The sequence below is a fragment of the Phyllostomus hastatus genome, unplaced genomic scaffold, assembly GCF_019186645.2.
Source record: "Phyllostomus hastatus isolate PE091 unplaced genomic scaffold, TTU_PhHast_1.1 phas_contig_34, whole genome shotgun sequence".
NCBI classification, from domain to species: domain Eukaryota; kingdom Metazoa; phylum Chordata; class Mammalia; order Chiroptera; family Phyllostomidae; genus Phyllostomus; species Phyllostomus hastatus.
In genome coordinates, this window is record NW_025333857.1 from 45,584,999 (window position 1) to 45,691,767 (window position 106,769).

At 41.7% G+C, this 106,769-nt stretch overlaps 3 protein-coding genes and 1 non-coding gene across 13 annotated transcripts; 1 reads left to right on the plus strand and 3 right to left on the minus strand.

The window, feature by feature from the left end:
* Positions 1–1,189: 1,189 nt before the first annotated feature.
* On the minus strand, positions 1,190–79,833 carry KIF24 (kinesin family member 24). Its single transcript, XM_045840509.1, has 13 exons — positions 79,691–79,833; positions 50,296–50,942; positions 44,456–44,645; positions 37,784–37,881; positions 33,971–34,186; positions 30,578–30,665; positions 19,814–19,935; positions 18,805–18,910; positions 11,486–11,557; positions 9,684–9,793; positions 3,078–5,315; positions 2,428–2,521; positions 1,190–1,900 (listed from the first exon to the last, which is right to left on the minus strand). Exons 2-13 carry the CDS (start codon positions 50,916–50,918, stop codon positions 1,760–1,762), a joined length of 4,098 nt encoding a protein of 1,365 aa, XP_045696465.1. The 5' UTR covers positions 50,919–50,942; positions 79,691–79,833; the 3' UTR covers positions 1,190–1,759.
* A 229-nt stretch (positions 79,834–80,062) lies between these two features.
* Positions 80,063–92,898, plus strand: NUDT2 (nudix hydrolase 2). 2 transcript variants are annotated; one of them, XM_045840685.1, is made up of 4 exons: positions 80,156–80,181; positions 86,048–86,170; positions 90,228–90,405; positions 92,345–92,898. In XM_045840685.1, exons 3-4 carry the CDS (start codon positions 90,279–90,281, stop codon positions 92,668–92,670), a joined length of 453 nt encoding a protein of 150 aa, XP_045696641.1. In that variant the 5' UTR covers positions 80,156–80,181; positions 86,048–86,170; positions 90,228–90,278; the 3' UTR covers positions 92,671–92,898. The 2 variants fall into 2 exon arrangements, with proteins under 2 accessions (XP_045696642.1, XP_045696641.1); XM_045840686.1 differs by lacking the exon at positions 86,048–86,170 and having other exon boundaries at positions 80,063–80,181.
* Positions 92,899–98,450: 5,552 nt separating this feature from the next.
* Positions 98,451–98,613, minus strand: LOC123820319. The gene has a single exon (XR_006785949.1). It is a non-coding gene; the product is annotated as a U1 spliceosomal RNA (small nuclear RNA).
* Positions 98,614–99,104: 491 nt separating this feature from the next.
* On the minus strand, positions 99,105–106,529 carry MYORG (myogenesis regulating glycosidase (putative)). Of its 9 annotated transcripts, none has more exons than XM_045840424.1 (4): positions 106,270–106,529; positions 105,237–105,375; positions 104,322–104,402; positions 99,105–102,933 (listed from the first exon to the last, which is right to left on the minus strand). In XM_045840424.1, the coding sequence occupies exon 4, from the start codon at positions 102,858–102,860 to the stop codon at positions 100,716–100,718; it is 2,145 nt and encodes a 714-aa protein (XP_045696380.1). In that variant the 5' UTR covers positions 102,861–102,933; positions 104,322–104,402; positions 105,237–105,375; positions 106,270–106,529; the 3' UTR covers positions 99,105–100,715. The 9 variants fall into 9 exon arrangements, with proteins under 9 accessions (XP_045696380.1, XP_045696374.1, XP_045696379.1 ...); XM_045840418.1 differs by having other exon boundaries at positions 99,105–102,990; positions 106,270–106,528; XM_045840423.1 differs by lacking the exon at positions 105,237–105,375 and having other exon boundaries at positions 106,274–106,529.
* Positions 106,530–106,769: the final 240 nt, after the last annotated feature.

Consider the following 106,769-nt stretch of genomic DNA (forward strand, 5'->3'; position numbering starts at 1 on the left):
ACCAAGTGAGCTACCTGGCCAGGGCCCATTTTTCTCTTATTTTAATACTTCCTACTCTGTACCTGTGGAACTCAGGAGCTGGCCCTCCAGTATACATTGATTTTGGTTTGCAAAGGCAGGTCCAGACAAAGGTCTGTTTAAACCTGACTTAGGTTGGTCTCGGGCCAAGGACATATGCCTTCCTGTAAGAGTGGCTGTTGAGCTGAGACAGGCTGGGCCTTTGTGGTAATCACCCAGAAATGAGGAAAAAGTCCTTCTTCCTGTGAGTAGGACCAGGCATTTATGTTCTCTGTGCCACAAGCAGGACTGGATTCAAACTGCTTCACCAGCTCCCAGTGGTGCTTTTGTGTCTGACAGAACTAGATTTATCCTTAAAGTTTCTTGTCCTTATACCTGATACTGCCCCATAGTCCCTCTTGTGCTCTTGGCTGGAAGTGGGTTTCTAATTTAGTGATCACTTGAAGGACTGTGCAGCCTTTGGGCCAGGGAAGCACCAAGGTGGAAAGAGGCTGCCCTCTCGTGGTCAAATCAGGCATGGCCAGAGGTTGGCAAAAGTTGACAAAGGGTAGCACAGGCTGCAGGCTCAGAAAGTCTGTTAATCCCCCTTCTGGCCTTTAAATTTAAGTCCTCCTTTTAAAACTTTAAAAAGTTATTCTTTACCTGTAGGAAATTAAAGTTTCACACCAAAATGGGCCTCAGGGCCAGGCTGTGATGCACACATCTCAATTTGACCTAGGTGGCCTTGGTAAATAGACAATAGGCCACCTGGAGGCCACTTTGTATTTCTTGTCTTAACCTTCTTCCAGCTAAAAAGATAGGCAGCAAGCAGAACTCAAATTAAGATGTGTGTGTGTAAAAATTCTGCCTTAGAGTCTCAGGCTATTGAATAGAACACTCAATGCCAAGATACTGAACACAGACTCATGAGAGGGAGGATGGACCAGGGTGATTCTGGAGGAAGGTGAGGCTAGGGGAGAGACTTGCCTGAGAGCCGCCAACTCAGCTATTCCATGCGTGGGGTGGTGGGTGAGGAGTCAGAGGCAGGAGCCAGGAACTGCCACAGGAGCATGAGGACTATTGGGGCCTGTAAAAGCCTGATCATCCCAGCACAAGGCAGACATGGAGAAAGAATTGGATTGTAGGAAGGGAGGAGAACTGAAAGAATAAAGCCTGTCTCACATCTGCTGTTAAACACACAGCAAGTTGAGGTTTATTCATTTTCCATTTCAAAAGCTAACCTAAAGCCCCAAACAATGGGGCGAAGCTCACCCTGCCCCGGCACCACTATCACCAGTGTTTTAGTTTTTTTGGTGGAGTCCTGACGACAGGCACAGAATTCACCTAATAAAGCTCCTGGGCTCAGCATGTTACCTTCCGCAGCTTGTGACCTCTGGCCTCTAGGTTACCACTGACTACCCATACTCTTAATTTCAAATTCAGAAACATCTACAGGGTTATTGTTGGACCCAACTGTGTTTCTACAGACAAGGGGTAAGACAAATTCTCTTCCAGCCCCAAATAAAAGGGAGGAGCACATTAAGATACTCCTGTGCTTACGTGGAACTGAAGGATAGAGGCTTGTCCCTGAGAGAGGGGCTGGGGCGCAGTCAAGGCCATGTGTGGCTATAGAGAGGCTGGCACAACAGGACTAGCGAATGGGTTCTGGTATCTGCAGGACGACCTGGCAGAGGCCTGTCTAGCCCCTGAGAATCCAGCACAGGCTCTTGAGCTGCCCAACTACCCCATACTGGAGCTTGCTCTAAGACACCACTGTCTTCTCAGGGGCCTCAGATAGCCCGTGGCAGGCCAGGTACAGCTGCAGCTGGTTCCTCAGACTCTGGATACACTTGGACTTCAGAACCATGATTTCATCCAACTGAGTGACAAAGTCTTCAAAATCCTGAGATAGGAAACAAAGGACAAATGGTGCTGTTGCTGGTCCTCTCCCAGATCTGCTTTTTTCTTGCAGGAAGATTTCAGAGCCCAGGCCCCTCCAGCTGGAAAACCTGCAAGATAGTCACTATGGCACAGGGTGGGGGCCCACTTCTCTGCATTTGAAACACTTTAGAGAGGTGCTTTTCAGGGTAGGGGTTATTTTCATAGAAGTACTTCTGGTCTGCATGTGGCTCACTGTTACTGTCACAGGAGGGGTCCCAACAAGCCAGTAGGAAGGCAGAATGGTGAAGGATAGAGGCTGGAAATACTTTAGCCTGAGAATAGGGAGTATAGTACTGTTATCCCACCTGTCCCTGCGCTCCCTCAAGCTACTCCAGAGGAGTGGCAAGAGAAGGCCCAAAGCTTCAACAATGGGTAGAGTGTGACAGCAGACCCTTACCCCACACCTAACCACAGCAAACAAAGTTGACCACCAAACTAGCTACAGGCTAATTCCCCAAAGCCCCTGAGTATCCAGCCAAGGCCACTTACATTAGGAGCCAGTTGGTTCATCAGGGTCTCCTCCTTGAAGCCCAGCTTGGCCATTTCATCCAGCTGTTCCTGGTGTGCTTGGATGACCACCTGCCTGGGAACACCACAGGGGATGCCGTGAGCCTCTGGGCTTGCCATCTCGCCTGGGCAGCTTTCTAGAACTGAGCCCCATCTCCAAGCCAGGAGCTGGCTTTGCTGAAAGTAATCAAGGCTTTGACCAGGACCAGCTCACCCCACCTCCTTCCCTCCTCACCTTTTCTTCTCTGGACTTGTCAAGGGAGTAGGGAATACCAGTGAGATGCTAGGAGTGAGAGGGTCTCTGGAGCTGTCCCCTAGCTCCCTAGAGCTCCCTACAGTTTCTTTGCAAAAAGGCTCAAGACTGTGCCAACTGTAGCTGTCATACTTGGCACAGGGTACAGCCTGCTGCCTAGGGGGGAGAGGGTCCATCCACTCTGGCAGGCCTGCTCCAGTATGTTTTATTCCTGCTGTTCATTTCAGATCCATCCAAACAGACCCCCTTGAGAAGCTGGACAAATCTTTCTCTAGTCAAACAGCTCTGACACAGCCAACCAGAACAGACAAAATGTTAAGCTGGGGTGGGACTAGGGGTGCCAAAGGGGTTCAAGTCACAGGAAGAAAATCCAACTTACTGTGCGTGCCCCAGGGTGGGCTGATGCAGCGTCCCGACAGTCTTGGGAGAGCAGCTGGGGACCAGGGGAGAGCCCGGCCTTGCTAAGCACTTTGGGGTTGGCCTGTGTTTGAGCCATACAATGTCTTCATCGTAGCAGGGCAACTTGATGGAGTCTGTGGACAAGTCCAGCTCTTGCCAACCGAGTCCTGCCAGAGGCTTTCTCTCCTGAGCCCAGGGCTGGTCAGCCACATCACTGCTTCCTGTTCGTGGGGGGAGTGTAGGCTCACAGTAGGGCCCTCCAGTATGTATGGTGGAGAAGGGCTTTCCTGGGAAATCCTGGGAGCTGTTCAGCTCTGTCTCCTCAGCATCGGCATCATACTGCTCACTAGCCACATTCTCCTGGGGGAAGACTGCAGTGTCTCTGCTCTGGTTGACCTCCCCCATGTCAGCCTCCCTGCTGGACAGCTTGTCGGGTGGGTGCTGACGGATGGGTGAAGGGGACAGAGCTGGAAGATCAGCACCAGGCTTGTTGTCAGGGGGAGATGACGACAGCCACAGGTGCCCACTTGCCAAAGACACTGGCAGAACTGCCTCTTGATCACCAGGTGACACTCTGTGGCACACAGCTGGCCTCCCTGTGCCTGCTGGACTGTGCGTAGCCCAATGCTGGGCTGGCTGATTCAAGGGAGGGGGGCCCTCATCATCTGGGTTCTCCAGGAGGGACACAGTGAGGGGAGCCATCAGTCCAGAAGCATATTCAGAGCACGTGTCTAATTCCTCTCTGGAGTCTTCTCCTTGGAAAGGGTTACTATTTTTCATTGTTTTGGTTGCCACATTTGGGCTGTCTTCGCTGACTTCTTTCAGAGGTGTGCTGACTGTGTCTCTTTGGTCTGGGGATCCAGGAACTGCAATGAGGGACAGTGATAAAGTGAAACCATCTTCCTTTAGGGACGGTGAGCTGCTCTCAGCCTGCCCGGGAATTTCACTTCTGAAGGCATTTTGTTTGAGATCAGAGGCTGAGCCACCGCCTCTCTTCTGGTTATATGCAAAGTCTACCTGTGAGCAGTAAGGCTTCTCTGCCAGGACATCTCTGGGAGAAGGCCCTGAGGAAGTAGAGTCCTCTTCTCTGCTGTAGTCTGAGGGCACCTTACCTGGGCTGTGGCTGTGATCAACTGCTGCTTTTCTGTGGCCCGTGGGATCCCTGGAGTACATCCAGCTCCCAGCTAGATCCTTCTCATCACCATCTAACCTGGGACTAAAAAAGAGACTCTGCCGCCTTTCAGCCACCTGCTCCTCAGGACCTTGTTCCCTCTGATGAAGGAAGAATGAGCCTTCGCTATTCTCCAGAGTGTTTCTGTGCTTTGTGGTCCTCTGACTGGAGACATGTGAAAAAGAATCTTCACTGAAATCACTGTCATCAAGGTCCTCAGCTTGGGCTCCATGACTCTCAGAATTAGAGTGCAAGGGAGGAGGGGTCTCATTCTGGGGCTGCCCCTCTAGGGGTCTGTACTGGCCTAAAAGCCTTTCCAGCGGTTGGTACTTTAACTTTTGTTGGAGGAGAGGTGGCTGCTGGAACTGCTGGTGATAAAAGCGCAAATGTTCCTCCCTCTCCTTCTGATGTGGAGGGATGTTTGTCCAAGCTTCAGAGGCAGGCCTGGCAAGTGTGCCCTCCTTGCCGCCCTGACTGTACTCTGCTAGGTGGTGCACGTTGCCAAAGGAGAGCCCAGCTCGTGACACGAGCTGCTTCTGCACTGGCTGCACAGTCTGTACTTTCTTGCACTTGTTGGTGAGCTTCCCAAGCACCAGGCCTTCTCCTGGGCCAGGGGCCCTGCTCCCCCACCCGAGGGCAGCTTTGTTGCCAATTTGATTTTTCTCAGAGCACAATGAAGCTGACTCTTCCTCCTTTTTTTTGGCTAAATGTCCAGACCGCATGGTTCCTCTGATGGGGCTAGTCTGCATGACGCACTCCTGAGGAGGACTCCCTCTGGAGCCACCCCTTTTACCAGGGACTTTAGGTACAGAAGCAAAAGGGATGTTGGGTGGGTGGCTGGCCAGAGGGTGGGCCTTCCCTCTGACGGAGCCAGGTGCCACTGTGAGTGACTGCTGAAGCCCCAGCTTGACCTTTTTGGGAGAACACTTGTCCCCTGTCAGGGCCACAGGGGAGCTCTGAATTCGTTTTGGAGAAGAGTTTCCAGATGTCCGGTTTCGGCTGGCAGCTGAAGTGCAACATTTGATGCCTTTCTTTAGTTCTTTGACCCTGTAAATAACCACTTTATGTTAAAGGTGATTTTTCATGTTCTTTTTTTTAAAGGTTCTATTTAGAATGCAATCTGATTTTTTAAAAGATTTTATTTACTTTTAGAGAGAGGGGAATGGAATGAGAAAGAGAGGGAGAGAAACAATGTGTGGTTGATTCTCATGTGGCCCCCACTGGGGATCTGGCCTGCAACCAAGGCATGTGCCCTGTCTGGGAATCGAACCAGCGACCCTTTGGATCACAGCCCGTGCTTAATCCACTTAGTTACACCAGCCAGGGAGTGTGATTTTTCATGTTCTAGAATTCCTTTTATACAGCTTTCAGAGAAAACAAAACTTAAAGAAAAGTATTACGAGGATTGGGAGGTTTTTTTTTAATCTAGGAGAGAATAAGAAATGGAGAGATTCTGCTTCAGCATGACGTGCTTCTTCCTTTGAACAGAAAAGGTCCATGTCTCCCCTGAGCCATACAAGCATGCACCCAACATTCCACAGAGTTCTGGAAGTCACCATGGTCCCATGTGAGGGACAGGCCAGAGGAGCTAGTGTCAGAACTGCACTATGTCCAAGGGAGGCAAAGATAGAAGCTAGGAAAACTCCTTGGCAAGTGCAATAGGGAAACTGAGACAGACAGCTGGACACACTGGCTGAGCAGTTTATGGTCAGGTGCAGATGGTCATCAGGACGGAAGGCCCAAGCCCCTTCCCTCAGTGTCCCTGAGTACCTGACAGGGGGCAAAACTGAGAAAACAAGGACCTCATCCCTAGGGTAACCTCTTTTCCCCTGGCCTTTGCTCCCTGGAAATAACATCTAGGCCTCAGTTTTGTTTCAGCTCTAGGCCCAGAAAGCCAAGCAAACCTCATGTAGGATCAGCTGCATTGAATAATGACCCCTTGCCCTGATGCCAATCAAAGACAACGCCCTGAGAGGACACACCCCCAAAGCTGATTCATACGCTATTGAGATCCTCTCCTGGGACCTCCCCTAAGCTCTCTACCCTTAAAAGTTTTTAGGGTGAAGGGCCCAGTGCCAGCTCTCCCTCCCTCTCCCTGTAGAATGCCCACACCTTTCCCCTCCCCTTCCATCTTCCCACAGACATGCATCTCCTAAACTCCGGGGTACCCCATGAGCCTTGTAAAGAGGGCAGCAATGGGCAGTGACAGTCTGGCCCAGGCAGAGCCCTGAACCTGTCTCCAAGGTCCCTCCCTTTTCTCTGACTTCTAGTGAGCTAAAGCAGGCCCATGAAGGCTCATTTCTTTTCTATGATTTTTCCAGGGAGCCAAGGCAGCCCGTTTAAGTCCTCCTGTTATTTCTTCCATGTTAAGCCTTTCCCTGTTTACTGTTCCAGCTCTAATAAGTGTACCCTCATAGTCACCTGCACTTGTGAAATCTTTCCTACACAAAGTCAAGAACCCACACACTACCAGCTGGCCCTAGGCAGATCCACAGTGGGACAGGTCCCCTTTCTGGTAACGCAAGCAGGGCCGACTCCATGATTCCTGAAGGTGGGCCAACTCAGGAGTTCACCCACTCACTGGTCCACAAACAGACCTCTTTACCCGAAAACCACCTACTTTCAGGCTTCTGAGAAAATGAGTTCCCTCAAACCTGCTGGGTACTTCAAGAAACAAAAGCCCTCTAGTAATAATCAGGCTTGTGCTAATACCATTAAGGGGAAAATGACCTATTTCCAGAGTTTCTCAACTTTAGCATGAGCAGCATTTGGGGCCAGGCAATTCCTTGCTGTGGGGGCTGTCCCGTGCCTTGTGGCATGTTTAACAGCATCCTTGGCCTCTACCCACCAGATGCTCCTAGCACTTCTCCCCAGCCATGGCAGTCAAGTGTCTCCAGACACTTCCAAATGTCCCCAGGGAGGCAAAATCACCCCACAGATAGAGAAACAGAATCCACTACAAAATTTTAGAGAACATACAAAAATCCAGTATTAGGTATCTGCTAGGATCAATTACCAAGATCGAAGTCTCTTAGTCTGTGATACTTAACACAAAAACACTATAAAAATTAGGAATTATAAAAGACATCAAGTAAAAATGTAACTCTCCAGTGGTTTGTAGATTCTGCATTAAAATCTCCTATGAGGGAGCAATACTTCTGCCTGGGATCTCCTGGAAAATGTCTTTTCCATTGTTTTGATTTTAATCTAGTTCTCAATGAGGGCTAAATGACCGCTTTGGTCATTTCCGAAAACCAAGATAGTAAACCTGACACTGAAACTTGATTTAAATCTTCCTTTTAGGTCTGAGAGGCAAGGCAGGCAGATAACACGGCTAAGTGAAGATATGTAGCAAGACACGACCTGTGTTCACAGATGGGCCTTTGCTTAGGTGTTGTAGCAGGGCAGGCATGCACGAAAGGGCTGAGAGGTGCCGCAGCAAGTCGAGACGGTTCCAAGTTACTTTCTGCTATTAAAACCTGAGCTATTTTAGTTTCATTAAGAGAAACACCAAGATTCCTGCTAGGAGTAATGGTAAATAATTCTGGAAACTTGAGTGCCAAAAGGAATCTTATAGGTAATTTTATCATTGATGTTAAATGCTTCCAATGTACTCTGCCTGTCACCCAAATCACTTCTGTCACTGAGCTCTTTTCTGACATACCTGTTAGGGGTCCAGCTGGAACTTTATTTTTGGACTATTTAGCAGCATTTTCCTAGTATGTGGAGAGATGAACATTTTAAATTAGAGAGGGGAAATTTTAAAATAAGCAATAAAATCATCCTCATCCTGTGAAGGCATAGATTGTCACCTAAAATTTAGTCAGGTCTCATTTAAGCACATAAAGCAAATAGATTTCATATTTATTTTCAATAATTTATCAGACTTTTTGAATGGGAGAGATTGTTTCTATTGTACTTTTCCTATTTTTTTAACCCAAATTATTTCAAAAAATTTCTCAATTGTACTCAAGACATCCCTAAGATAGTTATTTCCATCTTCCATACTGAGCAGTGAGAGGAATGTCTTGTTCTCTGCTCCTAATGAGTAGTTCAAGCAATTGATATGATGTCTGTGATTTGGGGACTGGATGGAGTTATGAAACAAGACCGGCTTAGAGTTAATAGCTGCTGAAGCTGAGTCATATTTATACAGGGGAAAAGAACTTCAAGCCAAAGTGGTTTTTTGGAAATAATTTTGGATCCTTGCACATCTTCTATCTGATCTTGGTTCATGGAATGCTAATGTGTTGACATTAGGAAACCATGTAATAAAGAAGCCTCCTTTAGGAAATTTACTTGGGGAACCTATTAATATTACTATTGTTAAAGTTAACATATATGGAATTCTCACTATATGCTGGGCATGGTGCTAAGCTCTTCATGCATATTACCACATTGGTTCCACATAACTGTTATCTGAGGTAAGTGCTATTATTATCCCCTTTTGGCTATGGAAACTGAACCTCAGAGAAGTTGGAAACCTGTCTGAGGTCACTCAGCTAGCTAGCGACAGAAGCAGGGTATTGGCTTAGAGTCTGCCCCCAGAGCCCACTCTTGGATCCACTGTGTAAACGACCTCTCCTGTTTAAATGTGGTAAGGTGCACAGAGGGCCTCACTCAAGCTCTGACATCCAGGAGGTGCTCCTCCTTTCATTCAAAATATTTATTGTGCATCTACAGCGGAGAAAAAGAGAGACAAGGCTCCTGTTCTCGTGGAACTTAAATGATAGCTTGTCTTTTTGGTGAGTTTCATAAAATGCCACAGATACTAAGGATTCTTCAACAGTAATTAAAAAGTAGGTTTCCTTCAAATAGGCTGTTAACCTCGGAGACAGCTTCTGGAAGACTAAAGAGAAGGGTGTAAGACAGGACCAGGCAGCAAAGCAGCAAGAGGAAAGGATGGTAATGGAAGCATTTTCACCCCGAACAGGAAACACATGTGACCACAGCGTAAGAGGTACAAGCTCTGTCAACAACTCCCAGTGGGTCCCTTTCAAGCTCTTGCCTTTCTCTCGGCCTGTTTATCCTTCTGTAACATGTCTGGGTTGGCCTTTTCTACTTGCTTCTGCCTTGACAAATAATATGTATTCTATCCCTTACAACCAGGGCTAAGGTTAGTGGGATGACTCCACTCCAGAGAAATATTTCATCTCCTATTAGCCATTTACAAGCTACTGATGGAGCTGTCTCCTGAAAAAGGGAATGTGTCACCTTGCTCTTGTCACATTCACAGTTGCAAAATACCAGGGCCTACCAAGTCACATTTTTCAAATGACCAGTTGCACAAAACCCTGGTGGCATGATCACTTCCTCAAGAACAGGCTTGTAGAGTTCAAGGTCAGATCCCTGTGTATGTGTGTCACACAGACAGACAGACACACACACGACCTGCCACACTTAGGAGGGACTCACCGGTCAGCATAGCGCAAGGTATTCAGAGTGTGTTCAGTGGCCACGTGGCTTGGTGAGATGTTGGCGATCATGCAGGTTTTGGCATTGCCAATGAAAGAGTCTTTCAGGACCTATCCAAAACAAAAGGCGGGCCAATGAAGTCAACTAACAAAGGGCATATTGACTACTTATTGTGTGCAAGACACTGGGCCATAGTTCCCCTGACTACAAAAAGGCAATTCACAAAAGAAGAAACAAATAATCAATAAATACAAAAAAAAAAAACCCACCCCAAAACAAAACAGTACTCACTTCACCATTAATTAAAGAAATGCAAACAAACCACTAAAAAAAAACTAATACTTTTTTCACCTACAAGATTAAGAAAGATTCATGATATCCTGCTAAACTGCCCAAATACTGTGTACCATGAACTGGTATGAGCTTTTGGGAGGGAAGTTTGGCAATATGTATCAAAATGTAAAAAATGTACACACTATTGGTTTGGTAAATCCACGGATCCATAAATGGAACAAACTAGGTAATTATAAATGGAATACAATACAACCATTCAAAATAAGTATGTATATCTGTACTTACATACATGGAAAGATCTAAAACTATCGTAGAGTTAGTTGCATAACTCTATATGTGGATCTTCATGTGGATATAGGGCAGACAGATCCCTGGAAAGATGTTCACCAAAACGTAGCAGTGGTTGCCACTGGGAGGTGGGATTTTCAGGTACCTTTCCCCAACTTCTTTGTACTCGTATGTACTGTTTGAATTATCATTATTATTTTCATTAAATAGAAACACATTTTCTGGGATGAGGAACTTGTTTTAAAAAAATAATAGAGCAAATGTCAGAATCAGGACTAATTATGTATAAGGACGGTTTCATAGATTCCTGGCTGAGATCATGTTCGAAAAGACACAATCTAACCCATGTATCACCAATTCTGCCTAGTAAGGAGCTATGTCATTATAGGTTCTACCCCAGCCTCTGTGGAGTCGCGGGTCTGGCTGCACAGAGAGAAAACTTCTCCCGGAACACAAAGATCTTCGCCTAGACCACCCTCTACCTAGTCTGTCCTCCACTGTGCACAGCACTTGGTGAAGAAAGGAACCAGGACACCCATAACTCTTCACAGCTCATTGAGCCTAGGCAGACCCCTCTATGGGCCATCTTCTGCAGCCATTACAGAGGCTGACTTATTGGTATTTTCTGTTTATAAATCTTAAGTACATTTTCCATGACAAGAAAATAAAAAATCACCTACAGTTCTACCACTCAATCCAGTTAACAAAAGCATAATTTTTCTGTGTAGTTTTTCTCATTTCATATTTTTAAACTAGAGGTTTTGGTTGTCTCTTCTATCAGTACATATCAAAAATCTATCATTCTTTTTAGCTGCAGCCATTATTTCCTGCACTGAAACACTGGTCCAAGCCTTACAGCTAAGAAAGTACCAAGTACAGCTACACCATACCCCCTCCAAAGGCTCAGAGACTCCCCTGATCCAGCAAGGTTTCTTTACATCAGAAATAAGCAAAAAGCTATTAGGTGATAACTAGAAGAGCATTACTGCCCCCATGGGAGCCCGGCTGCCTCATACTGCAAGTTTCCCTGCATGAAGATGCCCCGCTGGCCCCCTAGACTGGGAGCTTCTAAAAGGAACATGATTTTCCTCCACCCCCACCCCCACCTGCGGCGTGGCATCATGCCTTGCTACAAGTGAATGCTCTGCTGAACAAACACGTGAATGGAAAAGGGAACAAATGAGAATCGGAACAAACTCCAAGCTCACATTTAACGTTACCTGAGTTAATTTGCTTTGCCGGAAGGGAGTATGGGTGTGTTCCTGATCCAATGCCCGGATACATTCCTTCAGCTGCAAACAACGAGCACATCAAATGTCATATGCAACAAGAGAGTAACAGAAGAGATTTTTCTTTTTTCAAAAGAAAGTCCAAAAAGAAGTCAAATGTCCTGGTAGTTTTCTGTTCCACAAGAAAACATCAAGCCAGCCCTGGCCAGGTGGCTCAGCTGGTTGGAGTGTTGTCTCTGTACACCAAAAGGCTGTGGGTTTGATTTCTGGGCAGGGCAGATATCTAGGTTGTGAGGCAACCAATCAATGTTTCTCTCTCACACAGATGTTTCTCTCTCTCTCTTCTTCTCTCTCTAAAATCAATGAAAACATGTCCTTGGGTGAGGAATGAAAAATAAGAAAAATAACGTGGCTGGCGTAGCTCAGTGGATTGAGCACGAGCTGGGAACCAAAGTGTCCCAGGTTCGATTCCCAGCCAGGGTACATTCCTGGGTTGCAGGCCATAACCCCCAGCAACCGCACATTGATGTTTCTCTCTCTCTATCTCTATCTCCCTCCCTTCCCTCTCTAAAATTAAAAAAAAAAAAAAGAAAAATAAGAAAAATAAAGCTGGACTGTGAAACATCATCTTGTGCTAGCTATGCTACATAAGGGCCCCCGACTTAGAAGCCGTGACTCGCCCTGATAGTGTGGAACAGACAAACTCAAGCACTTGCCCACAGGTCTCAAGCCTAAGCCTATAGAGTAACAGTTCTGGCTTGCAAGCTGCTTTTCTCTCCTCACACTCTTCCCAACTACAGAAGCATTTAAAGTAGAAAAAGTATCTGAACCACTCCTCTCATTTTCCCACTCACACATGCACACCTATAATTGTAGATTCAAGTGTAGGTTAAGATATAAGTTGCCTGAGACTTCTGGTCAAGATGGAGGCATAGGTAAACACGGCTCGCCTTCTCACACAGCCACATCAGAATTACAACTAAACTACAGATCAATCATCACTCAGAACCATCAGAAATCAAGTTGAATGGAAGTCTGACAACTATGGAACTAAAGACACCACATCCATCTAGACTGGTAGAAGACATGGAGACATGAAATGGGCTGGTCTCTTACCTTTGTGTGGTGGATAAAAATTCGGGAGGGATACCTTGGGAGTGAGGGACCCAGACCCACACCAGGCCCTCCAGCCCAGGGTTCCAGTGCCAGGAAGATAAGTCCCATAACTTATGGCTATAAAAACCAATGGGTTTGAGTCAGGGATAGAAACTACTGTTTACCCAAGCAGTTTCTCTTAAAGGGCCCTCACACAGACTTACTCAAAGACTCACTTCCTCTGACCTCCAGCACTGGGGTAGCAGCTTGAAAAGCACCAGTGGCATATGGGAAGGAACTGAAGTGACTGACATCAGGGTGAGAGCTGGGGGACAGCTTTCTTCCAGAAAGAAAGGCAGGCAGAGGCCATTGTTCCCTTTTTGAGCCCTCCCTGCCCCCTGCACATAGCCACAGAGCCAGCAGGACGGGGCCATATCTAAGACCCCATCAACCTTGCTCACATGGTTTGCTCCACCCTGGTGAACGCCTGCCATTCCACCCCACCCAACTTATTGTCCACCCAAGCTGTTAACAGTGGCTTTTCCACATGAATGGCTGGTCTCGGCTTCACATCTTCCTAAATCCTCTCAAACAAGCAACAGCCAGCCTCAGCCAGCCTCAGCAAGCCCCTGGACCCTGCTCTGGCTAAGAAGCCCCAGGCCCGGCACTAGCATCAGCCAGATCTGGATCACAGTTTGGCTTCGTCTGGGAACCACAAAGCCCCGCACAAGTAGCTGTTATCTGCAGGTTGCTTTGTAGCTCATGCTGGGAGGCCCCAGGTGGAACACAGATTGTGGCTGATCCTGGCCTACACCACCCAGGAAACCCCAGGGCCTACGCACCCAGTGAACAGCTACAGATCATGTCGGAACACCACCACCCTGCCCCTGCACAGCTGATCCTCCACAGGCGGATGAAAGTTGCTGGTTAGTGGTCACAGCCAGTCCTTGCAGCTGACTGGCCGGGGTGAATCCCTCCCATTGACCTGCCAACAGCAATCAAGGCCCAACTACAAGAGGAGGATGTACTCAGCCCACATGGAGGGCACACATTGAGTACCCAGCTTGGGTGATAGGGAAGGCTGTGCACATAAACCCTACAGGACACCTACTACATTAGGCCACACTACCAAGACACGGAGTCATAGCAACTCTACCTAATACACACAAATAAACACAAGGAGGCTGCCAAAATGAGGACACAGGGAAATAGGGCCCAAATGAAAGAACAGATCAAAACTCCAGAAAAAGAATTAAACAAAATGGAGATGAGCAATCTATCAGAAGCCGTATTCAAAACTCTGGTTATAAGGATGCTCAAGGAACTTAGTGAGGACCTCCACAGCATAAAAAAGACCTAGGCAGAAATGAAGGATTCACTAATGAAAATAAAGAATGATTTACAGGGAATGAACAGTAGAATGGATGAAGCCAAGAATCAAAGCAATGATATGGAACATAAAGGAAAAAACAACCAATCAGAACAAGAAGAAGAAAAAAAGAATCCCCAAAAACAAGGATAGTGGGAAGGGCCTCTGGGATAACTTCAAATGGACCAACATTCGCCAGAAGGAGAAGAGAAAGAGCAAGAAATTGGAAATCTATTTGAAAAAATAATGAAAGAAAACTTCCTTAATTTGCTAAAGGAAATAGACATACAAGTCCAGGAAGCACAAAGAGTCCCAAACAAGAGATGCAAAGAGGTCCACTCCAAGAATTAAAATGCCAAAACTTAATGATAAAAAGAGAATCTTAAAAGCAGCAAGAGAAAAGCAGATAGTTACCTACAAAGGAGTTCCCATAAGGCTGTCAGCTGATTTCTCAAAAGAAACTTTGCAGGCTAGAAGGGACTGGCAAGAAATATTCAGGGAAAAGGTACATGGAAGAAGAAGACCCATAATTAGTAGGCATAAAATAGACAGGGAGAGATAAAAAAAAGGTGTAAGAAACAGAGGACTCATATGTACATATGTATGACCTATAGACATGAACTAAGAGTGGAGGAATGCTGGAGGGTTGTGGTGGGCAGGACAGAAGAGAGATAAAAGGAGAGAAATTGGGAAAACTGTAATAGCATAATCAATAAAAAATACTTAAAAAAAAGAAATATTCAAAGTCATGAAAAGCAGGGGCCTGCAGCCAAGAATGTTCTACCCAGCAAAGCTATCATTTAAAGCAAAGGGCAGATAAAGAGCTTCTCAGATAAGAAAAATCTAAAGGAGTTCATCATCACCAAACCATTATTATATGAAATGTTAAAAGTACTTATTTGAGAAAAATATCAAAATTATGAACAATTAAATGATAATAAACACATACTTATCAACAATTGAATCTAAAAAACAAACTAAGCAAACAAAAAGAACAGAAACAGAATCATGGATACAGAGAGCATTTTGATGGTTGCCAGATGGGTGAGGGGTTTTGGGGAATGGGTGAAGAGGTGAGGGGATTAAGAAGTGCAAATTATTGCAGGAACAAGTATAAGGGACACATGGACAATAACAGGGGAGGGATGGAAATGGGAGGGAGATGGGAAGGGCTGGGGGGATGGGCTGGGGTGGGGGAAAAGGCAGAAAACTGTACTTGAACAACAATTAAAAAAAAGTGCAAATTAGTAGTCACAGACAGCCATCGGGATGTACAGTACAGCATAGGAAATGAGGAGTAGCCAAAGAACTTTTACGCATAACCCATGGACATAAACAAAGGGGTGGGAATTGCCTGAGTGAAGTGGGGAGTGATGGAGGGGCAAAGAAGGAAAACTGGGACATCCGTAACAGCATAATCAAGAAAATATAATTTAAAAGAAAGAAAAGATACAAGTTGTCTGAATGGGGCAGAGAATGAGTCAGAACTGGGAAGGAACTGAGAATCACTTAGGCTTACCTCTTCATTTTAAAAAAGCAGGGGATGCGGCCCAAAGATAAGAACATGTCACTTGCTCCAATGGCACAGCCATTGAAGAAATGCTCACAGGACATCACTAGTGCCAACAGAGACCTATATATGCAAACCTCCAGGAGCAGGACAATATGAGGGAGGAGAGATCTATTTCTGAGTCATGCATTTAGGCTAAAAGGCAGTAAATGAAAAGTAAGGGAGGAAAGAGAATGGAAGGAATCCTTTGGAAGTGTCAATGCTAGGAATTCACCAAGAGCAGGTATGTAGCTGAGGGTTTGCTGTGGCTGTTCTTGACTGCAACCACAGATGCCTGCAGCTAACCCCTCTCTGAGAAGCTGCAGGGTATAAGAAGGTACAGAGGAATTTTAATTTCCTCTTTTATTTCAAATCATTCCAATATCCCCAAACTTCAGCACTGAAAACATTCTCCAGAATGAACAGGTAACCAAAACATGACACTGAGTTCTAACTACCCCTTGCATATTCAAGTCTAAGTGTGGCCATCAATTCCCATGAGGCCTTGGGAAATGGAAAGTAGACTTGACTAAACACTAGAATATCCAAGTAAGATACACAGGAAAGAAACAAGGGGCACCTTTGTGTACCTTACAGAGTATAAGATTTTGATTCTATTATAAATGGTTTGTTCCTAGGCCCCTTTACTTGCTATTTTGCCCACATGAGATAGGTATAGTCAAGCCCCAAAGGGTTGTAAGACTTCATAGGTACTCCTTCCCAGGTTTCATAGCTGATTCCTGGACCATAGTTTTAAATATGAGAATCACTGATTTCTAGCTAGAGGCTGTGGACCCTTGGCCAATTCACTCAACCCATCTGAGCCTCAGAGTGCTGAACGATAAAGTGGGGACAAGAGAACTTGATTAACTTATTTCACAGAGTTGTTGTGAAGGCTAAACTGATCAGCATGTAGTAAGTGTTCAAAATGGATTGGTTCTGAGGTTGCCTGGAGAAATGGTTGACTTCAGGGTTAGGGCTGGGAAAGTACAAGATGAGAGTATGACGTCTTGTAGCACAAAAAACAGCAGGGTGCTCAAAAAATGAAGGGGCATGTCAAAAGGACACAGAAGCCAATTTGACCCTGGCTGGTATGGCTAAGTGGATTGCATGCTGGCCTGCGAACCAAAGAAAGCATTGCCGGCTCCAGTCAGAGCACATGCCTGGGTTGTGGGCCAGGTCCCCATGAGGGGGCATGTGAGAGGCAACCACACATTGATGTTTCACTCCCTCTCTTTTGCCGTTCCTTTCCCTCCCTAAAAATAAATAAATAAAATCTTTTTTTTTTTTAAAGAAGCCAGTTTGAAAGAGCTTCCAATAGCCAAATCTGAGACAAAGTGAGCAACAAAATAAATAATGATAAACATGGATTATACTCTAGTAATAAAAGAAATATCCATTTACTGTTGTATATAAATAATCTAATAAATAAATAAATTGGAAAAAAAGGACAGCTCTTTCTTACAGCAGAATTCCAACTAATAAATATAGAAAGAATAACAGGAATAGAAATTCCAATCAAGTAAACACCAGAGTAAATGCTGCAGGTGAGATTCATCAATGGATGCGAAAATTAGGCATCCATTGACGTAGACAGGATATGTGCATAGTTCCAAAGTATCTTCCCCATAAGATACTTATTAATTACAAAGGAAAAAATAGTACTCTTACAGTGGAGAAACCTAGTATAAACCACTGTAACTAGGTTATCAAGGTTAACATCACCAGTAATAAGACATTGACTTCATACAATACATATTATGATACACTGAGAAGGATACAACTTCAGTGGTATTCTCATTAAAAATTCATTACCTCAATCTAATAATGAAAAAACATCAGACAAACACAAATTCACAAACTCCTGCAAAATAATTGGCCAGCATTCTACAAAGGTTTAAGACTGTGAATGCCAAAAACTGAGGAGCCTACAGAGACATGACGACTAAATGTAATATATATAGAATCCTGGACCTGCAAAAGGACATTGGTGAGAGTACTGGTGAAATTCAAACAAGGTCCGTAGATTAGTTAACAGCATTACGTTAATGTTAATTTCCTGATTTAGGATCGTTTTACCATGTTGTATAAGATGCTAGCATTAGGGAAGCTGATGAAGAAATAGTATGTATTAATTTTTGCAACTTTTTTCTGTAAATCTAAAACTATTTGAACATTAAAAGAAGGCCAGTGGATTGAGCACTGGCCTGAGAACCAACGGGTCACCAGTTCGATTCCCAGTCAGGGGCACATGCTTGGGTTGCCGACTAAATCCCAAGTTGGGAGTGCATGAGAGGAAACCACACATTGATGTTTCTCTCCTTCTCTTTTTCCCTCCCTTCCCCTCTCTCTAAACAAATAATAAGTAAAAAAAATCTTTAAAAAAGAGAGAGAGAGAAGAACTTATATGTAATAAAAGAGACATATCAACCAAAAGCAATCCAAGGATCTTATTTGCACTTGATTTGAACAAAACAACCTTTAAAAGACATTTATAGAACTAGAGAAACTATAATACTTAATGGATAACAGATAACATTAAGTAATTATTTATGTATGATAATGGTATAATTATATTAAGAATAAGAGTCTTATCACAAAATGACATATTTGTGGAAGAAACAACATGATGATGGGACTTGCTTTAAAATAATCCAACTAGGGCCCTGGCTGGTGTGGCTCAGTGGACTGAGTGCCAGCCTGTGAACCAAAGGGTCACTGGTTCTATTCCCAGTCAGGGCACATGCCTGGGTTGCGGGCCAGTCCCCAGTGTGGGGAACGGGAGAGGCAACCACACATTGATGTTTCTCTTCCTCTCTTCTTCCCTTCCTCCCCCTCTAAAAATCAATAAATAAAATCTTAAAAAAAATAATCCAACTAGGGAAAGGAAAGTACTGGTCAGTTTTTTCATATGTTGAAGCTGGGTGACTAGTGTTTGGGAGATCATTATACTATTTGTTCTAGTTTTGTATATTTGAAAAATTAATACAATTTTAAAACTTGATGAAAGGGAAAAAGCTTATCTACGTTAGCCATTCAACAATTTCATACATAATTCTCTGTTTCTAAGTGGCAAGGATTTACCACAGGGCAAAAAGACAGGGAGGGAAGGGAAGGGTTGTCTAGAATTGTTGAGAATCTGATTGGCAGCCTCCATCCCATCCCTGGAATTCACTGCCAGATAAGAGTATGCCTTTTTGTTGATTCCATCCCACCCGCACCCACTCTGCCTGCATGTCTCAAGGGGCAAAATCTCTCAAGAAGGATTTTTTTGATTAAAGCTTTCAAACAACTTACAGCCAGAAGACTCTGGTTAATTTCTGCGCCTTCCATCTTTGTCTGTCTATCTGAGTCTCTGGCATCTGCTGCTCTTTCACTGCCAGCCAAGTCAATGAAAGAGATCCTAGAGAAAAGACACAGCAGGGATGACTTCTTTGGGGCTTCGGTTTATTTTTACATCAGTCAGCATTTTGTGACAGCCAGAAGAAATTAACACTGGCCTGTATTCGGGGAAAAAAGACACTACTGTCAGCTTTCCAAAAGTATTACAAGATTCTGATCTGTCTGCTGCTGCTGGCACTGTTCAACCAGACACTTTCATTGGTTTTAATCATTTGTGAGAAAGTATGACTGAAATTAATAAAACATTCTTCCCATAAGGCTAAATGATCACACTGTAAATCACTTAGAGGACCACTTAGATAATTAAAAAGAAACTTTGTTCACTGCTTTCCAGAAAGAAAGAAAGAAAGAATGAGAAAGAAAGAACACGAGAATGAAAGAAAGAAAGAGAGAAAGGAAGAAAGAGAAGAGAGAGAGAAAGGGAGAGAGAGAGGGAGAAAGAAAGACAAAGAAGAAAGGAAGACAAAGACTCATTACTCAGAAGTGAGATAGGCTCATCCATCAGTGTGGCAGAGTTTGCTAAGATAGCACCAGAGAAGCAATGAATGTACCCAATTGTCTTATGGCTTCTTTTAAGAAGGATGGATTAATTTTCCCTTTTTTTGGCCTGTAAGCTCTCTGAGATGCATTCTCTGCTATTCCTCTGCTGATACCATGTTTCACGTTAGAAGCGATCGATATTCCTTTTAATAACTCAGGGTTGACCAACAATAGGCCATTACTTCATGGTTAATCAACTGATGGCACTTTAATACAATGATTTATTTCAGGGCTAACAACTCTACTCTGTATCCCTAAATAAAGAACTCCATGGTGGCAGAGTGTCCTGTTGTTGATAACACATATTTCAAAGTCACATTAGGGAAATGCAGACAATGCAATTCCTTAAATATTTCCAGCTCACCTGCCAAATGTCCTCTTGGCTGAATCTTTGATCTGAATTTGGATGATGGCATGGGAGCGGGAAGAGTCTGCATTAACTCCAGTGGCCCCGGTGCTGCGCTCCTTGCTGCCCTTCAGAATCACCTGAAAAATAAAATCTATAGCGTGACATCCCCAAGGAGTAAACAAAGCCATCTGACTCCTAAGAATGGGCTGAATGCAACAAGACCAGACATGTAACTTTGTCAGTACACTGCAGGTTTTCCCCTTCATGTTAAAAGCTGCCTAAACACTAAATCATACAAAGTACCCAACAGCAATAAAAACAACAGGGAATACTAACCTTGAGGGAGAATATTCTATAGTTCAAAAGCTAATGTACTTCTTGATCTCATATATGTTTTAAAAATATCTTTGATAGATTTAGCCTGACAAAAATCCCTAGAGCATAACTTAGCTCCAAAGCAAGGTCTCATAATACCCATCTATCTTAGTAATTGAAGCAAAGGGTAGAAATGTGCATCACAGAATAACTGATCACATCCACCTGTTCCACCAGGATGCAGTCATAAAGGGGTCAGGCCTGATGTGTGGGAACATGCAAGTGATGAGTTATTGTAATTGCCATGAGCCCTTGATTTCCCTTGAGAGCAATGTCCCTCCAAACAGGAATAAAGACAAACCTGGGACCCTCTGGCCTCAGGGAATAGGAAAGAGGAAGTAAAACTCAGGATTGGCCTCTAGCCACTGAAAACCCAGCTATATATGAGCACGTTGCCCTGATTTTGGATAGGGGAAGGAGTATTAATTTCTGAGAACCAAAATGGTGAAAAACTTTAAATATATTATTTGAGCCCTGGCTGGTGTGGCTCAGTGGACTGAGTGTCAGCCTGTAAATTGAAGGGTCACCAGTTCAATTCCCAGTCAGGGCACATGCCTGGGTTGCAGGCTGGGTCCCTGGGGAGGAGAATGTGAGAGGCAACCACACATTGATGTTTCTCTCCCTCTTTTTCTCCTTCCCTTCCCCTCTTTCTAAAAATGAATAAAATATTTTTTAAAATAAATAAGTAAATAATAAATATATCATTTGATAGAATCCTCACAACAGCCTCATGCGAGGTGAGTATGACCATCATGTGCAGTTTACAGCTGAGGAATAGCTCAGAGGTGATTTCCTCACCAACAGCTGCTGTGCGGCAGAATCGAGTTCCACATCCAGTACATATGACTGCAAAACCCAAGTGCTTTCTACTACACTGTGCAGCATTGGTGATAAATTTGTTTATATTGCAGTAAATTAAGGGACTGAAAGTCCTATCTCATTTTCCTCCATCTCTCATAATTTTAACTTCTATCGTATTGAACATAGCTAGTTTGCAAATTAAGAGTCTATAAGTTGAGAGTCAAACTCCCACAATAAGCCACAAACATCTTAACAAGCAGGGGCTTATGCTTTTAAAATTTTTAACTAGTAAGTTCCTCCATGGTCTGAGGAATAGTTGTGTTTCTAAATATTAATTATATGTGAATTAAAAATTGTATTCTAGAAGAAATTTAGAGTCATACTGTGAATGAACTAATTTTGTAAATAGCTTGCTAAAAGTGGGACTAGCTGATAATTCCTTCTGTAACGAGAAGAACATGTTAATTTATAAAACTTGATTATCAACTGCATGGATAGCATGTTGCTGCTAATCAGGAAAATTAGAGCAATAATCCCTTATACTGAGTATGGCAAGTGTCAAGAAAAGTACTGCTAAATAAGCTTGGATGCTGGCAATGTCACTTAAGGCCATATATGTGACTGAAGCATCCATGCTATTTTTTTTTTCAAGTGTGTATCTCAGGGAAGAGATTTTTAATTTTTTTTAAAGATTTTATTTAATTTTTAGAGAAAGGGGAAGGGAGGGAAAAAGAGAAAAAGAGAGAGAAACATCAATGTGTGGTTGCCTTTCACACACCCTCTACTGGGGACCTGGCCTGCAACCCAGGCATGTGCCCTGACTGGGAATTGAGCCGGCGACCCTTTGGTTCGCAGGCCAGCTCTCAACCCACTGAGCCACACCAGCCAGAGCTTGAAGCCTCCACTTTAAATGCACTTCCTCATTCTAGCCTCTCCCTATCACTCTGACTTCATGCTTACATATATGGTAACAATGCAATAATAATGGAACATTTTAGATTTACATTGTTCTTTTTATCAAACTTTTTATTATAAAATTAAGACATACTTCCTGTGGAAAACTTGGAAAATACAAATAAAGGAATGAAAAAGAAAATATATACCTCTCATAATTCCAGAGTTAAGATTCTGGCGCATTTCTTCCTTGAGTTTCAGAGTTCTCACAATTTTTTTTTGTCTTTTATAAATGCCATGAAGAAACAAGAGAGATCTTTTAAATCTCCACAAATCGCTCTGGCCAAGATGGAGACATAGGTAGATACACTTTGCTTCCTCACACAACCAAAAGAAAGACAACAACCAATTTAAAAACAAAACAAAAAAACCCCCAGAACTACCAGAAGACAGACTGCATGTAAGTCTGACAACCAAGGAGTTAAAGAAGAAATATTCGTCCACACTGGTAGGAGGGGTGGAAACAGGAAGCTGGGGCAGAGAGGATACATGCAAGGCAGCAGCTGGAGGATCCCGCAGTCCCACATTCATGTGCAGATAAACCTGGAGGAACAACTGGGGAGTGAGACACACCACATAATCCAGGGTTCCAGCATGGGGAAAAAAAACCTCAAAACCTCTGACTGTAGCACAGTCTCACACCTAGCTGGTGTGGCTCAGTGGATTGAGTGTGGGCCTGTGAACCAAAGGGTCACCAGTTCAATTCCCAGTCAGGGCACATGCCTGGGTTGCGGGCCAGGTCCCCAACTGGGGGTGCACAAGAGACAACCACACATTGAGGAAAAAAACAACAACAAAACCTCTAGCTGTAAAAACCCATGGGTGATGGTGGGAGAAACACCCAGTCTCACAGGAGAGTCCGTTGGAGGGACCCACAGGATCCTAGACCATACACAAACCCATCCACCCAGGAGTCAGCACCAGAAGGGCCCAAATCATTGTGGGAAGTGAGAGAAGTGACTGAAAGCAGGGTGAAAGCCAAGCATGTGGCATTGTTCTTCCTCTGACCCCTTCCCCACATGCAGCCCCAAAACACGGAGAAGTGGGTTGATCTGCCCTGGTGAATACCTACGGCTCTGCCCCTTAAAATGTAATAGGTGCGCTGAGGCAAAGAAACATGGCCCAAATGAAAGAACAGATCAAAACTCCAGGAAAAGAACTAAGTGACGAGGAGATAGCCAACCTAGCTGATGCAGAGTTCAAAACACTGGTAGTCAGTATGCTCATAGATATGTCTGAGTACAGATGCAAAATAGAGGAAGAGGTAAAGTCTATGCCAAGTGAGATAAAGGAAAATATACAGGGAACCAACAGTGAAAAGAAGGAAACCAGGACTCAAATCAACCATTTGGAACAGAAGGAAGAAATAAACATTCAACTGGAACAGAATGAAGAAAGAAGAATTCAAAGAAATGAGGAGAAGCTTAGGAACCTCTGGGACAACTTTAAACATTCCAACTTCTGAGTCATAGGAGTGCCAGAAGGAAAAGAGCAAGAAATTGAAGACTTATTTGAAAAAATAATGAAGGAAAACTTGCCCAATCTGGTGAAGGAACTAGATATGCAAGTCCAGGAAGTTCAGAGAATCCCAAAGAAGTTGGATCCAAGGAGAAACACACCAAGACACATTACAATTAAATTACCCAAGATTAAAGATAAGGAGAGCAAGAGAAAGCAGCAAGAGAAAAGGAGACAGTTACCTACAAAGGAGTACCCATAAAACCATCAGCTGATTTCTCAAAAGAAACTTTACAAGCAAGAAGGTACTGGAAAGAAATATTCAGTCATTAAAGGCAAGGACCTACATCCCAGATTACATTACCCAGAAAAGCTCTCATTTAGAATGAAGGCACAGATAAAGTGCTTCCCAGAGAAGGTCAAGTTAAAGGAGATCACCATCACCAAACCCTTATTACATGAAATGTTAAAGGGACTTATGTAGGGGGAAAAAAGATGATCAAAACTATGAACAGTAAAATGACAACAAACTCACAACTATCAACAACTGAACCTAAAAAACAAAAACAAAACAAACTAAGCAAACAACTAGAACAGGCATAGAATCACAGAAATCAAGATCACATGAAGTGTTATCATCGAGGAGGGGGAGGGGAGAGAATGGAGGAAAAGGGGCAGGGAATAAGTAGTGTAATTAGTAGGTACAAAACAGACAGGGGGAGGTTAAGAATAGTATAGGAAACTGGGAAGCCAAAGAACTTATATGTATGACCCATGGACATGAAATAAGTGGGGGGAATGCTGGAGGGAGGGGGTGCAGGGCAGAGGGGAATAAAGGGGAGAAAAATAATGGGACAACTGCAATTGTATAATCAATAAAATATACTTAAAAAGAATAAATCTCCACATATGGCTAAGCAATATGCCTGATGGATAAGGAAGGGATCACACAGAAGTTAAGTGATTTATCCAAGGTCACATAGGTAGAATACAGTGAAGCTAAGGATAGAAGCCAGGTATCTTCTGCCACATGTGAGTAATGATGTTACTTCTGCTGAAATCTAGCGAGAGCTTTGAGAGGCATCAAGGCGATACCTGGTCAGGAACTGTGTACACTGACAGGAAGCTGAAAGGATGGCCTTATGGTAAAATTCACTCCAAGGGGACTCAAGAAAGACTGGTTTCTATGGTTCTGTTATAGAGTTTTGCACTTGGCTTTTCATTGCACCTTGTCTACCATGATGTACTAGGTAATTGTGAGTTTGTCTCAGAAAACCTAACATGCTGAGGCAAACTTTTATGACTATATGCCTTTTAGGGAAGGCATGAAGGAATTTCTGGTCTTTGTTCCAGTTTTCTCAGCTTCAGTAAAAGTCTAACATCACCATGACTTTCAGAAACCATGGAACAAAGCAGCTAAGCTCTGAGGAGTAAAAAAGGAGGTAGCTGTTAAGATGATCTGACAAACTTTTGTACATGACATACAACCCAAGTGTAGCAGTTATAAGAGATTGAAATCTTAAATTAGACTATCTGGGTTCACATTCCAGCTTTGGCATATGGTTGTGTGAACTTTTAAAAACAATTTTTTTTTTTACTTATTGATTTTAGAGAGAGGAAGGGAAGGGGAGGAAAAGAGTGGAAGGGAAAGAGGGAGAGAGAGGGAGAGAGAAAACATTGATTATTTGTTGTTCTACTTATTTATGAATTCACTGGTTCATTCTTGTATGTGCCATGACCTGGGATCAAACCAGAAACCCTGGCACGCGGTAGGGATGATGCTCTAACCAACTGGGCTACTAACCTGGCCAGGGCAGTTGTGTAAACTTTTGCAATGTGTGAACACTTGCAAATCACTTAAATTTTTAGAGTCTCCAGTTCTTATCTATAAAATAGTAGTCTCATAGGTTCCTTATGAGAATTAAAAAGATAATATATGTAAAGCATTTAGTTACCTAATTGGCAGAGTTTTCAATAAGTATTAATTTTTAAAAAGATACTAAAGAGCTAACATTTCCATGTAAACTTCCAAAAGTTAAACTATTTTTCACAAGTGTAAATCAATCAATTTCATGAGGAAATAGAGTTTTATAGCTCAACATGAAATTCCATGGGCTCCCCAGTGCAAGAAAGTAAAAAGAAAAAGAAAGAAGGAAAGGGGGGAGTGAGGGAGGGAAAAAGAGAATAAAGAGGAAAAAGAGCAAATTTATTTGGGTGAAATTAAAGTCTAGAAGTAGAGCCAGGTTAATGTCAACACCTTAAAAATCACTGGCCCGCCCCTTTTCTCTCACTACTGCCCCTCCTTCTCAAATTCCTTCTTCCATAACTAATGTCTACTGGGCAAGTTTCTAAATCTTGGTCCTTTATACAAAACATGCTTTGTGAGTAAAGTGGGGACCTGCTACAACAGAAAGTAGAGGCAATTGCTGAAATCTGTGGCATTGGGAAATATTCAGAGACTTATTAGTAAGAATCATAGATACGACAAACTGAGCAAGCACCATGGTAAGCATTTTATGTATGTTATCTCATTTCCTTCTCTATTATGAGACCCAGTCATCTACTATCATCCACAAATTTCAGGTTCAGAAAAGTAAAGGACATGATCAAGGATACACGGCACCGGGGTGCAGCACCATTTAGTTACAAAGCTTTAATCACTAAGCTTCCTGCACAAATATCAAAGAAGGGCTATGAGTATTTCAGTAAGATAGGCAATGTGTACAGATTAAGCCTCTATCACCGGTATATAACTGAGGCTTATTTAGAGGAAGCTCTTGCTATGTGGGTCTCTGCTACCAATTACAGCCAAGGAAATGATTTAAAAAAAAATAAAGCTGCCAGTTGTGAAGTAGGTAAAAAGTGGCCATATCTGAGTGAGCCTGAGGGTGATCTGTGGGGGTAATACTTGAAGATGATACCTGAGGGTGACACTTGAGCAAACACCTAGGTGATACCTGAGTGAGCATGAACAGTGACACCTGAGACATAGTGAGAGTGTGACATCTGAGTTAGCAAGTACTGTTGTTTCGAGTCAATAAATGTTTATGAGGGTAACTGTGTCAGGTATTCATAATTTATACCAACTTTCCACCTTGATCTCAGCTGGCTTCCTTCTTGTACAGCCTCATATGAACTACAGACTGAGAGTATCAATGGCAATAACATGTCGACTAACAAGAAACTTCTCTGCTTAGGAAACATACCTTAGGATAAAGCAGTGGCATAAACTCTTCCAGGGCGAGGTGTGATTTGACACCAGATTGCTCATTAGCATAGATATGACCCATAACAAAGAAAATGAGACTTTCTCTTAGTGTTTGCTGCTTTTCCATTGAGTTGGTGTAATCTCCAGGGACCAAGGCATCGTGACAACCAAATATCTTGAAACTCCCAGCCAAAACAACAAATAAATGGCTGGGGAAAGTGGGGCCGTGGGAATAGGTGTATGAGAAACAATTTCCTTACGACTTTGCAGTGGAGGGAGTCTTGGGCAGGTAAGAATGGCCACATTCTCAGGGGAGGCCCTTTAACACATCCCACACACTTTTGTTCTGCGCCTGCCTCTGTAATCCAAGGGGCTCTTGACTCTTAGAGTCCCTCTAAAGCAGTCATACTCAGGTTCTATGTTCAGGTTTTGGATCCCAGGACCCAGGGATCTAATAATCACACAAACATGAGGGTCTCATCCCTTAAACAAAAGTTACCTATTTGTCCCAGGAAAGAAAAACTGTGAGAAAAAGACAAATCAATGGAGGGCCACCCTGCCATTTCCTGCACCCAAGTCCATGGAGGGGTACATTGTAAAGCTGTTCTAAAGGCGAGTACGGTCAAGTACCCAGCCTGTCCTTCTAGCTTCCTCCCTTTGACTCCAGCCAGGTTGGTTGGATATACTAGAAGAATGACTATGATGGCTGCATGTGAGAATGAATTACCTGGGAAACTTTTAAAATAATACCCACCTTTATACACTGCTAGTAGGAATGTAAAAATGGTGCAGCCACTTGGGAAAACAGTTTGCTGTCCCTCAAAAAGTATGACCCAGCAATTCCATTCCTAGGCATATACTCAAGAAAACTGAAAACATATTTCTACACAAAAACTTGTACTTGGCCTTATTCATAATAGCCAAAAAGTGAAAACAACCTATATGTTTATCAATTGATGAATGAATAAATAAAATATATCCATACAGTAGAATATTATTTGTCCATAAAAAGGAAAGAAATACTGATACATGCTATGACATGGATTAACCTTGAAAATACTGTATTAAATGAAAGAAGCCAGAGACAAATTATTGCATACTGTATGATTCCATTGATATGATATGGCCAGAGTCGGCAAATCCATAGAGATAAAAATTAGTGGTTGCCAGGGACTGTGGGGCAGGAAAAATAAAGGAGTAACTGGCTAATAGTATGGGGTTTCATTTTGATGTGATGAAAATGTTCTGGAGTTAGATAGTGGTAATAGCTGTACAACTTTTTGAAAATAGAAAAAACAGCCCTGGCTGGTGTAGCTCAGTGGATTGAGCACAGACTGCGAACCAGGCATCGCAGGTTCGATTCCCAGTCAGGGCACATGCCTGGATTGCAGGCCATGACCCCCAGCAACCGCACATTGATGTTTCTCACTCTCTCTTTCTCCCTCCCTTCCCTGTCTAAAAAAATAAATAAGTAAGTAAATAAATAAATAAATAATTTTTTTAAAAAAGTACAAAAAACATCATTCAATTGTGTATTTTAAAAAGGCAAATATTATGGCATGTGGATAATATCTTAATAAGAAAATTACATTAAAAAACACTGAAGTGTATACTTTAAAAAGGTGAATTTTATGGTTGTGAACTATATTTCAACTTAAAATTGAATAATTTAATAAATTGAATAAATTAATTTTAAAATTAATAATACCCATATCTGAGTCTCCCTCTTGAAAGATTCTGACTTAAATGGCCTCACATGGAAATACAAAACAAACTGACAGTGATCAGATGGGAGGAGGGCGGGGGATAATGTGGGAAAGAAGGGGAAGGGGCAAGTCAAAGAACATGTATAGAGGACCCATTGGCACGGACAAAGGGGTTGGGATTGACTGTGGGACTGGGGGAGATGGTGTGTGGATGGGGCAGGGGAGAGCAACAGAGAAAAATGTGGGACAAATGCAACTGAACAACAATAAAAAAATACATGATAGAACTAGAAAGACAAGCCATAGAACAAGACAATATGCTTATGACACAGACAAAAACTGACAAAAGATTCATATCCACACTATACAAATCAGTAAAAGACAGACAACCCAAAATAGAGGAAAAGACCCAAACTGACATTCCCACTACTCACTTTTACCCAATTGAATCTAAAAATCAAAATAAATGAACAAGAAGAACAGAAATAGACTCATAGATACAGTGAACATTTCAACGATGCCAGTTGGAAGGGAGGTTCCAGGTATGGGTGACAAAGATGAAGGGATTTAGAAATGCAAATTGGGAGTTACAGAATAGTCATGGGAATGTAAAGTACAGCATAGGGAACATAGCCAATAATATTCTAATAACTATGTATGGTGTCAGGTGGGTATGAGGTTTTATTAGAATGATCACTTAGTAAGTTATATAATGTCTGATCACTGGGGTGTACACTTGAAACTGATTAAAATAAAGTTCACAGTAAAAAAGCTATTCAACTTTGTTTTTAATTTATGAAATGCAATTAAAGATAAAATTAAATAATTACAAATAGGCAAAAATTCAAAAGTCAAAGTGTTGGTGAAGATGAAGAACAAAGGATTGCTTGTGGGAGTGTGCACTGCTTTGGAAAGCAGTTGGCATCATCTAGTGAAGTGGGAGATACGCGTATCACAACTACAACCTAGAGAACTCATATGCTGCGCACTGAAATACACGTAAAGGACACTGACAGCCATACTGTTCAGAACAGCCCCAAATAGAAACAACCCAATTGTTCATTAACTTTGGAATGGTGAAATAAGCTGTACTATATTTGTATGATTGAATACTAACTACAAATAAAAATGAACAGAATTACAGCCATATGCAAAAACATAGATGGAACTCCAAAGCATAATGTTAAGCAAAAGAAGCAAGACACAAAAGAATACATACACTGTAATTCTATTCACACCAAGTTAAAAAACAAGTGAAACTAAGTTATATCTATGGATAACACATAGTTGGTTAAAACCGTAACAAAGAACAAGAAAGTAATTAGCATAAAGTCAGGAAAATAGGGGAGTATAATTTGGAAGTTGTACAGGGTTCTTGTGGGGTGCTGCAATGTTCTATTATTAATGTGGGTAGTTGATTATGAGTGTATTTGTTTCTTTATACCATACACATTTAGATTTTATGCATTTTTCTGTATAGTGTTATTTTTCACAATAAAAAAAAGGTTAAACCATCTTTTTTAAGTAAGGAAAAAAATTCTCCTGATGATCTAATGTAAACCAAGGTTGACATTAATTACATTAAAGGAAGGTTCACCAGAAGTATATTTGTACATAATTTAATAAATTTCCAAAGCAGAAAAAAATCTAAATATTCTAAACTATTAACAGTTGGTATCTCAGTGGAGAATGAGGAGTACTGTACAGCAAGTTAAAGAAGACTTTATTTTTCTATAATATATTTTTTAATCTTCAGATTTAATCATAAGTGTTACTCAGGTTAAGTGAGTAACTAATCATAAGTGTTATAACTTAATAAAATAAGATTTCAAAATACATTTGGAAGGAGACACAAAAATAACTAAAAAAAATTAGTTGCCTCAGGAAAAGGGAATGGGATATTTTCATTATACCTTCTGAATTTTTAACCCATGTGAAAGTATTACCTATAAAAATTTTAATTTAAATTAAGAATATTTCTCTCTAGCAGCTTTTCCAGAGCCAACTACCAGAGAAGTACACATTAGCAGCCTTTGAAACTGGCCTAACATCTTCTCAAGCATTAGGTTCTCCCACATGCTCTACTTCCCTCTACCATGTCATTGAGACAACCACCTTATAGAGAACCTATAAGGACTCACATTTATAAATGTGAAATGGTATGCTTGCCATTGCCCTTTGCCTAAATCTGAGTCCATTATACTTGTTAGGTAGCAAAACAAATTCTTTCCCTGTACTTAGGCTGCTATAGTGGTATAGTAAAGAAGGGAGAGTTACCTCTAAGAGGAGCTCCACACTATCCACCTGAAGCTCTTGCAGTCCCACGATCTGTACCACATGCTTGCTATCTTCTCTTGCAAAGAGCCTGCAGATGCAAGAACATGGTTGGTATGACAGAGCTGCTGCAATAGACTTTGTTCTTGCCTCCCCAGAAACCACTCCACTACTCCCCCATCATTTAGTAGTTTTGCCCTCTGGGTGGAATTCATGTGCACTCTCCCCAGCCATCCCCACATCTCCTGGCCCCCACCCAGGGTTTCAGGTGTGGTCCTTGATTGTTGTAAACAAATCAGCATCTTTGGCTATAATTAAAAGAATCAAAGTATAGGAGGGGAGGGGAACAACAACAACAACAAAAAGAATGCATGTATAACTCAAACCTATGCCAATCAGTGGATGGTGTATTCCTGGCTAGAGTGACTGGTTCAGGAGCAGATAGATATGGTATCTCTACCAGGTCCAACCAAAATCAAGTCTGAGTCTCTGGTTGTTAGGTACCTGGCTGTCAGGTGCACACATGCACGCTCGCTCTCTCTTGCTCTCTCTCTCTCTCTCTCTCTCTCTCTCTCTCTCTCTCTCTCTCTCTCTGGAAGTAAAAGCATGTGGCCCTGGGAGCAGCTTCAACCATTCAACATTCATAAAAAAGACAGTTCTGGAATGAAGCTAACACCATAGAAGGAAGAGTATAGATGCAAAGAAATTGGGTTCTTTTAACATCCCTGAGCTGCTACAGTAAAGGCACTAAGGTCTGACAGATCTCTAGGCTTTCTAGTTACATGAGCTAATGATTTTCTTCAATGCTTAAGCCAGTATAAGTGGGGTTTTATTTTACTTGCAACATAAGCAGTCCTGATATATCTTCTAAGAGAACAAGGAAGAGCTAGTGCTACAACTGAATGCCTCAGGCCTGCATGTAAAGTAGTAAGTGGTTATGGTCTACCATCATCATTAAACCAGACCCACCAAGGGGCATGTATTGAATCTGTTGAAGACTCTAAGGTTATTTTTCCCTCTTAATAAGATTAAGGTTAGAAATGAAATTGAATTTCATAAAAAAGGAAATGATACTCTCTCCAAAATTTTTTTTCTCAGCCTATGCTTCTACCAAGTTTTCAAATTTTTATAAGATTGAAGGAAAACAGTTCATGGATGCCTGTAACCATTCAGAAAACAACTCTATTGGAACAGTTAGGTTTATGGGATAAAAGATGGATCTAGCTTTCAGAACCCTCGTGCCATTCCTGAACATACTTCCCAGGCCCTATGCCACCCCAGAAAGGTTCCTGACAGACAGCCCAAAACATACTGCTAGGTTTTTAAATCCTATGAGCAAGATTTCTATCACTTTTTCTGCAAGGGTATAAGACAATTTATCCTCTACTTTTAAGACTTAATTTGAAGATCCTTAAACTCTGGTTTCTAATTTAAGATGTGGACTTTATATATATAAAAGTGTATATATATATATATACTTTTATATATATAATAAAATATAAAAATAAAAGCATATAAAATATACTTTTATCTATGTTTGTCAAAGCCCCACTATTATCATAAAAATATATTTTATTATAAAAACAACAGAATAAATCACAGCAGCTCTAAACAAACAAGAAAGTGTGGCCATCAGTGGATCAGGACATTTCAGAAGACTGATAAGGGGAGGAAACAAAGGGATACTAGCCAATTAACCAGAGATTAAAAAAAAAAACACCACAGGCCAAGACACTCACAAAGTAAGTCTGGGTCTTTCCTTCTGAGCCCTAGAGAAGCTTCAAACCAGGAATTAGTGTATTCCAATCCCTTTGGCTGTAATTAAAGAACGAAAATATACAAGGTAGTATACCTGGGTCATTCATTAAAGAATTACACTCATTACAGCAGAATAATCTGACTGTCCCTTCACACATAAAAAATGAACCACACACATAGTACAATGGTGGCTTTAATTTTCATGCCAACTGTTCTTTAAAGGAAGTGGCCATTCTGACTGGAAAGGACCCCTAGTAAGATTGTTGGGGTTGGAAGAGATGACATGATTAAGCTAACGTAAGGCTCCAAAACCAACACACAGAGGGTAACAAAGAAAGGCAACTCTTTGCCAAAGCAATCCCAGAGTGGCACCCTCCTTTATCTGGCACAACTGAACCCCTAAAACCTATATATTCTCTGAATTGTGGCATACCTAAAGGTCCCTTTTTGTTCAAGTCCACAGAATGATGGCTTGCCTCAACCCACCCAGTGGCCTCTCCAGTTATGATTCTCAATACTATAATGTCCCCCTTCAGTGGGGGCTGGCCTTATCACACTTTCTCTACTGAACTGGAGCTGCTCCTCCACGTCCACTCCCCATTCCAGTGCTTGCCTGGAGCTCACAGAACTTCATGTCCTCACTGATTTGGTTTTCCCAGACTTCTACCATGTGCAGCCTCTACTCACTCCTCTCCACCTGGGGGAGCTACTCCCAGCATGTTTCGTGTCTGGTTAATTCTGTTATGACAAACATTTACCCTTCCACCTCCCCTACTTCCTCTCTCCTCCCTATTTTCCCACTCAGCCAATACCTTCACAACTTCATTGCCTCCTACTAAGTGATCTGTTTCAACCTAAATACTTTGTGCTATAAAAACACAATAGGGATTTAGAATCAGAGTTACTGAATGCATTTCTAAATTATTATATTATATTGTAAAGGCAACAGTTTAAGCCTTATAAGAGTTAAAAGTCTAATGTGAAGTAAAGAGATTTTCTTCTCATTCAACTGACTTAAGAAAACCATCATGAAGCCCATCCTAAGATTGAGGGGGGAAAAAAAACAAGACAAAGTAGGAAACATTATTTATAGTTCTTCCAATGTAATAATAGGTTAAAAGAATATGAAGAGATTTAAGTATATGTTGGTTTCCTGACCTCCTGAAATTAGACCTTTTTCATAGACCAAAATAAAAGGGATCATCTTTTCATTTTAAAGACTTCATTCATTCACCTTCAGAGAGAGAGGAAGTGGGAGAGATAGAGAGGGAGAGAAACATCAATCAGCTGCTTGCTGTGTGTACACAAATGGGGACCTGGCCCACAACCCAGGCATGTGCCCTGACAGGGAATCAAACCAGTGACCTTTCGGTTTGCAGGCCAGTACTCAATCCACTGAGCCACACCAGCCATGGTTAAAAGGAATAATATTTGGATAAACATTAGACTATTGATCACTTGAAAGGCTAATTTAAATCTTTCTGTAGCTGAAATGACAGTTTCAAAAATATGTATCTGATTCAGAAGACTCTCATTTCACAAAATGGTATTAATGTCTCATTAAATCCCATGATTCAGTGGGACTCTGGCTTAAAATAATGATGAACAGATTCACAGTTTCCCACTCATATCCAGTACCTTTTTCTTCTATTTAGGAGGTCATAAAGCTGTCCACAGTAGATTTCATAGAAGCTGATCCACACAAAGAGGTGCCTTCTTGACTGGGACACTTGTAGTTGCCTGAAGATATCTTTGGCAGCCAGAGCATACAGTCCTGGGTTCTGTTGAGTGCCTATCATGGTGTAGGTCTTTCCAGCACCTGTCTGTCCATATGCAAAGCAAGTGGCATTGCCTCTGAGGGAAGAATAATTTGTATTACTTATACATAACAGAAATGCTAACCTACCCATAGATTTCTTTTTAATCCTCACCCAAAGACATGCTTATTGATTTTTACAGAGAGGGGGTGGGAGGGAGAGGGAGAGAAGCATCAATTGGTTGCCTCTCATACACGCCCTGACAGGAGACTGAACCTGCAATCTGTGCCCTGACTTTTTGGTTTACAGAACAATGCTCTAACCAATTGAGCCATACACATGAGAACTCTACCCATAGATTTTTAATGACAAAAGTCAGGTTGAAAAAGAATCTTTGACACAATTCAGCTATAAACATATAATCCTTTTAAGAAGAGAGCTTTACATTATTAAAACATGGGAAGAGGAAATACATTCTCAAAGCAGTACATGAGTTTTCTGACAGAAATTTTTTATGGAACTGGCAAGGCCATGAGACAACTCTGAAAGATAAGGAGACAAGGACTCCTACTAGATCACAGGTGGCAAACACAAGGCCCGAGGGCTGAATCCAGCCCTCCACCTTGTTTTAACCAGCCCGGGACCTTGTTTCTACCTGGTGGCAGCGCCGAGCTCTCACCTAACTATTAAGGAGCAGTTACATTACACAATCCTAAAATTACATTGAGCTCTTGGAAGGCAGCTGTGCGGCCCCTGGTGAAAATGGGTTTGACACCCCTGTCCTAGATGCTTCAGAGGATCCCAGAGAAGACGATTTAGTGTTAATCTAGAAAGACAAGTCTGCTGAAAGAATAGGGAATGAAATACAATAAATAATAGATCATGTGATAAACATGATGATAGTGACCACTCGTATAAATATTAAGGAAGTTTAGACAGGTGAAAACAATGTAAGCAAATTATTTGAGGAAGGACTCACAGAAGGGCTTCTCTCAGGGTCTCAGTTTTCACTCTTATCGATAAATTGCTAGGTTACTTCTAAGATCCTTTCTAGCCCTGATATTCTGTGATTCTAAGTGAGAATCACTATTCCTGCATGTGGCTAAATGTGCACACACACCCTGTATGAGTGTAAAGAACCACAGAAGAGGTGGAGAGTTAAAAGATCAACCTACCATCACAGTATGTTGTTTTTTTAAGATTTTATTTATTTATTTTTAGAAAAAGGGGAAGTGAGGGAGGAAGAGGAGAGAAACACCAATGTGTGAGAGATACATAATCAATTGCCTCTTTCATGCCCTCAGCTGGGGACCTGGCCTACAACCCAGGCATGTGCTCTGACTGGGAATTGAACTGGCAACCTTTTGGTTCTCTAGCTGACACTCAATCCACTGAGCTACCCCAGCTAGGGCCAATCACAGTATGTTTTAAGAGGAGTTGCAAGTCCAAATTACCTGAGCATTATGGGATCCGACCATGTATAAGAGTACTAAGTAGAAAGTGAACATGATGTTAGGTAGTAAGTAATTACAGACTCTTGAACAGGAATCACATGGATTAATGATGACAGTAGCTACTTTTTAAGAAAAAAATATGTATGGACATGGTGGGTAGGGAGAGGCCGGAAGTGGGTAGAGAGAGATGAACACAACAAATGGGAACTGAAGCCAGAAAAGAAGGAATGATATGACAAGAGAAAAAGAACCATGGAAGTGTGAGAATCAAGAGATGGAAGCTAATCAGATTTCAACTGCTTGAAGCACAGAGCAGTTACTTCTTATCTTTTAAACCATGGCTCCCAGGCCCTAGTCAGGTAGCTCAGTTGGTTAGAGTGTTGTCATGATATGCCAAGGTTTGTGGAGTTGGCAGTTTTAGTATCTGGTCAGAGCACATACAAGAAGCAACCAATGAATGCATAAATAAGTGAAACAAGAAACAGGTCTTTCTCTCTTGTATCTCTCCCTCTCTCTCCAAAAACAATAAATAAACTTAAAACAACAACAACAACAACAAGAGTGGGGCTGAGTGTAGGCTGTGAACCAAAGGGTCACTGGTTTGATTCCCAGTCAGGGCACATGCCTGGGTTGTAGGCCAGGTCCCCAGTAGGAGGCATGAGAGAAACAACCACACACTGATGTTTCTCTTCCTCTCTTTCTCCCTCCCTTCCCCTCTCTAAAAATAAAAATTATTTAAAAAAACCCCACAATAAGATACAGTCCCATACCCATTAGATTGGCTAAAATAAAAAAGGCTGACAATGCCAAATATGGTTGAGGATACAGAGCTGGAATTCTCATACATTGATTGCTGTTGGAAGAATGGAGTAATGCATGGAAAACTGACATTTTCTTATAAACCTATCTATCCTATGAGTCATCAATTCCATTTCTAGGTTTTTATCCAAGATAAATGAAAACATGCCCACAAAATTCTTATATAAAAATGTTTACACAGCTTTATTCATAGTAGTCTAGAAATGGAAACACCCCAAATGTAAATCAATAGGAGAATGGATAAACAATTTATGGTATATTCATAGAAGGGAATATTGCCCAGCAATAAAAATAATGGGTACATGCAACAACATGTATTAACACAAAACAAAACAAAACAAAAACATTATGTTAAATAAAAAAGCCAATCATAAAAGAATATATATCATAGTGATTCTATTACTAATCTATAGTGACAGAAAGCAAGTCAGTGGTTATGTAAGACCTGGGGGTGACAGTAAGAAATTAACTAAAAAGGGACATAAGAGAACTTCTGGGGTAGTGAAAATGTTCTATATGTTGTTCCAGGTATTGGTTAGCTGGATGTATACAACTATCAAAACTCATTAAACCTGAATACTTCTTATGATCTGTGTATCTTATTGCATGTAAATTATACCTCAGTTTTTTAACACTATAAAAGTTATTTTAAAAAATAAAAATCAAAATACTTGGAATCAGCAACTCTAGTAGATTGTTTGGCATACATGCCTACATTTTAAATATACAACAGAAGCCTCTACTACCTTTTCTGTGCCATTTAGTGTTTATTAAGTATAAATAATTATTTCAAAATTTAATCTTTTTTAATTTATTGATTTGAGAGAGAGAGAAATACTGCTTTGTTGTTCCATTTATTTACGCATTCATTGGTTGTTTCTTGTATGTGTCCTGAATGGGGATCAAATCCACAGCATTGGGGTATCTGGAGAATGCACTAACCAACTGAGCTAGCCAGTCAGGGCCTATTTCAAAATTTAAAAAATACATTTATGAAAGGTAGATAAGTGATAGTCACTTATCTATTCTACTCAAAGGAGAAAATTAATGAAGCCATAGCCAGAATGCATAACTCCTAGTATCAAAAGTTCAAACTAACTACAACCACTTAAACCTTTCTATTCTGAGAACATTGATGAAATTATATTGTTGTCAGCTTAAATTTTTCCACTAAGCACAAGCTAATCAATATCATCAGTGTAAAAGGAAATTTTGCTGAAAGTTCCTAAATTCTTGGCAAATTCTACAAATAGAGACACTGAATTTTTCAGAAGAGACTAATTTAAATTCCTAAGATCAAAACACAAATTCATGTTTAATTCAAAAGAACTAAAAACAGCATAGGTAATATTTATTTTAAAAATATGATTTATGGAAAATAAAAAATAAAGAGCAAAAGCAGCAAAAAATTACTATCATACCCATTGAAAATATGCTGAATGAGTGGGTGAGTAGTCTTCATGTATACATCCTGATTGGTACATAACTCATCAAAGACTTCATCAAAATAAAAGACATGCTGTAAAAGAAATTTGGCTTTTATAAAGACATTTTTTTCACCACTATTCCAGTTAACACATGATAAAAGTACACATTTTTAACTAATAGTAACTGAGTATGATAAACTTATAATAAGCAAAAAAAACAACCACCTGTCAAATGACAAACCTGTCAAAACAACAATCTGTCAACCTTCTTCTACTGAGATCTCTGTCTGACCTGTTCTTATAATGTAAAAACTAAGGCACACAATTTTCATTCTCTCTTAAATGAAGTAAACTGATGAGTACAAGAGGAAGCCAACACTCCTTAGGTCCAAGAAAGAAACTGATTCTATGGAGATTATCCTCAGAGCCCAGCTATGACTAACATGACATAGGGGGGAATTCTGGAGGAAGACCTCCATTCCATAAGTTGCACAGCTTAACTTTTAATTTCATAAACATTTATTGTCATTGACTTTTTAAAAAATGTTTATAAGAGCTTAATTTAGCCAGACTTCCAGTCAAGATGGAGGCACAGGTAAACATGCTTTGCCTCCTCACACAACTACAGCAAAAATTACAACTAGGCTATAAAACAAGCATCACCCAGATTCATCAGAAAATTGAACTGTATGGAAGTACAGCAACCAAGTATTTAAAGAAGCCACATTTATCCAGACAGGTAGGAGGGGCGGAGAAATATAGAGAGGCATGGAGAGGTGGAGAGGCATAGAGAGACATGGAGAGGCAGGGACATGTAATGGGCAGTCCTACATTCATGTGCAGTGGATAAAAATTGGGAGGGATACCTCTGGAGCAAGGGATCCTAGCTCCAGGCCAGACCACATAGCCCAGAGTTTCAGCACCAGGAAGATAAGTCCCCATAACTTATGGCTGTAAAAACCAGTGGGGGTTGGGGCAGTGGAAGAAACTGCAGGATTCTCAGGAGACTCCTCTTAAAGTGCCCACAGTGTTCTTAGGACTTATGCACACCCACTCCCCCTGGGACTCAGCACAGGGGCAACAGCTTGAGGGGCGCTAGAGGCATACAGAGAGAAACTAAAGTGACAGCAACAGGGCAAGTGCTAGGAGACAGCTTCTTCCTGGGCAAACTCCAGAGGTCAGGCAGCAGCATTGCCCCCTCTCCAACCCCTCTCCCCCCACAAAGAGCCATAGAGCCACAGAGCAGTGACAAAGGTTGCCCTGCCCTGGCGATGACCTAAGGCTACACCCCATCCAACTTACAGGTGTGCATTTCTACAATAGGCCACACTACTAAGATAGGGAGTCAAAGCAGCTCTACCTAATACGCAGAAATAAATATTGGGAGGCTGCCAAATTGAAAAGACAAAGAAATATGAAAGAACAGAAACAAAACTCCAGAAAAAAGAACTAAATGAAATGGAGATGAGCAACCTATTAGATGCAGAGTTCAAATCACTGGTTATCAGGATGCTCAAAGAACTCATTAGGTACTACAACAGCATAAAAAAGACCCAGGCAGAAGCGCAGATTACATTAAGTGAAATAAAGAAAAATCTAGAGGGAACCAACAGTGGGGGGATGAAGCTGAGAATGAAATCAACAATTCGCAACATAAGGAAGAAATAAGCATTCAAACAGAACAGCAAGAAGAAACAAGAATTCAAAAAAAACCCTAGGATAGATTATGCAACCTCTGGGACATCTCCAAAGTACAACATCTGAATCATAGAGCTGGCAGAAAGAGAAAAGGAAGAGCAAAAATTGAAATTTTATTTGAAAAGATAATGAAAGAAAACTTCCCTAACTTGGTGAAAGAAATAGACATACAAGTCCAGAAAGCACAGAGAGTCACAAACAAGCTGGACCCAAAAAGGACCACACTAAGACACATCATAATTAAAACACCAACAGTTAAGATAGAGAATCTTAAAAGCAGCAAGAGAAAAACAGAGTTGCCTATGAAGAAGTTCCCATAAGACTATCAGCTGATTTCTCAAAAGAAGCTTTGCAGGCTAGAAGGGACTGGCAAGAAGTCTTCCAAGTGATGAAAGCAAGGACCTACAACCTAGATTACTCTATCTAAGAATGCTATTATTTAGAATTAAAGGGCAGATAAAATGCTTCCCAGACAAGGTAAAGCTAAAGGACTTCATCATCGCCAAGCCATTATTACATGAAATGTTAAAGGGACTTATTTAAGAAAAAGAAGAAGATTAAAATTATAAACATTAAAAATGGCAATAAACTCACAACTATCAACAACTGAATCTAAAAAACAAACTAAGCAAACAACCAGAACAGAGGTGTAGATAGATACACTTCACTTCCTCACACAACCAAAAGAAGGAAAACAATCAATTTGAAAAACAAAAATAACCAGATCTTATAGAAAATCAAACTGTATGGAAATCCAACAAGCAAGGAGTTAAAGAAGAACCATTCATTCAGACTGGTAAGAGGTATGGAGACAGGATGCCGGGGCGGAGAGGACACAAGGTGAGGCAGTGGCTGATAGACCAGGTGATTCCACATTTGCTGTGGATTGCGTGTGGGGAGAGACACAGACCACATAACCCAGGGTTGCAGAGCAGGAAACTAAAGCCTCAAAACCTCTGGCTGTAAAAACCTGTGGGGGCTGTGGCAGCAAGAGAAACTGCCATCTCACAGGAGGGGCCCGTGGGATCCTAGAACGTACACAAGACCACTCACCCAGGAATCAGCACCAGGCCAGCACCTAAAAGGGCACAATCAATCCACTTCTGGGAAATGAGGGAAATGACTGAAAGTGGGGCAAGAGCAAGTGGTATTGTTCCCTCTCTTACCCCTCCCCCACATACAGTGGTACAACACAGCCAAGTGCATTGCCCTGCCTGGTGAATACATAAGGCTCTGCCCGTTACAATGTAACAGATGTGCCAAGGCAAAGAAATATGGCCCAAATGAAAGAACAGATCAAAACTCCAGAAAAATAATTAAACAATGAGGAGATAGTCAACCTATCAGATGCAGAGTTCAAAACACTGGTAATCAGGATGCTCACAGCTTTGATTGAGTACAAATGCAAAATAAAGGAAGAAGTGGCAGCTATACAAATTAAATAAAGAAAAATATACAGGGAACCAAGAGTGAAGAGAAGGAAAGCTGGACTAAATCAAAGATTTGGAACAAAAGGAAGAAATAAACATTCAACTGGAACAGAATGAAGAAAGAAGAATTCAAAGAAATGAGGAGAAGCTTAGGAACCTCTAGCACAACTTTAAACATTCCAACATCGAATCTTAGGGGTGCAAGAAGGAGAAGAGGAAGAGCAAGAAATTGAAAACTTATTTGAAAAAATAATGAATGAAAACTTCCCCGATCTGGTGAAGGAACTAGACATGTAAATCCAGGAAGTTCAGAGAATCCCAAAGAAGTTGGATCCAAGGAGAAATACACCAAGACACATCACAATTAACTTACCCAAGATTAAAGATAAGGAGAGAATCTTAAAAGCAGCAAGAGAAAAGGAGACAGTTACCTACAAAGGAGTTCCCAGAAGACTGATTCCCATATCAGCTGATTTCTCAAAAGAAACCTTGCAGGCAAGAAGGGGCTGGAAAGAAGTATTCAAAGTCATGAAAGGCAAGGACCTACATCCAAGATGACTCTATCCAGAAAAGCTATCATTTAGAATGGGAGGCCAGATAAAGTGCTTCCCAGATAAGGTCAAGTTAAAGGAGTTCATCATCACCAAGCCCTTATTATATGAAATATTAAAGGGACTTATCTAAGAAAAGATGACAAAAATATGAACAGTAAAATGACAAGAAACTCACAACTAGCAACAATTAACCTAAAAAAAAACCCTAAGCAAATGACTAGAACAGGAACAGAATCAAGGAAATGGAGATCATATGGAGGGTTACCAGCGTGGAGGGGAAGTGGAGGGGTAGGGAAAAGGTACAGGGAATAAGAAGTGTAATTAGTAGGTAGAAAATAGACAGGGGGAGGTTAAGAATAGTATAGGAAATGGAGAAGCCAAAGAATGTATATGTACATATGATCCATGGACATGAACTAAGGGGCGAAAATGCTGGAGGGAGGGGGGTGCCAGGTGGAGGAGGATACAGGGGAGAAAAAAATGAGACAACTGTAATAGCATAATCAATAAGACATACTTTTAAAAAATGTTTATTTTTGCCCTGGCTGGTGTAGCTCAGTGGATTGAGTGCAGGCTGTGAACCAAAGGGTCACTGGTTCAATTCCTAGGCAGGACACATGCCTGGGTTGTGGGCCAGGTCCCCAGTAGGGGGCACACAAGAAGCAACCACACATTGATGTTTCTCTCCCTCTTTCTCCTTCCTTTACCCTCTCTCTAAAAAATAAATAAATAAAATCTTTAAAAATATGTTTATTTTAAGCCCTGGCTGGTGTAGCTCAGTGGATTGAGTGCGAGCTGTGAACCAAAGTGTCGCAGGTTCGATTCCCAGTCAGGGCACATGCCTGGGTTGCCGGCAATGACCCCCAGAAACTGCGCATTGATGTTTCTCTCTCTCTCTCTTTCTCCCTTCCTTCTGTCTAAAAATAAATAAGTAAATAAATAAAATGTTTATTTTAGCTAAACTGATGACACTGTTAGGGAGCAAGATTTTAAACACTCTTGCTGCTACTGACTTTTGATATACGTTAGTACTATCTTTTTTCTCTAATATTTTCTTTGTTCAGGAAATTGGAATGAAATATACAGGTTTGTTTCTTCGTTTTTTCACTTATTACAATGACATAAAATTTAATGGTAAGTAGTATGGTATACTACATGTATATGATCATATATACTAAGTAACTTGAGATTTGAAACGATATAATATTTAGTTAAATGAACACAAACGTAAGTTTCAAAATAAAACCCAAAGAATCTAGGATCAATATCTCCTATAAAGTTCTCTTTTCTTCTCTCTACAAAAGAAAGGAAAAAAAGATGGGGGGGGCCATTCTATCAGTTTTATATTATAGCATTGATAGGTAAGGACTTTGATCTATGAGAGCAAAGGTCCAAAGTTCAAACAGCTGAGAAAGTGCTACGGAAACTATGGGTATTCAATAAGTATTGATCAATGGTAATAACAAAGAAATAAGGTTATTGTGTTTTGGGATAATGGAAAATACAAAAGATAAGATGATGCCTCCTTGAGGGAATTATTGTGACAGAAACATCATTAAGGCAATCTTGGGTAGATGGTGATTGGATAGGGCTATTACTATGGCTGTAAGTAGCTATTACAACTAATTGTTCATTTGGACCATCTTCAAAATAAATATCTCCCACCTAGACCTAATAGACTGTGCATTGATCAGCAATCGATAAGGCTGTTAAAGTGATTGGGTTAGTTATACAGTGGCCTAGTAATTTAGTGCCCATAGAAAAGACTGAGTGTATTATTTTGAATGATACTTTTAAACCCAATTTTGGTAACCAAAGAAAAAGAACAATGCAAGTGTAAAAGGGGGAAATGTTAAAATGATTTCAGTGTTAAAAGATTTGTTCCAGTACAGTAAGATCTTAGCTGGCCAAGGTGAAATGCTAGCATACCAGATTACTCACTACTGTGTTTTCTCTCTACCAATCACTGGATTTTGAAGAGAGAGAGACAGAGAGAGAGAGAAGGAAGAGGAGGAGGAGGAAACGGAAGAGGAGGAGATGATAAATATAAGATGAATGTTCTAGGGAGGCAAATTTAGAGTAAGAGAAACTCCTTATTCCCAAATCTTAACTTCTGGTGGATTATCCCCTGGCTTTAGATTATTCACAATTGCTTCATAATTTTAGGAGTATTTAATTTACAGTATCTTCCATATATGTGTTTTGCTGCTTCCCTACAAGACTGAAAAGTTATCAGTTTAGCATACGTTCCTTTCAATACCAAACCCTTTCTCCTTGAACTTTTCATGACCATTCTGGCAGGGAGTGAACACTTTTTATGTGTCTGAGCAACTAGTGTTTTATTTAAATGCTTGTATGTTAGTTGTAAAGTTGTATCCCTGGATTGTATTCACCCACTGCAATCTACCCTGTACAAAGTGGCCTGCTCAAAGAGCCCAATTTCCACCAAATTAAGTCTAAACTCAAAGACAGCTGAGAGTCAAAATAAGCAGTTGGCTGGCAATCTGGAGCCTTCTTGCTCAAAAATATATCCTGCATTACTAAACTAAAGACTCACACTCAACAGAGAAGTTCACACAGTGAGAGACAGGTGAGAATTAAGAATGTATGATCATCTTATAGTCACTTTGGAGCATATGCTTGGTGACAAGTACTGCCTATCACCAATTCATTATTTAAATTCCTTTTATCCCCTCATTCTCTTTCTTTTAGCTAAATAACTATAATTAAATTCACATAAAGCATGTTAAGCGGATGTATCGTACAGCCCTATTGCATTAGCACAGAGAAGTTATGTTTTTGTATCTCCCATTTTTATTAAAAAAAATAAAGGCCTAGGGTATCAATGATTTAATGCAATTTACATCAGAGATGACCAACATCCAACCAAGAAACTGGAATTTAGAATTTGTATGTTGCCAAACAAAAAGCAAAACTTAGACATATTTAACATTAGTTCCAAATACAAAAGAAAAGCATCATACCTGCAGAATATATTGTGTGAGGTCAACCGCTTCTTTCTTCTCGTGAACAAGTAGAGTTTCTTTGTCTTCTACTGTAATAATATTAATTTCTCCACGACGTACTTCCCTCATGCCCAGAGGGCGCTTTCGAACACAAACTCTGATTTTCTCCATCTCAGTCCAAGGATTCTCTTTCTCTGAGGTGTTCTGTCTGATAGAGTATGTTAATAAGTAGGCCTTTATTTTTAAATAATAGAATAAGGTTACTTTAGAGATCAAAGTATCAGTACATTTTGTTATAAATTAGGTGAAGTATACATACAATGTTGCATATTAAATTTTTGACACTAAGAAAGTTATTAGCTAAATCCTACTGATTACTTCTATCTCTGTCCCTACTCCACTCCCCAAAAAACTCCTAGCCCTGACTGGTGTGACTAAGTGGATTGAGTGCCGGCCTGTGAATCAAAGGGTGACCGTCAGATTACCAGTCGAGGGCACATGCCTGGGTTGAAGCCAGTCCCCAGCAGGGGGGTGCACAAGAGGCAACCACACACTGATGTTTCTCTCCCTTTCTTTCTCCCTCCCTTCCCCTCTCTAAAAATAAATTAATTAATTAAAAAAAATTCCTGACCTCCCCTAAAAATATCACCCCCAAACCCTAAGAGTTTGCTTTAGCTCTAAAACATGTGTTTGGTTTCCAGATGTGGTCTTCAAAAAGGCTTCTAATGATGTATGATGGATGCTCTTTCTTTACATCTCCAAAATTCAGGCTAATCAATCTTCAAAATCTAATACAATATGCTGCACTAACCCCTCTGAGGCCTTTACAAGATCCAAACCCTTGTTTCATTTCAATTATTCTTGTACATTACTGTTTTTAAAATATTTTTACATTTTTATTTATTGATTTTAGAGAGAGACAGAAACATCGATTTGTTGTTCTACTTATTCAGACATTAATTGGTTGATTCTTGTATGTACCCTGACCAGGGATCCATCCCTCAACCTTGGCTTATTAGGATGATACTCTAACCAACTGAGCTACCCAGTCAGGGCTAGGTTTCTTGATCACTCAATGTAATTTCTTTTTTTATCTTATCTGAACTTACTAAATACCTTGAAGTATGTGATAGGTTTTGATGTATTTTTCCCCTGTTCTTCCCAGATATATTCTGCCTTTGTCTTATTCTCATACTTCCTTTTTTGCTCAACCCAATAGGTATTTATTTGTTAGAACACAATCTTACATTTCTTCTTCCTAAAACAATTTTACGACTGGTTCTATCCACCACTAATTCATCCTCCTATTCAGATGTGTTTTTTCTCTGGCTCATCAATCTTAACATTCAGAATATTTGAGGTAAATAGTTCTTGGGTTAGGGGTACAAAATTCATCAGGTTTACTTGCTGATCCTAATGGTGGTATGTATGAATACCATATATCTAAAAAAACTGACTACTTACCTATAAACTTTTTTTTTATAATTATAAATTTTTTTAAAAGATTTTATTTATTTATTTTTTAGAGAGGAAGGGAGGGAGAAAGAGAGAGAGAGAGAAACATCAATGTGCAGTTGCCGGGGGTCATGGCCTGCAACCCAAGCATGTGCCCTGACTGGGAATCGAACCTGCAACACTTTGGTTCGCAGCCCGCGCTCAATCCACTGAGCTACGCCAGCCAGGGCACCTATAAACTTTTAAGCTAGGTAACAAGAAGATAGAATTCTTGAAAGTAGGAGTTTTACAAGAATCAATGCCTTTGGTGTATATACTAAGAATGTCTTAGCAAGACAAATTAATTATTCTCTTCCTTTATACTTTTTTACACTTTAGAATTTGATTAATAGCCCCTAAAAAGCCTTTTTATAGTATATTTTATTATTTTTTAAATTAAATTTATTGTGGTGACATTGGTTAATAAGATCATATAGGTTTCAAGTGTACATTTCTATGATACATAGTCTGTATACTGCATGGTGTGTCCACCAAATAGTCAAATTATCTTCTGTCACCATATATTTTAAATAGGATATTTCACTATTATAATTGTTTCATATCAATTTCAATTTTATAAGCTCTATAGCTGGCTAGAAAATTACTTTTTGACAAGATCTAAATTAGTAAAAAGTGGCAAATGAATTTCTAACATAATGTATAAATGATACTCAAGGCTTTTAAAACATATTTTATTTTCTAACCAACATATAGCAGATTTTTTAAAGCATACCATTTTTAGGTTAAGTGTGGCAAAATCTTGGCCATCATTTAAAGTGGATTATAGGCCTTAGCTGGTGTGGCTTAGTGGATTGAGTGCTGGCCTTCAACCCAAAGGGTTGCCACGCTGGTTTGATTCACAGTCTAGGGCACATGCCTGGGTTATGGGCCAGGTACCCAGTGGGGGGCACACGAAAGGCAACCACACATTGATGTTTCTCTCCATCTCTTTCTTCCTCCCTCTCTCTAAAAATAAATAAATAAAATATTTTAAAAAATAAAAGTGGATTATGGGCATATGGGGGTTCACTGTTCTCTCTTTTTTTGCTTATGTTTGTTTTTTACAAGAAAAATAAAAAAAATTAAATTTTTACTGAATTTATTGGGGTGACATTGGTGAAAAAGCAAAATTTTAATACATCGTTTTAACCAGAGCTTTGTGTCAAAGTCTCTTGTTGTTGCTGAGTATTAATAACTTGTATAAAGCTAATCAAAGGGGACAGAAAATGGTCTTTTCAAAATGGACCAGGGACTTTAGGATGGGCCATATAGAAAAGGACTAGTTTTCAAGTTCAGGGGCAAAAAGAAATGAACATTGTTCTAAAAGGCTCTGGTTTTAATGTCCAATCTTCCCTAGAAGAAATAAACTGTATCTGTCTGACATGTAAAGAATTAAGACAGCTGGAGTTAGGTCTATTTGAAGTATTAAGTCAAGGCAACCAGTTCTCTAAATGCCTAAAATTCTGAGGCCAGCAATTTATTTTGAGTATATCTGAGCTGAAGCATCCAAAGAGATGCTCTTTGGATAGGATGACTCCCTAATAGCAAGCCTTAAATTGGTGGAGGAGTTTCTCAGCATTCTGAAACCTTGACTCCCACTTAGGGTATGAGTGAGAAAGCAATATTGAGAATTATTAGGGAAAAATGTGCTCTCTTGTCTCTATTTCTCTAATACAGACAGCCCCCAACTTAAATGATTCAACTTATAATTTTGTGGCTTTATGATGGTGTGAAAGAGATACACATTCAGTAGAAATCACACTTCAGATTTTTAATTTTGTTCTTTTCCCACACTAGTGATTTGTGGTAAGATACTCATGATGCTGGACAATGGCAGTGAGCTGCAGCTCCCATTTAGGCAAGAGATTAGGAGGGTGAACAACCGATATTCTCTAGCAGCAATTTTCAACCAGTGTGCCACAAGAATTTTTAAAACTAGAAATACCTGACTAGTTAGGGGCTCTAGCCTCTTTTCCCTTAGACTGTCAAGTAAAAAAATGACAATAGCCAATACAACAACAACCTTCTGATGTCAATGCCCTGTCTTGAACCATAAATATATAGGTTATATAATAGAATTGCATTTTATTGGTTACACCACATAATAAGGTTGTATCTGATTGGTTAATTCTTTGTACCAGAAATCTTTATACACAAGTATAGGCACCTGATTTTTTAAAAAGTCACTGGAGCAAAAAGGATAGGTAATTTACTAATTACTATTATCATCAATCAAAATCATACCTATTTTTTATATCATATCAGCAAAAACGTATTTTTTGGTGTGCCGCAGATTTTTAGTCATTAGTTTATGTGTGCCGTGAGACAAAAAGGGTCAAAAATCACTGCTCTACAGTGTACTGCATTGCCAGTTTCTTTTGTTTTATGGTCTGTGTGTTTTTTTGGGTGGGGTCTGTGTGAGCATTAAGGTAGGCTAAGCTAAGCTATGATGTAAGCTAGATGTATTAAATGCATTTTCAACTTACAATATTTTTAATTTACAATGGATGGGACATAATCCCACTGTAAGTCTAGGAGCATCTGTATCATAAACAATGGTAAGGTAATGATATAAAAAATGAGAAAGTTCAATTGAATAGCTTTTGCTCTGGGTTTGTCATGTGTCAACCTCTATAAATGTACTTATCTCACCATATGGTTGTTAGTCTGTCTTCCCACTTACGCTGTCCCCTAAGAGACTAAGAGTCTCCAGATAGCCTAACCTTTATACTATCCAGAATCAAGTCTAGCAGAAGTGGTATTTAATGTTTGCCAAATAAATGAAATAGCAATATTTAAACTAAAATATCCACTCTATCCAAATAAATAATGCAAAATGGTATCTTCATTCTTTTTATAAATAATCCCAATTTAGATATTTTAATTAGAAAACTTTTTTATCTTCACCTGATTTTTTTCATTGCTTTTTAGAGAGTGGGGGAACAGGGGCAGAGAGAGAGAGAGAGAGAAAGAAAGAAAGATCGAGTGGTTAACTTCTGGTATGAGCCCGAATGGGGGATGGAACTCCCAACCTGGGTATGTGCCCTGACTGAGAATCCAACTCTAGACTTTTTGCTCTAAGGGACAACGCTCCAACCAACTGAGCCATACCAGCCAGGACCCAATTTAGATTTTTATGTGTTGTTCAACAAAAGACTGTAATAGTCAAGAAAATGTATGTTCTTTCACCAATAGTATAGCAATAACCCTGGCTTTGATGATCTTGAGACCGTCTAGTACTTTCACTATTGAAAGAAGAAAACAGTACTATATGTTCTATGCTCTGCTAAACCACCCCAAAAGTTTTAGAAGTGCCATAAAAATTCACTTGTGTATTTCAAATTACTGAAGGTACGTCTGTCTTCAAAGCTGGGTAGTCTATTTTTTGGGGTGGTGGGGGACTAGAGAACTGGTTGGTTACGAGATCCTTTGAAACCTTAGCCAATATAAGACCAGATGTAAATACCATGCTTTAAGGTATGGATAATAGCTTTTAAAAGGAGAGAGAAAAGAAAATATGATTTAAGAAAGTATTTTGTTTCTCTGTAACTCACCATCTAAAACTTTTAAACAAAACAAGCAATACATACTATTTTAAAAATTGTCTTCTATTATAACAATATTAGTATTAAGAATCACTTGATACTTGACTCCTTAGGGACCTTATTTAAAATTCTAACTTGAAAATAACTTATTATCACCCTTACTCTCAAACCCTAAATTCTATCAATAGTGTCTTACTCTTCGCAGTCACCAAAATCATCCTCTTCTAGGGCTGGCTAGAATTGTAGAAGGCACTCAAAATCAGGACATTTCAATATGTGCAGGTAAACTAACTTCTCCAAAGACCTACTTAATTCAACTACGTGCTCTTTGTTTTTAACTAAGCTTTATATCTCCTGGTTGGTTTAAGTAAATTCAACACCCCAAAAAATATCCTGTGGGTTGTATAATTTTTTCCCCCATTTTGCATAAGGCTAGTTAACTGTTTTACCTTCATGGATGCACTAGATGTATCATGTTATACTACAATAAATAGAAATAGTTCTGCTATCAGAATAACAGTGGGTCCTGACAAGTAGCAGCTGCTTGATATACATGAACAGTATCATCTTTGTCCCATCTGGAAAGTCCTAATTCTGCGTTAATTTTCCCTTATCAAGGTATTTCTATTATCAGTGCAGAAGCTGCACCATCATTTTCTGTAAATGAGGAGTAGGTTGCACTCCTCTGGTCATGAAGAGGCCTGCCCTTGCCTAAGTCCACCCTCCCTTCAAAAAATAAATAAATAAATAACTAGATAAATAAATAAGTAAATAAGGAAAGAAAAAAAGAAAAGGAAGGAAAGAAAAATAAATTATTACCTGATTCCAGAATGAGGGATTCCATAGTTATATCCTGAAACATAAGAGACTCTTTGAATAATGGGAATATCACAATCCCCCAGTACTGGAGAAAAGCGATTTGATGAAAATAGTGAAGTGTTAGTTTCTGTTTGCCCATAGGAATCAGTAGCTATGGCACTCAGAATTCTTGTTTTTGTTTGGTACTGGGAATCATCTGGTAGCATGTGCTCCAGCACTTTGAAGTAATTAGATTTCTGTTCATTTGCAGGAAAATCTGATAAATTGCATATTTCAAACCCATAATTGCTGGTAATTCTATCTTTGCTGTCAGCAGGAGAATCAAAGTGCAATTGTCTGCGAGGTCCAGATCTGGGTTCCCGAGGCTTGCTGTACAGGCTGCTTGTCTGAAGAGGATGTGCTGGGCTACTGACTGCTTTATCTTCTTCCTGCATAATCTTAATGATTTTGATAAGTTGGAAGAGACGTTTGCGGTCGTTCATGTTATGGACTCCCAATTTGGAGTAGTCCTTCATTGTAACTTTTGCTAATTCATCTATTTTCTGAAGGCCAACGGCAGTAAAATGAGGATAATACTGTGCAAGTTCAGCTTCACAAAGACATTCATACAACCAGGATGTCATTTTTGTGAACAGGTTCTATAAACTCTGAAGAAAAAAAAAGTCACTCATTTATAATACAGTAATGTATAATACAATTATTCTTTCAAAAATGAAAATCACAAAGCATGCAGAAAAATCCATTCTAGCATAGCAAGTTTTCAATAAATATATTTTTCTTCCTATGTGATTAAACAGCATAGTTTAATCACATATATAAAGATACTTACTATGCATTTGTAGTAACAGATATAGTTTATTCATCTGCTTAATAAAAAGAGACTTTCAATTGTATATATACATAGCTACAGGCCACACACATTTAACACAAGTCACTTACTTATTTCTAGGGAGTTCTTTCCAAAGTTGCACTGTCTACTTTACACATGCCACAAACTACTGAAACATTGCTCCCAACCACTTATTGTAGCAGGACTAATTTTAGATGTTCAAGTTAATGTCAAGGCATGTTGCACAACTGTTTCCATGATTAATGAACAAAGGCTAAGAACTCTTTTAGAATGGAAAGCAGAATTAAATAGTATACCACAAAGGATTAAAAACTAATATAAGTCTGAGAAAATCACATTTGTATCTGCTGAGTACTGGTAAAAGCTAGACATCATTAATTTGGAATCTACTGATGCACAATTTCGAATTATTCTACAAGATAGATGGTTATAGCTGTCCACCTGTACAGAATATGAATAAAAGAGTTTACCTAGGAAATTAATACTATGGTCAAGATTTTAAATGACTGCACATTAAAATGTTTAATATGCCAGGATATCTAATGAAATACTAACAAGTGATGGGGCAATAACATATAATTTTGGTCTATTATTAAAATCAGGACCCTGAAGAGTATTCCATTCTACTGTTAAGTTCAAGTTCATGAGACTATTTAAAAGTCAGCCAGACACATTTTCTTTTTTAAAAGTTTATAATTTAGTTTCCAAAATTTGATTAGTTCTTGGTAAAGCTTTTCTGTTTTTCATTTTAATTTACATTTTGTTTTCATTCTAGGAGAAACAGAAGTCAGGGGTACGTTATAATGATGATTAAAGGACCGTGCATAATTAACTTCAAAGGAAATGCTACTTAGGCTAAAGAAAAGGCCAAAGGAGCTAGCTAAGCAACACATCCTAAACTCATCCTGCCCTTTTTCTTTTGTGGCAGACTGGGGAAAAAAAGCCACAAATTATTTGCGGGTCCTTCCATCAAGAGATGAAATCTATTTCTCCTTCCACTGCTGGCCTTGTGACTTGTTTTGGCCAAGAGAATATGATAGAAACAACACTGTGTGACCTTCACGCCTAAGCCTCAAGAGTCCTTGCAGCTTCTGCTCTCTTGGAACACTTCTGCTGCCCAGCCTGCAAGCCATCATCAGAGCAAGATGTGAGAGAACAGACATTTCCAGGGGTATCAAACTCATTTTCACGGGGGCGGGGTGTGGGGGGGGGGTACATCAGCCTCGAGGTTGCCTTCAAAGGGCTGAATGTAATTTCAACTCCTTAACAGTTAAGAAGTAGTTACATTTATACAGTCCTAAAATTATTTCAGCCCTTTGAAGGCAACCGGGAGGGTGATGTAGCCCCCAGTGAAAATGAGTTTGACACCCCTGTTTTAGACTAGTTAGCCCATGCAGTGCGACCAGATAACTGCAGGCACATGAGTGACCCCAGATGAGACCAGAATTATGTAAGCAAATAAAACAGTAATTGTTTTAATCCACTAAGCTTTGGTTTACACAGTAGTAGATAACTGCAATACCCTTTCTATGAGTTTTTAAAAAATATTACCTGTATTTATTTATTTTTAAAGACAGGGAAAGGGAAGGAGAAAGAGAGAGAGAGAAACACTGACATAAGAAACATTAATCAGTTGCCTCTCATCTCCACCCTGACCAGGACCAAACCTGCAACTCAGGCATGTGCCCTGACCTGGAGTCAAACCAGCAGGCAACCTTTTGCTTTGCAGGAGGATGCCCAACCAACTGAGCCACACCAGTCAGGGCCTATGACTTTTTAAATGTTGCATCTTTGCCAGAAGTGTTTCCAACTCCCTCTGCCTACTAAAATGAGTTATGCTCATCCTTTCAAGATAGCTCAATAGATACCCCTCACCCGCATAAAACCTTCTTTCATCTCTCAGCGTCTTCTACAATTTTATTGCCAAACACCTTAATGTAGTAGTTAAACCAGGCCACAAAACCCTTTACTACTTTTTCTTCCACTTGAAATACCTGTCTTGCCCAGGAAACACTCTTATTTATATTTTTCTTCAGTAAGGTACGCCCTAGCTAGGGATAACTGGTATTTCTTCCATACTTCAATAATAATAATAGTTAGTACATACTGAGCATTAATTACCTACTAGGCACTGTTCTAAGTACTTTATTTGTTAACCTTCAAACAATCCTATAAAGTAGACACATGCGTGACCTGTAGGAAGTTACTTATTTAATGGCTCTGAAACTCATTTATCTCAACTGTAAATGGGAATATAACAGTCCCCACAATTCCTAGGATTAGTACTCAATGAGGAAACACTTTTACAAGTCTCAGCACAGTGCACAGCACATACTTAGTGCCCAATAATTGTTGGTAGTAATTACTACTGTGATTGTTAACAGTATTATTATCTTCACCACCTAGCTCAGAACCTAAAATAGAAAACATCTTCAGTATTTCCATTTTAAGTTATTTCTAAGTAGTTATATTCCCCACCTGTCTCAGTCTAACCCAGGGGAATGGGTTAAGTGGTATGAAGTCATCTTACTTTCCACAGGCTGTACAAGATCCTGTATTTCAGCCCTGGCTGGCGTAGCTCAGTGGATTGAGCACAATCCGCTGCGAACCAAAGTGTCGCAGGTTCGATTCCCAGTCAGGGTACATGCCTGGGTTGCAGGCCATGACCCCCAGCAACCGCTCATTAATGTTTCTCTCTCTCTCTTTCTCCCTCCCTTCCCTCTCTAAAAAATAAATAAATAAAAATCTTTAAAAAATAAAAGATCCTGTATTTCACACATCCATTTCCTTGGTGACATACCAAACATTTCCCAATCTAATTCTGATAATCATGGCTTCTATTGCCATCTCTTAATAAGTACTTGCAAGACTAATATATTCATATTGCATTACTTAGATATCCTCTAATATGGGGTGGGGGAAAAGGCCAGAGATAGCAGTAATCTGGACATAAAGATTCAAAGTATCCAATGGCTTGCTTCTTCATAAATTGGCAGCATGGTGCCTTTCTGAGCCCTGTAGTTAACCTATGCTCTTTTGTTTTAAAATTAGATAGGCTTCTTTGTACCACATTCCATTTTACAAAGGTCCAACCCCTCATAGATACTTGAGCCCCATCCCAGATCCATAGAAAGAAAAACCTCCCAGGTTTTTGTGGATACAGACATAAGAATACTGAAAAAGTTCTCCAAGTTATTATGAATGTACTATACTGATCTAGATCTATCGAAATTACAAATGCAAATATACTAATCCAGCAATTTCACTTATAGGAACTTAGCCTACAGATATTGTATACAAGTGCAAAATGACATAGATATAAAATTATTTATTGCAGCACTTTATGAATAGCAAAGAAATGGAATAGAGACTAATTAAATAAATTATGGTAATCCATTAAATGGAATACTATGAAGCAATTACAAAGAATAAGTAAACACTCAATATTTTATTGAACAAAAAGAAAGCTCTCCAATATATTAAGTGACTGAAACAAGTTAACAGTTTGTATAGTAAAGGTACCATTTGTTAAAGAAAAAGAGATCATCTATTTATAATAGATCTACATATTTGCTTATCAGGCAGAATATATCTTCGACAGGATATAAAAAAAAGTAATAATACTGGTCTAGGAGAAGAGGAACCAGTTGGTGGAGGTCAAGCATGAGAAGAAGACTATCATATACCAATAAATGTTGGTGGTTATTATTACCTTTCCTATTGTTATTTCTAGTTCACTGCTATCTCCATTACCCAGAGCAGGACCTAGAACAGCTGTTTTTTTTTAAATATTGAAATTATGTGACTATATTACTTATTTAAAAAATATATTTCTAATTTTATCTACCTCCTGATCTCCCAACCTCCCCAAATGACCTGATACAATTTCTTGTTGCTATTTTGATGTTTTCCCCCAGCCTTCTTTTCTTTAATGCATTTTTTTAAATTATATATAACACTGTACTGATAATGATACTGCAGTTTACACTTTAACATAGGCACTTTCACATACTTTTTGTTATAGCCATTAAAAACAATCCACACTCATAAATAATGTTTGCTGAATAAATGAATTACCCCAGGGAGATGAGATTTCTCTCTCCAAACTCCTATAGTGTTTGGATGGTAAAAGTGATAGGGCATTTATTACAGACTCATCTACTTTGAAAATATATTGCCCACCTTGTTCCAGAGATGATGTAAGGTAGCTCTGCCTTATACTGTAATGTCAACTCTTAAAAAAAAACAATGTGATCCCACTCAGCCTAGCACTGTACTAGATAGATGTGCAACAAATATTTGTTGAATGAACAAAATCTGCTTAGGACATAGGACAAAATGTTCCACCATTTCTACTTTTTACCCAAGGCAACTAATGATTAGAAGAGCCCATGAAGCCTGCTTCCGTGGCTATGGAGCCATTTTCTCTGTTTCCTAATTCTCTACAAGTCCCATAACCCAAAGTAAAGAAGACAACTAGGATTCTTACAACCTAGAAGAGCCTAATACACACAATGTCTTTACCAACATCACCCGGAACACTGCATATAGTTAAAAAAAAAAAACATTTTATATAACAAGGCTAATCCTATTATTTCAGCAAATAGTCCAGTCATACTACTTTGATGATCTCATTAAAATAACATTTATTGAGTTCTATTTTATGGCAAGCCTTATGCTTAGGTGCTTTAAATAAGCTATTTAATCTGGTTAAACCAGAATTCCATTTAAAAATCCTACAGGAGTGAACCCTAAAGTAAAGATAGTGTTTATTTACTGGTTGTCATTAAAGATTGATAATTTCAATGTAAATTACTCTTTTTTAAAGATTTTATTTATTTATTTTTAGAGAGAGGGGAAAGGAGAAAGAGAGGGAGGGAAACATCAATGTGTGGTTGCCACACATATGCCCCCTACTGGGACCTGGCCAGCAACCCAGGAATGTGCTCTGACTGGGAATCGAACCGGCAACCCCTTGCTTTGCAGTCCAGTGCTCAGTCCACTGAGCCACACCAGCCAGGGCTAAATTACTCTTTAAAATCTTAAAATTAATTTTATTATTGGGCTTATTTTTCAGTGGGTAGAAGAGGATGGGAGCAAAGGATCATCTAGATGCCTGATTAGATAACTAGAGAGGAGAACAAACAAGTCCAAGGCTGATGGTCTGTTAAAGGGATAACCTAGAGCAAGGGTCCCCAAACCTTGGGCCATGAGCCTGTATTGGTGTGTGACATGTTAGGAACCAGGCCACACAGCAGGAGGCAAACAGCAGGTAAGTGAACCTTCATCTGTATTTACAGCAGCTCACATCACTGCCTGAACTCTGCCTCCTGTCAGATGAACTGTGGCATTAGATTCTCATATGTGTGCAAACACTACTGTGAACTGCACATGCAAGGGATCTAGGCTGCATGCTCAAGAGAATCGAATGCTGATGATCTGAGGTGGAGCTGAGGCAGTGATGCTAGTGCTGGGGAGCTGCTCCAAATACAGATTATCATTAGCAGAGAGGACTGACTGCATGAAGACCATAACAAAATTGCTTGCAGAGGCATATCAAAACCCTACCAGTGAGTGGAAAAGTGACAATTAAGCTGCACCTGGTAGCAGGCTATAAAGCAATCTCCCCTTCCCCAGTCCATGGAAAAACTATCTTCCACAAAACAGGTCCCTTGTGCCAAAATGGTTGGGGACCACTGCCCTAGACTATAAATTATAGCAGTTGCCCAAACAAAGGTCATAATCTACAAGTAGCAATAGGTCTCCCTTGGGAAGGGTAGGGAGAAAAAAAAACTACATAAAACTAAAAATTTTCTCTTTATACAAATATATTTAAGTATATTTGGATTCAAGTTTCCAAAGTATCACTGAAACGAACTTTATTTGATCTCTACCCCGGGATTTTTGCTTTAGATCTCCTTAGGCAGGCTTGTCAGGATAATGACCCTTCTCCATACATCTACCCATAAATGCATACTTTCACTTTAATTCAATGTTTTATTTGTAGCTATGTGTTTTATTGGGGGGGGGCCTTCATCCTTCTTAGAAACAGGTTAGCTATAGTAATAAAATACTGACATGTCAAGTTTATTAGTGGATAGAAGGTAACTAATACTAAAGCACTGGGGCACACATCATAGACATTCAATAAATATAGACCCTTAAAACTACCACTGGCACCAAATACATTCTTATTCTGTAGGGAGGAAGACAGAAGAGAATAGACAGCAAAACATTTGCATGGTTTCTTTTTTTCTATTTTAAGGTGTCAAGTAACATTTTTATTTAAAACATGTCATTAGACTACCAAAGAGTTTGCTTAGTAATAACTAGTACAGAAAATTACTAGATTAGAGGCAAAATCCAGGATTCAGTTGGGGCACATGCAAGAAGCAAACAATTGGTGTTTCTCTCTCACATCAATATTTCTCTCCCTCTTTCTTGCTCCCTTCCCATGTCTCTAAAAAATAAATAAAATCTTTAAAATAGATCCCAAAATCATTCCATCTCTAAATTAATTTTTTAAATTATGGGTGAATGGAATTAATAGCCCTTTAGGTTCTACTGATATCAAGATTTGGGATAGTGTTCATCACATGTCCCCCAGTCCTTGGAAGTGACTCTAGAATGAAAGGATTCCCAGACTAGTGCTTAAAAACTATGATTCTGCAGCCTCTCGAAAGAAGTAGAGTTAAAAGGCTGAAAGGGAACTTTCCAGAGAAGAGTAATCACATCTTCTGCCCTCAGAGATGGTAGTGTTGGAGAAGATGTGTAGTAGGTCTACAGAAGGACATTTTAGTGTATCTCTCACTGTTCTGTCTTAAAAATGAAAAATAACTTGTTTTTGTCAGTTTCAAGATGTATTTTTTCAACACAGTGATTCCATTTTATTACTTACATTTAATCTTTATTGTATTTTTTCCATTACCATTTAGTGCCCTTATACCCCCCTCCACCCAGCAATCACCACACTGTTGTCCATGTCCATGAGTCCTTTCACTTTTTCCCATTTCCTCTGCCCCCTAACACCCCAGTAGCTGTCACCTGCTCTCCATCTACGAGTCTGTTCCCCATTTTCCTTGCTAGTTCAGGTTATTCATTAGATTCCACAAATGAGTGGAATCATATGACACTTGTTTTTTTCTAGCTGGCTTATTTCACTTAGTATAATGTTTTCCAGGTCCATCTATACTGTCACAAAGGATAAAATTTTCTTCTTTGTTATGGCCGAGTAGGATTCCATTGTGTAAATGCTCCATTGTTGTTTTATCCACTTATTTACTGATGGACACTTGGGCTGCTTCCATATCTTGGCAATTGTAAATAATGCTGCAATGAACATAGGAGTGCTTATGCTCTTTTGAATTAGTGTTTTGGGTTCTTTCGGATATATTCCCAGAAGTGGGATGGCTGGGTCAAAAGGCAGATCCATTTTTAATTTTTTTAGGTATCTCCATGCTGCTTTCCACAGTGGCTGCACCAATTGGCATTACCATCAGTGCACGGGGTTCCCCTTTTCCACATCCTCACCAGTGTTTGTTGTTTGTTGCTTTATTGAGGATAGCCATTTTGACAGATGTGAGATGATATCTCATTGTGATTTTAATTTGCATTTCTCTGATGATTAGTGATGTTGAGCATATATTCATATGTCTATTAGCACCTGTATGTTCTCTTTGGAGAAGTGTCTATTCAGGTCTTTTGCCCATTTTTTAATTAGGTTATTTGTTTTTTTTTGGTGCTGAGTTTTTTAAGTGTTTAAAAAAATATTTTATTTATTTATTTTTAGAGAGAGGGGAAGGGAGGAGGAAAGGCAGAGAAACATTGATGTGAGAGAGATACATCAAGATACATCAATTGGTTGGCTCTTGCATGCCCCCAACCAGTAACCTGGCCCAATACCCAGGCATGTGCCCTTGACTGGGAATTGAACCAGTGACCTTTCAGTTCAAAGGCCAGTGTTCAATCCACTCAGCCACACCAGCCAGGGAGGTGTTGAGTTTTATAAGTACTTTATAAATTTTGGGTATTAACCTCTTATCAGATATATCAGTGAATATGTTCTCACATTCCGTGGGTTGTCTTTTTATTTTGTTGATAATTTCCTTTGCTGTGCAAAAACCTTTTAGTTCAATGAAGTCTCATTTGTTTATTTTTTCTTGTTTCCCTTGCCTGGGGAGATGTAGCCAATAAAAATTTCTACAGGCAATGCCCAAGATTTTGCCGCCTATGTCTTCTTCTAGGATTTTTATGACTTTAGGTCTAACATTTAAGTCTTTGCTCCATTTTCAATTTATTCTTCTGTGTAGGGTAAGAAGTTCTAGTTTCATTTTTCTGTACGTATCTGTCCAATTTTCCCATCATTTATTGAATAAACTATCTTCAGCCCATTGTATGTCCTTGCTTCCTCTGTCAAATATTAATTGACTATAAAGGTATGGGCTTATTTCTGGGCTCTCTATTCTGTTCCATTGATCAATGTGTCTGTTTTTATGCCAAGTACCATGCTGCTTTGATTATATGGCCTTATGGTATAGTTTGACACTAGGTAGCATGGTTCCTTTAACTTTGTTCTTCTTTCTCCGGATTTCTGTTGCTATGCAGGTCCTTTTGTGGTTCCATATACATTTTTTAAACATTTGTTCTAGTTCTGTGAAATATGTCATTGGAATCTTGGAAGGACTTGCTCTGAATCTATAGATTGCAGGTACTATGGACATTTTAATGATGTTAATTCTTCCTATCCATGAACATGGTATGTGCTTCCACTTATTTATATCTTCTTCAATTTATTTCCTTAATGTCTTATAATTTTCCATGTACAGGTCTTTTACATTCTTGGTCAGATTTATTTCTGTTTTTTTTTTTTAAGCAATTGTGAATGGGATTGTTGTCTTATTTTCCCTTTCTGTTAGTTTGTTATTCTCATATAAAAGTGCAACTGATTTCTGGATATTAACTTTGTATCCTGCTACTTTGCTGAATTCATTTATCAGTTCTAGCAGTTTCTTGGAATCTTTGAGGTTCTCTATGTACAGTAACATGTCATCCATATATAAAGACAGTTTTACTTCTTCTTTTCTAATTTGGATGCCTTTTATTTCTTCTTGTCTGATTGCTATGGCTATGACTTCCAGTACTATGTTGAATAAGAGAGGTGAAAGCAGACATCCCTGTCTTGTTCCTGATCTTAAGGGGAATGCTAGTATTTTTGCCCATTGAGTATGGTGCTGGCAGTGGGTTTGTCATAATGGCCTTTATTATGTATAGGTATGTTCCCTCTATTGCCACTTTGCTGAGTGTTTTTATCATTAATGGGTGCTGGATTTTATTAAATGCTTTTTCTGCACCTATTGATATGATCATGTGATTTTTATCCTTCACTTGGTTTATGGGGTGAATCACATTTATTGATTTGCATATGTTGTACCAACCTTGCATTCCCAGAATAAATCCCATCTGATAATAGTGTATGATCTTTGCTGCATTCCTGTATTCAGTTTGCTAGTATTTTGTTGAAGATTTTAGCATCTATGTTCATCAGGGATATTGGCCCAGAATTTTCTTTCACTATAGTGCCTTTATCTGCTTTTGGAATTAGGATAATGCTGGCCTTATATTCATTTTTAAATGGATATTTTCTCATATAACTACAATGCCATTATTATACCTAATCAAATGAAAAATAATTTTTGGTATCTTATACTCAGTCCATAATCTAATCACCACAATTATCTCAAAAATGTCTTTAAAATTTAAAAAAAATATCTACCTTGAAATATATATTTTAAAAATATATTTGCATAGCCCTGGCTGGTGTGGCTCAGTGGATTGAGTGCTGGCCTATGAACCAAAGGTCACCATTTCAATTACCAGTCAGGGCACATGCCTGGGTTCCAGGCCAAGTCTCCAGTTGGGGGCATGCTGTTTCTCTTCCTCTCTTTCTCCACCCCCCCCAAAAATAAATAAAATCTTTTAAAAATAAAATAAAATAAAGTATATTTGCATAAAAAGCTTTTGTTCAAATCAGAATCCAGACAAGGTACACATTTGATTCTTATGTCTCTTAAGTCTTTTTTACTTTTTTAAAAAAGTACCTGGGGTTTGTTTTTGTTTTGTTTTTTTTGTTTGATTGTTTCTTTGCTTTCTATTCAATTGATTTGTTGTAGAAATCAAATATGTTCCAAGTATGGGACATACTTATACTAAAAAAAAAATCACTCACTATTAACTGGAAATTCAAATTTAACTAGGTGTCTTGTTTTGTTTTGGCTTAATATGGTAACCCCATATAAGAATCAAGTTCCACATTTTAGGTAAAAAATACTTCATAGGTGCTACCATGTGCTTCATACTACATCACATCAAAACATAACACAAATGTCTGCAAACTGCAGCCTGGTTCCTTCATTGTAAAGTTTTTCCATCAACCAGCCAATTTACTGGTTTCATCCACTGACAATAGCTACCTGCCTCAATTATTTTCTTAAGAGGCTTCAAAATGGTGATTTTCTGAATCTATCATTCTTTATGGAATTTATCTGAAAACAACTTTCTGTCAAAAACTAAGGCCAAGAGTTAGCCAAGAGTAGTTTATAGCCAAGAGTAGAGTTTATATATGAAGACAGACATAAGGTATTATTTCCTTTTAATCTCCATTTTCAAAGTAGTAGTGCCATAGTTATTTTTGATGGTATGCAATAAGTTCTTTTGGGGGGGGCTTGGTGGGGGATTAAAATTCATTATTAATTCATGGGTTTTTAATATATTTCATGTATTCCAATTAATTGTTTCAAGTCTTTGACACCTTCACCTTGTACTTTCCTGGACAAAACCTAAAATTGGCTTTCCTCTAATAAACCAGAAGTAGCCACCCATAGTCCCACATCCAGCTAAAAGTTATACATTCCCAGCAAGAAAGGATAAAGAAAGCAGAGAGGGCTTGTGCATTAGGGAAAGAGGAAAAGAATGAGCATAACACTGGCCTTTCTCTTCCCTTTGTAGATCAGGAACAGCTCTTTACAGCCACAAGTAGCTTATTAATACAGAAAGGTCACTCACTACTCCTTTCATATTTGACTTACTGAATAGTCTTTCTCTAGGTCAATTTTCAACTTCAGTGTCAACTCCAAACAATTAGTTGTGGCTTCTGGAAGGCCTTATTATTATTATTTTTTAAAGATTATATTTGTTTATTTTTAGAGGGGAAGGAAAGGAAAGAGGGAGAGAAACATCAATGTGTGGTTGCCGCTCACCCCCCGCCCCACTAGAGACCCGGCCTGCAACCCAGGTATGTCCCCCAACCAGGCATCGAACCAGCAACCCTTTGGTTCACAGGCCTTTGCCCAATCCACTGAACTACACCATCCAGAGCTGGAACAACTTATTAAGAAGGACTTTGGCCCTGGCTGGTGTGGCTTAGTTGGTTGGCACACTGTCCCTTAACTGAAAGTTTGCAGGATCAATTCTGGTCAGGGCACATACCTAGGTTGTAGGTTTGTTACCTGGTCTGGGGGGCGTACAATCCCCAGCCAGGGTGCATATGATCCCTGGTCCGGGCACATACAGATACCCAGTTCCAGCATGTATGGAAGGCAGCTGATGGATGTTTCTCTCTTACATCAATGTTTCTCTCCCTTCCTCTCTCTAAAAGCAATAAAAAAAATCTCCTTAGGTGAGGAGTAAAAAAAGAAAGAAAGCAAGCTTTGGGGCATTTACAATTAATAGAATACAGAATGAGAATCCAGGGGCTGGAGGGTGTCAAGTGATTTCCATTTTACTTCTTGTGCCCCTTCTTAAATTTGAAGAATTTACCATTGATACTTTTGTCACACAGTGACTATAAGGATGTAAATGGAGTTCCTCAACATAAAGGTGATAGGATATAATAAACACTAAGAAGCAGAAAAATCAAACAAATGGAATAAAAGGCCAAAATTTATAATAAGTTAAATATTTCAAATGTTTTAAGAAATGTGACTGATCTCAAATGTCTTCTACCACTACTAGTTCATAAAGATTCAGAGAAAAATGAAAAATGGGTAAAGGAAGAAGAGTTAGATGCCAAGGTTGATGATTGTTGGCTTGGTTTACTTAAGCATTCCTGCCCCCTTAGCTCTAACTTTACTGGGTAATAAAGAGGAGAGAGGGCAAATATACAGCCTACAAATACATATCTGTGCTGCCTTTTCCCTCTCCCACATCCATAATAAATAATCCAAACCTACTTCAATGTTCTTTCTTATTAAGCTCTGAAACAGCCTTAGAATCCTCCTTTTTGGATGCATATGCATAATATTGTACAATTGCATAAGTTTTGACAGCTATGTATACCTGTAAAATTGCCACCACAATTAAAATACATAATGTCATTCTCAAAAGATTCCTCATGCCTCTTTACATCCATCCTCCCTACTGCCCCTGGACCTAAGCAACCACTGACCTGTTTTCTGTCATTATATTAGTTTGCACTTTCTAAAAGTTTAATATAAATAAGTTATACCATATATTCACTTTTGTATCTGTTTTTTTTCAGCTAGCAAAATGATTTGAGACTTATCCATAATGCACATATTGCACACACATACACACACACCTATTTTACTTAGGAGGTGAAAAATCAAAATGAAGCAATGAGTTGCCCAAGATAACACAGCTCTCAAGTGGTATTTCTAAGATTAGAACTTAGGTCTTCTCATGGCTAGTCCCGTGTGTTTTTCCCTACTCCATGCTGCCTCTTTCAGAAGTAGCTGCAAAGAGAGTCCAATTGCCAGCCCCGCTAACAGGCCTGCTATCTACCCATCTCAGCAGACTAGCTGCCTCCTGCAGATCTGTGTAGCAGCATGGAATGTCACAGTTGCCACTACCAGGAAAATACCCTGCAAATCAGCAAAATCCAATAGAAGACAGATGGGCAGGTTTTTACATGTAAGGGCCCACTCACAATGAATGCCACAAGTATGCAGAGTTCTCCTTTCTGACAAACCCACAGCCTGTTAGGTCTCAGCTGTTGGGGTAACAATCAGAAATAGTCTTGGAAGAAATCCAATTGGCAGAAATTCAAATTTTCTTATCCTGGTGACCAAGAAAATAACTGGAAGGAGAACATATGAAACTTTATACACAATTAAGGAAGTTTATTCACATTTCAGGATGTGGAAGAGATCCAACTATTTAACATGCTCCCTCAAATTCTCAATTTATCTACCTAAACTATGTAACTCTACCCACTAAAACTGCCTGAAACTGAATTTAGAATCAGATAACTCTCAGTCATTTAGCTGTGTAACCTTGGGCAAAAATCACTTACTTTCTCTAAATTTCAGTTTCCTTCTCAAAGGATGCAGTAAGATATTTACATAAAACAAATTTGAAAACTATAAAGTAATCCAAAAGGATGGGGTGATGCTCTCTTATTCAGCACTGGATCACTGTGCTTGGCATGTAGGAGTGTTGACTCATTAGAAACAAATACATGTGCCATGTGAGTGACTTTTAAAACTATTAACAGATGGTTTCTATTACAGTAAGTCCTCACTTAACATCGTTGATAGATGCTATAACTAAGTGAAATGACATATAACAAAACCAATTTTACTATAGGCTAATGAATAAAAAACAAGAGTTATGTCCCTCAGGTATCTCATCAATGTGATAACAAAACAACATTATTTGAGGACATGCCATATTTGACTGATGAAAAGCTAAATATATAACAAATCAAAAGGTAAGGGATTAGAGATACTGAAGTAAATGTATTATACTTACAAAATATACTAATTAACAGTAACACTATGTGTAAGCTTCTATTAATTTAAAACTGGTTCACTAATGACAATTGTACTTTTCTCTCCTTCATTGTAATAATTGACATTCGTGCCTGATTACCATATAAGAACACTTGATACAAATTTGTCATGTGTATGTACAGTCTAAATGATTTTTTTCAATAAACTTTACTGAGGTATAATTTATATATAATAAACTAGACCCATTTTAAGTGTACAGGTCTATGAGTCTTGAAAAATATTTACCCATGTAACCACATCAATCAAAATAAAAGCAAGACAATCCCATCAATCACCTCTAAAAGTTCCTAATATCCCTTGGCAGTAAATCCTCTCCTCTGCCCTTGGCTGCAGGTTATCACTAACCTGCTTTCTGTCACTACAGATGAGTTGTATTTTCTATATTTTCTCATAAAATAAAATCACATAGTGTCATTGTTATTTTAAATTGATATAATATATGGAGACCAAAGAGATTTTCCCCTTTGTAGAATATCCATTTGGTGTGACTTTTTCTTAGGCTATTGAAAACAAGTTAAAATGACCATACTATTTTTCATATTTTTTTCACTAACCTAAATAATATCTGCTAATAAAGAAATTTCTTAAATCAGTGTAAATGCTTTTATGACAACCTGAGAAAAACAAGGCATTAGTGAAACAAATATACATATAGAGTCAATAACCTGGAAAAAGTATTCCATATTTTAAGAAATGTTTGAAGCAATCCCATGGGTGGGTAGTTAGGATGTTTTGCTGAAAGAGTTGTGTCCTCTACTTTTAGGGGAAGACAATTCAGTAACTAACATGAACCCAGGAGAAGATATTATAATTTCAAAAAACCTGAAGAAAATATCAGAATCTACTATTGCCTGCTTTTATAATTGTCCAGATCATTCAATATTTCTAATAAAAGTATTTGGATGCTATAAAAAAGTAGAACACCTAGATCTAAAGTCTATGTATTCCTTCCTGATCAGAAAAACTGGGGAAAAGTGGCCCAAGTACTAAAGTATCCCAGTTATTTTTAGTTTTGAAAATTCATGTGACATCCCAAATACTTCAATTATCAAAGAGGAAATGGGGGTAGAAGGGTCAATAAATCCCTCCAGGGCATCATTAAGTTTTAATAACTTTCTTGAGATATAATTCACACACCATAAACTCACCTGTTTAAAGTATACAATTCAATGGTTTTTAGTTGAATTCAGAGTTGTGCAACCATCACCACATTTTAGAACATTTTTGTCACTCCAAAAAGAAACCTTATAATATTAGATTTTACATGTTACACTAGCATCTAAAAGGGAAAAGCTCTTCCCCTAAAACATTCATTTCTTTTTTTTTTAAGATTTTATTTATTTATTTTTAGAGAGGGAAGGGGGGGAGAGAGAGAGAGAGAGAGAGAGAGAGAGAGAGAGAGAGAGAGGGAAACACCAATGTGCGGCTGCTGGGGACCGTGGCCTGCAACCCAGGCATGTGCCCTGACTGGGAATCGAACCTGCGATGCTTTGGTTCGCAGCCCGCGCTCAGTCCACTGAGCTATGCCAGCCAGGGTGCATTCATTTCTATAATTATCAAAAATAAAATTAACTATGGGAGAAATTGAAAACAAGGTACTGAAATTTTCTATAGAAATGTGAGCTGTGGTTAAGAGCTGTCACAATGCATATGTTGCATTGCGACAAAAAAATATATATATTTTAGACTCTTCGAATCAAGAATGAAAATCTCAAGAGTTTAACATGTTCCAGATGAGAGTGATGGCTATCCTTTTTTAAAAGTGATTCAACATAAACCTAATAATGCATAAACCAAAGCCTGTTTCATCTTATTGAGATGCTTAGAAACCCTATCCTTACTTACTTTAAATAAAAGAAACCTGTTTTTAAAAAAGCCTTGTTCATTTGTACATGGATATAATAGTACCATATAATCTTTGTTATTTTTATAATGGTTAATTAAATAATTCCCTGTAAAGGTGTATTTATTTTATTATAAAGAATACAGGGAAGAGGAAAGTAAAATATGGCTTTAGGTAACTTTTACAGTAGCTGAAAACATTTCTGTGTTCATGGCCTTTTAAAAAATATTCAAAATTATTACAGAAATAATTCATGTTCCCTAGTTTTAAAAAAACTCTCTACAATCAACAATGAAATCTTAAATTATTTATCCTGAGCAACTCTTGAAGTAACAAAAAGTTCACAAATGTCATAAATAGCCATATCATTTGTGAAGTAATTAAAAAAATACAGCCAAACAATAAGTAGAACTTATATGCAAATAATCCCAAACAGAACCTGATAAATACAAATTACAAAATTCTTTAAGTGAACATTAATTTTTTGTTTGTTTTTAATATTTTATTTATTTATTTTAAAGAGATGGGGAAGGGAGGGAGAAAGAGAGGGAGTGAAACATCAATGTGTGGTTGTCTCTAGCACACCCCATACTAGGGATATGGCCTGCAACCCAGGCATGTGCCCTGACTGGGAATCAAACCAGCAATGCTTTGGTTCACAGGCCTGCACTCAATCCACTGAGTTATACCAGCCAGGACCTGAACATTAAATTTTTAAGTAAACATTTCTGCATAAAAAAGCTTTTTAAAAGGCACTTTCAGCAAGTTATATTTATGAAATTAAAAGGATAATATCTACTTCTAAATGATTCTATTATGTTTGAAAGTTCTTAATTAAATGGCAGAGACCACATAATTCTCTAGAAAAAGATAATAAAGGGGCAATGAAGCAAAAAATTATGTTCACCAAGGGGGAAAAAGGTGTGGGAGGAGAAAATATACAAAGTTAGAGAAGGCAGAGTGTTATGGAGAATTTTCAGAGTAAAGGATGATGGGGCTAAGTCAATAACACCAAAAAAGAGTTTGGCATTATCTTATGAAATTGAGTCTTCATGTATCCTACAACCAAGCCACTCGACCCAAGAAAAATTTTGCACATGTGCTTCCAGAGGCACATACAAAAATATTCATAGCAACACTGTTCACAAGAGCCTTTACGAACTGAAATAACCTGAATGTCCATTGGCTGGAGAATAGATAAATAAATTTGGCATATTCAGATAATGGAATGTTAGAAAGTAATGATAATAGAATAAATAGCTACCCTGAACAATTTATCAAATCTCAGAAACATCATGAGAAAAACCCCAGAAAACAATGTACCTTTCTATAAGGTTCAACAGCAAGCAGATCCAATGTACTGAATATTACCCAGGCATCAAAACATAACATGTGGGATAATGGTCACTTCTGAGGGGACAGCAGGGAAATGGGGAACAGGAGAACATAGGGAGATTATGTGCTAGGTCTTGGGTATTTATTCATTTTGTCTTACGATGTATAACTTACCTATGTTTCACACATATTCTTTGGTATTTCATTATATTTGTATAAGATAAAGGAAAAGAAAAAAGAATCCCACTAGCCAGGTCTGTAGAGAACAAGTCTACAGCTGATCTACTCTGTAACATTTGGCTCATAAAGGATTCTTTCATACCTGGCAGTTTAACTTACATAGAGTTTACATTTTTTAAGAATTAGTTACCATTTTTAAAAATCATGAGCAACTAAAAACATCCCATTTCTGCTTTTCTTAAAAACTAAAAGGTACAGCCCTGACTGATATGGCTGAGTGGGTTGAGCATCATCCCAAAACCAAAAGGTCGTTGGTTCAATTCCCAGTCAGGGCACAAGCCTGGGTTGCAGGCCAGGTCCCCAGTTAGGGGTATGTAAGAGGCAACCCATCAATGTTTCTCTCGCACATTAATGTTTCTCTCCCTCTTTTTCTCCCTCCCTTCTCCTTTCTCTAAAAATAAATAAATAAATAAAATAGTTTAAAAGAAATTAAAAGATATAGTCACATTGGGCCTACAATAAAATAGTAATGACAGACCTAAATTCAGTTGTGCCTGCTCTCTTTAGAAGATCATATACTGTTCTATAGCCCATGATCCTCTGCTACTGATTCCTGTACACTAATCAGCTTTATTTATTTACATTAATTGGATGGTCCTATGGGCATTTGAGTTGGAGAAGCATGATCAGGTCTAACACCCTCATTTTATGTGCTGATCGAGACTGTATGAATGATCGACTTGTCTAAGGTAACACAGCTTAGGTAGGCTAAACCTCAGTGGCTTTTTCAAGCATCTTACTGTTTTCTACTCTCTACTTACTCAATTATATTTTTATTTTTATTTATTTATTTATTTCAAATACAAGTGAAAATTCATTTAGAAATTCACAGAACCATGAAAGAAGTGAGACAGCTGGGCTGTGTGGGCTCAGGAAACAAGTTACAGAGCAAAAGAAGGGCCCTTGGAACTTAGGAGAAAGCAAGCAAAGAGACATGTCTAAAGGAAGAAGATGCAAGTGGGGAGAGGGGAGGGACAGCTTAATTATATGTTTTAAATGAATATGCTGTTCCTGATAATAAGGATTACATAGGAAGGTCAGCTGACATTAGAGGATATTATTTGCTCTAATTATTATTATATAAGTAGTATAAAAATACAAGGGCTAAAATAGCTTCTGAATGCCTAGAAATATTTCTTAATCTGAATTCCCCTAAACTGTGACAATGACCACTTTTTCAAATACACAGAATGGGTTTTTTTTTAAGTTATTTTATTTTTTAAGACTTTATTTATTTATTTTTAAAGAGGGGAGGGAGGGAGAGAGAGAGAGAGAAACACCAATGTGTGGCTGCTGGGGGTCGTGGCCTGCAACCCAGGCACGTGCCCTGACTGGGAATCGAACCTGCAATGCTTTGGTTCGCAGCCCGCGCTCAATCCACTGAGCTATGCCAGCCAGGGCCAGAATGGTTTTATTAAGAAAGTAATTCACATACCAATCAAGTTCACCCACTTAAAGTAAATTCAATGGCTTTTAGTATGTTCACAAATTAAACTCCCAACCCCTCTAGCCCTAGGCAACCACTAATAATGATCACTTTTTAAGGTATTACTAACAAAGTCCTTGGGCCCACTCTACCGTTAAAAATGGATACAATACAAACCCAACATTCTCAATCAATTTTCATTAAAACGTCTCTTTACCTTATGTTAAGCTCCCTAATTAAGAACACAAGAAATTCAGGATTTTAAAAGGTAGGAAATTAAAAGGCGAATAATACAGTATCTATTTTCCCCCCAACAAGGGAATTAGTTATTTCAAACTCTAGGGACTATTCTATCTATAGACTACTGATCTCAACAGAACACAAGTGACACTAGACAACTGCTTAAAACAACAGCTGCAAGAGAATGACAATATATGACACTTAATGGAATTCTTAAGGCTAGATGTGGATTTGGGGATACCAATTGTGAGTTATACATAAAAATAGTTTTTGAGATTGTTTCTTTTTGTAACTAAAAAAAGATTCAAGTTTGTTTGCAGTTAAGTAGATAATGCTTGCAATTACCACAATTCTTTTCAAGAACCCCATTATGAGGTTTCTGTTTGGTGAAAAGCATGGAAGCAATCACCTAAAAATAAACTTAACAGAATTGTTGAACCCAGGTATCTTAAAATAGTGCAAGTATTACTCTCTCTAAATATAAAGGTTTAATTATGAAAAAATTCCTAGGAACAGATGGTAACCAATGTTGGGTTTGAAATCAGTGATTCATTTTTAAAATTGTGGCCTAATCCAAACTGCAGAAGTTGTCATTTACAGATTTTTGCCATTTTGCAGTTATAAATACTTTCAACAAAATATATCTCATAGGTTTCTTTAATTGATTTTTGAGGGGGGGAGAGAGAAACATCAAGTTGTTGCTCCACTTATATATGCATTCACTGGTTGATTCTTACATGTGCCCTGACTAAGGATAGGCATACGGGGCGACACTCTAACCAACTGAGCTACATGGCTAGGAAATATATCTCATGTTTAATTGGAAAAATAACTAGGGTAATCAGTTTTTATAAATTCCTTAGATGATATAGATTCTTTTACGCAGGGTTATATGCTTTTGGGGACTGTTGCCAAAATGACACATAAAGGAGTAATGCTGAGAAAACAAAGAACAATGAAAAGAGTAACTACATTCAGTGGAATTATTAATAAGTAATTAATATGTAGTTAATTGCACTGCTTGATTAATCTTCTAAAACTTTTTATGAGGTGACAATTATCATAGACATAGTTCCTCATTGCTAGTGAAACCTCAACTAGAGTCTTTTTGGCCTGGATACTGTACAATATTATTAAATGCGTACTCCAGAATTCCATTGTGATTTTAGAAAACTGACAATGTTAGGGATGTCTAGCAGCAAAACCATTCAGGAATCACTATCAAAATGCCCCCATGACTGACATTTGAACTATTTACCAATAACCAAACTCATTACCTCACCACAAAATCTGTCCCTCCAGATTCTGCTCCTTGGGGAGAATTGGGTGAGTGACAACCATCTATTCAGTCGCTCAGATCTAAACTGGGAAGCATCCTAGACTTTTAATTCTCCCTTTAATCCCAAATATAATCAAGTTCACTCAACTTAACCTTCTAAATATTTGTCAAATTTCCCTATTATCCTCATTCCTCCCACCACAGCCTTGGTGGTTCAGTCCCAGTATCTTAACTGCTCTGCCTGACTCCAGTTATGCCCAAACCGTCCTCCACAACACAGAGCCAGAGTGTTCTTTGAAAACACAGTCATGACCATGATGCTTCCCTATTTAAAACCTTTCAGCGGCATTCTGCCACCTATCTAAAGGACAAAATCTTTAGCATGTCCTACAAAGCTTTCCAAAGTCTAGCTCCTTTCTCTCTCTCTCTCCAGTTTAGTCACCCTCTTAGACGGTTTCATTTCTCTGTGCATTTTTTTACATTGTACTCTTGAATGGCCTCCTGCCACTCTCATCAACTTCACTTTATCTGTCTACTTCTTACCTATTGATTAAAACACAAATGAGGTCTTTTCTGATCTCCCCAGATGTGGTTGGATGGCCCTCCTGTGTTTATATCATACTTTTTGCATATCTCTATCATTGCAGTTACATTCTGTAATAATTATCTATGAGTATGTCTGTTTCTTCTACTTTAATATGATCTCCTTGTGGTCAAGGAATATGTCTTATTAATCTTTTCATCCCCAGTATCTAAAAAAACTATCTGGAAATAATAAAAATTCAATATTTATTTAATGAATAAGTGAACAAATATCCCTACATTATTTTAAACACTATACAAAAACATTGATACCATTTGTAGTCACATGTGGTAGGAACTATTGTATCAGGGTAACTTGATTACTCAGGAAAATATAGCAGAGCTAGTGGTGCCCTGACTCACTGCCCCTAGACAACAAAATGAAACAGGGTTGTATTGCTCAAATGCATTGCTATGGACACAGCTATAGTCACAGTTCTGACAAGAATTTTTCATCCAGTCATTCCAGAAATAGTTTTTGAGAGCCTTCTATGAGCTAGACCCTCTGCTAGACATTATAGATACAACAGTGAACAAAACAGATAAGGTAACTCAACATGCTATTATTCTAGTGGGAAGAGATGATACTGAAATAAGAAAACTAATTTCAGATAGTAATAAGTGTTATAAAAAAAAATAAAACAGGGTGCCCTGGCTGAGCAGTTCAGTTGGTTAGAGCATTGCCCCAATATGCCAAGGTTGCAGGTTCAACCTCAGGTCAAGGCACATACAAGAATCAATGAATAAATGCATAACTGAGTGAAACAACATTGATGTTTCTCTCCTTCTCTTCCCTTTTCTCTCTCTAAAATCAATAAATTTAAAAAATTTAGGACTTCCAGTAAGATGAAGGTATAAGTAGACATGCTTCACCTACTCATGCAACCACAGAGAGAATTACAACTAAACTTCAAAACAAGTAACACCCAGAACTAGAAGAAAATCCAACTGTTGATACTTCCAGCCAAGATGGAGGCATAGGTAGATACACTTTGCCTCCTCGCATGACCAAAAGGACAACAACAAATTTAAAAACAAAAAATAACCAGAACTGCCAGAAAATCGAACAGTATGGAAGTCCAACAACCAAGGAGTTCAAGAAGAAACATTCATCCAGACTGGTAGGAGGGGCAGAAAAAGACAGTAGGGCCGGAAAGGACTCATGGCAAGGCTGTGGCTGGAGGACCTGGCTGGAGAGGCAGCAGCTGGGAGACCAGGTGATCCCACATTTGCTTGCAGTTAAACCAGGAGGTGCAACTGGGGAGCAAGACAGACTGCACAACCTAGGGTTCCACTGCCAGAAAAGAAAGCCTCAAAACCTCTCACAGGTAAAAGCCTGTGGGGGTTGAGGTGGTGGGAGAAACTCCCAGCCTCACAGGAGAGTTTGTTGGAGAGAACCACAGGGTCCCAGAATATACACAAACCCACCCACCCGGGAATCAGCACCAGAAGGGCCCTAATTTGCTTGTGGGTAGTGGGGGTAGTAACTAAAAGCCTACCAAGAGCTGATCAAGTGCCCTCTCTGACCCCTCTCCAACACAAAGCACTACAACCAGGGAAGTGGGTTGCCCCACCCTGGTGAATACCTAAGGCTCCACCTCTCAAAATGTAACAGGTGCACAGAGACAAAGAAATATGGCCCAAATGAAAGAACAGATAAAAATTCCAAAAATAGAACTAAGTGATGAATACATAGCCAACCTATCAGAACAGAGTTTCAAAATACTGGTAATCAGGATGCTCTCAGAAATGGTTGAAGATGATTGCAAAATGGACAAAAAAGTGAAGGCTATACAAAGTGAAATAAAGAAAAATATACAGGAACCAACGGTGAAGGGAAGGAAACTGGGACTCAAATAAAAGATCTGGAACAGAAGAAAGAAATAAACATTCATCCAGAACAGAATGAAGAAGAATTCAAAGAAATGAGGAAAGGCTTAGGAACCTCTGGGACAACTTCAAATATTCCAATATCTGAGTCACAGGGGTGTCAGAAGGAGAAGAGGAAGAGCAAGAAATTGAAAACTTATTTGAAAAATAATGGGGGAAAAACTCCCCCAATCTAGCAAAGGAAATAGACTTCCAGAAAGTCCAGGAAACTCAAAGAGTACCAAACAAGTTGGACCAAGGAAGCACACACAACAAGGCATATCATAATTATATTACCCAAGATTAAAGATAAGGAGAAAATCTTAAAAGCAACAAGAGAAAAAGAAGACAGTTACCTACAGAGGAGTTCCCATTAGACTATCAGCTGATTTCTCAAAAGAAATCTTGCAGGCAAGAAGGGACTGGAAAGAAGTATTCCAAGTCATGAAAGGCAAGGACCTACATCCCAGATTGCTCTATCCAGCAAAGCTTTCATTTAGAATGGAAGGGCAGATAAAGTGCTTCCCAGATAAGGTCCAGTTAAAGGAGTTCATCATCACCAAGCCCTTATTATATGAAATATTAAAGGGGCTTATCTAAGAAAAAGAAGATGATCAAAACTTTGAACAGTAAAATGACAACAAACTCACAACTATCAACAACTCAACCTAAAACAAAAACAAAAACAACTAGAACAGGAACAGAATCACAGAAATGGAGACCACATGGAGGGTTATCAACAGGGAGGGGAGAGGAGAGAAGGGGGGAGAAGGTACAGGGAATAAGAAGCATAAATGGTAGATACAAAATAGACAGAGGGAGGTTAAGAATAGTATAGAAAATGGAAAAGCCAAAAAACTTATATGTACAACCCATAGACATGAACTTAAGTTGAGGGGGGGTTCTGGTGGGAGGGGATGCAGGGTGGAGGGGAATAAAGGTGATAAAAAAGGGACAACTGTAATAGCATAATCAATAGAATATACTTTAAAAAGAAGAAAAAGAAAAAGAAATCTAACTGTTTGGAACCCCCCAACAGCCAAGGATTTAAGGAAGCCACATTCATCTAGAAGGATGAAAGGAGTGGAGACACAGAGAGATACAGAGATGCGATATGGCACAGGAGGGCAGTGGAAGCAATGAAAAAGGTGGTCCCACATATACATGTAGTGGATAAAAATCAGGAGGGATACCCTGGGAGCAAGCGATCCCAGACCCAGGCCAGACTGCACAGCCCAGGGTTCCAGTGCCAGGAAGATAAATCCATATACCTTCTGGCTGTAAAAACCAGTTGGGGTTGGGGTGGTGGGAGATTTGGCCAGATTTTCAGGAGTCTCTGCTTAAAGGGCCCGCACAATCTTAGAACGTACACAAATGCACACCTGGGATTCAGCACCAGGGCAACAGCTGGAAGGGTGCCAGTCGCATACAGGGAGTGGGTGAAGTGACTGGAATTGGGGCAAGTTCCAGGCAAACCTCTAGAAGCCAGGAAGCATCACTGTCCCCTCTCCAAACCCACTCCCCACACAAAGCCACAAAGCAGTGAAGCAGGTTGCCCCACCCTGGTGATTACCTAAAGCTCTGCCCTGCACAATTTACAGGTGCCTTTTCTACTGTGAGCCACAGTACCAAGACAAGAAGTCAAGGCAGCTCTACCTAATACACAGAAACAAACACAGAGAGGCTGCCAAATTGAGAAGACAAAGAAATATGGCCCAAATGAAAGAAAAGAACAAGACCCCAGAAAAAGAACTAAACAAAACAGAAATAACCAACCTATCACTTGCAGAGTTCAAAACACTGGTGACCAGGATGCTGAAGAATGCATTGAGTACAGAAACAACATAAAGGAAGAAATGAAGGTTACACTAACTGAAATAAAGAAAAATATACAGGGAACCAACAGTGAATGGGAGGAAGCCAGGATTCAAATAAACGATTTGGAACATAAGGAAGAAATAAGCATTCAACCAGAACACCAAGAAGAAATAAGAATTCAAAAAACCAAGGAGAGAATAAAAAGACTCTGGGACATCTCCAAATGTATGAACATCCGAATCAAAGGGGTGCCAGAAGGAGAAAAGGAAGAGCAAGAAATTGAAAACTTATTTGAAAATAATGAAAGAAAACATCCTTCTCTAATTTGGTGAGGGAAATAGACATACAAAGATAGGAAGTACAGAGAGTCCCAAACAGGTTGGACCCAAAAAGGACCACACTGAGGTACATCATAATTAAAATGCCCAAGGTTAAAGATAGAATCTTAAAAGCAGCACAAGAAAAGGAGACAGTTACCGATAAAAGAGGCCCCATAAGATTATCAGCTGATTTCTCAAAGAAACTTTGCTGGCAAGAAGTATTCAAAGTGATGAAAAGCAAGGACCTACAACCTAGGTTACTCTATCCAGGAAAGCTATTATTGAGAATGGAAGAACACATAAAGTGATTCTCAGATAAGGCAAAGCTAAAGGAGTTCATCATCACCAAGCCATTATTACAAGAAATGTTAAATGGATCTATTTAAGAAAAAGATCAAAACTATGAATATTAAAATGGCAACAAGTTCACAACTATCAAAAGTGAATCTAAAAAAACAAATTAAGCAAACAACCAGAATAGGAACAGAATCATAGATATGGAGATCATTTGGAGGGTTATCAGCTGGGATGCAAAGGTGGAGAATGGGAGAAAAGGTGCAGGGATTAAGAAGCATAATTGGTAGGTACAAAATAGACAGGGGGATGTTAAGAATGGTATAGGAAATGGAGAAGCCAAAGAACTTATATGCATGACCCATGAACTAAGGGGCAGGGGGTGACTGCTGGAGGGAAGGGGGGTACCAGGCAGAGGAAGGCAAAGGGGAAATTATTGGGACAACTGTAATAGCATAATCAATAAAATATACTAAAAAAATTAAAGATAATAAATAAAGCAGGGTGAATGGTCTACATAATATTGGATGATCAGAAAAGGTCTCATTCAGTGTAGTGATTGAGGGGATTAGAGAGTGGATGGAGGTAGAAGAGGGTATAAGGGCAAAAAATGGTAATAAAAAATATACAATAAAAAATAAACTATTTTTTTAAAATAAAAGGTCTCATTCCAATGCGAACATTTGAGGTGAAATATGAAATAATATGGGGTCATTTGTGTAAAGATCAGGAGGAAGGGCATTCCAAATGAGCACACTGGCCCTAAGGTGCAAATGAGAATGCCATGATTAAGCAAACAAAAGACCAGTTTGGTTTTAGCACAGTGAGAGGGAGAGTAGTATGATATAAGGACAAAAAGGTAGCGGACAGACTAGGTGGGATCTATTGGGCCATGTCACAGTGTCTGGATTTTAAAGTGAAACAGGAAGTCATTGGAGAATTTTAAGTGGGGAAAGAACATGATCTTTAAAAATCACTCTGCCGTTTATGTGGGGAATGGATTATAGAGGGTAGGCAAAACAGAAGAAAAAAGATCATTCCGGAAGCTACTGAAATTAAATAGCAAATACTATTTAATACTACTTAATACTAAGAGTGACTTGGAAAAGATGCTTGCTACTGTGAGAATTAATTGGGATATAAATAAAGTGCTAAATTCAGTCTCTGATATGTGAGCACAAAACAATAGAATGGTGTGAGATAACAGAAAATATCCATGGGTCTCTCTGCCCCTGGTTCCTGACCCAGGGCTCCTAAAACCCTTGTGAATTTTCCTAAGTGATAAAGCACCAGGAGCATCTTTTGTTCTGAGGTCACTCTGGTGGGCTCCAAAATGGGGGCTGGTCACCAGAGAGACCAAGCCATAATTAGAAGCATGGACTTTTCAGCCCCACCTCCCAAACTCCAGAGAGAAGAGAGGGATGGAAATATAGTAATTGATCATGCCTATATGATGAAGCCTCCATAAAAAACCCCAAAGAACAGGCAGCCCTGTTCTTTGCAAATGTACAAATGTACTTTGTTCTTATGCTAAGAAAAATGTAATATTTATATAAAACCTTTGATATAGTGCTTGACACAGGGTAAACTTTTAAACTTAATAAATGGTAACTATTACTTCCACCTGTATGGTCTTTGGAAGACTAAGTATGTCATGTCTACCTAACATCAACTGCTTGGTTAACTTGATAGTAGAGCTACAGGAATTCTAATCTAATTGAGCCCTTTGATTTCTCAGGTGGAAAAAGAGAGGTTTAAAGGGGCTAAATGAGCCCTGGCTGGGGTAGCTCAGTGGATTAAGCATGGGCCTGTGATCTAAAGGGTTGCCAGTTGGATTCCCAGTCAGGGGGCACATGCCTGGGTTGCAGGCCAGGTTCCCAGTGAGGGGACACATGAGGCGCAACCACACATTGATATTTCTCTCCCTCTTTCTCCTTCCCTTCCCCTCTCTCTAAAAATAAATAATAATCTTTAAAAATTAAAAGGGCTAAATGATTTCAGTTGGTTGGAGCATTGTCCCATACACCAAAAGGCTGTGGGTTCAAGTTGTCAATCAAGGCACATACCTAGACTGAGGGTTTGATCCCTGGTCCAGGAGCCTATGGGAGGCAACCAATTGATATTTCTTTCTCTTTCTCTCTCTCTCTCAAAGCAATGAAAACATTTCCTAGGTGAGGATAAAATAAATAAATAAATAAACAAAAGGGCTAAATGACTTGCAAAGCCAGCCATGACCAAACCCTGCATCTCCAGTCTGGTTTCCATTACATGTCACAGATCTGCAGTCTGGTAGTCTTCAAACATTTATAAGAGGGTAACAAAAACATAGGTGCTACATCTGACTTTTTCATTCTCTTTATTAAAGTCTTCATTGAGCTAGGATTTTAATATAAGAATCATCAACAAGCAGATCGGGTATATCTTGTCTTAGGAGTTAACGAAGAAACCAACTTGATAATGCAGTTCTATCATGGACACCTGATGAGTGACAGCTACATGAGCAGCTGTTCTATGCACTGAAGTAGAGACTCCAAGCACAAAATACAAAAGAGAAAATGATTTAAAGTATTTTCTGAAACACAATAGCTATAAGTCACTGAGAAACTGAGACAAACTCTCTTGGCATACAGCAACAACAAAATGATTTGTTTTAAGCAAAGACTAATAGGGAGGAAATCTAATACAGCATTGGGAGACCAAGACTAAAAGCCACGATGCAGGGAGAGTTGTACCAAGTTTTCCTTTCACAGAATGGGAAGGCCAGCCTTGAACTTTCAAGTCTTTTTGCACATGAGATTAGGGTTTCCACCCTCCACTCCCATAAAAATAAAAAATAATCTCTGTATGGGGGGGGGGAGTGGGACATGGCATAGAGGGGAATCCTCTATCTGTGGTGAATTAAATTAAACTCATTTCCTGAAAAATTTACTACAGGCATACCTCGTTTTATTGCGCTTCACTTTGTTGGGCAAGGCCGTCCATCAGCAAAACGATTAATGTTCGCTTTATTGCGACACTCCCGTTAGGGTGGTCTGAAATCAATCTGCAATATCTACGAGGTATGTCCGAGTAAAACACCGAGAAAAATGCTTGCCTTGCCTCAAAAACCTCAGAATTACATTGGAGAAGGGAGGAGAATGAGGTTTGCGTTAGTACCCGAATAAGCCAAGGAGGGATAGAAGAGCTCTAAGAGTGAACGGTTCCAGACAGGGTTATGGGTTCAAAGACGGGGTTATGGGTTCAAAGACTTCGAGACTCAGAAAAGGCTTCATAGAAGTGGAGTCCAAGATAATCGCTGAAGAAAAGGCGACGATGAGAGGATTAACGGTAGGAAAGTGGAGCGCTCTGGCAACCGGGAGAGGCCAACTCACAACCGCCTGCCTCCTCACGCGCTCGGCGGGTGCCCTGAGCACCGCGCCTCTCCCGCGGGGCAGGAGCCAAGGCTCAGCACCTGGCCTAGACCGTTCCGGTTCTCACCCGCCCTTTCTCACCTCGGAGGCTTCCAAATTTCTCCACGGTCAACCCTATCTAAGGACGGGAAATGACAGGAGAGAGCATCCAGGCTGACGACTGAGGCGTCCCGTCAACTCGCGAGCTCAAGGTGGCGGCCAGACCGCATCCCCATGGTAACGCCGCTGAGCGCGGATTCGAACGCCCGCGCTGACACCCGCGCACCGGCTGTCCCTCCTAGTCCCCCAATGGGCATCCAGGGATCTCGTGGTGTTGGCCGCCTTCTCTACTAAAAGACCAATCAGAGGTCCTCAAAAACAGTGGGCGTTACTCACAATTTCCGCCTTTCAACCAATCGTTCCGCTTGAGTGAAAAATCTCGCGATGTTCTGAGTGAGAGAGCGGCACCTTAGAGGCGGGTCGAGGATCCTTCTGCTTCACACTATTGGTCGCCCAACGCTAAATCGCGTTCTCTGGATTGGTCGAGGTACTACCGGTTGGTTGACGGGTCCTCGGCCTTCAACCGCTTAGGGGTGAGTATTCTTAGAGTGGGTACTCTGGGTTCAGTTCTCTGACGAGCAAGGGACTAATTTCGTGTCGCTGCAGGGTCAAAGGTGGGTGCGCCCTCCGCCTAGCTGCCCGAGAGGCGTGGGCGGGCCAAGCCCCAGCCGCTTGCAGGACCTTAGTTTTTTGTGTGCACAGAGAGAAGGGACAGTCGGTGCCCTTTGAGCTTTGCTTGCCCCATTGCGAGTGGTGATGGAATGGGTCTTCCAGATCAGAGTTCCCAGGCTTGGGCCTCGCGGGTGCGAGCCCATCATATCTTCCCCTCCCTGGACCTCAGTTTTTACCTTGTTTTTAAACTTAAATCCCTGCCTACTTCCCAAAAGAGATTTTATATTTTCTAATTGCTTCATTTATTGAATGGAAAATATTGTGACAATTATAGCAGAAGGAAAGAAAGCCATACGAGAGTCGCACTGCCTAAAACATCACTTCCTTAGTCTTTGTTCTGACCTGGTTTGGAGCCTATGTATTTGTTGTTATATTTAAGCTATACAAGTAAAGTAAACTGAATGCAAACAAACAGCCAAATGTAGACTGCTAATATAGAGTTGAGGTTCAGAGCAATGATGTTAGGAGTCAAGCAGACCTGATTTTGAGTTACTACCCAGACACATCTCTTGAGCCATAGTTTCCTTTTCCTATTCTGAAAAATGGCAGTAATGCCTCAGAGCAGGGGATGTCAAACTCATTTTCACCAGGGGCCACATCAGCTTTGCGATTGCCTTCAAAGGGTTGAATGTACTTTTAGGACTGTATAAGTGTAACTACTCCTTAACAGATAAGTGAGAGCTTGGTGCTGGTGCAGGATAGAAACAAGGTGGAGGGCTGGATTCAGCCCTCAGGCCTTGTGTTTGCCACCTGTGCCTCAGAGGGTTGTTGGGAAGGTTAATAGAAACAGAATGCAGGCGATGCACTTGGCGCGATGCCTGGCAAGTAGCAACTCCTCAAAAAATGGTAGCTATTAACTTCATAAAAGAAACAAATACATTAGCTAAAGGGCCAATAGACTTACTGTAATTGAGTACCCAATTTAGCCCAAAACTTGTCAGTTAAAGAAATAACTAATAATTAGCCCCGGCTGGTGTGGCTCAGTGGATGGAGTGCCCGCCTGCCTGCCAACGGAAGAGTCTCTGTTTTGACTCCCAGTCTAGAGCTCCTGCCTGGGTTGCGGCCAGGTCCCCAGTAGGGGGTGTGCAAGAGGCAACCACACATTGATGTTTCCCTTCCCTTCTCTAAAAATAAATAAAATCTTCTTTAAAAAAAGAAATAACTAATAATTAAGGAAACAATCCATTCAAAAGAGTGAAATTTCTTTTTAGTACCTATATTAAAAAGAATTTATCTTGTGAGATCTTTTACATAAGGAATATACATGGTGTGATGAACGATGTGTTCACCAGCAGTTTTGCAGAAAATATGAAAAGCCATTTCTTGATTTAACTATCAATAAAAGCAAAGAGCATGCCTTTAAAACAACATAAAGAAGCTTTCTTTTATGAAGATGATCTTTTATGTTTTGGGGATAAGAGTGACACATATATTCAATCCTTCCGATATGTCAGACCTTATGTATACATTGTTTTAAACTCTACAACAACTATGAAAAGTAGGAGTTACTCTCATCTTACAAATGAGGAAAATGAGGTTTAGAGAAGTTAAGTATTTTCCTGGAAGTAACACAACTATTAAATTAAAGACCTAGATTTTTCTCACTGCAAAGCCATGAGATTCATCTCTTCTTTCTCACTGCCTCTGCCTTAATGTAACTCTATATTGTTTGCCATGCTTTTCTATACTGTGCCATGCCGTTTCTGTCTGTAAGAGGTTGAAAATGCTTGGAATACCAGATGCACAGGCAAACTTATTCAAATTAGACTTACTAATAGGCCACTTACCCAAATGGTGGGCTGCAGAAGTACCTACTATGGGAGAATTTTTCTCTAATGAAAATTTCCACCTTGGGAAATGAAGAGATGGGATCAGAGGATCACTGAACTCTAGACTCGTATGTCAATTTACCTTGTGGTTAGTCTGTAACACTTTAAGTTCAACTTGTCCCAAACAGAAATCATTAGCTTACATTCTACTCCCTACTCTACCTACTTCTTTTCTACCTAGTCACCCAACCAAACGCCTCTCTCTCTCTCTCTCTCTCTCTCTCTCTCTCTCTCTCTCTCTCTCTCTCTCTCTCTCTCTCTCTCTCTCTCTCTCTCTCTCACTCTCTCTCACACATACACATCCAATAGTGTTGATTTGCTCTTTGAGATATCCCTCAAATTCATCCCTTTTTTCTTGCTGCCTCTGTCTTAATGTAATTCATTCGTCATCTGGACTGTTGGCAACAGGCTGGTAATTGATGATCTCCTCGCCTCCAGTCTTTCCTTCTAACTCATTTCCACCTTCCTTTCTTCCAGAACATCTTTGTAAAATGTCAGTCTGACCATATTATAGCCCTCATTGCTGTCAAAGGCTCCTCATTGCCTGCAGAATAAAAACTAAGCTGTTTAGCAATAGAATGTCATCTTGTGCTTGACGGTCTTTGCCCACACTCATGCTTTTGCTTTGAGTGCTCCTTACCTCCACCTTTACTTTTCTGGTCAACTTCTTCTTCTTCTCCCTCCCACGCCCCCCTCCCCCCATCAACTTCTAACCGCCCTTCAAAATCCCTTTCAGAGTGGTGGGGGGAGGTAAATGCACACAACTGTAAATGAACAATAAAATAATTTAGAAAAACCCTTTGGGGCACCCCTTTGACCTAAAGGTAATCACTTCTTTTTCTTTGCTATCTTTCCATCTTACGCATACCCGTATGATACACAAAATACACGGGTAATTTGTCTAAGTATCCCACTCTCACTAGGCGGTGGACCCCTAGAAAGTAGGGGCTTTGTAGCATTCAGCTTCACAGCTACTCTTCAATCCTGTCACACTGTCACATGGGACACACCCAACAGATGTAACATAATTATTAAATGAATCCCTTCAGGCTCTCATATTAGAATTCCTCATGCTTGCTTTCCAGAATTGTACAGCAGATGGCACTAATAGGCCACTTAACAGATTCCCTTCAACTAGGTATGATTTTTGTCCCAACCTTGTCTGACTTTGGCCTCATCCTAGAAGCCAATATTCATTTCATTGCAGGTGAAATCTGTTTCCTCCCTCAGCCAAATAGCAAAGATAGCAAGATGACTCAGCAGCTTGGTCTCTGTGAGAAAAGAAAGTGGCAGATGTCCAGGGAAGGATGCAGCTGAAGGAACATTTTCTTTGTCTCAATGTAGTCATGGTAGTTGGGGACTTTTTTCTTTTCTCTTTTTTCTGTTGTTACAAGGGAGAGCTTTATTCATGGATGGACAGCTCATTTCTGTCCATGCCTTTGGAAGGGAAGAAGGGAATTAGAGAATTAGAGAAAAGACCATTATGTTGTGGGAAGTAAAGGAAAGCTGAGTAGTCACAGAGTTGCTTGTGGGCCAGCAGAGGTGGCCCTCCTCACAGTGGAAGGGCCTGGGCAAAGTTTCTGGACACCAGCACCTTAAGTTAGGTGCTTGTCCAAGACGAGCATCAAGGGTGTTTCCAACACTCAGTACTTGGGAACCCCCAGGCTACTGGGTGTGGTTTTGAACATGTGGTTTTAGGTTCCTGTTTCCCAGGAAAAAGCAGAGGAGGCATAGAAGCCTTTGTAGAGAGGCAAAGTTTAGGAGACTCAGCTTATACTTGACCCCTCCAGGGCTGTCTTTGGGCACTAGGCAAGCCTTCGTGTACATTCCCCTCCAACTAAAACCTGTTCTGTGGAAAGGATTCTATCCAGACACCTTCAAAGTTCTCCATATGAGTGTAAATCAAAGACTGGGAATTTTGAAACTGGAAGTAATTTTATAAATCATTTCTGTGTCTTCTCTCAGGGCCATTTGTGCCCCAAGCCCTGCTCTCTCATGATAAGGAACGCTGTATAAGGGGAAAGAATGTAGGCTTTGGAGTTAGGCTTACTGAGATTCAAATCCCACCATTCACAGACCAATTACTGCCTTTGAGCAATTATTTTAACCTTTCTGAATCTCAGTTTCGTCATCATAAAATGAAAATAATAATGCTTATTGTGAAGAGTTGTCTTGAGCATTAAAAAAGATACATGTAGCCCTGGCCAGGTGGCTCAGTTGCTTGGAGCATAGTCCTGTAACCAAAAGGTTGTGGGTTTGACCCTAGTCAGGGCACATACCTAGGCTGTGGTTTGACCCCTGGTCGGGCACGTGTGGGAGGCAACCAGTCAATGTTTATCTCATATTGATGTTTTTCTCTCTTCCTTCCTCTTTCTCTAAAACCAATAAACATATCCTTGGGTGAAGATTTTTTTTGTTAAGATACTTGTAAAGAACTGGGCACTGCAGGTAGCTGGCACAGCGTAGATGCTTAATGGATAAGATGGTAGTATGAAACATTTCTGCTAAAGGAATTTTAGACTATGAAATACAAGTTAGGGGAGGATTTGGGGATCTCTTTCTGTATCTAAAGGTATATTTGAGGGCTTTTGAGATTGAGCTGTGTTTGCAATAGCACTCTGATTAATTTGATGGAAATACTGAAACATAACACATCAGTATAACCATTTATCTGTGAATTATTTTTTGACACCTAAACCCTGAACCTTCTAGGCTGTGAAGGAGTTGTATATAGAGAGAAAGCCAAGAGTACTTTTCCTTAGCTTCTGGAACCTTCTGATGACATTGGGGGGTGGTTGTTGTTGTTGTTGTTCAGGGGTTTTTTTTAACCACCTAAGGCACTTTGTCACTTTTCTGAAGTGTGAATTATTTGCTCTCAGCCTGGCATTCTCACCTCCATGATCCTGACTGCAGGCATATTTGCATATCGGATTCTGTGTTCTTTAGCCTGCAGAGGTTTAAAATCATTTGGAGTCTGTGGTGGTGGGGGGGACAGGGATGAAGAGATGGAGATGCTTTCAAACCCCAGGACAGTTTCAGCTCTGTGGGCTCCAAAAAAACAGAAAACCTCCAACAATAGCTCCATTGACTTTTATGTAAACGACACTCTTTAGACAAACACTGGGCTATTTCCCAAATCCCCAGAACATACCCTGAGCATTTGTTTGAGTGAGAGGGGGAGAGAGTTTGGTTGAGTCAATGAACATCTGTTGAAGGCTGCTGTGCTGAGCCTCAAGGAGACAGAGCTCATGGTTTGGTTCTTCCCTGCCAGAGCCATAGAGATTTACCATACTAGCTACGCATGCTTGTGGTGGTTTTGTACTGTGTCCACTTTGCTAAGGTTTCCCAGGATTCCCTTCCTGTAAGCAAGATTTGGAAAGCTGAAGTGAAGTAGCTGCCAGTTACACCGTGACCGACACAGCAGGATACCAGGCACAGTGGCAGTGTATACCTTTTGACACTGATCTGCTGGCTCACATCGTTAACCCACAACAGCACCAAGGCCTACGGCTCCCCTGCTCCACTGAATCTACCCCTTTGGTTATTTTTAGTACTGGGCCAGGTGTACATTCAGCATTGTGGCTGAGAGTTCCAGCTTCTGCAGGTCACCTGCGTCCATGAGCTTGCAGACAGTGAAAGGAAGTTACAGGTTTCAGTTTGTCCTCATGAGTTGCAGTTGTCCTTGTAGGTCATGATTTGTTCTCATAGGTTCCAGTTTTCCTTGCTCTCCTCCACAGACAGCTTTCCTTCCCAACTGCTGGCTTTGTCTGACCTATAGAGACCTCAGACCCAACACCAAGTGCAGAGGCAATGGGGTTGCATGGATTTCTCCCTCAACTTTCATGATTGCTCCAGGTCTAGATCCTATAGTAAATGCTCCATTTCCTGTTGCTCATAGTGTGTGGCCTCTCATCAAACCATATAATAGAAATTTATTCAAGCCATGTGAAAGGCCCAGAAGATGGGGTGATTAGAAGCTAGAAGTCTTCGCAGAAGAGGTGACATCTGAGCTCCTGAAAGGGTGAGCAGGAGGTTATGTGTATGGGGAAGGGAGGAGAAATTTTAGAGAACCACTGGCCCAAGCCAAGCAATTGAAAGGACTAATAGCTCTGCCTTTCTAGATCTGTCCTCTCCATGGATCAAGAACGTAAGTAGGAAGAGAAGAACATCTAATCCTAGCTCTTGATCCTAAGTCTTCTGGTCTCATCCACATTAATATCTGCTGAAGATACAGTTTTGCTAGGATATGCCCTTCACTCTACTAAGCCGGCTCCGCATAGGAAAATACTGCTCCCTTCTCCCCTTTGGCTCCTCATGGCCACCTCAGGCCTGTCTATCTTGGCTCCCCCAGCTTTGTTTCCCCATACTATGTTGGCAATGGCAGTGGTGTGGAGGAATGCTCTGGGACGTCCCGTCCTCGGCAGGGCACTGTGCCCTGTAGTCTTGGATTCCAAAGCTTATCTAGGGATTCTAACATTTATTCCAAGGGGTTCCACCCAAAGCAAGGGCAAGTTGCCCTACACTTACAACTTGCTAATACTTTCTGAGCTTCTTGATGGGGCCTACAGGGGAGAGGGGGGAATAGGGTTCGATACCTGGTTTTGACTATACCTGGAATCAGTAGTTTGAAACCTTTATTTCTGGCTTCCAGAATGGGGAAGGTTTTCAGCATAAATAGGGAGACTAGGGAAACAAAACACAAGTGTTCACTAAAGCCTGCTACCTGTTTGAATATGAATTTTTTTAACTTGAATAGTGTCACATTATATATACTATTCTAAACCATACTTTTTTTCTTAGTATATCTGAAAATCTTTTTACAAGCAGAATATTTAGCTGTACCTTATTTTTTATGGCTTTATAATTTCCCCTTTTTTTCTAACTATAAGGGAAAGCTTATTTAGAAAGTTACAGAGGTAGCCTTGGCTGGTGTAGCTCAGTGGATTGAGCACCAGCCTGTGAACCAAAAAGCCACTAGTTCAATTCCCAGTCTGGGCACATGCCTGGATTGCAGTCCAGGTCCCCAGTAGGGGGTGTGTGAGAGGCAACCACACATTGATGTTTCTGTCCTTCTCTTTCTCCCTTCCCCTCTATCTAAAAATAAATAAATAAAATCTTTAAAAAAAGAAGAAAGTTACAGAGGTAATAGAAGGGCCCTTGGAACTTAAGAGAAACAGAGAGGGAGAGAGAGATACAAGCTGTTAGGGGATGAAAGAAGGAAAGGCATGGATGTGCCCTGGAAAAGAGGGAGCACGCTCATAATTTTTCTATCATATAGATATACTGTATTTTATTATTCCTGTATTGATGGGTATCTGTTTTGTCTTTTTTTTTGATATTACAAAGTTGTAATGGACATCCTTGTGTGTGCATCTTAATACATACTGGGTCTGGCACAAATAATGCCCCTTTTTTATTACAAAATCTTTTATTACAAAATCATAAACATGTAATTCTGTAACATAACAGTATCGAACTCAAGCACACCATATGACATTTTAGGTGAAATGTTCAAATTAAAACTATAAATTATAACACCCATATTATTACCCTACCAACAACACCCAAGCAGGTGTTACTTCTGCTGGACCCTGTATTTATATAGGTCAGAGTGCCTAGAAATGGAATTACTGGATCTAAGGAATATGCTATGATTTTTTAAATGTTTTTTAAGTTTATTGATTTTAGAGAGAGAGAGGAAGGGAAAGGAGAGAGAGAAACATTCATTGGTTGATTCCTGTGTGTGCCCTTACCCGCATTGAACCCACAACCTTGGCTTATCAGGATGATGCTCCAGCCAAATGAGCAACCCTGCAGGGCAAAGGAATATGCTGTGTTATGATATTCACAAACAAATTTCCCTCCTATAGGGATATGCTAATTTACTCTCACCAGCAATACATGATAGCATAGACCGTTTCCGACACTACTTTTCAGATTATTTCCAGTCCTTAAAAATTCTCACTACAAGTTTAGAAAGGTTTGGAAAGGTCACACTGTTAGGTGTGTTTGGTTTCCTAGTTAGGAACTACTACCCCCTAGAGCAGGGGTGTCAAACTCATTTTCACTGGGGGCCACATCAGCCTCACAGTTGCCTTCAAAGGTCCGAATGTAATTTTAGGACTGTATAAATGTAACTGCTCCTTAACTAGGGACAAGGAGGTTGGTGCTACTGCTAGGTAGAAGCAAGGTGCTGGGCCGGATAAAATAAGGTGGAGGGCCAGATTTGGCCCACAGGCCTTGTGTTTGCCACCTGTGCCCTAGAGTAACATTAGCTTCTGTTGACAGTCTTGAGTATTGCCCTGGAACAGGTTGCCTTCGGTAGATGCAAAGTAAATTTTTAAAAAGATTTTAGAAGGGAAGGGAGGAAAAAGAGAGGAAGAGAAACATCAGTCGGTTGCCTCTTGTACAGGCCTGACCATGGTCCAAACCCACAACCCAGGCACGTGTCCTGACCAGGAATAGAACTGGTGACCTTTGGCTTTGCTGGAGGTGGCCCCGGGGGTGGGGGGGGCGGTGTGGGAATTCTCAACCAGCTGATCCACATGAGTCAGGGCAATGCAGGCTCATCTTGATTGAACACCATCAGGGGGCCCTAGAGAATATCAGCTCCTCCCCCAGCCACCCTCTCTACAATTAGTTCTGCTGTCTGTGAATACCAGCTATTTCTTTGGCCCTGGAATCTTGCAGATGAGGCCCCGCTCACTCGGGCCTCTTCCTGTATGCACCACTCTCCCAGGCTTTGCTGCATTTGAGACACTACTTTGCTTTCTTTCAGTTCTGCCATCCTACCTCAGGACCTTTGCCCATGCTGTTCCTTCCACCTGGAGCACACCTCTCTCCTCCTTCCCTTTGCCAACTTACCTTTTAGTCATCATTCCTTCTCTGCTCAAACATCCCTTCATCCAAGAATCCTTCCTTGATCCCTTAGACAAGGCCAAGTTTCCATCATATGTTTTTCCTTTATAGCATATACCTTACTGGCAATTATTTTTTAATTTGCTTAACTATTTGATTAAGGTCTGCCTCTTACACTAAAATATAAACTACATGAGGGCAAAGGCCTAGAACAATGTTTTGTACATAGTAGGTTCTCACTAAATATTTATTGAATGAATAAATGACACAAATTTTTTCTTTTAGCAGAGCCTTACATAAAACATCTCCTATATTTTTGTTGCATTGATTACATGCCCCTCTTCAGATGCTGAATTTTTTTTACTTCTGCAGATATTTCTACTCTTCTTTCTTCCTCTCTTTTATTGTTGTTGATATATTTTTCTGAAGTGGAAGAAAGACTACATGAAATGGAAAAGACTAAAAAATGTAGTCTATTATATGGCTGATTATACTATTAGTAAATGTTCACTGTAAATATACAAACAATACAGAAATATGTGGAACAGAAAAAGAAAGTCTTCTCATAATCTCATCCTCCAGAAAACACTATTAATGATGTGTGTCTTTCCAGAAATTTGTTATGCATATAGAAATTTATTTACATACCAGGCACTGTTCTAAAGCACTTTACAAAAGTTAAGTCATGTAATCTGCACAGCCACCCTTTGAGGTAGAACTGTTATTATCCTGTCTTACAGATGAGGAAACTGAGGCTTACGAGGTATTTACACAATGAATAAGTAACAGAGCCAGAACTTAGGCCCAGGCTCCAGATTCACTCTTGACCACTATGCTAGTTTGCCTCTGATGGGATGAGAAGGAGATTTTCTACTATGTATGCCCTTTTGAACTTTGAATTTTGAACCATGTGAATGTTTAACCTTCCAAAACATGGATAAAAGCCTAAAAAAATAATTTAAAAAGTATACACCAAGCTGCCTTTCCTAAGTGACTCCCTCTGAGCCATCGGATACCACATTGTTGGGATCTCTTTGCTCCAGAGACTTAGGCTAAAGGCCTAACACACACATCAGCCCTGTGTTTTAGCAGGGAGACCTAGAGGGGTTGGGATGGAGCCACACTCACACGGTGGGGCCAGGGTCCTGCAGTTACAAAGGCCTGTCTCTCTGATTCCTGGTTTCCCCTCAATGGCTCTTGGCATGCTGCCTTTTCTGTAGGTGAGAAGATCGCTGTTAGCTGCTCTGGGTTATTAAGTCCTCAAACAGACCATGGCCCTGAAAGCATGTGGCTTGATCATCTTCCGAAGATGCCCCATTCCCAAGGTGGACAGCACGGCGATTGAGTTTCTCTTGCTGCAGGCATCAGATGGCATTCATCACTGGACTCCTCCGAAAGGTATGGGGAGTCAGAGGGGCTGGCTCTTGGGGAAGTGCCAGATGTTACTCAGAAACCCACCCTGCCAGGCCCCCCACAAGTCATGTTTCCCAGTGACTGTGCAGCAGGAGGGTGTGGGTTAGGGTAGAAGCCCCTGATGCTTTCTACATACCAGGTCTTCGTGCTAGGCCAGAGCAGAGCTGGAGATAGAACTCTGTGACTGAATCCCGGGACAGAAGCAGCACCTGGGGTTTGTGTGTGTGTGTATTATTCACCACAGCACCAGACCCTGTGATGAATAGCTGGGAAGGAGGAAAGGCACTAGGCTGGGCATTGACGTCCTTGGGGTCAAGTCATTACTGGGCTACAGGTGAGGAGCTCAGAGAGAACTACCCCCAGAGAGAGGGAGCAGGGTGGGGGAGTGGGGGCAGGTGTAGGTGAACAAGGATCCAGAGGTGGAGGAAAACAAGGAAACAGGAACAGGAAATAAAATTTGCGCATTTGAGTTTCACTAGGGAAAAACAAAATGAAAAAAGATACAAAAGTGTGACAAATACTATGAACAGGAATAGTCACACTTGTCTCCTGATCATCACCTAAGTTACACTGAAAGAGTGCAGGACCTCTCCGAATTCTTTCCGGCTTGGACCTGGGGGGAGAAGTTACCCTGTTAAAATGGATGGGCAGGATGCTGAATAGCTGATATTGGGAAGGTGTGCTTAGAGACTCCCCCACAGTGCTGAGGGAAAGTAAGACATCCTGGACCAGAGTCATTTCTGTCACTGTCAGTATCCTCCTCATCTTCATCCCTGGATGCATTACCTACCTGTCCTTGGGTACAGGGCTCTATATGAGGTGCCATACAGAGAAAATTCTCCAGAAGTCATGAGCTAGAATGGTTTAAGTCCAAACTGCTGGTTGTGTTCTGTCAGAGCTGTGCAGAAGCAGCTGACTCAGGGCAGCACTGGGAGGACCCCCAGGAAGGAAGAAGCCTAGGCTATAGCCCTATCTGCGAACCAAGAAGGGAACAGCCCAGAAATCCTGCTCCCCATGAGCTCCTGAACCAGGAGGCCCCCAGCAACTTGCTGGACCCGTGTGTTGACAGAGGCTGCCAGACCCCTCCCCATCCTCCTTGGCTCCTCTGGGCAAACTGAGAATTTGCAGGGAGGGCCTGGAGGCAGAGCTGAGGGCTGTTCTCAGTCTGCAGAGCTTCAAGTTCTCCTACAACAGTTTCTTGGCAGCTGTCTGCTTGGGTTCGGGTCTTGCCAACAAATTTTCTTAGAACTGTTTCTCAGCTTGTCCTTAGTCTAAGTTCCCATCAGGACTTTCCTTATGAAACCAGAATCTGGTCTTGCTCAGTTATAAAGATGAAAACAATCTGGAAAAGCCTTGATAGCTACTTGGAAACAGCTGCTGGTGCCGAAGTGCGTGGTTTTGAGCCTGCGCGTTGGCCCTGGGACTTTAGAGACCAAATGCAGACAGTGTTAACTCCTCACTGTGGATTGTAGGCAGAGTGCTCCCTCTTCAGCTAGCTCCCAATTTGCCAAGAAGGGACTGCCCCTCAAGGAAATCACATTAAGGTCTCCAAGGGAAAGGTCTCCCTGAGAATATGGGATGGGGAGAGCTCCAAATAATAAGAAAGCACAGGCCTAAGGGAGACCATCTCTCTCACCATCAAAGCAGCAGAACTCTAGACCAGACTTGCCAAACACATGGTCTGTTTTACTCTCTGCGGAGAAGATGGGGTGGGGAGGTGGGGTTTTCCAGACACTGCAGAGTCAGACACTACCTGCCCTGTACCCCACTCCTAAGCATGTTAGGATGCCAATCTCTAGGCTTCCCTTAGCCTAGCAACAGCCACAAAAGTCACCAAAGATCCCATCTTTAAATCATTTAACCTGGAAAATCCAGCTTTTCTGAAGATTATCTCCCCCTCCCCTTTCCCTTTTCTCCTAACCAGGCCATGTGGAACCAGGAGAAAATGAATTGGAAACAGCCCTGCGGGAGACTCAAGAGGAAGCGGGCCTAAAAGCAAGCCAGCTGACCATCATTGAGGGGTTCAGAAGGGAGCTCAATTATGTGGCCAGGAAGAAACCCAAAACAGTCATCTACTGGCTGGCAGAGGTGAAGGATTGCGATGTGGAGATCCGCCTCTCCCGCGAGCACCAAGCTTACCGCTGGCTGGGGCTGGACGAGGCCTGCCAGTTGGCTCAATTCGAGGAAATGAAGGCAGCGCTCCAAGAAGGACACCAGTTTCTCTGCTCCACGGTGGCCCAAGCTAACTGAGTCATTCACCTCAGGATCTTCGAGGGCTTTCTGAGACGATCCCACCTTCAGCTCAGAGGAAGGTTGTGCTGGACTTCGGCTCATCATAGCAAAGAGCAGACAAGTCAGTAAAAGCAGCTGAGGACTCTCAGAGGAGAGCAAGCAAAAATCTTACCTGGGTGGGAAGGCAGGCAAAGCAGGATTTTTTTTAATGTACATCCTTGTATTTAATAAACCTCAAGCAGCTTATCTGTCCTTTTAACCTGTTGTTTTTATTTCTTGGACTCCTGTTCTTGGTGGGAGAACACTGAAGTGAATCGGAGCTCTGACCTTAGCCAGAGGAAATCTTGTGTCTATGCTCTGTATCCAATCTCTGCACCCCAAAGAAGCTAGGGGAGGGCATCAGAATAAGTGAGATCCAACACTGCCAGGGGTGCTGTCCTGCCTCTGTACCTCCGACACTCTCACCCACCCCCACTGATACTTTTCTCCCTGTCGTCAGACAGGATATGAAATGAGTGGAACTGGAGCACAGGAATGGGGTCTGGTCTGCTCGCTCATGTGTCTTTCCCAGCAGCAGGCACACTTGTTGTAGGTGCTCAGAAAACTTTTTCTACAATAATTAGAGACCCAAAGAACTCTGGGACAACCCAGGTCACCTCAGGGAGAAGAGGTACAGGCCACCCTCGGCCACCAGGTTAGTGACACATGCACTCTAACCTCTTGACCCAGTCCTGCCTCCCAGAGTCAGCATGGTCCTTGTCAGCCTGACTGAGGTCACTGGCAAGAGGCACAACAAGTCCTAAGGGGCTCTGCTGTGCCACCCAGCAGCCCTGTCCCTACACATGTGCTCCTCGCCTGCAGCTACCTTCTCCACCCTTAGCAATCCTTCACCATTGGTTTTTCTCTCTTCCCACCTACTCCCTTTCTCCACAACTCAACTGTAAGACTTAGAGGCGCAACAGTTGGGTCTCAGCCCTCTTTTCCCTTGCTACTAGGGCTCAAGGAATGCAGAGCAGGTGTTAGATCCTATAGCCCTTCCAGCAGCTGTTAGCAGCTGGAATCATGTGGATTTTATTAGAGGGTTGTTGCCCAATGAAGTGCAGAAGATTGGATGGGAAGGGTCATTGGTAAAGGTCAACCCAGATTACCAGGGTCAAGAACTGCCACCCCTAGAAGAAGGAAAGAGAAGTGGTCCAGGTCTTAAGCAGGCTTCCAGATGTTTTCAGTCACTGGTTCTCCGTGCAGACAGGGCAAAAGTACTAGCGAACAGGATCTTGGAGCCCCGCCAGAGACCTGAATGGTTTTGTTCCTCGCCCCTCTGAGCAGCACTCTGAAGAAGGCCTGCTGCAGGAAGTTTTTGGAGCTTAATGTTCTCTTTCTAGGCCAGCAGGGACCACATCCCATTGATTTAATAAATGCCTGCTGGGCAGTGGTGCCAAACCACAGACAAGCCTCCTAACAAGGGCTGGCCAGCCCTGTGCTCTCAGCATGGGAGGCTGTGGAATCTCCAAATGCTGAGACCTCATATGCCAGAGTTGGAAGGGACCAGGAAAATGACCCTCTTTTGCTGCTTGTTTTTATGGTTGGGAAAACTGAGGCTTAAGAAAACTGATGGTCCTGGCAGTTGCCTTAATGTGGGATTCTTTGAGAATGGGTGCCAGAGCAAAGACTGCTTCAGAGTATCTTGTATAGCTTTGGGGTCATTCCTCTGGGCTTCACAGAGTTTTCCATTAAAACACAGGAACTTTGGAGAAGGGGTAGACCATAAATTGTACTTAGTGGCTTGATTTATGGGAAAAAATTGACAGCAAGGTGGGACTGGGCATATTATGGGGGGTGGGTACGGGTGGGAGAAAGAGGGACCGAGACTGGGATGTGGCAGGGGAGCAGGCTTTGCCATCATCACCACATTGCTTCTGTCCAGCTGGGCTTGTTCAAGAACTGTGGGGCTGAGGCCACAATTTCCCCTTCAGTTTGAGGCCCCCTCAGCACCAGAGCATCTTCTTTTAGCTTTCCCTAATAACCACCCACCCCATACTGTCCCGTTCCTCCACCCACACCCAAAGTGGCTCCTCTTGGAATTCCACCTGTTCTTCTCCCTGCCCCCTCTACCACCCCAGGATGAAAAAGCATCTAATGGACTTATCCCCAACAAGGTGGTCTTAAGTTGCCCCCTCTTAGGGAAATTTAACAGCAGCTCTGGAAAACCAAAATGCCCTCTTGATCCCCCAAAGCTGTACCTTACCCACCACGGTAGGCTTGTTTGCTGAATTGAAGGCCCGAAAAAATAAAGTAATAATGGTAGGGGTTTTTTAATTGTAAGGAACTTGATTGATTGATTGACTGAAGAGAGAGGGAGTGAAAAAGAGACATTGATTTGCTGGTCCACTTATTTAGGCACTCCTCTGTTGCTTCTTGTATGTACCCTGACAGTCGATCAAACCCATAGCCTTGGAGTAATGGGATGACACTAACTGGCTGAGCTACCCAACCAGGACCTAATGGTAGTTTTTAAAAATATATATAATCTTTATTATGTTTTTTTCCATTACCATTTAGTCCCCACCCCCAGCAATCACCACCCTGTTGTCCATGTCCATGAGTCCTTTTTCTTTTTTGCTCAATCCCTCCACCCCTGCCCTCCCCTCCCCCCTACTAATAATAGTAGTTTTAATGGTAGAGTTTCAGTTGAAATACTTGTATGGGTATGGGACCCCAGCTGCATCCCCCGTGTTTGGAAGTAGGGGCTGATTTCTCCATGGGTCCAGCCTGTGGCCAGTCTGTCTGCTTTTGTAGACGAGGGCCCCACCAGCCGGGTTGATGCCACCTTGACGCTGTGCTACAGGTGCCCAGAGAGGCCTGTTCTCTCCCCTCCCCGCAACCTGTCCACCCCTTCGCTTCCCTTCCGTTCCCACCCATCTCATGCTCAGGATTGTGTAATAGGAAATTCCCAGCTGGGCTCTCTAGGAGGGGAAAGGTGGCTAGGAAGGTAAAAACAGAACAAGGAAACAAAATACAGAGGCACAACCTCTTCCTGTTCTTCAGACTGGGAACTCCCAGGGACAGGGCCTCCTCCTCTTCCTTTCATTTCTCCCCCAGCTTCAGTTCCCAGCCAAACTCAGGGCCTGCCACATAATGCCAAGAATTCTCCCCTCCCTTAATGGGTGAAGGGGGTTAAAAGGTCCAAACTTCCAGTTATAAAATAAGACAAAGGGATGTAATGTCTACAGCATAGCTACTACAGTTAATATTGTATTGCATATCTGAAAGTAGCTTGAATGTTCTCATTACAAGAAAAAAGGTTTTCTTGTAACTGAATGGTGACGAATGTTCATTGGACTCACTGTGGTAATGTAATATACACACATATTGAATCATTATGTTGTATACCTGCAACTGATACAATGCTATGTCAATTATAGCTCAAATTAAAAAGCAGAGGAAGTCAGCCTGTTTTCCCTTATATTATATTAAAATGGTGAAAAATACTGGGAAAAAAAATTCTCCCCTCCTCTCAAGCTGCTGGAAAGATTCTTGGGCATAATGAAGTAAATGACTAACTAGCCTTAAGATAAACACCAGGTTGTTCCCAGGGAGCTGGGCTTTGCCAGAGAGGGGAGGGTGTCAGAGAAGTCCCACTGAGTCAGACCATGTCAGGAAAGGAAATCACCCAGTTGCCACTGCGGGTTTTCTTCAGACCTGGGTCTAGGCAGGCTGCCCTTTGCTGCAATGGGCTGTGCAGCTATTTCCAGAACAGAAGGTAATATTTCTTCAAGTGCTTTTCAAAATGTGTGTGTGTGTGAGCAAAACAGAGGTGCGAGGAGGATTCAGATCTTAGAGGCCTTGAATGCCAGAGCTTGATTTTTTTTTTCCCTAAATGAAATAATTAAATTTCAAAAAGACTTCCTTGCTGACAGTGACAAGAGAGGAAGAGGGAGGGGGTAACGGGGGAAAGAAGGGCAAGGATCAAGGAACAAGTGTAAAGGACCCACGGACAAGGACAGTGAGGGGAAGGGTTGAATGTAGGGGCAGGGGGGCAAGGGAGAGTCACGGGGGAAGAATGGGAACAACTGTAATTGAACAACAGTAAAAATATTTTGCCTTGGATGCTATGTGGATTGGATTAAAGGTCAAAAAGCAGAAACCGTTTAGGAGGCCGCTGCAGAGGTCCAGGCTAGAATCGATAAGGCCCAACGTGGAGCAGTGACTGAAAGTAGGGGAGGGAGGGGTCAACACCGGCCTTGGGCTTGAGGAGGAGAAAAGGGACTAGAAGGCTCAGTGCGGGGGAACCAGCAGAGGAAGACTTGCTCTGGAGCCAGCCAAGCTGAGAGACACTTTACCCAAATCTGGGGAAACAAGGGCAAAGACCCTTTCAGAAAATTCACATCTTGGTCTTAGGGAAAGGGCTTGGCCAGGGTTCAGCTGATTCATTTGGTACTGGAATGGAAACTGAGGCAGGCTCTCAGGGTGCACAGGGTCACAGAATGAGGACATTAGACCCCAGTCCTAGATTTCCTGCAGTGAACACTCAGTCCCTCCCCATTACCTCTAGAGAAGTGGGGTTCTCATTCCTTTACACCAACATCCCCCCCACCAGCTCAGGTCTAAAGGGGAGACCAATGAGGGATTCTGGCCATTACACCGCTGCTGAAATCTCCATGTAGGAAGGGCAGCCCCCACCCCAATCCAGAGGTTCAGAGAGAGAGAGAGAGGGAGAGAAATTTGGAATGCAAGATGTGTTGGCAGGGCTGGGGGACTGGACAAGGCTGGAGGCAGCCAGAGTTCCTGGCATCATGGGGAATAGGGGTAGAGGTAGCTTCCAGCCTATTTCCCTCCCTTCCTCTTGTCTCCAAGACTCAGCTCATTCTCACAGTTCTTGTCACTCCAGCTCCCATCCCCACCTCAAGCACTTGAAGCTCTCTTTTTTGGTGTCTATGAGGGAAGGGACAAATATTTCTTGGCCTAGAATCAGGTTCACTGGGTGGCAGCTTCAGAGATACACATTTCAGCTGGCTCCCCATCCTTGGCAGTATACAGGCCGGGGCAGAGCCATGCTGTTGGCGGGTAGGTGAATGCTAGGTGGGACGTCCTGGATGAAGAACATCAGGTTCCAGTCAGTGCTGGTTGCAAATCTCCTGTATGACTTCAGGCCAATGCTCTCCTCTCTTGGTGGTTCAGTTTTTTCATCTGTGGTTTTGTGAATAGCCAGGCCAATGGCAGGGGCCAGACTAGAAAGCAGATCACAAAGCAAGCAAAGGCCAGTTTGCTAGAATTTGGCCAGACAAGGACACTCTTCCCTTTGGCCCTGCCCCCACACACAGGGAGTGTTCCCAGGGCATGGTGCGCCCCTCCCCCACCGAGGCTGTAAATGTTGCCACCTGCCCTCAATGCCTTTCCTCCCTACTCTATCCCTCCCTATTTCATCTCAGCACACACTGCTTGGTGGTCCTGGACTCTTGCAGAACTTTCTGCAACTATGGAAGTGTTCTATAATCTAAACTGTCCAATATGTTAGCCACTAGTCACCCGTGGCTTTTGAACACTTGACATGTGGCCAGTATGCCCAAGGAGCTGGGTTTTTAATTTTGTTTAATTTTAATTACTTTTAAAATTAAATTTGAGAACCACACGTGGCTAGTGGCTGCCATATTGGACAGCACAGGTGGAACATTTCTTTGTTCTTTTTTTTTTTGTAAGAGTTGATAGGAGCTACCATTCATCGAGCATTTATTCTTCGTCAATTGTTGCATAAGTGCTTTACAGACACATCTTAATGAATCCTAGCTATTCCACTTCATTAGGGGAAATAGCAAACTTAGTCCCCCACTACCACAAGTAATGCAGTCGAGTTTCCCACATTTGGAGAAATCGCAGGGTCAGCATATCCGGAGTGCAATGAATAAGCCTCGCCCTGGGAAAACCACCTCTGTGGTCATGGTGTCTCCCCTGCCAGGCAAGTACTGACATTCCATTTTAAAGATGAAAAAAGCAAGGCTTAAGAGGTTGGGTAAACTGGCTTCAGGTGGCATAAAAAGCTGGAGGGCCATTCAAGCCATAGTCATGCTCTTCAGCCATTTAGGGAACTTTCCAGGACGCAGCTTGTGTCTACAATCACTCCTTAGCTCACGGCTGGGCACCAGGGCCCAGGGAGGCTCATTGCTAAATACCAATTGTTATGTGTTCTTGACAAAAGGGAGAGAGAAGCTAATTCCACTTACTTCCCATCTCCTGGGGACCCTGGAATCTTGTCTTCCAACATCCCACCTTCGGATATGTCTTTTCTTGCCTATCTCCTGGATCACAGTGTCCTTTTGATTACACACTCAGGCCTCAGTGGGTGCTATGTACAGAGGTTTGGAAAGAGGATGTCACATAGACCCATAGGAAGCCAGTTGGGCTGGCAGCCAGGGCCTGGAAAAATCCTTGTTTTTAAGCAAGAAAACAAGAAATAGTACGTATTATAATAGCTACCTTTTATTGAGCACCTACTTGTGCCAGGCACTTTACATACATCTGTGCTTATAATTCCCACAACAACCTGGGAGGTAGGCTTTATTATCACCATTTTGCATAAGAGGAAATTGAGGCTCAGGGAAGTTAAACAGCTTGCTCAAGGTCACACAGCTTATTGATGACTGGTAGAATCAGCACTGGAGATGGGCAACTGTGAGTACCCTTAAACTTGCATTAGACATTCTTCACACGGAGGAAACAGAGGGGTGGGGGGGGTGGGCAAAGGGATGCATTCTCTAGGGCTGCGGGACTGGGTCTGCTGTCCAAGCCATGGAAGGAGGCTGAGCCCTGCCCTATTTCCCGCCTCTCTGCTCAGACAAGCCACTTCTTCTCCAGACTGAACTGCAAAGTCAGAAAAAAAAACAACAACAAACCTCTCTCTGGCTGAGATTGTTCTCAGAAAGGGAAAACAGCTGACGGTGAAAGACCTTATCCTGTATGCATATTTGCAGGTGGAGATGTACCTGTGTAGCTTGTGTGCTGAAGCACACCACCACCAGAATAAGGTTATTTCTTCCTTTTAGGCCACTACCCTGCCCCGTGTGCAGGGAGTGAGGCAGCTAAGGAATCTTGAAGGGCTATTTATTTTTTACTGAAATCCCAGGCACATCGCCTGCGGGGAAGACAAGTCAACAATCAAAGCCTCAGATCTGCTCCCTGCTCCCTCCCTCCAGGCTAATCTAGTCTCAGGCATGTTGTGTTCATTCTACAGACCCAGGGACACATGATGCCTCTCTCTGTCTCTCTTTCTCTCTCACACACACACATGCACACACACACACACAGAAAGGCTCTTAGATTAAGGCACCAAGTCTAACCTGCATGGTTTTGCAAGTCTCTGCCCACTGGACGGTGGCCTTGGCCCATGGCCAAATGTGTATGTGTGCACAGGTGGGTTGGTGCAGTGTTAGGAGCCCGCTCACAAATGAGGGGCAGTGATGATGGCACTGTGCTGAACCAAGTCCTCCCGTCTTCTGGGAGGGGACCTCCTGCTTCCCTGTCAGTTGGCCAACTACCCCTTTCCCTTCTTGCCAGCTCAAGGGAGAGCAGGTCAGCCACAGTTTAGGCCAATGCTGGGAACTCAGGGCCTGTCTTCCACTTCCAAGAATGTACCCTTCTTCTAAGTGTGGCAGGGGGCTATTTTGGGACCTTAAAGAGGATCAAGTGCCCACTTCAGGAGGACAAGATGGCCACTCAGGCCAGGAAAAAGGGTAAGGGATTTTTTTTGTATGTGCTTTTAAAACCCAACCATGTGTAACAGGAACTAACCTTTTCTCCTCTAAGCTCACTCACCCTCACCTCATGGAAAAGGTTTCGGCAGATGGAGTGAGTGTGTGGGGAAGGGGGATGTTAGGATTGTGCTTCACTGCCCCCTCCCCTGGCCCTACAGGAGCTGGGTGGAGCACATTTATGTCAGCACCCACACAGTGGGTGGTACAGAGGTAGGGACTCCCTGGGGATACACGGTGTGGTTGTATTTAATAGAGGGTGAAAGGCCTGCATAAAAGACTTGGGTTAGACCTGTGGGGGTCTCTGGGTCCTGGGCTGGGTCAGGATGCCCAGACGAAGTAGGCTATCTCATCCAGGTCCACAGGATAATCGGTGAGCAGCACTGGTGTTTTGTCAAAAAGCTCGCCCTTATAGCTGCGCCACTTGCCGGCGGGCAGGTAGACGTCACGTTCCTGCTTGCCAGGCTCCAGTACTGGTGCCACCAGCAGTGTGTCCCCGATAAGGAACTGTGAGTCGATGCGGTGCGCTGTCTCATCGCCCGGCGCAATCCACCAAAGCGGGCGCACGATTGGGTCTCCAGTGTCGGTGACTTCACCGGCCAGCTCAAGCAATAGCGGTGCCACAAGCGAGGCCCTCAGTGCGGCGAACTTGTGCGCGATGGCCACCACTTCAGCGTCATATTGCCAGGGTGGGACTGAGAACTGCATAGCGGGCATGAAAGCGGCCACCTCCAGCCAGCGCACGTAGAGCTCGCGCTCTGGCACATTGCCGCCGCCCGCTGTGCGCTCGGGCACCACATTGCCACCCACCATATCGGGCAGGATGAATGGGTAGCCCAGCATGCTGACAGTGAGCACGGCGGGGATGAGCGAGCGCAGTCCCAGATCGTAGCCCCACACGGAGTCACGGTCCACCAGGCGGAAGAAGCATGAGATATTCTGTGACTGGTAGCCCACGCGGACCTCGGCCAGTGAGAAGAAGGGAAGCGCCATCTCAGTATAGCGCCGGCTCCATATGTTGGGGTCTGGCAGCGACCTGTAGGTGCTAAAGTCCCGCGGCAAATAGCTGACCTCACCCGCATCGAACTTGAAGGAGGCCACCTCGTAGCGCGAGCGCAGCCGCCGCAAGTGCCCCTGGAACCAGTCGCGGGCCTCGGGGCGCGTGAAGTCCAGCACCGCGCCGATGCCATTCCACCAGCGCACCAGTGCGGGCAGCCGGCCCGTGGGTTCACGCACAAACAGCTCTCGCTCCACACCCTCGCCAAAGGATGAGGAATTGTAGTTGACAAATGGGTGCACCCAGAGCGTGACTTTAAATCCAGTGTCGCGCAGGTGGCGGAACATGTCACTGGCGTTGGGAAACTTGACCTCGTCGAAGTCGAAGTCACCATAAGCAGGTGTGTACATGTCGTCGATTTCCAGGTGGCTGCTGTTGAAGCGGTGCCGGCGGATCTCCTGGGCAAAACGCTGCACCTTGTCCTGGTCCACTGCGCGCCCGTAGAGCACCCACGTGGACCAGATGGGGTCCCGGAAGGTCTCGGGTGCTGGCACCCTTGATGGCTTGTTGAAATAGCGCCGTACCATGTACTTGTGGATGGAGGTGACATCTGAGCCAACGCACACGCGGTAGCTGAGCTCTGGAGCTGCGGGGAGGCCGGCTGGTGGCTTGTAGGGGGTGTCAGTGTAGCGTGCCTGCAGCCTCAGTGAGCGCTCTGTGCTGTTCCAGCCCAGGTGGAAGGGCACTGAGTCGTTGACCTTGATGGCAGCCGCACGTGATGACAGCCAGTAGCGCTCCAGGATGCCTCCAAATGCTGCATCGGAGGAGTAGACGTCGCTGGTGACAAACGGCTGTGGCTCCTGCTGGCCTTCCAGCCGTATGGGCCAATGCTGGGTCCTCATCTCAGCTCCTCCATACCAGTGCGCCCTCTCGTCTCCCAGGAACATGGCATGCTCCACTGCGCGGCCCGGCGCTGCCTCCTCCCAGCGCACACGGTAGCACATGACTGTGTCCTTGGGTCGCACAGTCTGGATGAAGAAGTGTAGTGGACGCCCATCTGCCGTTCGAGAGCAGCCCAGCAGAGCGCCATCGCGGCTGCAGGAGTCAAGGTCCAGCGCACCCGAGCGGAAGGCCAGGCGGAAGACCTGCTCACCTTTCTGGTTGCGGATAGAGAAGCCGCCAAGGTTGAGGTCCAGCAGCTCCGCGCGCAGACGCTCTGCCTTGCGTAGAGAGGCACTGTAGTAGCACCAGGCCACCACTGCGGCTAACACCAGCAGCAGCCCCAGCACCCCTGAGCCCAGCAGCGGCTTCAGCTCTTTTGATGGCTTGGGCTTGACAGGCGAGAAGTTGTCAGGCAGGAAGGTGTACATGGCTGTGGCTGAGGCAGCCTCGGGTCTCTCACGGCCTGTGTCGTGCCCAGGGCGTCGGCGGGGGTAGGCCTTGCTCTTCTCTGGAGGACTTTGGGGCATCGGCCCTCAGTTATGGAAGGAGCAAGTAGTGGGGCCACCTGACAAAGCCCATCTGAACCTGGTCTGCCACAGTCTGGAAGGCGAAGAGAGAGGCAGAACTGACCTTCTCATTCCATAGTATCTCCATTTGCTGCAGCCAGAAAAGAGAGGTGTATATTTTGGGAAGGTGTATTCTGGGAATTAAGGGTTTGAGAAATGGCAAAGGTGAGACTTAACAGGACAATCTGTGTCTTACCCTTTCTCAAGGGCCCTGATACTTGCCAAAATTAGTTAGGACTCTGAACGGGGAGGGGCAGATGGCATGCATCCCATTTTTGTGGGGAAGAAACACCACCAGACAAGGTCAGGGAGCTGTCCAGACCACAGAATGTGAGGCCTCCTGGGATCACACAGGGGGGCAGTTCAAGCTGAAGAGAAAGGGAAGGATCTGGAGAGGACCTGGTGTCCCAGAGCTGTGGCCATGGTGGGGGTGCGGCATGCTTCAGTCGGCTCCTTGAGACCTTTAACAGGGTAGTAGGATGACTTTCCTTGTGCCCAGAAGGGGACAGAAGAGAGGAAGGAGCAGCAGCTCAGGCATGGAATTTAAACAGAAGCCAGATTAAATCCGGAGATTAGATCAGTCCCAGGGCTTGGTTTGGAAGGAGGCAGGGCTGGGTTCAGACAGTGGGGCTGGGGTCAGGAGCCTGGCTCAGGCGCCATGGTGGCTTCTTGCTCCCTGACTTTGTCCTCAAATTCCACCCTGTTTGCAGCCATTGTTCATCAGGTCCGTTTCCCTCCCCACCTTCCTGCTCTGCTCCCAACACCACCGCTGTGGGCCAGCTACTACCTGTTTTTGTCTCTGCCAATCGCCTACCGTCCTGCTGCCCTTGCCCTAGTTTTGGACAGTCTCTTCTCCCCTGGATTATTTCAACACTTCCCCCATAGACCTCCCTGCCCTCAACTTCCTTCCTGCAATGCCTTTTGCTTATAGCAACCATAGTGAACCCTCTAAAGAAGTTATCAACCCTGGCTGGTATAGCTCAGTGGATTGAGTGCGGGCTGGGAACCAAAGGGCCACGGGTTTGATTCCCAGTCAGGGCATATGCCTGGGCTGCAGGCCAGGTCCCCATTGGGGGCCACATGAGAGGCAACCACACACTGATGTTTCTCTTCCTCTCTTTCTCCCTCCCTTCCCCTCTCTCTAAAAATAAATAAATAAAACCTTGAAAAAGAAGTTATCAGACCACATCACTTCCTAATTTAGAGAGTTTCTCATGACCTCCATGATGAAATTCAGAAGTGTAAGTTTTGCAATTGAGCTACAACGCATGATGTGGTCTCATCTGTCTTTCTGATTCGTTTTCAGCCAGGCCTACCCTATAACGACCCAAGTTCATTTCTTCTCCACCCTAAATCCTTCCGGCCACCTGCCTTAGGAGATTTCAACCACCCACCTTAGGCCAACATCTCTCCCCAACCTACCAGCTCTCCAGGGATCAGACCACCTCCCAGCGCATACACATATATGCTCTCGCACGCTGCATGTTCAACATCCAAACATGCCTGCAGGGAAACATAGATTTGTGGAAGGTGTGTGTTGCAATCTGCTGCTCAAGGCCACTGGCCCTCCCTGATTTAGCCTTCAGGGCAGAGTCCAACAAAGAAATAGCCCTAGCCAGGTGCATACACAGACATACATACTGCCAGCCAGGCAGCTGCACCAGCTAGGGGGAAGGGGAGAAGGAGACTAGCAAACAGTAATTAGTCTCCTCCCAGATGCCAGTGTCTGTTTCTAAGTCCCCCGTGATTTCCCTAGATGCCAGAACTGTTCAGGATCTTCACCTCCCCCAACTCTCTCATGAAGAGACTATTAAGAATGCCAGACGCAGATCAGAATTTTGACCCCAGATGTTAATATACAGCTCCCCACACTGCCCCTCCCCAAGTTGTTATCTCAGGGCTTCATTTTCTATGTTCTCTGCTCCCCCCCCCCCATTCCCTGAGCTGGTCAGTCTGGCTGGTCTGGAACAGCCTCTTATTCCCTTCCTCTCAGCCCACATAGCTTAGTTTTCCAACTCCCCACACCGGTATAGACTCCACTTCCTGTAGGTACAGTTCAGAAAAGTTCTCCTGGGAAACACAGGCAGTAGCCTTATTAACTGATGCTCTCAAGCTAAACAGAACCCACAGAAGGTCGTAGGTGGCCCATGCCAGAGTGGCTATACATTTATATTCATCCATTCAAGACAACCAAGGCCCCATTCTGGACACTAAGGGAATAAGGAGAAAAGGTCCATATCTGAATAGGACTCCCTCATTCTCAAAACTTTTATACTAGACTGCCTCATGACCCTAGTAGCATGGAGAGGCCAAAGAGACCTCAGAAAACTTTCCAACCTTAATTTCTGAGAATCTTATCTTTCTAGGATTCCAAGGTTCTTCGATGAAGGACAGTAGCCCATAGGCCCGAGCACTCACTCCATGCAGGCCCCATGCAGGTCTCCCAAATGCCACAGCATTCACCCTAAAAATAATGCTGAAAAGGAGGCATAGCTACAGGGTCCATTGTGCAGATAAGGAAACAGTGTCCCAATCAGAAAAAGAAACTTGTTTGAAGTCACCCAAATAGCAAGGTTGCCCAAATTCAAAAAGCGAACTTAACCCTCCATTAGCCTAAGTTTTAGGAGGCGGGAGACAATAGTCTGACAAGCTGTCTGAATGAAGCAGAGGAAAGGAGCTTTATGGTCAAGAGGCTGCGACAGGCTTCCATTAAGTGGGTGTGGGCATGGTCAGGCCTGTTTTCTCAAGGGCTGGCGCCGCTGCTTGCTCTAGGAAGGATTCTTGTGGGTGGGAAAGGGACAATTTTAATAACATCTGGTACCCGGGCTGTGTGGGAAGAACAGTGGTTCCCGTGTTAACGGTGGCGCTACAGACTCCTGTAACCTGCCGTCTCCGCCATCAGACCAGCCACAGGCTAATGGAGGCCAGTGGGGTCGGCCCTAGCCAAGCCTCTCCCCACTTGACACTCAACCTCATTCTTGGCTGCCAGCCCCTAGTCGGGTATGAAGGGGAGGGCCCGGACCGGTCCAACTGAGGGGAGGCCATTCTAAGCTATGTGGTTTGTCGAACACAGTTCCCAGGAGATTGTGCGGAAATGTCAAAGGCAACTCGATCCAGTCCATTTCCCTGTTCAGCGGCGGGATCCGGGGGAATCGAGAGACTGAGCCTACAGCTTGTAATACTCCACACCCACCCCCAGGGTCCCGCCCAACAGCTACTAAATCCAAAGGGACAAACTGAGGTCAAGGGGCCTGTCTCCCAGTGGAAACCAGGGCCACTCAGGCTCTCCCCACCCACTCAGCGGTTAGGAGTGAAAGTTAAGGATGTTTGCTCCCACAGAAACCTCCCAAGGTTCTCCTCCTGAGCTCACTCACGGCAGTGACCCCAGAAGAGGCGGAGAAGGTAGGCTCCTGCGGATATCCAAGGTAGCCGGAGTTGAGCTGCAGCAGCGCCGCGCGGAGCGCTGCCCAGTTGCCGACAGCTGAGGCCCCGCCCTCTGGCTGTCCAGTCACGCCCAGGTCTTTTGCTCTAGCCTGAGCCTCCGAGTCCAGCCCCGCCCCTGGCACCTCCCACATTGTCACACGGACTTGAGGCCCTTCCCCTTGGCCCCCACCTTCCCGCTACTGTTCGGTGCCAAGCTCCGGACATCTCCGGCCAGCTGCAAGCCCCTCGCCACCCGGCTCCGCCCCCGCCTTGAGCCCGTCCCCTCCTGGGCGTTGCTCACCCTCTGGAGGGCAGGGCGCTTTTCCAGGCCTCGTGGGAAATGTAGTTTTGGAGGAAGGAACAGATGTACAAGGTTAGAGTTCTTGCTCCTCCAGGCTAAATTTGAGATGTGTATGTGAAGGAGTGAGACGCAGGGTAAAGGGGCAG

Bases quoted from the DNA above. Each gene is read 5' to 3' on its own strand.
- MYORG (XM_045840426.1), bottom strand. From the start codon at position 102,860: ATGCCCCAAAGTCCTCCAGAGAAGAGCAAGGCCTACCCCCGCCGACGC.
- KIF24 (XM_045840509.1), bottom strand. From the start codon at position 50,918: ATGACATCCTGGTTGTATGAATGTCTTTGTGAAGCTGAACTTGCACAG. The intron at 18,911-19,813 runs GTGAGCTGGAAA...TCTTTTCTCTAG, and splicing joins GCCAAGAGGACATTTGGCAG to GATCTCTTTCATTGACTTGG. The intron at 9,794-11,485 runs GTAACGTTAAAT...TGTTTTGGATAG, and splicing joins GGCAAAGCAAATTAACTCAG to GTCCTGAAAGACTCTTTCAT.
- NUDT2 (XM_045840686.1), top strand. From the start codon at position 90,279: ATGGCCCTGAAAGCATGTGGCTTGATCATCTTCCGAAGATGCCCCATT. The intron at 90,406-92,344 runs GTATGGGGAGTC...TCTCCTAACCAG, and splicing joins TCACTGGACTCCTCCGAAAG to GCCATGTGGAACCAGGAGAA.